The sequence below is a fragment of the Ceratotherium simum genome, chromosome 16 (genome assembly GCF_057802395.1).
Source record: "Ceratotherium simum simum isolate JZ-2026a chromosome 16, ASM5780239v1, whole genome shotgun sequence".
NCBI classification, from domain to species: Eukaryota; Metazoa; Chordata; class Mammalia; order Perissodactyla; family Rhinocerotidae; genus Ceratotherium; species Ceratotherium simum.
In genome coordinates this window covers 31,578,634-31,722,812 of record NC_141915.1, presented here as the reverse complement: position 1 = coordinate 31,722,812, position 144,179 = coordinate 31,578,634, and the positions used below count along the sequence as shown (strand labels likewise).

General features: G+C 41.7%; 3 protein-coding genes across 3 annotated transcripts; 2 read left to right on the top strand and 1 right to left on the bottom strand.

Moving 5' to 3' along the window:
* Window positions 1–16,895: 16,895 nt before the first annotated feature.
* TMEM100 (transmembrane protein 100) lies at window positions 16,896–19,089 on the bottom strand. Its single transcript, XM_087440202.1, has 2 exons — window positions 18,938–19,089; window positions 16,896–17,484 (listed from the first exon to the last, which is right to left on the bottom strand). Exon 2 carries the CDS (start codon window positions 17,417–17,419, stop codon window positions 17,015–17,017), a length of 405 nt encoding a protein of 134 aa, XP_087296328.1. The 5' UTR covers window positions 17,420–17,484; window positions 18,938–19,089; the 3' UTR covers window positions 16,896–17,014.
* A 27,767-nt stretch (window positions 19,090–46,856) lies between these two features.
* Window positions 46,857–79,269, top strand: LOC101400461 (phosphatidylcholine transfer protein). Its single transcript, XM_004434748.3, has 6 exons — window positions 46,857–47,064; window positions 69,850–69,967; window positions 72,672–72,751; window positions 75,713–75,884; window positions 76,808–76,875; window positions 78,008–79,269. Exons 1-6 carry the CDS (start codon window positions 46,924–46,926, stop codon window positions 78,071–78,073), a joined length of 645 nt encoding a protein of 214 aa, XP_004434805.2. The 5' UTR covers window positions 46,857–46,923; the 3' UTR covers window positions 78,074–79,269.
* An 18,702-nt stretch (window positions 79,270–97,971) lies between these two features.
* LOC101392708 (phosphatidylcholine transfer protein-like) lies at window positions 97,972–134,695 on the top strand. The gene is made up of 6 exons (XM_087440945.1): window positions 97,972–98,152; window positions 124,091–124,208; window positions 127,529–127,608; window positions 131,139–131,310; window positions 132,236–132,303; window positions 133,414–134,695. The coding sequence occupies exons 1-6, from the start codon at window positions 98,012–98,014 to the stop codon at window positions 133,477–133,479; spliced, it is 645 nt and encodes a 214-aa protein (XP_087297071.1). The 5' UTR covers window positions 97,972–98,011; the 3' UTR covers window positions 133,480–134,695.
* Window positions 134,696–144,179: the final 9,484 nt, after the last annotated feature.

Here is a 144,179-nt window from a genome sequence, read left to right as displayed (position 1 = left end):
AAGGAATTGCACAACTTGGTTCCTACTTATCTTTGTAGACGTATCTCTGATCATTCCTCTAGATGAATTCTTTGCTTTATGTCAATCTAATTTACTTACTCTCTAAGTAAAGTGTACTTTTCTTTTTGGCTTTCCAATGATTCAACCAACTTACCTTCTTATTTTGGGGACAATCCTCCCATTATGTTATTCTTGATGGGAGGTAGGGTCAAACGCACCATGTCTCCCCTTCTTGCTTCCATGGTATGAGCACTGACTTAGGCTTAGCCAATCAGATGTTCCCACCCAGGAGGATGAATACTGAGTGAGTGATGCAAAGACAGAGGAGCAGTTGGAATTCATTTACAGCATTGGTGGTGGCATTGGCTGAGTCCTCTGGCAGTTGTAGTAGCAATCTGGCTAGATTATTTTTGCTAAAAGACTATTGTGCTTCTTGCTTTTGGGCTCTTGGGAGTACACTTGCTTCCTATCTTTTTTTAAGCCTGGTCCTCTAGCTTTCTGATGGTTCTGTAAGCCACTAATATCATTCCAATATATTTCATTGTCCTTCTTACAGAGATGGTTTCTGTTGCTTTCAATCCTAAGAATCCTAATTTACATATTCCCAAACATCCCTTGTTGTTTTCACCATTATCTCTTTGATATGCTAATTCTGTGTGTAGAATGCCTTTCTTACTTCTCTCTGCTTTTCCAAATCTCACCTTTCTTCATCATCCTTACATTTTCTGAGTGCATCCTATGAGCCGTATCCTGGACTAGGAATATAGAGACAAAATATACAGAGACAAAAGACATAGCTCCTCTGCTCATTGGAGATGGCATGCTAGTGAAAGACAAACATATAAAGAACAATTACATTTCAAAGAGATAAAAACCAGGATGGAGATATGTACTAGGTTCATTAGGGCATGAAGGGAAAAGTTCTTACTTATGGTAGCTTCAATAAAGAGGGAAACTGTCAGGCATTGGACTGGAGGAAGGGCAATACATGCACAGAGTAAGCCATGAGCAGTGACAAGGAAGGTGTGAAAGGAAATGGCAATAACAGCAATGGCTGAAGTTCAGTGTGACCTCAACATAGGATGAGAGGGGAAGAAGAGTGGGGAGATAAAGCTGAGAAGCGGCAAGTTCACTGATGTGGGCGCCATCCTCTAGGCCACAGTCTCCAAACCTTTTTGATCGTGCATTCTATCAAAAATTTTTGAGCTTTCCTCCAAGTGTATGCACACTTGCTTACAAATATTATACAGTATTATGATGGATTCATATACAAAGTATTAATTATATTAATTTCATATTTAAGTAAAAAGGTAACAGTAAATACAACACTAAGATAGTCTTCTCACACTCCAAAGGATTGTCTTGCTTGGCCTCAATCTGGTGTTATTAGAAGAGTTTATTAGAGGGTAAAGGCCTATTTGCTTTTTTGTAAGATAATTCTACTAGCACTGTGGGGAAAGGGCTAGAGCAAAATTCTTGAGTTTTAATGTGTATAAAATTCACCTGGATTGCTTTAAAAATAAAGAACCAGAGTCCCCAATGAGTTAACAGAACCAAGCAATGTTCATCAATAGCTACCAATATTATACAAGGAGAACCAGACATTTAGTGCCCCCAGATGGAAGTATTCAATACTTCACACCACCTATAAAGTATTCTCACCCAAACATCAAATCTCAATCTGATCAAGGATTTACATTTAAATAATAAGGAAATTATTAGTAATTATTATATAATTATTAATAAATTAATAAAATACAAGTAAGATATATAACAAATTGTAAAATTAATTATTATATGACATTATTCTAGAAATTAAAGCAAATACTGGGGTCAAAGGACCCCTGTATTTCCTTTTAAATGATTGCTGTTAAATGATACCGCAAGGTTATAACCAGCAAAATACAGACTGTGGAAAACTCTACAGGACAAACAACCCAATTTCTTCAACAAATAGGAAGCAAGGAGGGGAAAGAAGAGAGTGGTAGAGGAAGAAAAAAAGGGACAAGTGATGTATCAGCTAATTGCAATGTGGGAAAGTTATTTGGTTTTTGATTCAAAAAATTGAGACAACATGGAAAATTTGAATACTGACTAGATATTTGATATAAAGGAAATATTAATTTTTAAGGTACAATAATGTATTGAGATTTCTAAAAAGTCTTTATCATTTAGAGATACACACTAAATTTACAGATATTTACAGAGGATATGATATCTGGGACTTGCTTCAAAATAATCCAGGGTAGGGGATTAATCAGATAAGATTGGCCATGGGTTGATAACAATCAAAGCTAGGTGATAAGTGTATGGTAGTTTGTTACGTTTTTCTCTCTACTTTTGAACATGCTTGAAATTTTCCTATTAAAAAGTATTTTAAATTCAGATTCCTGGGTTTCAACCCCTAGAGATTCTGATGCCTGCCATAGATCTAAGGTGATACTCAGATATCTAAATTTTTAACAAGTGCCCCAGGGTTTAGAATCAGATGGCCTCTAGACCATAATTTGAGAAAATTAGACTAGACCGTGCAGTGACTTGAAGGAAGGAAACCAACTAGGAGAAATTGGCAATCTTTACTAGGAGAAATTGGTACTCAAGACAAATATCTGCCAATTTTATTTGATGATTGTTTACAAATAATTGTGCCAAATCGCAACAGCATTGGTGTATAATAATCATTCAGGGTGCGATTACTGGCTCTATTGCCTGACGTGGGCCTTTTTTTCCATTAGATTTTTTAAGAGTCCCCTAATGCTTGCCTCATGAACCAAGGCTAATTCCCTGATTAGATAATCATCCTTGTGACTGCTTTCTTCCTAATCACAATGGTAGGAGAGATGTTGCCAGGCCTTCCAGGAAGGGAGAGACACCCAGTTGTGACCCATTAATGGCATCAGCTCTCACTCCACCCCTTCCAGGAGGAAAGGCTCTTATAACCCTGGAAAGGAGAGGGAGCAGAGAGGTGACCCATCCATCCCAGGGCTGTCAGGTCACATCACATCTCACGCACTCCCCACCCCCTTTTTCTTTCCACTTTTGGGACTTTTTCAACTGGAAAGTGCCCTGGGCCCTGGGATTGTACAATGGGCTGGGGTGTGTAATGAAGACAGGGCTGGCCACGTCATAAGGCAAACTAACTGAAAATGGGAAAGTCCTGCCATAGCTCCTCAGAACACAGGTCCTTCTCTAGCTGTGAACCTGCAAGTGGCCCTCCCAGCAAAGTCAACTCCAAATGCTGTTGCTGGTTGAGCCTCCCTGGGATTGCAAGCATGCTTTACATCCAGAAAAGCAGTCTACCAGAAGAATCTCCTCATCTTGAGCAGTTCCAGGCTTCAGACCTATCTGGGATCAGCTCACTTGAGAGTAGGTAGATGGAGTGGCTGCGTTCCACCACTCCCTCCCCAGTACCCTGTGAACTGCAATGACCTTGCCTCTCCTGCACAATCCAGGGAAACCTCATTGTACCCCACTGATAAGGTAAAGAAACAACAATAGCCAGAGATGGGCACTGTTCATGTCCTGATTTTACAGACATAGACCTTCAAGTTTAAGGTCTCAGTGACTTATCCAAGATCACTCAGCTCAGGGTCAGAGCTCAAATCAGGTCATCTTTCTTCAGGCTTTGTGCATTTAGCTTCCTCAGAGGTTCTTTGTTATTTGCCTTGGTGTAATCAACTTGCCTTTTAAATCCTATCCTGCTCCTCCTCCCTAAAGATAACCCAAACTCCTGCCAACATGAATTCTGTGCATTTCTCTGAACATGTCCCACTTGTTCTCATATATTTCCTTTTTCTTTCACTTCTCCTTCTTCCTGAAATGCTTTCTGTCCCTTAACTCCAATTTCTCTCATTGAAATCCTGCTCCATTTTTCAAAGCCTTTTAGGATTCACTCCCCCACTCTCATCCATAAATGACATTTCCCTCCTCTGCATCTTCATCACATTCTGTTGATAACACTTTTTGTCACTCACATTTGTTTCTTTTTCTTATTGTGGCATTATGGTCACGTGCATACTTGCCTTAAGAATCTTGTTATATTGCAAACTCCCTGAGCCCAATGACCATTTATTACTCAACTTTTTATTTCCTCCAGCATTTACAACAGTGTTTTGTATATAGGAGGAGCTTTAAAAATCTATTGAATTGGATATATGCCATCTTGAAATGGATACAGCTTAATTTTCATTTATCAAAATATAATTAAATGTAAAGGGGAAGTGAGATGCTGCAAAGAATTAACCTTGTGATTAATCCTTATACAATTAAAACAAAAACTTCTTAAGCAACATCATAATTTATGTCTTTGCTAAATCTGTATTTGCATGTTGAAAATGAATTGCCACCGTGTTTTGCTCACCCCCACCCTTCCTTGCCCCTTTGTGATTCCGGATTGGATTGGGTGTGTGAGGTGGGAAAGGGCAGCCCTCTGGGGAGATTAAGAATAAGGTCTGAAGGATGAAGATCATAGAGCAGCTTTGGCTGCAGACCATGAATTTAACCGTAGTAACCGGCAAAGGCTTTCTGATCTCCACGCTCCTCGATACCCCGTGTAATCTCACACTGCATTTTGCACCCTTTCCTGGGGTCAGCACCCTTCTCAATTACTTCCACCCTGTTTCTTCAAAGCTCCACCTCCTGCAAGACTATAGGTCAGCTGTTCATCTGCATTTACCCACTGTCTAGCCATCAGACAGCACCACCAAGAAAAGTTTTACAAAACTACTATGAAACCAATTTTCAGTTAGTATGAAAGTTCAAGGAAAGTTTGTTTAAAATTGTCTTAAAATATTTATCCAAAAGGAATTATCCTAATTGGTCTTCCAGAGTATTTAACTTCACTAACTAAACTATAGCCAACTAATAAACCTTATAATAGTTTACCTTTTAAACCATCTATTGCATGTTATTTGGGAATTACTCCAAAATAATCTGGTGGTAGGTGGGAGTTGTGGGGAGGGTACAAATGAACCAGAACAGGTCATGAGTTGATAATTGTTGAAGTTGGGTGATGGGTACCTGGGGGTTCATTATACTATTCTGTCTTGTTTTAGTATATGTTTGAAATTTCTCTTAAATTTTTTCTTAAAAAATCTATTTGTCTCCACATTCTGCCTCCACACAATTCTAGCATGGTTAACTTTTCTGTTTTAGGATAGAGGAATCACTTAGTTGAGTCATCTGCTTCCTCTACATTTCTTATTATCCCAACTGGTATCATCATCTTTGCTTGACCGAGCTTGGTGAAACACGGGTCTATCTGCTTGGTGAATCTCAAGTATTATCCACAGATCGGCCCAAGAATCTTGCCCATTGCGAACCTGAATGCTCAGACTCCTTTTGTAACCATTTAAAAATATGCCATGGTAGCGGGTGTTCCAAGTTTGAGGGTTTTATTTCCACTGGAGACTTCAAATACTGCCACTGGGCTGCAAATAGAAACGAAGGTGATGTCTTGTTTGCAAAAGTTGCTGTGTTCTTTTTCTCTTTCCTCCTTCCTTCTCTCTCTCTCTCCTTTTTCCACTATTGGAAAAGCATCTATTGGTGGGCAGTTACCAGTTCAAGGATACAAGAACTCTGGTGCTAAATATTTCCAGGATATCAATAAGCAAAGCTGTTTGGACTGCTATGAATGACACAGTAAGTTGGCACCCGTGTACCCCCTTTTTTTAAAAAACTATACTGTTGGTCTGGGAGAAAAACAAGCTCAAAACCCAAATGTGAGACCCTGTGTGAAAAGAGGACACTCAAGTTGTGCTTCACAGGTGTTTTGGCACCAGCAAGTCAAACATGGCATTTCTTAAATCACTCGAGGAGCCAGCCTTGCCATTTGATCCACAGCGGAGCTTGTCCTGCATAAACCACATCCAAAATATTATTCCACTCAGTGGACCATTCCGTGCCACATTAGCCACTGGCAAGCATCCCTTAAAAACTGCCCTCGGAAACTTCTCCAGGGGTGCTGCCATTCTCTACAGCTTGTCTGATCCCATGAGGCCAAAGAGACTTCTTGAACAATCAAGAAAGGCAAAGCAAAAAGAAAGAGCAGTCTAGCTGGTTAAAACTCCAGACTGTGGAGGAAGATGGCCAAAGAGGGTGGATTTACAATTGTCAATCACCCCCCTCATTTTGCACAGGAAAGACATTTCTTTAATCCACCTGTTCACTGATTTATCATGCTATGTGTTTCCTCTTAATTGTCACTCAGGCAAAGCCTTTATGTTGTAAGGGGACACCCTAGTATTTTTTAATGACCTTAGGCAGTGACTGACACCAGATCCTGGAGTCAGATGTTCCTAGTGACGCAACTTGTTCTCCCAGTAGCAGAAAAGCTTCCTGCCATGATTAAGTTAGAACTGTGAAAGTGCTAGAATGTGTTGTCAGCCTTCCTCCGAAGCAAGCACTTTCATTATAGAGTCTAGTTGCAGAGGAGTGAAGCAACTCGAATCTTGCCTTCAAATAGCCTTTCTCTCTCTGAACTAGCCACTATCTACAAAAAGCCACATATGCCAGACACTTGAAATACCAGTGGTCACAGTCATGCCTTCTCCAAACCTACAGTTTTTCTGGCTCTACTCCTCTCCCCCTTTTCCATTTGTTTTTCTGGGTTCATACGACAATGTGATCGCAACTGATTTATGACTGGCAGGCTGCCAGTCTCTGAACTCTCATTAACTACCCCAGTCAAGCAAAACAAGAAGCAATCCATTCTGTATTTGAACTTGAAATGGAAAATCATCTGTGTTTGCTTTTCTCGATAGGAGGCTGAGATGGAGCAAGAGTGTAATTCTATTTTTTTTGGATGTGGCCTACACTTCCCAGTGAAAACGCTTGAGAACCTGAGAGCAATGGGTCTCAGATCCACTGCGACTCAATGCTGGGTGATCCACTTCATGTTAAAATAACACAAAGGACTTTCTCAGTGCTCCCTTGGCTTATCTCTACTACTCTTCAGGGCTCCTAGGCAAAGGGTATTTTTAGAATGTGGCTACCTCCTGAGTGAATAGTCTCAATTACTGATTCATTAATTTACCAATGTTGTACCTCAACTGATGCAATGAGACCAGAAAACACTTAAGGCTATGGCCTATAAAAATCTGTGATTAACTTAGAAAGGAAGGGAAAACCAATAGGGAGTATGTTGGACTCCCATTACTTTTACACTCAAAACTCTTACAGGTGTTTATTCCAAATTGCTGTAGGCATTTTGTTCCCATTTTATCTTGATACCAGAGGTACTGAAATCCAACTATATGAGGTTAATACACAGATTGGGAAGTTGACCTCATAGGCTTTTACTGTTTTTGTAGAATTATGCCTGAAGTATCTTAGCCAGACTTATCTTAATTCAATCACAAAAAGTTACTTTTTACTGCTTGAATTTCCAATACCTAGATGTGCTTAACACATTGTAAGTGTTCAGGAAATATTGGGCAAATGAGTGAATGAGTGAATGAATGAATGGAGAGGAGATCAGTCTCAGAAGGGAGCTGGCCTGAATCAGCAATTCCCTAACATGGCTGCATACCAGAATCACTTATAAGCTCTTCATTTTTATTTGAAATGTTTCTCCAAGGACCACTTTATTTTCCCCTCTCATTCTATATCCTTTTAAAGTTAATTATTGCTCATTATAGTAATTCAAACAATACAAAAGTATCTAAAGAAAAATTGTCTCCTTTTCCTTGAAGTAACACCCCAATGATGTAAATGCTCTTAACAATTCACCTCGTGTTCTTCTATAATTTTTCTTTGTTTAAACAAGCTCAAATACACTTCCAATTTATTTTATAAGAATGATATTGTATGATAAATAGTTGAAAACTTGCTTTTTCACATAATGTATTGCAGACACCCTTCCAAATTAATATTAGTACATACCAATCTGCCTCATTCATTTTACTAGCTACATAGTATATGTAATATAGATGTGCCATAATTCATTCAAACGTTGTTTTTGTGTGTGTGTGTGCAAATGCTAGCATTGCAGAAATAAATATTCTTGTAGTTCTATTATATCTGACTTTCAGATAAATTTCCAGAAGTGGAATAAAGTTGCAATAAAAGAATACACATTTAATGGGGCCCCATGGCATAGTGGTTGAGTTTAGCGCACTCTGCTTCGGCAGCCCGGGTTTGTGGGTTCGGATCCTGGGCACTGACCTACACCACTCATCAACCGCCATGCTGTGGTGGCAACCCACATACAAAATAGAGGAAGATTGGCACAGATGTCAACTCAGGGCTAATCCTCCTCAAGCAAAAAAAAAGAGGAAGATTGGCAGCAGATGGTAGCTCAGGGCAAATCTTCCTTAGCAAAGAAACAAAAAAGAATACACATTTAAGTTTTAATAAAATATGGCCATATTACCTGATTCTTCACCCTCACCAACACTATATTTATCAACCTTCTACTTTATCATTTATCTATTGAGAAATAAAATGGTATCATATTGTAGTTATTAATTTGCATATCCTGGAACATTTTGTTTGTTTGTTTTTAAACACTGATCCTGGGTCCCATTTTGAATCCACTGTACCAGAACCTCTGGGGTCAGCACCTGTGAATCCTGGTCTTTACAGAACTCCTAGGTGAGTTGGATGCAGTCAGTGCTTGGACGGGCATTTGGGAACCACCAATCAAGAGAATCTCTTGACTGAGTCATAAGCTCTATTGAGACATAAGCTTCTATTATTTAAAAACAAAAAACAAAACACCCCTCAAAGGCTGTAAGAGCTGGTTAGTGAAAAATATGCATGCATAATCATGTTATATTTTCTACATGATTTAAAGCTCTACACTTATTTCAGATGTCAATGAAAATCTGTTTACCACCTTAACTTTTTTCAAATGTCTGTGTCCAATAGGAAGAACAATAAAGCACAGCTTTAGACGTAGCCAATTGAAGACTTGTTGAAATGTCCTTAACAGCATGGCCCAGGGGCATAGAACCCCAAGGAAGGGCATTCTATAAGAACCTACAATGCCTAGGTTAGTGAGGCAGCAGCAAGATGGAATGAAAAGACAGAAGACCTGGATCTGGGTGAGTCTTATTTCTATCATGTATGAACTATTTGATCATAAGCAAACTATTTAACCTCTCCAAGCCTCAGTTTCTTCATCTCAAAATGAAGATAATATTTCACAGAGCTTCTGGGAGGAGTTAGCAAGGAGATGCAAGTGAAAATGCTATGTCTACATCAAAGCACCATGGAAATGCTAACCAGCCCTCTACCAGGTAGCATCAGAGTTATTTTTGAAATATGTAAATTTGGATTTGGATATGCTGAACACAACTTCTGATCGAGAAAACAAAAAATTGATATGGACATGGATTTGGGGGGGGGGGGTTCCTGCCGGATATGGCTGAATGCAAATTTCTGTGTCAATCCAGTTTGCAATTTCACGTGTGAGGTAAACTGCTGTTTTTCTATTAATATTCCATTTAAACTGATTTTCTTCTAGCTTCTGTAGTTTTATATGTCGCACGAACTCACTCAAAGCATATGTCAGCTATGCTTTAAAATTAACTATCGAGTACCAGTCAGCAACATAAAGCACTTTATATCTATTAATCAATTAATACTTAATACACCCCTATGAAGTGTATCATTAGTAGTCCCATTTTGTTGATGAGAAAGCTGAGGCATGGAGAAACTGACTTGTACAGAGACACACAGCTAGTAAGTGGTAAAGCTGTATTTCAAGTCTAAGTACTTCGTCTCTAGAGTTCATGCTTTTAACCACAGTGCTACACTTCCCTGTCTTCAGGGAAGATAGTTATTGACGTGATGATGAGGAGGGAGATTTTAATTATGATAATATTTTTTCTTCATGATCCCCATAGCACTCATAGATTGAAGTGTTTCTGCTCAATTAGAACCTGAACATTTGACTTTCTAGTTCTAAGTTTGAGCCCTATGGATAGCGGAGTTATTGAGCCTCTTGGTTGGACAGAATTTTGCAATTGATAAATCCCCTTAACAAGTTCTTTCCTTTTCGCCTTACAATGATCCAGTGGGGTGGAGAGGCCGACGGCTAGCTCTCTCCTTTGCGACCTTTCAGCATTCACTCATGGTGTTCCCCCTGGGAGCATCCCTGATTGCTCATCCTTACTCCCTTCTCTTGGCTAACCCCTCTACCTGCCCTGGTCTTATCAAGTCACCACGTGCAGGAAACCTTCTTTGACTCCCCCCAAATTGTGTTAAGTTTTCCTGCTGTGCCCTTGCATCACACCCTCTCTCCAGTTTCAGGCTGCTGCTGGCTGATGTTGTGAATCTTGAATTTTCCACACAGGAAACTCAAGGAGGCTGAGAATAAAAGCACCAGCATGGGTGGCAAAAGATGTGGCCAGGGTTCTGAGCCAGCCCCATGTTCACTAATAGGAGTGTCTTGATATTTGTAAAATGCTAAAAATTTATAGAAGTTATTAGAAGAAGGCCTGGATTCAGATGCAAATGGTGCAGTAATCACCTACATTTTTAGTCCTGGTTTCTCAAAGCTGTTGACTCCCTCTTCAGTGTAAACTGAGACTCTTGGCCTGGTGTTGCTCAGCTTTCTCTTAGGACATTATCCACAAATCAGGTATTGAAAGCTTACTGTGTACCAGGCATAGTAGTTAAGTGCATGGGTATTGGAGTTTGAACTCAGACTCTGCTCTTCACCAGCTGTGTGATCTCAATTAGTTGGCTTAATCTGTGACTCAGTTTTCTCGTCTGTAAAATGAAGATAATAATAGTACCTACTTCATCGGGTTCTTATGAGGATCAAATGAGATCACCCATGCAAAGCTCAGAGCACAATGCTTGGGGCATCATGAGTACTTGATAACCGCTGTGGTTAGCATTTTCAGCTAAACTCCCAAAGTCTGTTCTGGTTTCCCGGTCTCCAGAGCACTTCTCCGAGAATTCTCTCTCGCTGCTTTGCTTCTTCAAAGTCCAGACCTAAATCTTAGTTTTTGACTCAAATGTCTTCTCCCATCTCTAGTCTGCTTTGCCCTATTCCAGTTCAAGTTCTGGTGCTGCATCCCCTTTCTTAAATTATACTTTAAAAGCGAGTGTTACACCTGCCAGAATGACTCGAATGGAAAAGATGGAAAATATAAAACATCGATGACGATGTAACGCAGCCAGAACTCTCTGATAGTACTGGTGGGAGAATAAATTGATTCAACCATCTTTGAAAACTGTCTGGCAGTAAAGGTGGACACACACCTACCCTTTAACCCAGGAATTCCACTCCTAGGTCTATACTCAACAGAAATGTGTTAAGTACGGTCACCAAAAATCACGTAGAAGACGTTTTGCAATAGCACAAAATTAGTTATCTATTGCTGAATAACAAGTTACCCTGAAACTTAGCAACTTAAAACAACAAACATTTATTATCTCCCGGTTTCTGTGGATCAGGAATCTGAGAGTGACTTAGCTGGGTGAAGGTCCAATTGATCCATTAGGCACAGTATGTAATTGTAGTACAATTTTCTTCTTATAATGAGTGAGATGCATACTTTCTTTCCTCCTTTTCTTTTCTTTCTTTCATTTTTCTTTTTTAATGGAAGAAAGGGCCCATGAAGACAAAAGTGCCTCGGGCCCACAAAAATCATATAATACAGCCCTTACTGAATGGTTCTCACTGAGAGTCTCTCGTGAGGTTTCAGTCAAGCTGTCAGCTGGGGACACAGTCATCAGAAGGTTCCGCTGTGGGAGGATCCACTTCCGTGTTCACTCAGGTAGTTGCTGGCAGGTCTCAGCTCCTCTCTGGCTGTTGGCTGAGGCCTCAGTTCTTCACCACATGGGCCTCTCCATGGCTGCCTGAGTGTCGTCACAGCACAGCAGATGGTTTCTCCCAGAGCAAGTGGAGAAAGAAAGAGAGAGAGACAGAGAGAGAGAGACAGAGAGAGGAAAACCAAGGTGGAAGCCTCAGTGTCTTTATAACCTAATCTTGGAAGTGACATACCATCACTTCTGCCATATTCTATTGGTCAAACTAATGAAAGCTGAGGTAATGTAGAAGGTGTGTGAATACCAGGAGGCAGGGATCATTGGGGGTCGTCTGAGAGGCTGGCTACCACAAGAACTATTCTTAATAGTTAGGAACTAGCAACTATCCAAATGCCTATCAACAGTAGAAAGAATAAATTTTGGTGTATTCGTACAATGGAATTCTACATAGCAATGAGAATGAACCATTTACAACTACATGCAACAACATGGATGTACCTCACAGAAACAATATTGCACAGAAGAAGCCAGGCACAAAGAGTACACACCATCTGATTCCATTCACGTAGAGTTAAAAAGCAGGCAGGACTACTCTATGTATTAGAGGGGAGGATAGTGGTTCCCCCTGGAAAGATAGTGACTTGAAGTGGATCCAAGAGGGGCTTTTGGGGGCTGGCGATGTTTGGTTTCTTAATCTGGGTTTTGGTTCCACAGGTTTGTTTAGGAAATTCATTGAGCTGTACACTTTTCTCTATGTACATTATACTTTAAAAAGAGTTTTTTGAAAGTAAGTGTTAGAATAACTTTACCATCTCCCTTTCCTAAAGAGACATTCTGGAAATGATATCAGTTATGGCTAAGCACAAATCTGGTATAACTTTGGTATCCAGTCGGCATATTGGTCCTGGCTCTAGGCCTCACTTGCTGTGAGACCTTGATTGAACAAATCATTTACTCTCTCTGAGCTGTAGTTTGCTCCTCTGCAGAGCTGGGTGGACCCTTGCACCGCTAGCCTCAAAGTGTGGTGGAGAATATCGGGTCATATCAGGTACCGTGGAGTACTGTTGTTCACAAGATTAAGTACTAAAGTCAGGGAGTCATGTAAAAATCAAGCACAAACAAATTAGCCCTGAAAATTCCTTAGATAAGCCTTAAATCACTAGGATGCCCTTGGAAGCTCAAAAGCCAGGCACCAGGAATTTAGTTCTTTTGTTTCTCTTTAGATTTCTGCCCTGGTCTTCCTTTCTGTGGGGCAGCCTAGAACAAGATTGGCTTGAATGGCAGTGGGAATAACAAAGGGATTTCTCGCTCTGCTGATCTCGTTTTTGTTGAGGGCACCTAATTGAATTTCCGTATTAAATATACTTTTACAATGACTCCAAGGTATGTGAAAGCACTGAAAATTATAACAATGTTAAAGAAATGTAAGTTATGATTCATCTTTGGAACAGGTGCTTTTGTCAGATTATTTTGGGTCTCGACAGCCTTTGTGGATAATGTCAAGGTTAAACAAAGTGACTGATTAAAGCCCTTTAGCTAAAACAGGGGGCTGCTTGATGCTCAATAGCATGTTGGGACAATATGCAGAGAAAGAAGCTGAAATCAACATTAGATATTATTATAAATAGTAATCTTGCAATTGTGTAGTACTTTATAGTTTACAAAATCTAAATCGTTTCTTAAAAATTAACGTTATTTTAAAGATGCAGCTTAACTTGTCAAGATCACCTGACTAGTTTAACAGCAGAGCTGGGATTCATAACCATATCTGCCAAGTTCAAAACCGTAATATTTCTCAGGAGACCAGGATCTCTCCCTCTCTCTCATTCTCTCAGGGGTGGTGGTGGTGCAAAGAGGTTGGTTTGAGGAGTTGTGATCTGGCTCTCCTGGGCTCATCCTCTGGCCTCAGCCGTCTGCCCGATGCACCTGACCTTGACTGCCTTCTCTAGACAGGACTCCCAGATTAACCGAGACAGTGAGGTGGCAAGAGCAGAGTTACCTGAGTTGCTGTGGTTCTCAACTGGGCAGAGACCTGCTGCACAGGATGAGCTTAAAAATTGTTCCTGTGCATTCTAGGATGTGGGGATTTAGGGAAAACCTGCCAGGTGATACAGCTGGTTTCTGACGCTCTGGGATGGGGCCAAGTTGTCTTTTTAATACATATATACCTGCATCATGCTTATGCATGCATTTAACTTCTGCTTATCACTATATAATAAAACCATCTGTAAAGACAAACCTTGCCCAATAAAGACATATGTTATGAGACATTGTAATATAACTCAAGTCTGGGTTTATTCTCCTCATGGGAGTTGGGATTCACAGTGCTTAAGGGCTATCTCGGTGCCTTAACAGCTTTGAAGGGATATACCCTTTAATGTGACTGAAGGTTTCCTAGACAGGGCAAGTCCTTCCTGTACTTACTAGAAGAATCCAGAAATAGCCATTGTGAAGCGGCTCTGGGAGGAGGGTAGGCTGGGTTCAATGAAGAGTATCCTCTGACTCCTCACATCTAAGAGAGAGATTGTTATCTCCAGATATGATCCCATTTCAGTCATTACCATTTAATCATTCCATAGTGTTTCTTTTGGGACTCAGGTAGCAGCATGAGGCCCCCTGGTGGCCTGAAATAATTCATGAGTTTACTTTTCAAGCATTTTGAAGGGCAGGTGTGGCTGGAGAAGTAGAAGGGTCATAAATACTCACCTAGACCTGGAGCTTACAGTAGGGGCAGGGAGGCGTGGGATGACCTGTTTTGGAAGAATCGAAAACTAAAGTATTTTCTTTCAAGAAATTAAAATAAATGGACTGTCATTCTGGATAAACCACTCACTTTCTGATTTTTCATTCTTTAGTTCATTTAGCAAACACTTATTGAGTACCTACTCTGTGTAAGACATTTTATTAGGCATCACAAAGGTAAAAAAAGGTAAAAAGGTAATCACAAAAGTAAAAGAAAAATGAGACACATTACGCACTTCTAAGGAGCTTTGGAAGAAGATAAAAACATTTCTGCCACCAACATGGTAGAAAATGAAAAGGTGCCAAGAGAGAATAAGGAGCAGTTACTTGCAGATAAAAGGGAAGGCTTCGAGGAAGAGATCATTTAAGTTGGGGCTCTAATAATGAGAAGCAGGATTTGGATATATTGAGTTGGAGAGGGACAGGATGGCATTAGGAAGGAGGGAAAACAGAAGTATGTACATACGTTGAGGCAGGGAATCTAATGTCTGATCCGGGAACTGTGAATCGTCTGGTCTGGCTAACTCATGAGTTTTCGGGTTGGTGGGAGAGGGAAAGCTGGATACATCTGTTTGGATCAGACCATGGAGGACCTTGAACACTTGCCTGAGAAATTTCTTCATTAAGCCATGAGGAGCCTTTGAAGATCTTTGAGCAGAAAAGAGACATGTCAAACCACAGACTCCCTCCCATTGAAATAAACACAATGCCACGCACTTGCATTTCGTCCAGCGGAGTGTTGATCTCCATGTGTTTAAGATAATTGTGGTGTGCTCTACCATAATCAACAACTCCAGAATTTCACCATTTGACCTGTAAAGTCCAGAGACACTAAGCCATCAAGGCATCTGCCCTTAACAAAACTACTTGAGCACCAGGAAGCAGTCAGTGCCAGAGGGCTCCTGCCATATTGAATTCAATTCCTTGATAGAATGCCTTTCATGGAAAGTGCTATGCTAGGCTTGTTTTGTTTTTCTTTGCTTTAGAAGGTTTAGAAAGGCTTCATGCCTAACTATCTTCCCACTCTAGTTCAATGTGGTTTAACGGATCAGGGATATTTCTGGCTGGAGTTACAGGGCAGAGTCCTAGCTGTGTGTAGAATAGCTCAATATCCACAGAATTTGAGCAGTAATCTTACTTGCATTGTATCAGAACTAACTCAGTTAAGCCACCTGAGCATATAGCTGGTGCTCAAAAATATGTTAAGCAAATATTTAACAACCGATTCAATAAATATCTAACACACATTCAACACGTTATAAAATTCCTGACCCTACACATTGATATCCTAACTGGAATGGCATAGAACTCTTTTAGAATATAGTAAACAATTAATATTATTCTTCAGAAGTCACAAAAGAAATGATGTGATAAAAAATAAAACTCCTGGGCCAGCCAGGTGGCGCAAGTGGTTGGGTGCGTGCGCTCCGCTTCGGCGGCCTGGGGATTCGCAGGTTCGGATCCCGGTCATGCACCGACGCACCGCTTGTCAAGCGATGCTGTGGCGGCTTCCCATGTAAGGCAGAGGAAGATGGGCACAGAGGTTAGCTGAGGGCAAATCTTCCTCAGCAAAAAAGAGGAGGATCGGCATCACATGTTAGCTCAGGGCTGGTCTCCCTCACAAAAAAAATAAAAATAAAAAATAAAACTCTTCTAGTTAAGTTAAGAAGAAGCAACATGCCCGTTTGAAAGCAACACAATAGAGTTGTAGCCAATGAGGGAAGACTGGCAATTTGGAAGTGCAATAAAGATAACTACAACAGAAACAACCTTTTAAGAAGTTTCAGCAGCAATGAGTATTTATTATTTCTAATGAAATGTACATTAAACTTTTATATAAAAATCATCAAAAGTGCTATATTGGATTATTTTAATATTAATTTAACCCCCCCATGTCATCTAGTAGCTACACCTTTTCCCTGTTTTTCTTTTCCTTCTGACACATCATTACAATCATCTAAAACTGTCCAACGTTAAAACATAAAAAATATTAGTTTATTCTTCAAGAAAAAGTACCACCAGTGATGAGTTACTGAAAGTGAAAAAACAGTGCCAGAGAATCAACTTATTGGAAAAAAATTATCACAGAATTTCATAGAAGTATGCAAAGTCCAAGGCCATTTAGATTCTCGGCAGGACATTTTTATGATACAACATCTTAAAAGCATGAGTTATTCCTTTTGGAAGCAGGTCGATGGTGTGCCAGAACTGTCTGATTATTTTCTCCTCTTTTCTTGGCTACTTTCCAAGGTGAACCAAATGTTGTCTGATGCTGTGCACCTCCCATGACCCCTAAAATGTTTAATGTAGAGAAAAGGCTGATTTTTCAGTCTTAAAATAGCCCTTAGAGTTAAGTTTGTCATTGAAGAAGACACAAGTCGTTCCTCACAAAAAAGAACCCCCTCCACCCTCCCACCCTCAAGCCACCCCCATTCCTCTAGTCCGCTGCAGGGCCAAGTCCATTCTCTCCCACCCATTCAGGGTGCATTGGCTGACAGAGTGAGAGCAGCTATTTCAGGCCACATATCCCATTTGGTCTCATTCAGTCCTAAGCAAATAAGCTTCTCTGATTTGCCACGAGAGCCGTCTGACTCTCCCGTCTCTTGGCTTTCTTGCTCCTCTGTCTCATCTTCCAGCACAAGGCACTGGAGGCTAACAAAAAAAGTCCCGATGAAAGAAGGACCAGACCTAAGATGGAGATGATGGAGCCGTGGGAATTGAAGCTGTAAGCCACAGCAGTGACCACGATCCCGGCGATGAGGACCACCACGGCGAAGGGGATGATGCAGCGGTAACAGGAGAGCTCGGCACCCCCCGTAGCTGCCGTCAGCTGAATCTCACTGACCAGGGGAACCAAGGTGACTATGACTTCGTTGTTGGGGCTCTTCTCCATTGTCACTGGCTTGGGAGACTTTGGGGCTCCCAGGATCTCCTTTATGGGCTCTTCAGTCATTTTTACAGCAGCGTCTCCTAGCTGAGTTCACAGACTAGACCTGGGGAGTCTTACCACGGTGGAAACTGTGGAGGAGAAGACAGGAGATGTCAGCTAAATGCATCAGAGTGAGCGGGGGAAACACCACTGTGGTCTTTTCTAGGAGGCATGGATGCGTGTGAAAATCAACTGTAATTTTTTTTCTAATTGTATTTCTAATTCTCTTTGTATTGGGCAAAAAGCAAGATAAAGCAGATAACCATAAAGAAAGGGACAATATAAAAAGCAGGAAGCACTTTACAGTGTTTAATATACCCTGGTGGTCTACAAATGTTTTACAAGCCTTTCTGTTTTGTCTATTGCTTCTTTTTGCTCTAAACACACAGAAAAGCCTCAATCCTAATCCAAAGACAGCCTCATTCAAGAGGAGAATACATTATAAACAATACTTTGAACAGTTTGTTCCACAACTCATAGCAACTTAGACTCTGCCAATGTTTCCGGGCATAACATGCATTCTTTCCAAACTATCACCCATTCACTGCCCACCAAATCAATGTCAGACCAGCAGCCATTGTACGAATGATGGTCTTCCATATCAACTTGACAGTCAACAAGGCTTTATTGTGTTAACTATTGAACACAGCCTAACATGTGTCCTGGGACCACGCTGGGGATGCAGTTCAGCAAAAATTCAGTGACACTAAGGCTAGGATTTGTGACCTAAAATGTGGCAATATCCTCCAATCTGTTTGAAAAAGGAAAAATAAAAAAAATTCAACAATTTTGTAGGATATAATTTTGTGCTTCCTTACATTAAAGATAAGATCAACTATTAGAGTAATTAGTTTTTAATTCATAAATTTTCCTTTAAACTCAACAAAGAATTTTGCCATTCCATGCACCATGACATGCTTAAAAAAATAAGCATGCTAGATTTTCAGTTAAGTTTCACAAGTTCATTTTTTCTCACGCACGTGTGTACAAAACTTGCCGCCAGTCACCTAAGTATTTTGAAACTGAACATTTCAGGACAAAATCTGACACTGTCAATCAAAAGCATCTGGTTGAAATACTGTCTATGAGAAATCAGTGAATACTCTTGCCTGCTGCTCAGACATGTTAAGTCATTCTCTTTCGTCTTCAAGAAGCAATCTAGCTGCTAAAGAGTTGAGTAGTTAAGTTATTAAAAGCATTCCAAGGAAGATACTTGAGACCATTTCAATGAGATTAATACTTTGAACATACTAAGCATCCATCGAAAACAAATTCAACCCCAGATCAAACTTCACAGGTTCTTCCCTGTCCTGGGAGGTCAAAATATCCCTCCCTGGGCAATAAAGCTAAATACTAGAGCTGCCTATTTGCATGTAATTTTGTCACCAAATTAAGCACTGTTGTCCAATGATACCCTAAATACTGGCTAGGCTAGTAAAAGGACATTTGAGACTATGTCTGAAAGAAAAAAGTCTTCGCTCCAAAACCGAGATTTAAGCTAACCTGAAAATGAAGCTCTGTCCCCAAACTACTTACGCGTACCTCCCAGAGAAGCAATCCATTACCAGGGAAACCACTCGACTTGGGAGGGAAGAAACAGCAACGCTTGAGCTTCTTCGGTCAGCTTCTGGGAAGAGAGCCTGTAACAGCACGTCTGTCGATAAAATGACAGGACAGGGCTCTCCCCTGGGGAAAAGAAAAGATGTAAAAATACTGTACTCTATGGCTGACTTTAGATCCTGGAGCTCTTTCTTCCACCCTACCTCTGTTCCTAAATGACGCCTGTCTTTCCCTCTCTCTCTTTTTATTTCCTCCCCCTCCGGATTGCCCCTCCCTGCCACTTTTTTTTTCCTCTCCGTTCTTTTCCTTGCCAGCAGATTCCGACTTTTGGCTTCCCCCAACTCTGCTCAGTGACATGATAAGTCAGAATCATTCTAGAGTCCCCAGAGACAGAAGCCAGTTTTTACTTTTATTTCTCTTGCAGCGTGTACTCAGTAGACTGCTTCACATTACTCATTTTTTCCCCAGCCAACCTCCAGATCTTCCTCCCGCCCATCAGGCATTTTCATAAGAAAATCCCCGAGTCAGCGCTGCAGACCCAGCTGAGGGGACAGAGCCGGAGGGACAGACGCTTTAGGGCGGCGGGAACAGCTGTGAAGTCATCAGGCAGCTGAATTCAGCCTGTCAGCCAGCAAAAATCCATGTTCCTAGGTTTCTCCGGGATTCTTTATTTATACGTGTGTGCTGGCCATCCGAAGCTTAAATCCTCCTTGTTTGACGTTAATTCATTTAGGAACCAGGATGCGAGACACAAATGTTGTGGTTAAGGGAGGAAACCTGTCATCTGGATTTAAACACGATTACTTACTACTTGGGAGGTAACTTTGGCAATGCTGAAATTATCATCATCATCATCATCATCGCTGTCATTTACAGAGCACCTACTATGGGCATGGCACATGCAATGTGCATGCATTGACATTAATTCTCACTAGCTTATAAATGAGTTTATAAATAGTTTACAAATGAGCCTCTGAGAGGTTTAGTAATCTGGCAAAGGTCACACAGAAAGAGAGAAACTCTTGTTTTGAACCCCAGTCTTTATGGGCACATAAATCATGTGGGGAGCTTGTTCAATGCTAATTCTGATTCAGTAGGTCTGTAACAAGCTCCTGGCTGATGCCAATCTACCGCTCCTTGGCCCACTGTAATGAGCAAGGTATTTTAAACATTCAAAGATATATGGCTTGACACGTCTCGCCCTCAAACAATAAAATTAAAGGTCTATTTCCCACTCCCACCCTGCAAATGGCTTTATAGTTTTCTACTTTCTAATAGACAAGCTATTTGAAATTTTAAAGCGCCAGATTGTCTTTTTGAGGCCAAAAGTGAGATAATACTGTGTAACTATTATATGCCCGTCCCTATACTTCTGTAGCTAAAAGTTACCCGTCCTCTATTTTTTAATCTATACAAGTTTTAATAACTTCTTTTTAATCAACACAGCCAATCTACAAATCTAAATTAAATCTCGGAGGAAACTGGTTTTCCTTCTCTCTCTCTCTGGTCGTTAGATTTCTCTAAGCGCTAACAGGGGGCCTGGGTGTCTTCTGGCATCTCGCCTCTGTTCCAGGACAGCCCACTCTTTCCAGCCTCATCTAGGAACAACACCTTGACGATTTTGTCATAAAAGCAGAAGGAACAGATGTTCTTTTCTCTAGAATGGAAGCCAGAGAGAGGGCTTCTTCATTTTAAAAAATAAAGTTGAGAAGTCCCTGAGGCCTGGCTGAGTTGGGGGAACCCAGCGTGCTGAGGTCGGTGAGTACCTGGAAGGCCTGGGTGCCACCATCCTCAAGCTTTTTAAAATGTGGAGCCTAAAGGGACAGAGTCATCAATCAGGAGCGCTGCCCCTTGGCGTTAAAGATAAGGGATCCTTAGAACCAGGGCATTTCAGCCCTCGCCAACCCTGCCCTGGGAAGATGGTGATATCGAGGGCTACTGGCTACATATACTGGAGGCTCTTGAGCTCCTTCAAAGAGCAACAGTCCTGCCACCTGTGAACTGGGGCCTTTGCCAGGCAATTCCTCTCTAGTTCCTAGCACAGGCTGCTTTCTCTCCCAAATAGTCCAATAACCCCACTGAAACTCTGAATGTCACCTGATCCTGTTGAAGATCATGTTGCCCCATTACCAAAGTCAAAAGTGCAGGAATCGAACTTGTTCCAGAGAGAAGCCAGGGGCAACTTTTCTCCATGACGAGAGCCCCTGGCTGAGTCTATAATGAGGGACAGCGAGAGTATCTGTGTGCTGGGAGCGTGCGTGGGCAGGTCTGTCATTATTTTTCCTAATACCAAAGCCTTCTTCCGGCTTCAGGTGTTGCATTCACCCTAATTCTTCTTCAGAGGGTCTGCATCTGCCTACATACACAGATGCACATCTCTAGACTCTAAGTAGACCACTGATGATTTGTATTGATAAACACAAAGAAGTAGAAAGCTTGGGGACAAAGCGGAAATTGTATCTGAAGAATAGAGACCTATCATTATACCCACCCACACATGCAATTTTAACTGACTTTTACCTCTTCAGATTGAAATTCAAAGAGAATTCCTAGTAATCAATGCCTGATGTCTTTGAATGTTTTTTCCTTCTTCCACTCTCTGCCTATAAGATATTAAACACCCCTAGGAATTCCTTAAGGGACACCTGCCCCCAAATGCAAATCTCATCCACAATGCGATCAGCCTTCTTTCTGCAAGCCTTCTTTCTGAAGGGAAGGGAAATCTTTCTGGTTTGTTTTAAAACGCATGGCTCCACGAGATTCCTTTAAGTTTGGAGAACTTTTCAGAAAGCTTCCAATGCACGAATTAATCTATACCCCGTTTCCCCATCCCTCCGTAGGAATTCAGCATTTCTCTCTTGGATCTTTCAAAAAGCAAGGCAAAGATTCTTACCTTTCCCAGCCAGAATCCGACTGAGACAGCTGCCAGCCCCGGCTAACAGCAACCCAGAAAGGGGGATGCAAATCACCGCACTAGGGACCGTAAACAAAGTTCGCCACAAGGCTTAAACACAATTTAGGGACCGGAGAAAAATTGGTGAGACGAAATCCCTTAAATGCTGCTGTATTTTGTCCTACGTTTCTATCAGAATGTAATCCACATTTTTAAAAAGGGAACCAAGTTTGAAAAGAATGTTCTCCTTTGTTTTTCTCTCCTTACATCCTCATTCAGGCTTTCATTTTCAAGATTTTCCCTGTCCAAAGCCCCATCCTGATACTAGCCCTCTGTAATACTGTGAACCTGCAGAAAAGATGTTTAATCCTTGTTCTATGCTTCTAAGCGGGTGTGGAGTTTGGAAAGTGTGTGGGGGTAGGGAGTGGCACGGTAAACTAATCTCTTTCGCTGTTAACAGGCAAGTAATAAAAGGAGTAAAGGAAGAGAAGGATTGATGGTGAAAATGGCATTTGGTGCTTGTGTGGACCCTCTCCTTAAAGTCAGAGGAGTTATCTTATCAGCGCTCTTCATCAGAGGATGGCAAGACACCATGGAAATGATGGTGGACTGGAAAACCACATCTCTGATGAACTGAGGCAACCCTTCACCAAAGGCATCATAAACAGCAGAGCTAGGAGCACTTGTTGTTCCAGAGAGAATTCCCCCAAATTTGGAAAATCTCATTTTACTTAGAAGCAAGACCAGAAACAAAGTTACTTAGGTGAGGGATACAGAAGTACAGGAAGGCGGGGGAGACGGTAAATGCTATGATAAAGAGAAGATTTTGCCTATTTCCCTCCAATAGAAGCCAAGGGTTCAGGCTCTAGGTTGGAAAGGGGGACATTTTGATTTTGCCATTGAGCATATGCTGTTGAAGACCTGGAAATTTCTCCTTTGGGAACACACAAATTTTGCATTTGTGAAGAGCACCCCCATGTGCATTCAATTACTCACCCGTATTTACTTTCAGTCTGCTTTTGCTTGGTGTGGTTGAGTTGGCTAATTTCCAGCAGCCCTGAAGATGCCAGGTCCTCCCGGCCCTCAGTGCAACCACCACATGCCTTTGATCTTGGTCATCATCCTGTCTGATTGGATTCAGTGAGATTCGGGAAGCAGGCCAATTTTTCTCCTCTCCAGCGCTTCTTTTAAGGGTGTATCTGCATTTATGTTCTGAAATCATGGACATTTTGGAAAGTGATCTGAGCTTGTGTGTTCATTTTGGATAACAGGTCATATTATTATTGCTTCCCCTAGGCACTTGTCTTTGAGGTCTAAGATCTGCTGGTACCCAGAGGAACGATGGATTATACATTAAACGTAAATATATATTTTACTATTTGCTGGTCAATTTCCAGGTACCAGAACTCATGTGGATATAGAAAGGAAAACATACATCTTTTAGATACACATCCTGGTCACCATTCTCTTACTCAGTTTGTTCTGAATAACTATGAAAGATCACATAAACATAAAAAAACAGAGCCACTGAAATCAAATGACACAGTGGGACCTTAGGGAGGGCTGAGTAAATCATCTCTCGCTTCAACGAGGACTATTGTCACTCCAACCTCGGATGAGAAGAATTGATTTTCTTGTTTTAAAATCCAAATATATGCTGAAACTGCTATGATCCTGATACATCCCCATGTTCCTTGCATAATTCTTTATATTTGTGTATATCATTCTTTGAAGGCCTAAGATGAGAAAGCTCAAAGATAAGGAGTTATAGCAAATTGGGCTGACATTTTCCCAAAACAGGTGTGTAGCACTCAGGTCAGCCTCCTCTAATGGGCTGTGGGTCCTGTATTCAGGGGCTTGTAGGAAGCCCACCATACTTGCCTTTTTCCAGGGAAGGAAAAATAGCGACCTCACGCTTTGCCACTCTTCTTGATACCTGATCATATGGGGGCCTACTATGCCCTTTTTACACACGCAATCTCTGTCTGGCCTCTGGTGACAAATGTCAGTCTTCCTGTCCATAAAATGATGTGCACATGGGGTGACTCCAATCCACTCTTGGCACATAATGTCTAGGCTTCAGCATCAATCTGGTGCTGGGGATTTGAAACCACGCTGCTATATGTAAAATTTTCTAAAAACCAACAATCTGTGACATCCTGTAAGGGTCAGTTAGCTTTTCTTTGTTCCATGTTCATAGAGCAGAATACACCTTCTGATCTGATTAGCCACCTCCCCCTGTTGTAACGCTGGTCTTAGAATGACTTGCATGGATGGGCGCATCCGTGCTGACCCTCCCCCAAACAATGAAAAATACAGTCGAAACCACAGATTTTAAGCTCTGTGCTTGGGTGAGAGGAATGTCGAGTCTACTTTCATGAGTAGTTTTTATCTCCATTTTTCAAAGAAAGAAATAGAGGGGCAGAGAAAATCACTCTTCCCAGGTTTAACTCCAGGGCCTGGCTGGGCTCCCTCATTCTAGTTGACCCACATGACATGCTCTGTTTGATGAGGAAAGGAGCACATTAACACTTCTGAAGCTTCTAATACGCACTACCTGTAATGCAGACCTTATTTCAGGTATTTGCATTCTCATTTTACTGTTGAAGAAACTAAAACTCAGTGGGGTTAAGTACTTGCCTGGGATCTACTACTAGGGAAAGAGGCAAAGCCGCGACTCAAGTCTGGGTGCCTCTTCTCCTATATTGTGTTATGAGGACTTGGTTGCTTATTATTATTTATAAGATTTATTAGATTGTGTGTACATCCTAACTTTAGCCTAAGTCTCATTTTCTTGGGTTCAGACTGCATACTCTCACTAGGTTTAGTTTTGGAAAAGCTCTCTGAAAAAGGGTACCTATTGCTTCTAGAATGATTAACTCATGTGTGTTGCGTCATATGCATCTGGGTATTGAAATGGAGGTGTGTTACCAAGCAGATTTGGATGAGTTTGAGACGTAAGCCTGGTACCAGTGGAGTCTGTGAAAGATGCTATGGCAGTAGGACATTTCAGAAGTTACCAAGAGGCCATTCCTCTGCTTTCAGGAGCATTTAAGTTCCACTGATGTTTACTGTACTCCTTTTGGGTGCCAGGAACTTACTCAATGCTCTATCTGAGCGGATACAAACCAGTAAACAAAGCAAGGTCTCTGCTCTCAGGGAGCTTCCAGTCCGGGACAGGAAAGCCACGGGGTAATCTTTTTGCTTGAGAGAATAACAGACTGCTCTGGGAGGCCCAAAGAAGATTAAATCAGCCTGGTCTAGGTGGAAGGGAAAGCTTCATGGCAGACAGGCATTTTGCAGTATAAGCAGTGAAGGAGAGAAGGTGATTCTAGGTGGAAGGAACAGTCTCTATAAACATAGCTCAGAAAAGTGCAGGTCTTCTGCAGAGAGCTTAGAGTAGCCCGTGTGGCTGAATTTAGAGAGCCTGGAGCAGGTAGAGAGCAGTCAAAATAAGATTGGAAATGGTTTATGGTGAGCTGATTGCCTCTAAGTCAAGTTTGGACTGTATTTTGAGAGCAATGTGGTTTTCGAGCAGGATGGCATAGTCAGCTCTGTGCATTATCAAAAGTTCCCTGGCATTAAAGAACGTTGGGATGCACTGTGGAAGGTCAAAAGGGGGATGGTGGAAAGTAACTGGGACACCAGTTAGGAAACCTGTGTGATTGTCCAGTGAGAGGCGCTGGGGGCCTGATATTGGGAAATGTGTGCAGGTGGGAAGTCCCTACAATGGGTAGAATCAGCAAAACTTGGCAGTGGATTTCATGTGGGGTTGGTTATCAAGGGAGAGGGGTTTGTAAGATTTTAAAGCTGAGGTAATTAACAGCTTGGTGATACTGTCAGCAGAAATACAGGGCCAGGGCAAGGAGCAGATATGGGGTGGAAGTTATGCACTTAATTTTGTTCGCCTATCTATGCTAAGCTATCCACATCTCCAGTGGAGAGGAAAATGCTAGAGAAAGTGGCGTTACTGCCTGCCTCCTAATTTGTGAAGCATTGTCTGAGTTGCCAAAAAATGCTGTCATGGGCTCACAGATGAGTTTTCCGCTAAAATTATGAATGTACAGAAACATACACATAGACTTGCTGACACACATACATTTTACACACATGATTTGAGATTGCTAACTTTTTGCAAAAAACAAGAAAATAAATATTTTAACAATTCCAATTTGAGCCTTTAATTGTGCTGACCAAATGCAAAGAATACATTGATTCAATTTTAAAGTTCAATTTTGAACTCCTTGAAAACGAGAATGTACCTATGCAACTGTTTTTGTACAGTATCTATCATGAAGAAAGCACCCCATAGACATTTTCTGGAAATGAAAATGTTTTCTCCTCCATTGATCTCTACTCCAGGGTACTACTTACCTAGATGAGTATATATAGAAAATTCCATTCTCCCCATTTCACATGTGGAGAACAGTCTTTGGCTTACCAAGAACTAACTTTATGTTGCCCCATAAGTCAATGCTTAAAAAAAAATCAGTCCAAGTTCACTATGGGTTTCTTTAGAATTGTCATGTTTTGGGAGTCCTGCAATATAAGCAAGCCTTTTTATTGGGGTTTACCAAGATCATGTTGACTGGAAAATCTCCCATAAGTTCCTAAAGTATAGTATCAGCAATTATACGTACTCAGAAAGTCTTTGCCAAATAAATAAAAGTGTGACTCTACATTGTAATAAGATATAAACTTGAAAATTCAGATCATTATTCAAATGGATTATTTCAGTGTCCAGATATTTTGTGTTAAGTACATTAATTATTCAGTTATAGCTGAATAATTATTCAATTATTACCGGCATTTTTTTAGTATTCTTTGGATGGTGGGTATTATATAGATCCAGCCACCGGCTCCATTAATAATAAACATAAATACTTATTGGGCACTTACTTATGTTATACACCTTTTATAGACTTATTATTTCTTTTAATATTCACAAATAATCCAAGAGGTCCGTGCCAGATGAAGATTAACCAATGAAGAGGTGAAGGGACTTGCCTTGGAAAGTCACCATTTGGAAAATGGTGGAGTCCAGGACTAGAACCAAAACCTGTTTGACTCCAAAGTTTACCCTCCTGATCCCTGTGCAATATTGTTTCTGTGTTCAGATGATGTGCACACTTTCTGTTGCTCATGAAGAGTCTATGCTCCCTCCAAAATAAACTCGGGTTTTGAAATGATTGTTATGCCAGAAAAACATGCAATCACCTTCCCACAGAACTTCTGTAGTGGTCCACGGATTGAGAATAGGACCAGCTCAAGAAACTGGAAACATTGTCATCCACTTACAAAGTCTTTGATGTCCACGACGTGGGTGGATGGTGGGAAATGGAACCATTTGTCCAGCTGAACTGAGTTCAAAATAGAACTATTTATCTCACGAACATATCTTATGGAACAATGCATAGAACAGATCTCTTTCTTTCTTTAGATAAAATGTTTTAAAGTCTTGCTTCACAAAGGAGATCTACCTTGCCGGCTCCTTCTTGTTTACTTAAGTAAACTATACAGGAAACAGGCATTATTGTCTTTGTAAAAGCAATTGTAAAGCTTGGTGAAACTAATGAGCCCAAGACAGTGCATGGCCACAGAATGAGAACACGATGTTCCTTCCATCAGTGCATGCTGAGGGGCATCAGGTCCACTTTGAACTCCAACTGGCTGCTTGCACCTGGTCAGTAAATCTGCCATCAATAACTTTGGATGACTTCCAATTTGATGGGCTCCGTAGTCTCAGGGGAAACTCTCTCCCCGGACTTATTTCTTGCTATTTATTTTCTAAGTTAAACTTAGTTTGGAAAGCTCTTTGCAGTGCTATGAATTGATCTTTATTTTCTAGGGTCACAAGGTAAGATTTTGGATCACTTCCAGAATAAAATTAACATTTCTGATTCTCCACTCTGGTTGTGCACTGAAAACAGCCCTGAACTGAAAGTCAGGAAACTTGGGTTTGAATCTTCTGTCCTCTGTGTGGCCTTGGGCAAGTCACCTACCTTCTCAGAGTCCCATCTGTCAGATCTCAGGGGCCTGTCTGTAGATCCTTTACTATTCTTTCATTTTATTCTATTTTTAAAAATCCTATTTAGGCTCACAATATCAGAGAACTTAGACAACTTGGGGAAATAGCTAACACTACTACCCAAGCGACCAGGACAGCTGTAGGAAGCTTCTTCTTAAAAAAATATTCCCTGGTGCAGCATCTGTCAGTAAAGCCATTGACCTCTCCCTGTGGATATTCATCTATTTCCCTGTGAAGAGAGTCACAGGCGTCTGGCTCAGAGACTGGTTACTTCCAAAGATTTTCTTCAGTTCCCATCAGAAATTCTACGTTTGCAGTGTTTGCACACTAATTTCCACTCTTGCTGATCCGAAGGCAATGTCATAAGGAGTGTGGGTGTCCAAGGAGATCAGTAGTACAATAAATAGTAAATTGAATTTGGAAGTCAAGCAGCAGGGGCCAGAATTCCCACTTGTGGAGCCTTGCTCTGCTGTAACTGACATGACATGACGTAAGTCCGAGACCTCAGTTCACGGTTTTATGTGACAGGACACGGGAGCAGCCAGCTTTAGGGCAGACTGATAGGAAAGCCCAAGGGTGAGTCTCCCTGGGAACAGGAAGCAAGTACCGCTGCACCAGCAAGGCTTTTGGACAGAGAATTTTGATAGGTTTTGTAGAAGCAATTGGGCTCCCCAGAGGCTGCCGAGAGGGTGTGCTCCTGTCACATGGAGCGTGTGTTTCCTTAGTGCTTCTCTCCTCCCAGGCCACGGAATGCAGAAATGAGCACTTTTGCTGCTGTGTGACTTGCATTAACGTTGTGGATTCCTTTATAGTCACCCAGTTCCGATTCTCACATATGGATTAGAGCAGAGAAAAAAAAAAGTCTATATATTCTTCTCCTTCCAAAATTCCTTTTTATTTCTTTGTGGTGGGATCACAGTCTTACCACTGTCAAATATAGTCTGTACATCAGTGAGGATTTGGACTAGCTGCATCAGAATTGTACAGGGGACTTCTAAACAATACAGATTTCTGGGCCCCACCCCAGACCTACTGCATTACACCATCAAGATATCTGGTATGCGTGTGTGTGCGCGTGTGTGTTGGAAGGTCAGGAATCTGCATTTTTTGTTTGTGTGTTTTTTTTTGAGGGAGATTAACCCTGAGCTAACATCTGTTGCCAATCCTCCTCTTTTTGCTGAGGAAGATTGGCCCTGGGCTAACATGCACGCCCATCTTCCTCTACTTTATATGGGACGCCGCCACAGCATGGCTTGACAAGTGGTGCCTCGGTCTGCGCCTGGGATCAGAACCCGCACACCCCAGGCTGTGGAAGGGGAGAGCATGAACTTAACCACTATGCCGCCAGGCTGGCCCCAAGAATCTGCATTTTTTATCTGCATCCCAAATGAAGATTGAGATCTTCTGCTTGACACTAATATAGCAAGCTATGGAGGATGTGAGTCTAACCATACCACTCCTCTGGTTAAAACTCATCAATGGTTCCCCTTATTGAAGGTCTGGAACCTCAGCATGACACACAAGGCCTCAAGAGTGGCCTCTCTCTTCCTCTCCAGCCTCAGTTCCACCGAGGATCAAATTACACATTACAAATACAACATACTATTTCATGTTCCTCATGCCTTGTTGGTTGCTACTCTTGAATACTCAAGATGACATCTACTCATCTTCCCTGACTACCTCAAGCATCACTACTTCTCTGGTAAGTCCTCCTCCATCTTCAGACCAGGCAGGCTTGACTTCCCTTCCACTGTGACCCCATACTGCTCTGTGCCGCAGTTTTTTAACCTGGGCACATTTGACCTTATGGGCTGGATGATTCTTTTTTCTAATTGAGATATAATTGGCATATAACCTTATATTAGTTTCAGGTGTACAACATAATGATTCAATATTTGTATATATTGTGAAATGATCACCACAATAAGTTTAGTTAACATCCATCACCATACATAGTTACAAAATCTTTTTTCTTGTGATAAGAACTTTTAAGATCTACTGTCTCAGCAACTTTCAAATATACAATACAGTATTATTGACTACAGTCACCATGCTGTGCATTACATCCCCAGGACTTATTTAATTTATAACTAGAAGTTTGTAGCTTTTGATCCTCTTCACCTATTTCACCCACGTCCCACCTCCAGCCTCTGGCAACCACCAACCTGTTCATCTCTTCTCTGTATCTATGAATTCTTCTTCTTCTTTTTCAGATTCCACATTTAAGTAAGATCACATGGTATTTATTTTTCTGTCTCTGACTTATTTCACTTAGCCTAATGCCCTTAGGGACCAATCCATATTGTTGCAAGTGGCAGAATTTCCTTCCTTTTTTATGGCTGAATAATATTCCATTGTCCATGGATGATTCTTAGTTGTGAGGGACTGGCCTGTTCATTGAAGGATGTTTAGCAGCATTCCTGGCCTCTACCACTAGATGCCAGTAGCAACCCCCCTCATCGTAAGAACCAAAATGTCTTCAGACATTGCCAGATGTCCCCTGGGGGCAGAACTGTACCTGGTTGAGACCACCGCTCTGTGCTTACATATTTCATAGCCCTTACCAAATAATGTAGAAAGTAGCTATTTGCTTGGTTATCTCCTCTAAGATTCTGAGAGCTTCTCAAGACTAGGGGCATACAAAATTTATCCTTGTGTTCCCTGTGCCAAAGCATAGCACCCCATGCATAGTAGGCATATAATTCACATTTCCTTAGCAAAACTTTCTTGAAGAACTAGGTGTCAGAAGACCTAAATTTTAGCTTATCTGGTTGGCTCTACTGCTTAAAATGTTGTGACTGTGGGCAAATCAGGTAGCATCTCTGTGCCTCAGTTTCCCTCATTTGGAAAATGGGGATAATAACACCAGCTTTGCTTCTTCAGGCTGTTTTATGAATGGAATGAGAGTGGGTATGTGAAAGTGTAAAGCAGAAGGAAGCCTGGTTTAGGCAACATGTCCTAAGGGAGGCTACTGTCATGCTTGCATTCTCTGGGCACAAAGTCTGGAGAGCATTGAAAGTTCAGGTCTACTCAAACAATATAATCCTCTATAACAATATAGGGAGGATTTCTTTAATGCAAAACATTATAAACACAAGAAACCTTGTTGAAATGATTGCACCTGCAATATGGAATGAGACAGATATAATTATTAACAGTTATCTGAAGTATAATGCTATACAACACACTATGGATATCCTGAAGGACAAACACTCTCAGTCACGCCTCCAGGGGCCTGATAAAGACCAGCCAGGCCTAAGGGAGTCTTCTCTGCTCCAGGCCTGTCTGATGTTCTGGCTCCCCAAGGGGCTGCCAATCTCATTCTTTGTACCCTATTCCGTTCTGGTCTTTTCTGCTCTGTGCTGGGATGGCTGTTTCCTTGTTCCCTGACTTTTAATATCAGTATCAGTATCAGGAAATTAGCAGGTTTTGCATGTGCAACTGCTCAGAATTCACACTGTTGGTAGGGAGTCTCATCCACTCTTTGTAAAGAAGATTTTTTTCCTCCAATACACCCTGTGGAACGCCTCCCCAGTTATTTATTACCTTCAAGAAGGACTTCTGTCTCTCTCTCTTCCTCTCTCTGTTTACCTACTTTATGGCTTCCTTTTACACTCTGGGCATTCCATCACTGCTGCCTCTGTGTTCCGCCAGCTCTGTGGTGGGCTGGGTTACATATCTCCCTCCCTCCTTGTGGCAGAATGAATTAGTCTCCAGATTGAGCTCAGCTGAGAAGGACCCCTGTTGCACAGAAATGTGGACTCTGATACTCTGTGTGTGCCACCATGATCTCCCCTCCAGCTGCAGCTGGCCAGGGCTTTCCTGTTAACCATTTCATGCTCTGAACATCTTTGCTGCAAAAGCACTTACAAATTGTAAAATTCTATACAAATGTGTCAAACGAGTACCTATACTTCTAGTGCTGCAAGAAGGCTTGAAAACCATCCATTTGTCTAGCTCTTTCATTTTAAACTTGAGAAACTGACGCCTGAACAGGTTAAGTGACTCACTCATTACCATTTTTTTTTTGCAGTCTCTAACCATCTCAAAAAGCCAATCTGAATCACTCTTTACTTTTTTAATGCATCACAGCTAATCTTTATTTTCCAACTTTTTCTATACTACATGATCCTCTCTTTCAGGTTAAAATAATAATTTCCTTTCAATACGGGGTTTGGAGATGTTTCATCTAAAAGAGGTGATAGATATTTTAAAATAGTGAATTCTATGTATCCATTGTTGCTGTTGCACATGGTTTAGAGCGATGAACACAGTTTTGTTTTTTTTACCCCCGAGACAATTTTTTTCATGCAAACTGAAAATATTCGGTTCCAAATTTTTTTCTTATAATTTATTTTAAAAATTTTCTAGGCAGATTATCAGGATTTGTTTGTAAAAAGCTGCAGTTTGAGAATATTTGCACTGCTTACTAGCCACTAACATTTTTCTGTTTGAGAATTTTGGAGAACTTGCAATATGGATGCACCTGTTTGCTAGTCTACCTGAAGAGCTCATTGAGGGCTTGATTGCGAAGCTTCTGGCAGCCTGCTGCAGCCTGAGAGTCTTAGATTGCTCATTGGTCATCAAAAACAGGATTTTCTTGGGGACTCAGATGAGGAAAAGAGTAAAATAGGTGGTGGGAGACTGACATAGGATTTCAAACCTTTGTTTTGCTAAACAAGTACTTAAAAAAAAGACCATCATCATCCACAGCCAGGATTGTTTCTTAAAAGAGAAAGTACTTTAGGATAAAAACAAAAAACAGGATATAATCTCACCACATGGCTTTTATTTTTCACATTTGAGTGTATGTCTCCGAATTGGCCTTTGGCAACCACCAAATCTAGATTAATTAATCCAGGAATCAGAGATGTGAATTACAATGTCAAATCCTGTTAAAAAAAAAAATGGAGGACCCAAATTCTTTGATTTGTATTGGTATTAACTATTGCACATATCATGTGGGCTTTTTAGTGGGGCCAAGGTGTTATTTATGTCTGCAGATTTCCAGATTCTTAGAAAAACAACATTGTGAAATGTTGACCACAGGCCCAGAGCAGAGAATCTCTAACTTCACCACGCTCCATAAAACCACTTAGCCTGTTTGTTTCTTCATCTTTAAAAGAAGGATACATTTCACAAGCTGTTGTATGAAATGAAATAATAAATCTGAAAGCATTTAATAAATTCCATAGTGATCTGTAGCTGTGAGATTCTGTCAGTATCTCTAAATTTTATGGACTTTTTCTTTAATCAACACCTTATCAAGGCTGTGTTAATCTGTCTACAATGTCTGATGAAACTTATCAAAATACATTTTACATAAGAGACTACAGTATATAAAGTGTATGTCAGTGCCTGGCATAAAACAGGCAATTAATTATTTTTAATTCCCTTTACCCACTAAGGTACATTTTGACTCTCCAGATAACATAATGCCAAGCATTTTGCAACGTAAGTGATGGCCAACTGCAGTTATGCGTCTGTGATCTTTTTGAAATTTTCTTAGATAAATGAGTGAAAAGGACATCAAAATAACCTTTATGTTATGAAACGTTTGAACCCAGCTACACATCAGCTTTCTCACTTCGCTTCCTTCCAGCGCTCCTCTGCGCCCTCTACTGACTGCAAGTCTGTATTGAATTAGCAAATTTAACTGTTTTGAACAAAAAGATCACAATTTTCTCCAACCTGTGACTGAATGTTATAACCCACAAATTACCACTTTAATGAATCATGGTATCTTCTTTTTCTCTTTTTAATGTCACCAGGAAAATCTAGTCATAATTTAAAAATGAGATATTATGGATAAATCTAAGTAGAAAGTAAAAATCAAATGTTAACTCTACTTTCAATAGAACTGTCCACATTTTTCTGTATCTTCATTCTATTTTCTCTACATAACATGTATTTTTTTCTTTTACAAAAATAGGATCATGCTGTATATAATTTTTACAAACTTGCGTCTAGCACTATCCATATATGGCAAACATCTTTCCATGTCAATAAATGGACCATCAGAAATGGCTACATGGTGTTCCATTGCAAGGATGTCCCATAATATCTTTTTTTTTAAGTTTTTCAATAGTTTTTTTTTTTTGCTGGGAAAGATTTGCCCTGAACTAACATCTGTTGCCAATCTACCTCTTTATTTTTCCCCTCCCCAAAACCCCAATACATAGTTGTATGTTCTAGTTGTAAGTCCTTCTACTTCTTCTACATAAGCCGCTGCCACAGCATGGCCACTGACAGACGAGTGGTGTAGGTCCACGCCCAGGAACCGAACCCTGGCCACCTAAGCAGAAAGCACTGAACACTAACCACTAGGCCATAAGGGCTGGCTCACATAATATCTTTATGTATTTATAACGTGCACGTTTGGTCTGCTTTCAGTTTTTCTCATTGCTGTTTCTTTTTTTAATTTTCCTCTTACGTCCTATCTTCTCCATGAAGACATGTCAGAGGCTACAGCAAACATTGATAATGCTCCATAATTAATATTGGCGGCTAAAAATGATACACCAGTACTTGAGATCTCAAAATACTGTGTTGTCAAATATTTCTCTTGCTCCTTTCCATTTCCTGCACTGCTTATCCTTTTCTACTAAGTTGCATTAAAATATATTTATCATAAGCGAAGAGCAAACATTTTGAAAAGATTTAAAATCTTTTCCTCGGTAAGATTCGAGAAGATATTTCATCTCGAAAGTGAGAGTTGACAGTTGTGAGGAAGGAAAAATATAAGGTCTTGAAAGACTGGGTGAAAATTAGAAATAAATTCGCCGTGTTCAACTCCCAATGAAGGAATGGATGTCTTATATTATACTGAAAAAATCCAACTAGTGAAGTTGCAGATAAACTAGAGAATTCTCTCACGACTCATAGGAAGATAATAAATAATTGAAAATAATGAGAGAAAAAGATAAGATAAGGAGTCCAAAAGATGTAGTCTATGCAAAGTAGGAATTCCAGAGCAGGAAATGAAACCAAGAGAAGGTAAGCAAAAAATAAAAGCAACAGAAGACATTTTTGAGCTAAAGAAATATTTGAGTTGGAAGCTTTAAAAAAATTCACTGAAAATTAATGGAACACACGTCTAGATAGGTCCAGGCAAAATTCTTGAATATAAAAGAGAAATTAAACTTTCTGTAAGAATCGAGTCTTTTAAAAGAAAACAAATATGTATTCTAGAGAGGAACATGAGTCAGGCGATTCTCCTTAAAGCTAAATGCCCATCCTCAATGTTGACAGAATTTTGAGGATGAGTCAAAATTAAGAACTCAAGGATAGTGAAGACATAGTTTAAAAGTACAAAAAGTGGGCAATAAAATCACACTTTTAAAACATTTTTCAAATGTAAAAATATAATTCTTTAAAGAGAAGATGTACGCTGTGAATCACAATAATAATAATCCAGGTTTTCATTTCAAAATAATATAAGCAAAATCAGAAAATAGCAGAGGCTCATGAGAGGCAGTATAAACTCCCTATTTTTAATTTTACACAGGGAAAGTTAGTAATAATTGTTTTGTTCTTGATGCTAATACATATGATATGTGTATTCCAAAACCTAACCATTAGTAGAATTTTCTTTTTTTCACTTCTACATTTCCTTCTTTTGTAAGACAGGTGTAAAGGACGTACATCGTCTGTTTTAGTTGTCTTTTGCTGTGTAACACACCACCCCAAATCTTAGTGGCTTAAAACAACCACCATTGTTTATTTTGCTTGTGAATCTGCAACTTAGGCAGGGCTCAATGAGGTGCACTCATCTCTGCTCCATGCAGTGCTAGCTGGGGCAGCTAAGTAGAGTGTGCAAAGGGTAAGCCAGAGGATTGACTTTCAAGATGAGTCACTTACATTGCTGGCAAGTCAGTGCTAACTGCCAGCTGGGAGCTCAGCCAGGGCTGTGGGCCAGAGACCTTGAATCCCCTCCAAGGGATCCTTTTCATAGACTGCTTGGGCTTCCTCACGTCATGGTGTCTGGGCACTGAGACAGAGTTCTAAGAGAAACAGGAAGCTGTATTGTTGTCTATGACCTGCTCTTGGAAGTCACAGAACATCACTTCTGATGTGGTCAGAAGCCCACTCTGATTCAAAACAAGGGGACACAGACTCTACCTGTTGGTGGTAAGAGTTCAAAGTCACATCAAAAGAGATTATGTGGGATGAGAGATATTGTTCTGGCCGTTTTTTGGAAAATACAGTTTGTCTACCTTCAAATTACTAAAGGAGAAAAAAGTATTTTAAAATCTCCACATATATGGTCTTATTTACCTTAGTCATTATGAGAAATGGCTAGGATTAGAAAGATCTGGATTTGAATCCTGTTTGTAATATGTACTTTCTTTGTGTCTATGGACATGTCATTTGCCTTTTTAAAAACCATTTGTTAAATGAAAATACTGATACACAACTCACAGAGTTTGTACTGAGAAAATGTACTTTTACTGAGCATAGTCCCTGACTCACATTAAACAGTCAACACATGATAGTTTTAAACAAGACAAGGCTATCTGTGATACCACTGTTTACATTGTTCTGGAAGTTCTAGCCCAGTGATTTTCAAGTTAATTTTTAAGAATAGGACCCTTTTCCCCTCATAGACTCTTTTGCAGATCCCCACTATAGAACACCAATAAAAGCTTAGCTCTTGCTTGTGAAGAAGGATGGGGGCGCCTAGAGCTCTACCTGCTAGTTTACCTTACCTCCCACAACGGAGCCAGAGGCATCGCCTCAGACATTTTGAAAATGACTGTTACGGCCCCTATAATAACACGGGAAAGGAAAAGAATTGGTACAGCTATTGGAAAAGCTATGGTGAACTTGTCCCCCACCTCTGACAATATGATGTCCATGTAGAAAAGTGACAACAACTTAAAAATGAATGGAACTGACAAAAGAATTTAGTATGGTGGCCAGTATATATACAATACACACACACAAACACACGTATATATACACATATACATGTATGTATACATATGTATACATGCAATTCATATATATATATTAAGGTCAACAAAATTCTTATATTAATTCACTCAATAGTATTTATGTGCCAGGTGTGTGCTAATAATTGGGGATCCAGTGGTGAAAGGGATGGACAGGTCCCCGCTGTTGAACTTATGGTCTGATGGAGGAGACAGATGCTCAACTAATTACAGATCAAGATCAGTGCTAGAAAGCAAATAGCATTTATTTGTTTACTTTTTACTGTTTTCCTCCTGCCCTCACTGGGGTGCAGGTCCAATCACAAGTGGCAATAAATTGTATATAGGAAAAAAAGCAAAAGGCTGAGATAGCAAATTAAAGAGGCTTGGGGTGGAAAGTCTATGGAAGAAAGATACAGGCTGATACTTGAAGGATGAGAATGGGTGAAGAGTGTGTGGAGAGCAGTTGAGGCAGAGAAAACAACAAGGGCCGTGTTTTTGAGGTGAGGAAACAACTTGGCATGACCTAGAAACCAAGGAACAGCAGGCTTCAGCCTAGTGAGTGAGCGGAGGGTGGAGAAGATGGGGATGGAGATGCAGGAAGAGCCACTCAGATGGTAAAGAACCCTGTAGGCTAGGGTAAGAAGTTTGAGTGCTATTTAATGCAACGTGAAGCCAATGAATGGTTGTAAGGAGGGGAATGACAGCAGTGACTCAGCGTGTTAATACAGCTCTCTGTCTCTCTGTGTGGGGAGTGGACACCAGCACGGAGACCCATTAGAAGGTCACTGGGCAGTCAGGGGAACAGTGATGGTGGCTTCCAATACGGTGGGCAGTGCAGATAGAAAGAAGTGAATGAATCCAAGCTATGTGGGAAGTGGAAATAGCAAAAACTGTGGACAAATTATATACAGGGTTTGAAGGAAAGAGAGGAGTATTGTTGTAAGGTTTTCAAACTTCCAAACAAATCTGATGGACACACAGTCCTAAGACAGCGAGTAAAGGAGACTGAGTCCTTTCCCCAGGTGGAACGAGTGTAAATTAAGTTAGCTGAAGTCATGCAGCGCATAGTCTCCATTCCCAGAGAAAGACAGTCAGGCTTCTGACCCAAACTTGAGACCTCCACTATTAGAGAAGATTCCAGGTGTACAGAAAAAAGGCACCGATATTTATACTGATTAATAAGAGAGTGCAGCTCTGCATCCTGGGGATCACAGCTCAAGCGAAACCCTAGACTTGGTCTGAAACACCCTGGTGCTGAACTCAGATCCTCGGTGGTGATCAGTCAGGGCAGCAGAAGGGACTTCGTAATACAATACTTCCAGCTCGTCTCTAGAATCCCCTTACTGGAAGGAAGGCGGTTGATGACTTTATTCTCTGATCCCTTCCAGGATCCAAACAAACTTAATTTTCTGAACAGTGGCGTAGCAGTTAAGTTTGCGCACTGTGCTTCGGCAGCCCGGGGTTAGCGGGTTCAGATCTCGGGCGTGGACCTGCACACTGTTCATCAGGCCATGCTGTGGCGGCATCCCACATACAAAATAGAGGAAGACTGGCACAGATGTTAGTTCAGGGCCAATCTTCCTCACCAAATAAATAAATAAGTGAATAAATAAATAAATAAATACATATTTATCAAACAAATGAGTACATGAATATATAAATAAGAGAATAAACTAAGGTGATATCTAAATCTTTTTTCAGTATTAAATTTTATAGTTTTGTGGTTATAATCGTTCATAAAGTCTTTTAGTAGTGAAAACCCTTACAGAGATAATTGGGTTAGAATCTGTGTTCATGCTTCATGTCTATAGATCCTACATCAGTCATAGGTGACATAGACGTGAGACAGCAGGCTCTAGAATCCGACAGAACTGGCTCCAAGCCTCAGCTCCACCTTTGACCTACCCATGTGACCTTGGACAAGTTACTTCCTTTTCCTAAACTTGAGTTTCTTCATGTAAAACCTGGAGATTATAATAGAACTGATTTCAGAGTGGTATTGTGGGGATTTAATGAAAACACTTAGCATAGTTTCCGGTTCATAATGAATACTCGGCGGGCTTAAACTATTATTCACCGATTTACACGTTATTATTTTACAAGCTTTGGAGCCCAGTAACAGCATCATCACCCTCTTTCATGTCTCCATTGCCCTAGCAAGATAAAACTCTTGAGCATTTATGCAGACATTCAACAGCACAAGTTGAACAGAATAGAACTAAACTGATTTAGATGGCCATTGAAACAGATTAAAATCAGTTCAGCTACAGAATTTAGAGATACCTATTGAGACAAGACATTCCATAAGTGTTCGCTTTCACTTTACAGAGTACTTTTATTGTATTATCTGTGTAATCCTCTCTGCAAATCCTTGAGATAGGTATTATTGTTTTCATATCACTGTTGAACAAACAGTTTAAAAAAATAAAGTGATTTGGCTGGTTCTTAAAGTGACTAGAACGGAAAGATTTTGATGGCAAAGCTAGTTTTTGTGACCACGACTCTATCTTGGGAATCCACAAACTGAATTAGTTCTGTACTGTGAAAAACATCCCTAGAGAAAATGAGAAGTTCTGATCTTTACCCAGATGTTTTATCTGTGATACCAAATATTTCATTCACTTCTCAGTTGCTTGGTGCCTAGCAGCTTTTGCTAGTAAATAAAAACAAATATACTTTTAGTCCCCCAATTAAAAAAAAAATACAACACTGATCAATCACAACATGTAATCCACGTATGTTCTCTGAGCAAAGTTAGGCACTTGTGAACATTCATTCATTCATTCATTCATTTTTCGTAGTATTCCAGAATGATGTTTTTCTTTTTCTTCTGCTATTTTTAATGGCAATTACAGTATTATACCTTTATTAGAATTAGTATTGTGCCTTATTTGCATCATACTTTTTTTTTTTTGAGGAAGATTGGCCCTGAGCTAATATCTGTTGTCAATCTTCTTCTTTTTTTTTTTTTTTGCTTTTTGCTTTTTTCTTCCCAAAGCCCCCAGTACAGAGTTGTATATCTTAGTTGTAGGTCCTTCTAGTTCTTCTACGTCGGATGCTGCCTCAGCATGGCTTGAGGAGCAGCGAGCAGGTCTGTGACCAGGATCCCAACCGGCCAACGCCGGGCCGATGAAGCAGAACGTGCATACTTAACCACTGCGCCACCGGGCTGGCACCTGCTTCATAGATTTTAAGGAAATAAAATGTTATAGGTACTGTTGAAGTTAACGTGAATCCTTCCCTTTCACATTTTTAAGTTTTCAGAGCATATGTATAGTCCATAAACACTACAAAGTCTCTTACTCTATGCGTCCTGCAACGTGCTTTCCTCATTCAAAGTGTTTTCAAGACTTATTCATGATATACAAGTAGATTCTTTGTTAATTTCAAAATCTATGTAACGAACATACCACTATTTATTTGTTTAGTCTCTGGTTGGTGGATATTTATGTTATTTCCAATTTTTTGCCACTAAAACACTCCTTTTATTGCCCTGTATATTCGTCAACACCTATTTTTTAAGTTTTTGCCAGTTATACATAAATGAAATGGTATAATTTATTTTGCATTTCCTCAATTACTAAGGATGTTGATCAGCTTTTTATGTGTTTATATGCCATTTGGGTTTTTTCACTGTTCAGATTTTCAATTGCATTGTTTGGGTTTTTCTTATCGATTTCTAGGAGTTCTGTGTATATTGTATTGATCCTTTGTTGGCTTTGTAAGTAACAAATGTCTTCTACCAATTTATGTGTTGGGTTTTATTTTATTCGTAGTATATAGTTGAACATGAATTCTTGCTTTTTAATGTAGACAACAATTAATCTTTTCTTTTATGGTTTGTGCTGTTTTATGTCTACAAGAAATCTTTTTTTAACTCTCAGGTCATGAAGGTTTACTCGTATATTATCTTATAAAAATTTCAACGTTTTGCCTGATACAATTAGTTCTTTCATACATCTGGAATTTATATTTGCATCTTATATGATATAGGAATCTCAATTTTGTATAAAGATAGTTAGTCGTTCCAATATCATTTTTAAATTGTCCATTCACTCTCACATGCTAAGTTTCAATATGCATGTAGATTTGTTTAGGGTTAGGGTTCGAGTTAGAGAGTTAGGGTTAGGATTAGAGGGTTAGGGTTAGAGCTAGAGGGTTAGAGTTAGAGGGTTAGAGCTAGGGTTAGGTTTAGGGTCACAGTTAGGTTTAGGGTTAGAGTTGCAATTAGGGTTAGGTTTAGGTTTAGGGTTAAAGTCTGGGTTAGTGTCAGGGTTAAGGTTTGGGCTAGAGTTAGAAGGTTAGGGTTAGGGTAATGTTAGGGTTAGAGAGTTAGCATTAGTTTTAAGGTTAAGGTTAGGGCTAATATTAGGGTTAGTGTTTGGGCTAGGGTTAGAAGGTTAGGGTTAGGGTTACTGCTAGGGCTACAGTTATTGTTAGGTTTAGGGTCACAGTAAGCTTAGGGTTAGGGTTAGAGGGTTAAGGTTAGGGTTAGGTTTAGGGTTAGAGTGTTATGGTTATGTTAGGGTTAGGGTTAGGGTTAGAGGATTAGGGTTAGGGTTAGTGTCTCCTTTAAAGTTAGGCACAAAACTGTTCGTTGTTTTCTTTACTTTTTTTCACAGTCCTGGTTCAATATCACAGTATTTTCTTTATTATAAATTCTAATATCTGATAAGCCTGGTTTCCTCTTTTTATTTTTCCCTCTTTTAAAAATTGCTTTCTTACTTTTTCAAATTGCTTGATCCTTACACTTCTCCTATGAATTTTAGAATTCCTGTGTGAATGTCCTTGAATACCCTTAATGGATTTTTATTACAATCTCATTGGATTTCTAATTTGAATTTATAGGAATGATCATCTTTACAACATTAAATATCCTAGTCCCTGAATGTGGTGTCAGTAAGGAGTAAGTGCAGAAAATAAGAACTCTCTAGGTATTTTAAGCGTAAAGGAATTTGATGCAGAGAGTTTATTACTCGCTAGGTTCCTGGAGTAAGTGTGTATTTGTTTTGTTTTGTTTTTTAGTTTTCAAATCTATGGGAGGTAGATATTAGCTATTTTTGTTTCTTTCTTCTTTTTTTGCATTGTCATTAGAGAATGACATAGATTCTTTCGTGTTTGTTGACAACATCCTTTGTGGCTTACAGGGTCATCAATTTTAATCAATGTTTTACGACAGTTTGCAAATAATACGTGTGTTCTATTTATTGGATATGGGGTTCTATAAATGCCCTTTAGATGAACCATATGAATGATATCCTTAAGTCTTTCATATCTTCGCCAGCTTTTTGTCTGATTCATCAATCTATTTCTTAGAAAAGAGCCTTAAAATGTTCTACTGTGGTTGTGAATTTGCTGATTTCTCCTTGTACGTACTGATGACAATTTTTGCCTTACATATTTGAGATTATGTTGTGAAATGAATATAAATTTAAGCATTCATATTTCCTGAAGAGTTGTGTTCTTTAGCATTAACTCATGAACTTCTTTCTATTAATTTTTTTTTTGCCTTAAAGTTTATTTTGTCTGGTATTTTTAGAGCCACACCAGCTTTCTTTCATTTAGGGTTTACTTGTGTATATTTTCCATACATTTACCTCTACATTTTCTAAGTAATTATATTTTAGTTATGTCTCCTAAGAACATATATAGCTGGATTTCCTCAAAATTTCTATTTTGAATAATTTCAAATATGCAGAAAAGTTGATGGAATGGAACAATAAAAATGTGCCTACCCTTCACCTAAATTCATCAATTGTTTACATTTTGTCACTTTTGCTTCTTTTTCTATCTATATATCAATTACACAATTTTTTACTGAATTATTTGAATGTAAATTGCAGGTGTCATGCTATTTCACTCCTAAATTGAATTATTTATGCTAAATTGCATGCATTCCATAAAACATATTATATAAGTATGCAATATATTATGTAATACACACACACTCATACACACATTTTAATCATGTAAAATTTTATTGCTGAGTAGTACTTCATTGATAGATATATCGCAATTTGTTTTATCAATTCACCCATTGAAGGGCATTTGGCTTGATTCCACTTCTTGGTTATCACCAATTAAGCTGCTATGAACATTTGTGCATAAGTCTATGCGTGGACAATGCTATTTTTTTCCCTTGGGTAAATACCTAGGAATGGAATGACTAGATTGTATGGTAGGGGTATGTTTAACTATTTCAGAAATAGTCAAACAGTTTTCCAAAGTGGTTGTACCATTTACACTGCTACCAGCAATGTATGAGAGTTCTGTTTCTTTGACATACTTGCCAACACTTGCTTTGATCAATCTTTTTAATTTCAGCCATTCTAATAGGTGCATAGTGTTACCTCATTGTAATTTTAATTTACATTACCTTAATGACAAATGATGTTGTGTATCTTTTCATGTTCTTATTTGCCACCAGTATATCTTCCTTGGTGAAATGTCTGTTTAAATCTTTTGCCCATTTTTACTGGTTTGTTTGTTTTCTTATTATTGCATTTTGAGAGTTCATTCCATTAAATTTTAACATGCACAGGAGACTAAAATTAATCACTGTCTCCCATCTACCTCCTAAACAAAACTCTCATCTTACCCTTCACTGTTTTAGGATTTTACTGTTTAGAATTTTAGTTTCACTTTGTTTTTATATGTCTATTTGTCTATTTCCTCCCCACCCATCCACCTCATCTCCTACTTCTCCATTCTCTTCTTCTGCAACTCTAGGTAGAAACGTTTGACTTTTGCACTGTACCTTTCATGTCTCTCAATTACACTTTCACGTTTTCCATTTCTTTATATCTCTGTGCTGCTTTCTGGGGAATTTCCTCACAAGCCACCTTCTCATTCTCTTATTTATCTTGAACTGTGGCAGGACAGCTATCTTACCTCTCTTTACGTTTCTAATTTTAATGATTATATTTTTCATTTGTAGAAAGTCTGTTTGGTTCTTTTTCAAATTCATTTACCTTTTTCTTAGTGTTCTGTTCTTTCATTATGGTTTCTAGACCTTCTTTTCTTTCTTTAATGATCATAAATACATATTAAATAATGACTCTCATACTGGTCTGTTATCTGTAGCTCTTTGGTTCTGATTTTTATGTTTCCACATCTGCTAACTCTCTCACATGGAGAGTTGTTTCCACAAGGCTTTATAACTTGCTTTTGTACATGCATCTTCTGTGGGGTTATTCTCTCTTGGGTAATTCCATGTGTCCCAGTTGTGAAAGTGTCCCTGGGTTTGATTCTGGCAGGGTCACAGGGGCTTCGATGGTCCTGAATCAGATTTTGTGTTAATTTATCTCCTTGCGGCTCCCATACGGTGCAGGTAATACGAATTTAGATCCCATCTCTGGCATAGGCTTGGGGTTTGGTTTCTTCCTGTTGTGTTTTTATATCTTTCTACCTAAAGCTTCAGGAAAAGTCCGAGCTTCCTAGAGGGGTCCATGTCTGAAAAAGGCTGAGGATTTTCTGGTTTCCTTGGAATGGAAGGGATGGCTCTTGCAGGATCCAGGCTTTCTGAAGGAGTCCCCAGTTCGGCTTCTCACCATCTATGGCCCAGGGCCATGTCTTCCCCCCATGTGTGAGTATTAGAACCCCAGCCCTCACTGCATCTGTCTGTAGGGATTTTAGGAAGCCCCAAATATAATATTCCTCTCTTCCCTATCTGTGTTCTGAGTCAATTTAGAGATAGATGCCAAAGTCAGACAAGGGAGATTAGCATTTCACCTTTATTCCACTAAAGCAGTTTACAGAACAGCACTTGGGTCCTTGGCAACAACAGAATTACAACACTCTGCCTATAACCAAACTTGCTCTGCAGGCACAGGCAGCATTAGAAAATCTCAATTCTAGTAGCAAAGCCTGACCTCTTGAATTTCTATATAACCTAGGGCAGATGAGAATGCATATTTTCTACAGGGAGACAGGTCCCAAAAAGGAGGAGCCAGAAGGGTTGATCCAGACACACCTGGTAGTCCCTGCTCCCAAACTTATCAACCATTACATCACCCCTCTTCTCCTGTGAGTGAATGAGTGCAGCCAGAAGTATTGCTCTATAGGAAGGCAGTTCCTCCACAAAGAACTGTGGGTGCAGGGGATGCGGTGGGGAGCGGTCACCCCTTCTAAGGATGTCCAGGAGCTTGTGTCTCCGGCTTTCACTCTCTCTTTCCTTTCTGAAATCTGAGTGTACCCTTTATTTTCAGCTAAACTATAGATTTACGACTATTTTTGGTATATTTTATCCAGCATTTCTATGTTTGAGGCCAGGAGCTTCAGCTGTCATGTCGTGTGCAATTCCTCCAGAGAGTGTTTTTCACAAAGAAACAGGCAGGCCTATTATAATAGGCAAGTCCTGCAGGAGAACAGGCCTTTCTAGACCTCTTTCCAAGCCTGTTCTAGACTTCTGAGATTGCACAACATAACTATTTCCACATATGATTCTTTCCTTCATTAACTGTAATAAAGTAAACATAGGTATAAATCTCAACATACCCCAATATATATGTATTTGCCTTCTGAATTTAGTAGGTAAACACACCTTTAAACACATGCAATAAATACAATTTCAATTTCCTGCCTTATATCTTACATCATGCATAATGCCATTTATACTCACATCCTTATTTCTTGCATGATGCCGTTTATACTCTTATCTTCATTAATCTATTGCTATACAGTGATAAAGATGCAGCTTCATCAAAGCACACATTTATAATGGGATTCCTTGAAGATATTTGAAAATACTTCATAGCCAATGGTTTTTGATGAAATTGCTTTTTTAAGCAATTGAATTTTAGTTTAAATATAATATAGTTGTTATAATGAAGAGAATACTTAAAGGCATTATAAAAACAGTAGGAAAGTACGTCGCTAATCTCTTGTGTATTTAGCCTAGGAAAATACCACATCCCTCCTCCCATCCTCAAAAAATAAAACAGAACCAACATTCAACTCAATAAAGACGTAACGTATCTATGCTGCTGAATCTGATCTTATTTCTCTTCTTGGAAACGGGCAGAAACATAGAGTTTGCCATCACCTTGAAGGCTTTCTTTCAAGTCTAGAAGGAGAAACATTTCAATATAGTAATGTAAAAGGAGTGGACATTTTTATTGAACACTTACTTTGATAGGCATTGTGCAAATGTGTTGTATGTTTATTTTATGTAGTCCCCTCCTCTATTGTAACTGGCTGCACAATTCTTAACTCATTTTACAGATTAGGAAACATGGGTTTCCAGAGTTTATTGGCACCCACGGGGTGTTACATTGTTTTGATGTTTAAACTACCTACTTTATTCAAAGCCCAGTACAGTCTGCTGGTAGGAAATATAATAATACCCAAGGGTCCTGAGGGAACAAAAAGATCTTTGAGTTGCACAAAGACCTAGAGTATACAAGGTGCAGAAATCCTGGGTGGAGACCATGATACCTTTTAGATCATCTCTCACCCCCCAGGGTGGCAAATTACCTTGTAGATCCATTATGGATTAGCTTGCCTAACTGTTTTTGTGCCATGGACCCCTTTGGCCTTCTGGTGAATTCCATGGATCCCCTTCTCAGAATAACGTTTTTAATGCCTAACAGAAAGAACAGAAATTATTGAAATTAGTTCTAGCATCTGACCCTTGAGATTTTCTAGCATTTCTGTCCATCTCACCTCCCAAAGCGCTCAGAGACTTTCCTTACCTTCTTCAGAGAAGGTAAAAAAGAGACACCCAAGCAGGTTTGGAAGGTGTGCGTGTGGGGAGGAGTATGAGAGGGGCAACGGAGACGTTTCTGAGATGACATTAGCGTCTTCCTTTTCCCTTCCTTCTAAAAGCCTCCCCACTTCCCTAGCGCCTCCATCTTTTCCCAGATCAAGTCCAATTTCTCTCTAGTTTTACTTCTCTTCCATCTGCCCCATCTCTTGCTCAGCCCCGCCCAGTTTTCTAGACCCGCCCCTCGCTGGCTCCGCCTCCCTCTAGGCTCCTCCTTCCCCATAAGTCCCGCCATCTCCCCTATCCCTCCTCCATTCCCGGCCAATCACGCTGCACTCTCTCGCCCTGCCCCCGTACCGAGCCTGTCGGCGGCCTAGCCTACTAGCCGCGAGCCGCGGCTGCGGAAGGATGGCCGGTGAGGCCGGCGTGTTCTCGGAGGAGCAGTTCTGGGAGGCCTGCGCCGAGCTCAAGCAGCCCGCGCTTGCCGGCGCCGACTGGGAGCTGCTGGTGGAGGCCATGGGTCTTCGCTTCTACCGGCTGCGGGACCAGGTAGCGGCCGGCCCGCTGGAGGACCGCGGGGCGCCGGGGCCACCCTCCCCGCGGGGAGTGTGGGGCTGCGGCCGCGAAAGTCAGGACCGGGGTGGGGGTGGGGGTCTTCTGGAGCTGGGACAGCGAGCTCAGGGGCGATGCCTCCCGCTGACGTTCCCGGGGCAGATCCCGGGGAGTTGGGAGGTCTTCTGAATTCAGCCTCAGGTCTGAGGTGCGATGAGGGAAGTGGTTTTTTAAAAATTAATGATGAAATTAAAAAGTGGGTTTGCTGATTCTTAGCCCCATGCACTTGCCTGTAGGAGACATGGATCCCCCCTGCCGGGTAGATGCCAATGGTGTGTGTGTGGCGGGGAGTATCAGGGATTTGAACATAGGTGGGACAGGGTGGCTAGTGTGTGTGCACAGGACGGTTGCTGAGAAGGACCCACTATCGTCTGTAGTCTTTTTAGTGACTTGCTTCTTTTGGCTGCTGCCCCTTCCTTATAAGTTGCACTTAGTCTGAAGCTTCAGGAGGAAAGCGGAGGAGGAGTGGAGTGGGTTATTAAGCAAGTCGTGGGGCGCTCTTGGAGGCCTTTGGAAGCAGGTAGCCCTCTAGGTGGAAGGGTGGCATTGCACCTGAGTCCTGTCATCAGTTGCTCTGTGTGGTAGTAGTTGCATGGCAAATAGGTTAAAAGTTGCCTTTAGGCAAGGTAAGTGCAATCAAGGTTTCCTGGCAGAGGACCAGAGTATTCCAGAGTTAGAGCAGGGAGGAGCTCTGAATGTCTGTGTGGACCAGGGCCATTGGGTATAAGAAGATGAACAAGAGGTGCACAGTCTAGAGCAGGCAGAATTAATTCCCTAGTGTAATTGCAATTTCTTCGTGCAACAATGGACATGTTTTCAGACAGATTCCTTTTATCTTCTCTCTGACAGTTTCATTTTCCTTATCAGCTGCATCCAGGCATTAGCCAAGCTTTGTCAGTTGGACTGCTCAGACATGTCTGACATCTGGCTGGTTCCGTTCCCTTTCTTTCCTTTATGTTTGGCACTCTGGGTGGCACCTCTCACCCAGAATTGCAGTGACCTCTTAACTAGTGTCCCCTGCCACTAGAGGCCTTCCCCCTCTCTGATCCCTTCCATCCTACACATTACAGCCAGTCAAGCACCTGAAAGAGAAGCTGTGATCTTACTGCTTCCCTTTCAGTGCACTGTTGATTACAGAATTAATAATAATAACAACCATTGTAATAGCTAACACATTTCGTGCTTTCTTACGTTCCAGACACTGATTAAGTGCTTTGCAGGTACTGACTTAACCCTCACATCAACCCTAATGTAAGGTACTATGATTACCACTTTTCTAGCTATATGGAAAAGAAGATATGCAAAAGTTAAGGTGATTGCTCAAGATTCGAACTGGGAGCGGACCTCACCTGTCCAGCTCCAGACCTATGCCGTAAACATGCTCCTGCATTGCCTCTCAAAGAAGGCAGGTGCTGCCAGGTGGACTCCACTGAAGTATTTCGGTCCCAACTCACATCTCCAGCTGTATCTCCCATGCCTCACCCATACGTCTCCTTACAACATCATCCATACAACCCAGACCACTCCATCCCTCCCCACACTGGCCTGTGCTTTTTTGCTTTTGTGCCTTTTGTCCCAGATTATCCACTGCCTGTGAGTGAGACAGAGTGACTGGCTTTGTATTGTGTATTGTTTCCATTGTGTATTGTTCTGTAGCAGGGCCCACATCCCTCTTGTGGGGAGGACATGAGTGGTGTTCTGAGTAGTTTTTATCCCTATGAAAAGATATGACTATACTACAAGATATGACTTATAGTGTATAAGTATATAAGTACAACTCATATACTTACAGTATATAAGTACTATAAGATATGACTCATTTCAACCTGTTCTGGGAATGAGGGTAGTCATGGAACATTGATGTACAAGCAGTCCCAGAGAACTCCATAAATTTGGAGGGCCGTAAGATTCCTGTAGATGTGCTGTCGAGCCTCAGCAGCTGGGATGGGGGCTCATTGCCCCGTGGTCACTTGGTCTCCATCTGTAGTAAAATGTTAAGAGGCCCTATTGGGTCTGAGTAAAATCCCTTTCCTAGAACACTTACTGGGTTCTGGCATTATCCATTATAATTTGCTGCCCGACCCACTTTGCTCCAGCCTGATTTTCTCTCTAGATTGACTCTCATCCTTTACTTTCCTCTTGGAAGAGAATTCCCTCTAATCTCCAGTCAGTCAGTCTTTTCTTCTGAATACCGCTCTGCATCAGAGGTGAATTCAGCTTTCCCACACTATGCCCAGACCTGCACCTGTCTCCCCTAAACCCCCTCTGTCTTGTGGACCAGTGTTGTCTAATCCACCATGCATCTTGTTGCCATTACTTGTCTCTTCTTCCACCACCCCCTCCCCAGCCATTTTACCCACACATGTGCTTATGGCCTTGGGTCCCCAACTAAGGCTCAGACCAGAAGACCCTGGCCCCTCTCTTGATCTTCCTCTGGCTTAATCTACTTGACCATTGTCCCAGGCGATTCCAGGTCAAGGTTCTCATTGCAGTCTTTGCCTTCTAGCTTTTAAATCCTCCAACTGGGGTCAATAGAGTGAACTGGTTTGGGCCCTTTAATTTTAGGGACCAGCAGTAGGTCCACCCAACTTTTGATAGTGCTGCATTAAGACCTTTACCTCAACCCCATGGAAATCCACTTCATTCATTCTATTTTTTAATAACTATCTAAAGAGTTCCACTGTACTGGAATGAGTCCCTCTATTCTGCCCTCTCTCTCTCCCCATTTTCAGGTTAATTACTCTAATTTTCTTGGCTAGTGTAAGACCCATAAGAGGAAGCTGAGACAGGTAATCTGATAAGGCTTTTTGGATAGCAGTAAGGTTACATGTGGTACCTGGGCAAAAGGGCCCTCTTTATCAAGGTATTTACCGTGACCTGGGGAAGGGGCATATTCAATGGATGAATATTTCAATCATGATAAAGCCAGTCCAACATGGCTTGCATACAAAGCATATGAGCTGCTTCATCAGGATTTACCATTCGGAATTTATAGTATAGGAAGAATTGGACAGTCTCCCTTCTCAGGGTAAACAGAGTTTACAGTGGCTTTTATCTAGTCCACCAGGCTGGCTGTTCCCTGAGGGATAACCTTCTATGTGTCTGGATCATGTATAACCGTCTGTGATTGGCTAAGAGGCTGTAGTGAGCTGTGATCATGATCTAAATGATGAAATGACAAAGTTACTATTACATGTTTTGAAACAACTGAAATAAGTGTAAAGGCGCTTGAAAGAGTTTTCAATATAATGAATAAATTATATTTTAAAATAAAAAATATTGTGGCTTCTTCATAGAAACAATAATTCTGAATCTTGTTCTTGTACAAGTTGCTTTCTTTCTGATACTTTTTCATTTCTCTTTTTCTATTAAATCATAGAATTTTAGACTTAGAAAGTTTCTTCAAAATCATTCTGTCCAACACCATCATCTTTTCCTTTCCTTTCTTTTTCTACTTTCTTTGCCTACTCTGTTTCCTTCTTCTCTTGTATTTTTTTCCTCCCCAGGTTGTAATGGTAATAACTTAGCTTTTCATGGTGCTTTAATGTACAAAATCCTGTCACATGTAAGTTTTCCTTCATCCCTCTCAACAAATCTGGAAGATAGGCAGGGACAGGCTTATTTTCCTATTTTACAGATGGAAATAAGACTCAGTTATTAAGTGAGCCACACAAGACCTTGTAACTCGTAACTAGACATGAACCAGTCTAGGAGTTTGATAAGCTCCATTCCAAATATACAGCTTGCTTCAAGTCAAGAACTATATTCTCTTTCTGGAGGCTCAGCAAAACTGGTCCAGTGCTGTCACGTGGTATCGTGGGAAGAGCGTGGATTTTTGAGGAAGATAGTCCTGGGTTAGCATCTCAGCTATGCACCGCTATCATTCATTTATTCTTTCAGGAAATATTCATCAAGTTCCTCCAGGTGCTATTGCCCTCGCAGGCAACTGGAGAGAATTAGGGAACAGGAAGATGGAGCTGCTGCTTCAGTGAATGAGCTTCTCGCACAATGAACTATATTCATTGATGAGAATAAACCCATAGTATACAAGAAAATGTCAGGTGAAAAATGCTATGAAGAAAGTAAAGTGGGATGAAGGGACAGAGAGATGGTATGGCAGGGGTAGCCAGGGGTGATGTGATGTCCTTTAGATAAGGGAGTTTGGAAACCTTCTCCATGGAGGGAACATTTGAGTGGAGATAGAAATGAGGTGAGAGATTGAGTCATGCAGATATCTGGAGGAGAAATGTACCAGAGAGTGTTTCTCAAAGCTCACGCACCTTAGCGTCACCAAGCCCAACCCTAGAGTCTCAGATTGAAGTGACCTGTGGGGGGGATTGGATAGTCCTTTTGAAAAGGTCCCCTTTCATATAGAGGTTGACTCTGCTCTTTCTACGTTTGTGTATATTTGAAGTGCTTCAAAATAAAATGGGTTTTGTTATTGTTTTGTTTGTTTGTATGGCCTTGTAAGTCATTTATTTATTTATTTATTTTAATTTATTTAATTATTTTATTGAGGTCATATTGGCTTATAACACTGTATAATTTCAGGTGTACATTATTATATATCGGTTTCTGTATAGACTGCATCTTGTTCATCACCGATAGTCCAGTTTTTATCCATCATCATACATATGTGCCCCTTTACTCCTTTTGCCCTCCCCCTGCCTCCTTCCCCTCTGGTAACCACTAATCTGTTCTCTTTGTCCATGCATTTGTTTACATTCCACATATGAGTGAAATCATATGGTGTTTGTCTTTGTCTGGCTCATTTCACTTAGCCTAATACCCTCAAGGTCAATCCATGTTGTTGCAAATGGCATGAATTTATCTTTTTTTATGGCTGAGTAGTGTTCTATTGTATATATATACCACATCTTCTTATCTGTTCATCTATTGTTGCACACTTGGGTTGCTTCCATGTCTTGACTATTGTGAATAATGCTGCGATGAACATAGGGGTGCATAAACGTCTTTGAATTGTTGATTTCATGTTCTTTGGATAAATAACCAGTAGTAGGATAGCTGGATCATATGGTATTTCTGTTTTTAATTTTTTGAGAAATCTCCATAGTATTTTCCATAGTGACTGCATTCCCACCAGCAGTGTATGAGGGTTCCCTTTTCTCCATGTCCTCTCCAACACTTGTTGTTTTTTGTCTTGTTAATTATAGCCATTTGAATGTGAGGTGATATCTCATGGTAGCTGTGATTTGCATTTCCCTAATAATTAGTGATATTGAACATCTTTTCATGTGCCTGTTGGGCATCTGTATATCTTCTTTGGAAAAATGTCTGTTCATATCCCCTGCCCATTTTTGGACTGGGTTGTTTGCTTTTTATTTTTGAATTGTATGAGTTCTTTATGTATTTTGGAAATTAACCCCTTGTCAGATAGATGATTTGCAATTATCTTCTCCCAGTTGGTGGGTTGGCTTTTCGTTTTGTTCATGGTTTCCTTTGCCTTGCAGAAGCTTTTTAGTCTGTTGCAGTATCATTTGTTTATTTTTTCTTTTGTTCCCCTTGCCTGAGTAGACATGGTGTTTGAAAAGATACTGCTAAGACTCATGCCAAAGAGTATACTGCCTATATTTTCTTCCAGGAGTTTTATGCTGTCACATCTTATATTCCAGTCTTTAATCCATTTTGAGTTAATTTTTGTGTATGGTGTAAGATAATGGTCTACTTTCATTCTGTTGCATATGTCTGTCCAGGTTTCCCAACACTGATTTTTGACGAGACTTTCCTTTCTCCATTGTATGTTCTTGACTCCTTTGTCGAAGATTAGTTGTCCATAGATATGTGGTTTTATTTTTGGACTTTCAATTCTGTCCCATTGATCTGTGTGTCTGTATTTCTGCCAGTACCATGCTGTTTTGATTACTATACCTTTGTAGTGTATTTTGAAGTCAGAGATTGTGACACCTCCAGCTTTGTTCTTTTTTCTCAGGGATGCTTTGGCTATTCGGGGTCTTTTGTTTTTCCATACACATTTTAGGATTCTTTGTTCTATTTCTGTGAAGAATGTCATTGGGATTCTGATTGGGATTGCAGTGAATCTGTAGATTGCTTTAGGTAATACGGACATTTTAACTATATTTATTCTTCCAATCCATGAGCATGGAATATCTCTCCATTTCTTTATGTTTTCTTCTATTTCTTTCAATAATGTCTTATAGTTTTCAGTGTATAGGTCTTTCACCTCCTTGGTTAAATTTACTCCTAGCTATTTTATTCTTTTTGTTGCGATTGTAAATGGGATTGTATTCTTGACTTCTCTTTCTGCTAGTTCATTATTAGTATATAGAAATGCAACTGATTTTAGCATGTTTTTGTACCCTGCAACTTTGCTGTGGTTGTTGATTATTTGTAATAGTTTTCTGGTGGATTCTTTAGGGTTTTCTGTATATAGAATCATGTCATCTGCAAACATTGAGAGTTTTACTTCTTCCTTTCCAATTTAGATCCCTTTTATTTCTTTTTCTTGCCTAATTTTTCTGGCTAAAACTTCCAGTACTATGTTGAATAACAGTGGCAAAAGTGGGCACCTTTGTCTTGTTCCTGTTCTCAGAGGAATGGCTTTCAGTTTTTCACTGTTAAGTATGATGTTAATTGTGGTTTTGTCATTTGGCATTTATTACTTTGAGGTACTTTCTGTCTATAACCATTTTGTTGAGAGTTTTTATCATAAGTGGATGTTGGATCATGTTAAATGCTTTCTCTGCATCTATTGAAATGATAATATGATTTTTATTCCTCATTTTGTTGGTGTGGTGTATCACATTGATTGATTTGTGGATGTTGAACCATCCCTGTGTCCCTGGTATAAATCCCACCTGGTCATGGTGTATGATCCTTTTAATTTATTGCTCTATTTGATTTGCTAATATTTCATTGAGGATTTTTGCACCTGTGTTCATCAGCAATATTGGCCTGTAATTTTCCTTCATTGTGTTGTCCTTGTCTGGTTTTGGTATCAGGGTAATGCTGGCTTCATAGAATGTGTTAGGAAGTGTTCTGTCTTCTTCAATTTTTCGGAGTAGTTTGGGAAGGACAGGTGTTAACTCTTCTTTGAATGATTGGTAGAATCCTCCAGAGAAACCATCTGGTACTGGACTTTTCTTTTTGGGTAGGTCTTTGATTGCTATTTCTATCTCTTTACTTGTGATTGGTCTATTCAGATTCTCTATTTCTTCTGGACTCAGGTTTGGGAGGTTGTATGAGTCTAAGAATTTATGCATTTCTTCTATGTCATCCAATTTGTTGGCATATAGTTTTTCATAGTATTCTCTTATAATCCTTTGTATTTCTGTGATATCCATTGTAATTTCTCCTCTTTCATTTCTGACTTTATTTACTTGCACCTTCTCTCTTTTTTTCTTAGTCTGTCTAAGGGTTTGTCAATTTTGTTTGTCTTCTCAAAGAACCAGTCTTAATTTCATTAATCCTTTCTATTGTTTTTTTAGTCTCTATTTCATTTATTTCTGCTCTAATTTTTATTATTTCCTTCCTTCTTCTGACTTTGGGCTTTCTTTTTCTTGTTCTGTCAGGTGTAGTTTAAGATTACTTATTTGAGATTTTTCTTGTTTGTTGAAGTAGGACTGTATTGCTATAAATTTCCCTCTTAGTACTACTTTTGCTGTATCCCATAAGAGTTGGTATGTTGTGTTTTCATTATCATTTGTCTCCAGGTATTTTTTGATTTCTCCTTTGATGTCTTCATTGATGAAAGGGTTGTTCAGTAGCATGTTGTTTAGGCTCCACATATTTGTGACCTTCCAGGTTTTTTCCTATAGTTGATTTCTAGTTTCATAGCATTGTAGTTGAAAAAGATGCTTGATATGATTTCAGTCTTCTTAAATTTGTCCAGGCTTACCTTGTTTCCCAACATATGGTCTATCTTTGAGACTGTTCCATATGCACTGGAGAAGTATGTGTATTCTGCTGTTTTTGGATGAAATGTTCTCTATATATCTGTTAAGTCCATCAGGTCTAGTGTTTCATTTAAGGCCACTGTTTCCTTGTTGACTTTCTGTCTGATCTATCCATTGATGTATGTGAGGTGTTGGGGTCCCCTACTATTATTGTGTTGCTCTTAATTTCTCACTTTAGGTCTGTTAATAGTTGCTTTATATACTTCGGTACTCCTCTGTTAAGTGCATATATATTAATAAGTGTTATGTCCTCTTGGTGGAATGTCCCTTTTATCATTATATACTGCCCCTCTTTGTCTCTCATTATCTTTTTTATCTTGAAGTCTGCTCTGTCTGATATTAATATGGTTATACCCACTTTCTTTTGCTTGCCATTTGCTTGGAGTATCATCTTCCATCCCTTCACTCTGAGCCTATCTTTATCTTTAGAGCTGAGATGTGTTTCTGGAGGCATCCTGTTGTTGGGTCTTGTTTTTCAATCCATCCAGCCACTCTGTGTCTTTTGATTGGTGAATTCAATCCATTTACATTTAGAGTGAATATTGATATATGAGGGCTTAATACTGCCATTTTATCTCTTGTTGTCCAGTGGTTCTATACTTCCACTGTTTCTTTCCCCTTGTATTTCTGACTGCCATTTCACTTTGGTGGTTTTCAGTGATGGTTTTCTCAGTAGTCTCTTTATTTATGATTTGTAGCTCTGCTCTGATTTTTTGTTTAATGGTTACCATGAGGTTTGTATAAAAGATGTTGTAGATGAGATAGTCCATTTTCTGGTAGTCTTTTATCTCCATTAGCCTAAGTAGGTTCCATCCTTTTCTTCTTCCCCTTCTGTTTTATTGTTGTCACAAATTATTCTGTTTCGTGTTGTGAGTTTGTGACAATTAAGTGTTTTTTTTTTTTTTAAAGATTTTATTTATTTATTTTTTCCCCCCAAAGCCCCAGTAGATAGTTGTATGTCATAGCTGCACATCCTTCTAGTTGCTGTATGTGGGACTCGGCCTCAGGATGGACGGAGAAAGGGTGCCTCGGTGCGCGCCCGGGATCCGAACCCGGGCCACCAGCATCGGAGCACGCGCACTTAACCACCAAGCCACGGGGCCGGCCCGACAATTAAGTGTTTATAGTTATTTTTGATGCTTCCTTTCCCTTTATCTTTTATGTTATAATTGTTTGCTATCCTGTTCTGATAGAGAGCTGCAATTTTCTGATTTTATCTATTTATCTCCTTGCTTAAAGCTTTGTAAACCTTTGCCTTTTTGTTTTAGATAGGAGGGCTCCCTTCATTATTTCTTGTAAGGCTGGTCTAGTGGTGATCAGCTCCCTCAGCTTTTGTTTATCTGGGAAAGCTTTTATTTCTCTGTCATATCTGAAGGATAATTTCACTAGATAGGGTATTCTTGGCTGATAGTTTTTGTCTTTCAGTAATTTGAATATATCATTCCCTTCTCTCCTAGGCTGTAAGGTTTCTGCTGAGAAATCTGTTGAAAGCCTGATCGGAGTTCCTTTGTAGGTCATTTTCTTCTCTCTTGCTGCCTTTAATATTTTTTCTTTGTCATTGACTTTTGACAGGTTTAATATTACATGCCTTGAAGGTCTTTTGGCATTGAGGTAATTCAGAGTTCTATTGGCTTCATGTACTTTTATGTCTAGTTTCTTCCCCAGGTTTGGGAAGTTCCCAGCTATTATTTCTTTGAATAAGCTCTCTGCTCCTTTCTCCCTCTCTTCTCCCTCTGGGATACCTATAATCCTTATGTTACTTTTCCTAATTGAGTTGGCTATTTCTTCAAGAATTTCTTCCTTTTCTTAAAATCTTGGTTCTCTCTCCTCCTCCACCTGAAGCATTTCTAGGTTTCCATTTTCGAGGTCACTGATTCTCTGTTCCCTAAGGTCTAATCTATTTTTTGTGCTTTCTGCATTATTTTTTATCTCTTTAATTGTGTTCTTCATGTCCAGAATTTCTGTTTGGTTTTTTTTTTTAGACTTTCAATCTCTTTGGTGAAGTATTCCTTCTGTTCATTATTTTCATTCCTGAGCTCATTAGCTGTCTTTCTGACTTTTCTTGTAACTTGTTGAGTTTCTTTATTATAGCTATTTTGAATTTTCTGTCAGTTACATTGTAGTCTTTTGTGACTTAAGATTTTGTTTCTGGAGAGTTCTCATTTTCCTTCTGCTCTGCGGTGTTACTGTAGTTCTTCGGTGTTTGACACATTGATCCTCTGCTGGTGCATTTGTGGTAGTAATCACCTTTTCTCATTTGGGTACAGCTTTGGTTACTTTGGTTCTGGTCAACTGGGTCTTGTCCTTCTCCACTGAATCTCCGCAGACTCGGATGCTGCTCTCCCATGCACCACCTGCACTGCTCTTTGTGGGTTGTCTTGGGGTCCTGGTTCTACCACTCTCAGGGGTGCTGTGTTCACAGTAGTCACTGTAGCTGGCCGGGGCGTGGGGCAGGACTTGTATACAGCCCCTGCTGCTTGTGGAACTGGTGTTGGGGTTTCCCACACTGGGGACTGCGTCACAAGTTCTGCTGTGGTTCCTATGATTCTGGTCACAGATTCTACCTGCCACTGCTTCAGGGGCAGGGGGAGCAGGGGCTATGTTTTCTCTTCCGGCCCCATCTGCTTGAAGTTGTGCCAGTCGAGCTGCTCGTCATTAGCATGGGCTGGCTGCAACTGCTCAGGGGGTCATGCTCATGCAGGCAGCGCACCTTTGTGTGGGCTGAGCTACTGCCCTCAGCATGTGGGGTGCCTTTGTGTGCACCGAGCTGCCAGCACTTGGTGGGGAGCATTTGCACAGATGGGGCTGATGTGGTAGGTGTGTGCACCCAAGGGCCAGGCTACCACTCTGAAAATGTTTGCATGTGGGCGGGTTGCCCTCACCTCAACTCACAGTCATGATGGCTGCTGTGTGAGGATTCGTGACCTGGATCACTGCTGCCGAGGAGGGGCAAGGGTCCACTCTCTTAGTTCCATTGCTTCCCAGATGTCCAGTGCACCCACCTTCAGATGTATAGCTGTGTGGATCTCACAGGTGTCCTGTTGTGTTGTTTAGGGAATCCTCTGTTGCTCAATGAATGTCTATTCAGTTGTAACTTAGATGGGAGAGACAAAGGGAACAACTTACTGCACTATGATGCTGATGTCACTCTTGTTGTTTTTGTTTTTAATGTTAAAGCTTGCCAGGAGATTCAGATGAGCATGCTGGGTTTGAAATCACTGCAGTAGAGGGAATGCTGAGTGCTAAGTCTCTGAGCCAGGTTGAGCTTGTCTTGTTTTCCAGGAAGAACCAGAGGACTGGGGTGAAACTGATATTGATGAGTGGCCAGGGGCCATGCCCCACTTACTAGCCAGGTGATGTTGGTCAGTTACTTTTTCGTTTTGAAATCTCAGCTTCCTCATTTGCAAAACAAGGGTACTACTTACCTTTCAGAACTGTTGAGCTCTCAACAATCCTTGAATGAAATAATATGTGACAGAGTGGTTCTCAAGCTTGAGCATGCATCAGAATCACCTGCAGACCTGTTAAAATTCACACTCCAGACTCCCTTCCCAATTTCTGATTCAGTGCGTCTGGTGTGGGGCATGAGAGTTTGCATTATATATTTTTTAATTCTTTTTTATTTTATACATTTTATTTCTAACTAGTTGCCAAGTGACACTGAAGCTACTGGTCTAGGGACCATACTTTGAGAACCACTGATGTATGGGGAGCATGCTTAGGGAATTCTGAGATTGAGAGGCAGGAGGGTGCCCTAGAGATGATAAGCAATGGAACTGAAAGGAATGAGTGAGAAAAAAAGAACATCTTAAGACAAAAGCAATGCCCATTTTAAGACTCCCTTTCCCTGATTTTTAAATTAGTGGCCACTTGGGAGTGAATGCGGTCCCCTGAGCAGTGCTAAGAAGGTCCCCTGGCAGAGAAGAGCAGCAGGTCACTTGGAAAAGCTTTCCCAGTGATCTGGATTCAGGTCTCACCTGAGCTTTCGGCTGCGTTACCATGCCAATAGTCACTATGAAATGCTGGTAGACAGTGTGAAACCAGTGTACAGAAGTTCACATCTTCAGTTTAGATCAAGTAAATGTTGGACTGAAAAGACCTAGCTGGTGGCTTGACTCCTTACATTTTCGAATCTAAATGTCCGGCACTGTGAGAAGGGACTGCCTACATTGTGCCTTTGTCCTTTCGCAGATCTAATCAAAGAGTTTGGTGAGGAGCAGACAGTTCTTTCCCAGGGACTGTTCTTTCTATGCTGTTGACCTACTGAAATACTTAGAGCCTGGCATTACTGGGAAAACTCTGTGTTTAGCCAGGCTGGGCTCAGAGAAAGTCTGGCCTTTAGGAGGGAGGCACTGATTTAACTCCCTTGAGAACAGATGTACCTCAATGGATGAGAAGCTTCCACAGCCATTCTTGCAGGTGGGATCATAATCCAATTTACATCCTGCGCTTCTTTACTTCAGGATTACAGGACTATTCTGCTTCCTTCTTCCACCCTTCTACCTCTCTCCCAAAGGAGGAGTAGTTACCAGCATGGTTGATAGAACAATTATTGAACCCAGGACACTAATGAGGCATAATTTACTAGTAGGCAGGGCCACCATGTCTTAGAGCTGAGCACCCATGGGTGGGATTCCTCTCCTTCCTGCCACAGACCGAGGCCAGCTGTCTCTTTCTCTCTTCTTTTCCATCTTCCCTGAGCATACAACTGGATAGATATGTTGGATCCTCAGTTCTCCCTCTCCTTGCTTCTCTCTCAGGATGAGCATGTGGTATGAGGCAGTATGAGAATGCTGGTCCCAAGATTTAGATTTGAGAGAGTGAGTGGAGAGGGGTGGGTAGGACCCCCCACTTCTGTCTCCAGTTATAAGCAAAGCTTCGTACTCTCTCCTTATCTTTCATCAGATCCCTGCATGGGGATTACAGAAGGTAGCTATTAATAAAGAAAACTCTGATTTTCATTGGGCCTTGGGAGCCCTTTGAGAGAAGAGATGACTTGTCAGGAAGGATTTGAACATTCTGGATCCTTGGACATAATACCACACCAATACCTGGGTGAACCAGAGGCTTAATCAGGGGAAGTTCCAAATGGTGGATGGTTCTTCATTGGTCTTCCAACCTGCTGTTGACATTGGAGTCACCACCCATGGGTGGAAGGAAATTCTAGCAGACTCTCCAATGGGAATAGTTTCTAACTTCTTAAGCTCACCATTCCCTGACATTATTATGGGAGGCTATTTTACCCTTCAGGGAATTTATGCACATGAAGATGTTCTTATAAGAAAGGGAGAATCTATACAAAAACAAACCTTTGAATTTTAGCCTGGGACTTTTATTGTGTTTTTCAGACACAGAAAAGCTTAGAGATATACAAAACTACCTTTTCTTGCTCTTTAGTTTAAGATAGACACCTTTCCATAGCTGCCTTTGGGTTATCTGAATGTCCCCTAATGAAAAGAACACTCCAAAATATCTGTTCATTTATTCATTCCAGCTGTCTTTCAGGACCTATTGTGTGCCTGGCATTACGCTAAGGCCTGGGGATACCTGATGACTAAGACAAAGTTCATACCTTCAAGAAGCTTTAAGACAATGAAACAGACACTTTTTATGTTATGTAGGTCTGAGTTTCTGATGCATATCATTTTTTTCTCCTTAAAAATCTTTTAGCATTTCTTCTGGAGTAGGTCTGCTGCTGATCAATTCCTTCAGTTTTTATTTGTCTGATAACATTTTTATTTCTCTTTTACTTTTGAAGGACAGTTTCATTGGATATAGAATTCTAGGTCAGTGGCTTTTTCCTTCCAAAATATTGTATATTTTACCCCACTCTCTTTTTGCGTGGTTGGTTTCTGAGGAGATTTCTGCTATAATTCTCATCCTTGTTTCTCTATAAGTAAGGTGGTCCCCTCCTCTTCCCCAACTTCTTTCAAGATTTTATCTTTTTCTTTGTTTTTCTGAGTTTGAATATGATATATTTAAGATGTTTTGGTATTTATCCCCTGTGCTGTGCTCAAGATTGGCACATTTACTTTGAAGAGTAGTCTGAGCTCAAATGGTAAACCCTCGTGTGATTCAAATTAAAATATAAATATTTGGGGGCTCATGACACAAAGATTCTGCTCTTACATGTGTAATTCCAGTATGACTGGAGTAATTCAGAGTTTTCCTGGGTTGTATGTTTTGGAAGTGGTGGGCACAATGGTCTCAAGCAGGGGTCACCATACTTTTTCCATAAAGGGCAAAATAGTAAATATTTTAGGCTTTGTGGACCAAGAGGGAAAATGGAGGATATTATATATGTACTTATATAACCATTTAAAAATGTAAAGACCATTCTTAGCTGTGAATTGTTCAAAAATAGCCAGCATGACTGATTTGGCAACTCCTGTTCTAAAGTATAGTTTTGATGTAAGCTTTGTCATTTTAGGATTTATGAGCATAAGACCCTAGCTGGGTCTCAGTTTTCTCATCTCTAAACTGGAGATAATTCCTTTTTTGCCAGATTCATACAGGGATCCAGTGAGAGGATACATTTTGAAGCCCCTAGTAAATGAAATCATGTTTGGCTGTGAGCTCTAGCTGGGTATAGTTGTCCCCGTATACCCACCACAGGCCTGGTTTACACCTGTTGTCCAGATGAAAATTTTTCTAACTCCTCTTTCACTCTCAAAAGTGTGCTGGTTGGAATGATAAATTATATGGTCACCCTAGTTAGAGCCACATGCACTCCAGACAGATTATTGCTCATCTAGCACTATGTTTGGGGAGGTGAGCAACAATTTGGAGGCAGTTCCATAGAACCTGAACTCTGGTGTCAGATCACTGGCTTCAAGTCCACGTTTTGCCATCATTAGTTGTGAGACTTAGGGTGAGTTTCAAAACCTCCTTTTTTATTTTAACAGCTTTATTGAGGTATCATTTATATGCCATAAAATTCACTCATTTTAAGTGTACAATTCAATGATTTTTAGTAAATTTATAGAGTTATGCAACCTTCACCACAATCTAATCTTAGAACATTTGTGTTACCCCCAAAAGACCCTCTGGCCCGTTTGCAGTCACTTCCCGTTCCCACTCCCAATCCCAGACAACCACCAATCTGTTTCCTGTCTCTGTAGATCTGCCTTTTCCACATATTTCTCAGCATTCCTTCAAACCTCAGTTTCCTTGTCTGAAAAATGGGTTTACTGATGGTCAATACCTCAATCTATCATTGTGTGGATTAGGTGGGATAACACATGTAAAGTATTAGCCTGGTATTCAATAAGCACTCAGTAAGTATTAGCTATCATTATTATTTTACCTAGTTGTCTGCAATCCTAAGGGATCAGACCTACCATGTTTTCTTAGAGAGATCTAAAACAGTAAATCAGATTTAGTCAACATCTCTTTTCACCATCTTGGTACACACTTCCCAGTGGTAGTGCAGCTTTGACTCCTGCGGTTAGAAGTGACAGTCTTTGGTGAAAAATGCTTGCTTTTCACACCATCTAAGTCTGTTACCTGCCAGAGAGGGGCTGGAGTTGGACAGCTTCCACAGTTGTAGATCAGAGAGGCTTCCTGTCCCCCTGAGGAATGGAAATGAACTCTTCAGTGAGAGGCAAAGACAATTCAACGCACATTCACAGGTGTATTTACAGGATTAGAGAAATGTGATTCATCAAGATTGTCTGGTTGGTGACGTAAATGCAGATAAACACCAGGTATGGAAGAGAATGAGTGATGCCTTCCTCCAGGTCAGGTGAGGCAGGTAGGAGGAGGAGGAGGGGTCCTACCAGGGATTACTCCTTTGTGGGAATTGCAAATGTGAAATGCAAACATTATGACATTTCTCCTACGTAAACATGTTAGCTCTTACAGAATTTATTCTGCTCAGGACAAAGAAGTGTACTGTTGGCATTAATGTTTCTCAAAATCTTTTAACCCTTTGAATGCAATTGCAAAGAAATAGCACGGATTTTTTATGCATTTGAATCCCCATTGCTACGAAATATAACAGCTTTATGTTTAGACAAGTTAGCCAGAATAACAGAACATCTCAAAAATTAATGATATCTATAGCAAATTACCAATCCACGCCTCCATCCCCACCTCCATTCCTTCATCTATAATGTGGAGATGATATGCTGACTTCACAGGATTGTTGTGGTTATTAATCACCAGGCTTAGAGCAGGTATTCCGTAGGTGTTGGTTTCCCTAAAAATGTGCATTATGTTACAGTTCTGAAAATTGAGTTCTTTGATCTGGAAAAAGGGGATCATCATACCTATCTTATTAATGAAAATGATATCTAATACTTACTAAGTACTTATGTACCGGGCACCAAGGTAAGAACTTTAGATGGATTATCTAATATAATCCTCATAAATATTCCCTTAGGGAGAAACTCTTATTAGACCCACTGTGCAGCTGAGGAAAGCAAGGCTAGTGGGTGGAAGAGCTTAGACCCTTCCTGGGCTGTGACTCCGAGTCCACGCTGTAGCCACCAGGCTGTGTTTTATGGCTACAAGGTCTTTGAGATGACTCTTTGGAATGACATATGGACAGACAGCATGGCACTGTCCATTGAAAGTGATAATATTCACCCTTTCTCCATTCCTGCCTTTCCCCTGGTCCTTGTCTGAACTGGCCAGAAGCAGCATCTAAAAAATACCTCTTCTGGCTACTTACAGGCCTGTTGGACAAACTCACCAGGCTTAGGGACTCGAGAGCATCTCAGTGGGAGGTCCATCCTGGGTGGTCCAGAGCAAGAGCACTGGCTTGAGGGTGAGAAGGAACAGGTTCCCATCTAGGCTTTGCCACCAACAGCATCATTGGCTGACTCTTGGCAAGTCACTGACATCTTTTACATAAAGGGTCTAAGGCTCCTTCCAGCTCTAAGATCCTGTGTGATGGGTCTTCTTTACCTTAGTCATTAGCTTGTAGTTTGGAACAATGGTTTGGAGAAAACGTGCAGAGAGAGTAGAGCTAAATAGGAGACGCTGTGGAAAGTAGAAGGGTTCCCCTCTTTCCGGCTGTGCCGAGTGCTAGCTGTAGGACTCTGACAGGTAATTCAGCCTTTCTGAGCTTCATTTCCTCATATGAAGATGGAGATAACACCAACATCCCTATCTATATCACAGGGCTATGTTAAAGATTACATGAGATAATGAATAAAAAACTGGAAACTGGACTGTGCTTAGAGAAACAATTACCAATAGTAGTGAAAGAATTTACAGCAGGTCAAAGTCATTGGAAAACTTCAAATCAGAAGACATGGTGGTTGCAGTGACCAATGACTGGTCACCAAGGGGAAGCACATTCCAATCTGAAAAGCCAGTGTATGGCTGTGCCGGAGTTCTTCTCAGGGCCGAGGACATAGTGGGTCCCAGCAAGTTTATAATTCTTTTGTGAGTTACTTAGTGGAAGGACATGGCACTTTCTATAACAGAGTGTGTGGAGTCTTAGGTATCTCTTGTGCCAAATTAAATATACTTCTATTTAATGTCCATTAACAGTGTCCACTATCTCTTACTTCTCTTCCTTCACAGTGCATTTTAGCAATGCTTATGGGCTTCTGTACTGTCTTAATGAATTTACACATAATCATAGTTCCCTGTAAATGTTCCTAAGTATTATCAGCACTATTCTGTCAGTCTACTTTTCTTCTTTAAGGTCAAATGAAAAACAAATCTGGAGCTAGCCCTGATGGCCTAGTGGTTCAAGTTCAGCACGCTCCTCTTCGGCAGGCCGGGTTCGGTTCCCGGTGCAGAACCACACCAATTGTCTGTGAGTAGCCATGCTGTGGCAGTGGCTCAAATAGAAGAACTAGAAGGACTTACAACTAGAATATACAAATAGGTACTGGAGCTTTGGGGAGGAAAAAAAAAGAGAGAGAGGAATATTCTCAACAGATGTTAGCTCAAGGTGAATCTTCCCCAGGGTGGGAAAAAACAAATCTGGACTTAGTAAGGTGGGACTTCTATTCAAAAAGATTATTGCAAAGTCGGGGGAGGAATTATTATAGGAAGAACACTTTGACCATAAGATTTGTGAGTGTCTCAAGAATTAGGAAAAAAGAGTTTTTCTTTTACAGAGAGTAATAAACAAGGCTAGAAACCATGTGTGGGAGAGTGGGATGAAGGGGGCTTGACTGGAGAGTAGATCAGAGAATATTGTACCTGATGCCAATCTGTTGTCAGGAGGGGCTATGTGCTGGCTCAGGCTGAGGGTGGGCTACAGTTTAGGGGCCTAGAAAAAGGAGAGAAGTTTAAGCAGTTTGGTTAACAAACATATTGGTCTGACTGATCGGTGGGGATAAGCAGTTCAGCTAATCATTTATGATGCCACAAAAGGGAATTTAGGGTTTCTGTGTCTGGCCTTGTCATAGGTAAACAAGAGGGGCCTCTGTGAGTCTTATCTAAGTCATGTGGGGAATGGTGGTCTTGGCAATAAATTCTTTTCTGGAACACAAAGGGTAGGGGGATTTCTAAAGAACCTTCACTGTTTTCCTGGATCACAGGACTCAAGTAAAATTTATTGTCAGGAAGGATCAGTTGTATCAGTTAAGAGTGCTTTTAGCTGCAAGTAACAGAACACTGGACTAACAATGACTCAACCAAAAGAGGTTTATTTTTCTGACCTAAGAAGTAGTTCAGAGATCAACAGTTGCTGGTGTTGGTTTAGCTGATCGATGATGCCAATAAAACCCTTTGAGACTTTTTTCTCTGCCTTCCCATGTTTGTTACCTCTTCATCCCCAAATAGCTGCTGCAGCTCCAAACATCCATATTCAAAACTGGAAGGAGATGTCATATGGCTATCTCTGCCTGCATAGGAGACCAGGAAAGTTAGTAACTGTGCACATTGCCATAGAGGTTCTCTTAGCAAGAAAGAAGGGAGTATATGCTATACTAAATCTTCTATTTCTTCTGGTAATTGTATTCTACACAAGATATTGACTGATTCTCTGCCATCAAATAATTCTTTTACTCTCTGATGTGTAGGAAATGAAATGTCCTACAAATGGAGCATTAGAAAAGTATGCATTGGGGCCAACTCAGTGGCATAGTGGTTAAGTTCCCGCATTCTGCTTCGGTGGCCCTGGATTCACCAGTTCAGATCCTGGGCGCGGACCTACTCACAGCTCATTAAGCCATGCTGAGGCGGCATCCCATATAGAAGAGCTACAGCTGTGCAAATATGATACACAACTATGTACTGGGGCTTTGAGGAGAAAAAAGAAAAAGAGAAAGATTTGCAACAGATGTTAGCACAGAACCAGTCTTCCTCAAAAAAAAAAAAAACCACAAGGAAAGTATGCAGCATGTTTTACTCTACAAAAAGAAATGGGGCTATTCTTGGAAGTAGTTTTCTGGAGGAGCTTCAGGAAAAGCCAAGAACCTCTTGAGTAAATTTATTGGGAGTCATTTATGGAAATGTTAATAACCTTAGGAACATATCTGCAACAGATGTTGCAGAGAGTTAATATCTTTGATTTTAAAGAGATCGTACACATCAATAATAAAAACTTGGCCCAAATCAAGCTAAAATTTTTGATAGGAAAAATATCAAATTGTTTATACAAACATGGTGCCCAATCCTGATGAGATGTTCCTTCAGTACTGGCGAGAGTATAAATTGGTACAAACTTTCTTAAAGGTTTATCAAAAGTATAATGAACCTTAAAATGTTAATACCCTTTACTCTGAAATTTATCTCTAAGGAAGCTTTCCTAATGAAATAATTAGAATTATGGACCAAGTTGGTCCATATGAAATAGTAGATTATTCCAGCAATATTTATATGTGTAAAAATATTTGGAAACAGAAATAACTTATGAGAATCATTAAATTAGATGTGATCTCTCCATAGCCTCAGTATAATATCGTTAAAAATAAGAATATAAGCTGTTTATTCCATGTTATTCCCATTTTGTAACATATAAAAGTGTTTATTTACTTGAAAGAACTATGTCAAAGATTACCAATAGGTATTTGTGGATTATGAGGTTACATGCCATTGGTATTTTCTTTATTCTTTTTGGCATTTTTCCAATTTTGCTATAATGAATATGAATGATTTTTATAATTATAAAAAATTCACTTTATTTTTTAAAAGACAAAATAAAAATGTGATTATATTTGCTGAGATCCTTTTTTAAAAGAAATAATGGATGAAAAGGTGCTTTGATCCAAGAATTTGGGTGGGGCTGTTTAGCCCTTGAAAGGAACATTCTATTGAGAGACTAGGAAAGGTGTTACCGCGCATTTTGTTCCTCTGGAGTTCAGGCCTTTCTCAGTTCTGCCTCGAAGGGAGTATTGAAAGGAAGTTGTGACAATAGTTCATTCTTCTGTATTCACGTAAATCACATCGTTCTATTTTTCTCTTCCTAGCGGGCTTTCTGTTTTTCTTTTCTGTGATGTGTGTAGGACTGAGGTCACTAAGGGCTGTAACTACATTCAGGAGGGGAAGGGAACCAGTTTAAGCAAAGAGTTTGCCTTAATTTATCCAGATAACCGGAGCTAACTCATGTAAGGTTGGGGAGATAATTATCTAGACAAGTAATTATCTCTTTAACTCAGTATGTGTAGAAAATGGAGCCACAATATTCGTGAACAAAGAGCTAATTGTATCTCTTTCAAAGCTGATTAAAATGCTGATGTTTTGAAAGCTGTTGTTTGTCTGGAGGTCTGCACTTCCATTGGGGCATCCATGGCACAGCACTTAAGAAGTTTAGATCTACTAGTTTGTCATTTGATGGTTGGAAACCCTGCGAATAAAGTGGAATACTTTTACAGCTGGAAAATCCTTATGAATTCAATTTCAATTTTACCTTATTTCTTGCCAGGTACTTTCACATACATCTGAAATTCCTACCCTGGGCAGTATTATTAATCCCTGGGTTACGCCACCTGAGCCAGGAGACCCTTGAAGTCTCAGAATCTCTAGAAAGATTCACCATGTTTACTCCCTGACTTCACATAAGTCCCTGGCATGATGTGTAAGAAGGTGGCCCGATTCATGTCCAATTAGCCAGTAACTTACATTAGCGCATGGAAGTATGAGTCCATCTAAAAGCTTCATTTTTGTTTGTTTGTTTGTTTGCTTTTGCATTGAAATTGATCTAAGAGCCCCTGGTTTCATCCTAACAATAGAGCCTTTAGGCAAGGTGACATCAGGAATTGTTAGTTGCCCTTGACCAGAGTGAGATGTGTAGTGTGGCAGCTCCAGCCCAGAGCCCACACAGACCAGGATGAGGCTTAACGTGGAAACAAGGGGAATCTCTTGTTGTACTTGGGAATCTAGAAATGGTCTTTTTATGCATAAAAAGGACTAATATGATTTGAAGCTGGTGTTTGTTCCCCTTTTCATTCTTTTATACACAAGTCTGTTATATAAAAAAGAGGCAGCTATTGAAAAATTCCATCTTGGAATGGATACAACAATGTGTTGGGTTCCATTATGCCCTGGGGATAACCAGAATAGTTACCTGTCCCCTGACTGCCAGCTGCCTGTATGCCACCCCCACTTGGATGCGCAGTGAGCGTCTCAATCTCCACTTGCCCAGAGTAGAACTCCTGATTACCCTACACCCCACAAACCACCTCTCCCCAAGTTTTCTCTCTCTTAGAAAAGGGAGCTCCCATCTACAGCTTGTTCAAGCAAAGGTTCTAAGAGTCATCCTCATTTCTTTGCTTTCTCTTTCCCCACAGCCCATCTGTCAGTAATTCCTGTTGACATTTCTTCCAAAATATGTCCCTAAATCACTGACTTCTCTCTGTCACTATTGTCACCTCTGTGTTCAAATCACCATCATCTCTTATCTGGACTGGTCTTCTAAACCATCTCCTTGCTCCATTATGATCTATTTTCTACCAAGCAGCAAGAATCATCTTTTTCAAGTCATTCTCCTATTTAAAGTCATCCCGTTTAAAGTCTTTTATTAGTTTTCCATAGCAGATAGAAAAAAAAATTTACCCCTTCGCCTAGTTCCCAAAACCCTCTGGGGCCTGGCCTCCACTACCCTTCTGACCTTGGCTCCTACCACTCTCCCTCATCCAGTTCTCCAGACCCCTGACTTCCTATTCTTTGAGCATTCCAATCCATCATCCTGAGGGCCTCCCTCCTACCAGGAGTGTTCTTTACTCATCTTCCATGGCTGGCTCCTTCTAATATTTAGAACAAGATGGTCTGATGATTTTTTTTTTTTTTTTTTTGTGAGGAAGATCAGCCGTGTGCTAACATCTGCCAATCCTCCTCATTTTTTGCTGAGGAAGACTGGCCCTGGGCTAACATCCATGCCCATCTTCCTCCACTCTATATGGGACGCCACCACAGCATGGCTTGCCAAGCGGTGCATCAGTGCGCGCCCGGGATCCGAACCCGCGAAACCCGGGCCGCCACAGCGGAGCATGCGCACTGAACCGCTTGCGCCACCGGGCCGGCCCCTGGTCTGCTGAATGCTATCCCTCATACAGGCCTTTCCTGACCACCTGATTGTTTAGGACACCCCCCCCATCCCCCACCAAACCAGGCACCATTTATGACACAACCCTTCTTATAGCCTATTCAAATTACCTGGACAGTGTTTATAGCTATCACCACCCCCCAAAGCCTACAGCCAAATATAAGACCCATGAGAGCAGGGGCCCCATCTGTTTTCTCACCATTGCGTCACTGAGACCACAGAGGAGGCTCCCAATAAATGGTGTTGCATGAACAGCTGTTTTTCCTGTGCTGTGTCAGCCAGCTGTCTCTCAACTTGGGCATCACTAGGTTGTTTCTGCCTGTCCTGTTTTCACAGGAGACTGGACTTTATAAGTATAAAGGCTTTGGTGTTCTGAAGGACTGCCCGCCGGCGCTACTCGCAGATGTCTATATGGACCTAGACTACAGAAAAGAGTGGGACCAAAATGTTGAAGGTGAGTGACACCTACTTATTTTTTAAAAATGAATTAGAAAGTAGAATCTATTGTTACTTATTCTAGCCAGTAGAAAGCAACAGGTTTAATTTCTACTATATTATGTTTCATTTTTCATTTTGGCCTAAAAGTCTTAGGTGCTGGGCTGACATGTGCCTTTGCTATTCTAGGACTTGCTCTTTGCATGCTCTTAGATCCACTGTCCAGTTTGCTCTGAGGGCTACTTTGTTCTCTCTGTAAGTTAGTTGTCATTCCCTATACCTAGGTCATCATGGAAGGCTTCTCGCAGGAGGTGGTGTCCAAGCTATGTTTTATAAAAGCTTATAAAACATAATAGTTTAAACTACTAAAATATTTTAAAACATAAGAGTTTATAAGCAATGTTTATGAAATAAAGTTTTATAAACAACAACAATACATATATGTGGGGAGGTGAGAGGGTGAGGGGATGAGTGGTGTAAAGGCATTCGAGGCCCAGGAACAACATGAGTAAGGTGGGGAAGGCATGAAACAGCATGAGATGTGCAGACACTGAGAGCAGGTTGGTGGTGTTGGGTTGCTGGGGTGGCAGACTCTGAGCTAGGGTGGGAGGATCCCCAAGGGCCTGGCCTGGCCACCAGGCTACAGTTCTTAGATTTTACCCTCTAAGTGGTGGAGCATTATGAGAGGCATTAAGTAGGGAATCCCCGAGCCACTTAGAGCTGGGCGTGGCCTCTGCCATTTCAGTCATGGTGGAGGAGAACTACCGAGCCAGCCCAGGGGCACATTAACTCTGATAGACCCTTGCTGTAGTCAGGACTCTTGGTTGCAAGTAACAGAAAGCCAACAAATGGCAGTGTAAGAAAAGGAAAAAGAGTTTCTTGGTCCATGACTTTGAAAAGTCCATGGGTTTCTGGCCTCCAGAACAGCTGCATCTAATACTTAAATAATTTCTCCATCTCGACTCTTTTTCTCCTGTGATGACCTAATTCTCAGGCAGTTTCTCAGGTCATGGCAGAGATGGCCAGCAGAAGATCCAAGCTTATATTCTAACCATAGAAATAACCCCAGAGGAACAGGAATGAGAATTCCACTTTTGTATCACTGGCAGCCAGAGTCCAGGATTGGCTCTCAGCGCCTCAGCATGGATCACGTGCTTATTTCCTGTGGACGTTTGTCATGGTTCTGGGTGACTTAGTGTTTCAAATTCCCTTCCTATCTAGGGGGAATTGTGATACTTATCTATTCAAGGGCAAAGCCAGACATTCTCTGTCCCAGTCTCCCTAGCAGCCAGGGTTCAGTCTTGTGATATAGACATTGACAATAAGACGCATATGTGGCTTCAGTTTGGGAGAAAGCAACATGAGGAAGCGGGCAACATGCAAAAATCTATTTTCCGGTGACGGTCACGACTAGGGTATCTGACTTTGGGGGAAACAGCTGCAGAGCCTCTGACGTTTGATACTCAGCATCAGCACTTCATGCTATGGTGTCTGGTCCAGTAGCAGCAGCCATTTGGCTTCTCTGGAACAATCCAGAGGTTCTAAACCTAACTCTGGTCCTCCTAGATATTCTTTGAGCTACCTGAGAGCCTTTGCTAAGCCACTTTTTTGTCCTAAACTTTGTAGAGTGGCAAGCTAAGACCCTGGCCAGATGCACCATCCCTGAACTAGTCACCATGGTCATGACTTGCTCATTTTCCGAGCCCTGAAACTAAAGTTGAGTTAGTCCTGCTTAAACCACATAGTTGAGAAGGAGGGGCAGGTTGATGCCCTGAAGGATAAGTAAGATGCTGGCCCAAGAAGGGGAGAGTCAATACTGAGAATGCAAAAGCAACAGATGTCCACTCCTTTCCTTCCTTTCAAGGGCTGTCTCCAGCCTCTTGTGGCACCAATGGGCTGGCAAGCTCTTTCATCCATGGTCTGCTTCTAATGGATTTTCTTTCAAAAGCTGAATTAAGTCATACATTTCCCCATCAGCATCTCCTCAGGGGACTCTCTTGGTTACTTCAGCAGCCTTGGCTTGGCTCCATCTAGAATGCTTAGTTAGAAGCTTACTGCTCAACTTGGAGTCAGAGGGTGAGCATGTCACTGAATTCCTTTGCTGTCTCCCTCCAAGAGTTGGCTGCTATTTGCACACAATAGCATGATGGAATATTAAGGAAATTTGGTCACTGGAGCTGTGGTATAGTTAAAGAAACCTGGGAGGGAAGCAAGAATCTTAGGGTAAGCCACAGTTATGCCACTTTCTAGCTGTTTAGGAAGGACACTGCCCTCTGTGGGACCTTGATCTCAGCTGAACACACTTCTGGGTGACTCACATGCAGGCTAGCTGTAATATGTCAGGAAAAATGAAGGAAGAAATGGCTCAAAAGCAAAACTATTGGTGCTCTAGTGACATCTGGTGGTTACTCTGATTTAAAACCTGCAAATTTATTTTTGGATCCCTGATTTTGTTTCACTGCATTCTGTCTGAAATCTTGTTTGTGATATAGGATGGACAAATTTTGTTGGGTTCTTTTATTTTTACTGTATTTTTATATCTACTAGACTCTGCCTTTGGGCAACAAGCTTTCAGTGGTAATGAATTTGTCTGACTTTTTCTAGAATTTTGTGCCTCATGAGTTAGTGGTTTATCATACCCCATGAGGTCATCATCCCTAGGCTCCTTATTAATTGAAGCCAAAGAGGCTTCCAGATACATTAACTTCTTTTGTTCTCCTCAGAACTCTATGAAAGAGAACGCAATGGACAGACGGTGGTCTACTGGCAAGTGAGGTACCCTACTTTCATGTCCAACAGAGATGTATCCTTTCCCAAGTTCACCATTACTTGGCTTTCTAAGTGTTTCTGTGCCCTTGGCCCATTGCCCCATGGTGGCAGGTCCAGCAGGTGTGGACATTGTCTCTGATTCTTGCAGAAGCATGTTCTGGAGCTGTTGCTTCTTCTCTGGCTCTCAGAGACCTCAGAGTGTGATTTCTGGGGCTGACCACGTGGAGCGTCCTGTAACTGTGGTCACTGGGGGGCAGCTCATACTTTCCTGAGGAGTTTCCTAGGGCTTGAAACTGTAGGGCCACAGACTTGGGGACCTGGAGAGAATTCTTTATAAGGAATGTTTAATACACTCCTCAATCTACAGAGGAGGAAGTGGGGACCTGGAGAGGTGAAGTGACAGAGGCATACATATGGGTGGTTAGTGACCGAGTGGGGAACTCAGGCCCCCACATTCCCAGCTCTCCCGTCTCCTCTCCCGTTTCACTGACCCCACAGCGATCCCTCCTTGACTCTTGGCTCTGGACACTGGGTGTGTTTCTTCCCCTCAGTTTCCTCATTTATGAGATGAAGCAGTTGACTGGGATGTGGGGAGTTTTCGCTGGCACTCAAGGTTCTAGGAAGCCTGCTCAGGACTAGGCTGGGAGGGCGGGGTGGACATCTGCTGGGTGGGCAGGGTGGGGGAGGATGAGTGACAGGCAAGGTTTCCACTCCTCACTGTCCTCTTCCATCACAGCGGCTGAGTGTCTTACAGCCTGAATTTCCATGTAAGATCCTTTTAATAAAGGATCTTGTGGAGTAAAGAAAATGTTTGGAAACCCCTGAATTAGATGATTGCGGGGATCTTTCCTAGCTCTAACATTCTATAATTCTGTGTGTTCCTAAGTAATTCTTCTCTAGAAAGAGAGGGAACCTGTGGGTGTGTTTTGTGTATATGTTTTTTGTGTCTAAATATATGTGTCTACCCTGGCCCCAACTAGATTATAAACTCCATACTAGTTTATTTCTTGGCACAATTCCCACATACTACTAGTTAGTTGGTATACAAATGTTATATATTTCAAAAAATTGTGGATTACTGATCCCTTAGTTTTTATGTGGTTTTCTCTAATCCTGCCAACAACTTGCAAGGTAGGCATCATCATCCTCATATCACAGTTAAGGAAATTGAAGCAAGGAGACGTTCAGAACTTTGCTCAGGTTCACACAGAGGCAGGTTCAGGACCCAGGTCCATCTGTATCCAGAGATGGTGATCTTGACCAGGGCACGATCCCACCACTCTGACCTCACAGTGACATTGCTGGGTAGATATTCTCAAGAGTGGACCCTTGGGGCTCCTTGAAGTTCTATTTCATTGGCTTTCCTTTGCCACACAATTTCGTAATGAGTTTCTTAGTCTTTATGTATGCACATATGTCTATCCAATAAGGGTTGTTAAGTTTTTGAGAACAGAGAATAGCGCAGTGGAAAGAAACACTAGTTTTGGAATAAGAGATCCCAGGTTGAGTGTGAACTCCTTCCCTGGTTTGCTGTGTGACCTTGGAAAAGGCCCTTCACTTCTCGGCCTCAGTGAACTGGTGGTTCTCCAGTTATAGGCTTTATGGCACACTGGACCTTCCAACCCTTCAAAAAGACCTGTGCCAAATTTAACCAACATATCAAGTTAATTTGTCCTCAATGGAGAGTCGGGTGGTGTCTATCACGTGAGCTGAGCAATGTGTTGTGGGAGAGAGTGGGACAATATTTGCTGTGGGGAAAATGTAAGAGGCTTGGGAGAGAGGCTTATAGAGAGTGGAGCCAATAGCCCATCCTACAGGGAGCCTGAATGAGGGGTGGGACAACTGTGGGGGCTGTCGAGACTCTGAGTGGCATGGGGCTGTGGTTCTTGCTGTTATAGTGGGTGTAATTGTGTTATATTTAGAGTGATTTTTTTTTATTGATTTAGGCTAATTCCTCCTGGTGTGAAAGCTAAAATTCTATCACTCGAAAGTATGATGAACACATTAAAGAGTTAGCCCTGTCCAGCTATGAAAGTCTAGCTAGGTTTTGGAGCCAGATCTGGGTTCAGATTCAGGTTCCATCCCTTCAGCTGGGCTGTGGGATCTTTGACAAGTTTCTTAACCTCTCTGAGCCTCAATTTTGTCATCTGGAAGATGGAGACACTTATACCAAACTCACAGGGACTTTCTCAGGATCAAAATTGATGCTCTGTGTAAAGCACATGATGTTTATTACATGGTAAGGGCTCAGTAAGTGGCAACTCTTATTGTTTCTTCAGATTTAATTGTCTCCCCTAGAATAGGGCCATAGGTACAGTGGTGGTTCTGTGAGTGTTTATTGGGATGAAATGGCTTGGTTATTCTTGGTGAACCAGTGTTAACCCAGAGAGGACTTCTGCCTCTAAATATTCAGGTGCTTGTGTATCTTCCTGTGATCACCAGGTGTGGGTAATGTTGCTTGACCATCCTCTGTGCATAGAGGGCAGTAGTTAGAGTTTTGGGGGAGGGCAGGACAAGGAGACATGACCCTATTGTTTATCGACTGCCTATTCTGCTCCAGAGTTTCCCTATTGCCCTCACCAAGCCTGCCTGCTGGGCCGTGTTGCCCTGTTTTCCTGCGTAGGGAAACTGAGCCTCAGAAGAAAGGTGGAGTAACTAACCCAGGATCTCACAGCAGATAAGTGACCATCCTCTGATATCTCATAGTGCCTTCTTGGAGACACAAGGAGTGGTTTCCCTGCCTAATTAAAAGCTTCACAGCATCAAGGAATCATTCTCAGGTGGTGATGCGTGCTCTCAGATGAGAATGCCAGGTGGGAGGAGGCACAGTCTTGCAGTGCAGGTAGGGAGACGGGGCAGGTAAGTGAAGCAGCAATACAAGGAAGCAATCATGTGGGAGGAACAGAATCACCTCCCTTGTCTTCCAGCTTCTGGAGCTTTCCCTCTGCCGGTCTGAAATGCTGGCATTGGTGTTATGCCTTGACTGGCAGTGCAGTACGTCTACATTCGGGAGAGGCGAGAGCTGGACGTGGAAGGGCGGGACATCTACGTAGTCCTGGCTCAGAGCACCTCCCATCCAGAGTTTCCCGAGAGGTCCAGTGTGATTCGGGTGACGCAGTACACACAGAAACTGGTGCTCATGAGCGATGGCGGGAACGGGAGCAAAGGTAAAGATAGGGCCAGGTTCGGGCCCGGTCAGGGTAACGGGGGTGAGGGCCGTACTGATTGCGAGGCACGTAAAGTGTGTGAAGTTTGTTCTCTGAGGTCAGAGAATGGCATGGGTGCAAAACAGACAAGGGATCCACATCCACAGCTGGGGAGAGACTCAGGTCACCCCAGAGAGTGGGTGCAGTGGAAGGTGGCTGTCTAACTCTGACTCTGCATTCTTGGCTGACTCTTGCATTGTCCAGGTGAAATCAGAGCAGCCTAGTAAACCAGCAGGTTTAGGAATTCACAGCAGGCTGTCCTGTGGACACATCCGCCAGTCCTGGGGGTGGGCAAGACGGCTGGCGGGACTGTCTCTGAGGACGCAGCTCCCACTCAGCAGAAACCCAGACACTCAGGACCTGGCTGCCCTGAGCTCCAGCCACGGGGAGGAAAGCTGTGGGTGGAGAGTGCGGCCTGCAGCCACCTCCTCTGCTGGAACGAGTGTGGCCTTGCGTCTGAGGCAAAATCTGAACCGGAGTTCTGAGGCTTCTTAGATCTGTCATCTTGGACGTGTCACCAAACTTTTCTGAGCCTCCACTTTATCATTTATATACTGGAATTATAATTGGAATTTTACCAATTCCTTAGGATTGTTAGGATAGGTAATGAGAGAAATAATTAAATGAGAGACTAGCTCCACGTGTCTAGCACTTGCCAGATGTTTAATAAATAGCAAGTAGATGTGCCTGTGGGTGTGTTTTCAAAATGTTTATATATAAATATCTCATAAGTCAAGGCAGAGGAGGGAACATGCCTGAATCACGTGTTACCTCCCTCCTTACTTTCTGGGCATGAATATGAAGGTGGAAGGTTCTCTGGGTTTGTTGCTGTATCTTTCTCACCACTATACTCCTTCTGAATTGTCGTTTCTTCTCTTCTTTAGTTTTCATGTATTACTTCGATAACCCTGGTGGCCAAATTCCGACCCGGCTCATTAACTGGGCTGCCAAGGTGAGATCCCAGGAGGCAGGAGGGGGAAGCGTGTTTGACAAATGTTGACATAGCCCGTGGGGCTGTCTCAGGCCTAATGAGGCTCTTTTATGAAGCAGCTTGGTTGAGTGACTATGGGTAGGATGGGGGTTGTCAACTCCCAGGACGGAGGCTGGGACAAAAGACAAAGAGTCCTTAGCTGGAATGCCGGCCCCTCCCTGCTGGTGCCCCGAGACCCCGCCAGGATTGCTCTCTGGACTCCAGACAATAGCCTGCTCCTTGTAGGAACAGTGGTACCTTTGGATCCTGTATCGGCTTATGGAGGAGTAAGACAGGCCGATCTGGGTCGGGAGACAACGAGACGTGGCCAAGCCTGGGGGCGCCTCCAGTTTTGTTATTGTTGTTTTGTTTTTCTGGAAGGAGAGGGAACTGCAGGTGTTGCCCAGATCACTAGAGACCGCCTGGAGCCTGGCTTCATGGGGCCCATTCAGCCTGCTTTGTGTGCGTCCTACTTACTGGCTGGAGGACTCAACAGCTTCACTGGGGGAGAAAAATCACATAAGCTTTGAGTCAAACACATGTGATTTTGAATCCTGGACCTGCCACTGCCTGTCTCTGTAACCTAGGGACGCCATCCATCTTTTCCTTTTTAAAAATGGAGGTGGATGTTACCTACCCTGTGGAGTAGGAGTAATGAAGGTGGTGTTTGGGGGCAGTCTTGCACAGTGCTCAACACTAACTAAATAATAACATATCCCCTCTCATCCCCAAATCTTTACTGTTTCGAATCCTGTAAAGCAAGTCCTTTCTCTCATTTCTTTGGAAGACTCAAACAACCCATCCCAACCCCATCCCCTGTGTTTCAGTTGTTTTTTTCAAGAAATGATGTCTCAGAAATATTGTAACTTTTCACTAGCAAAAGCCAAAATATAAGGCAGCATCTTGTAACCGTGGCCCCTGTCGTGTAGTCTCCCCCACATCCTGGCTCTTACCTTTTGTCCATATCTGTGGCAACGTTCTGTTGGAATCTAGTCAGAGGCCCTGTTGTCTTTGTTATTCCCAAAGCCATCTCTATTTACGTTTTGCCACATCCCCAAGAACCAGGAGTGATTGCTGTGAGGACAGAGAAGTGACAGTCTCTTTTGCTTTGCAGAAAGGGGTTCCTGAATTCTTGAAAGAGCTGGTGAAAGCCTGTCAGAACTACCCCAGGAGAACCTAAGAAAGAGGATTGGGCACCTCGTGTCCAGGGAATGGTGTCTCCGGAAGCGCCACAGCCCGTGGATGCTCAGCCTTCTCTGCCCTTCCGCCTGTCCCTCCCCAGCACGGCGTCCCTGCGCGTGTCTGCCTGACGCCCGGCTCGCCCCGCTGCTTCCTATCCCCTCTCCCCACGCGGACCGCGGCCTTCTTCCACTGTGAATATGGGTCAGATCAGGGAAGCCTCTGCTTGTTATGTTTGCAAAGGGAAGTCCTCAACAGGGAACAGTTGTTCCATTGTGCCATGTTGGGGGGATAGGGGGGAGGAGGAACGACAACAGAAGGTGACAATGACCCAGCCCCGCAAGCTGCCTCCTCCCAGGCTGTGATTTCCTGCCCCCAGGAGGGGCTGCTGGACGCTGCCCTCCCCTCAGGGTTGCCTCTTAGCGCACTGACTGGAGGACACGAGCTGATGTCCATTTGCCTTGGGCGTTGGGGACTTGATGTGGCTGGGATTCTAGGTGATAATGCAGTTAGTCTCTCCCCATTCCTCCTCCTGGAGGCTCACTAGCTGTTTTGATATCAAACCATTTTGAAAAACATTGGGGGCCTGACAGAGCTCATAATGTGATCACCATTTTTCCTCATCATCCACTTCTGGGTTTTTCTTTTTCCCGTATGACACTGGGGAAAGGCTGTCCCTACACCACTAGCTCTGCATTTTCCTGGAAACTGAGGCATCCAGATGGTTCTGGCAGTTATCCAAAGTGAAATGCTTTGAGCACAGCATTGTGATAAAGTGTCTTTATATGCAAGAAGATGAATTTGCCTTCTAGAATGTGTGCAGATGTTGGAGGGACAATAGTTCCCAGCCAGGGAAATATTAATTAGTGGCCTGGTTGACTCTGCACCTTTTTCTCAGGAATTCTACCTAAGTCGTCTACCTCTTCCACCACCAAAAGACTTCTAGTTTCCTATGTTTTCTCCTGAATTTTGGCCATTCAAGATATTCTGTGGCCAAAGCCATAGCTTTGATGATCTCAGGGAAAAATTTTAATCACTGTGTGTGAAGGTATTGAACCTTGATTAATGGGCATAGAAATTCAGGATGTAAAGCTAGAAGCAGGGGATTTATGACAATGGGATTCCTCAGACCGTGTGTTTTCTCTCTGCGAGGCAAAGTGTGTTGAATGCCGCCGAATAAATACAGAGTGACTTATACTTGTCTTGTGTGCAGCTTCCTTCCTGCCTTGTTCCTTTTGTGAGAATGAATCAGTTAGGTCTCTTTGGTTTACAGGTCACAGCCAACCTAGCTCACAGACTTGAACATAAAAAAGAATTTGGGGGGGCCAGCCCGGTGGCGCAAGCGGTTAAGTGCGCGCGCTCCACTGCGGCGGCCCAGTGTTCGCCGGTTCAGACCCCGGGTGTGTTCCGACACACTGCTTGGCAAGCATGCTGTGGTGGCGTCCCATATAAAGTGGAAGAAGATGGACACGGATGTTAGCCCAGGGCCAATCTTCCTCAGCAAAAAAAGAGGAGGATTGGCAGATGTTAGCACATGGCTGATCTTCCTCACACACAAAAAGAATTTGGGGCTCACTTCCATACAAGGCCAGGTATAGAGTGGCCTCAGGTAGGGGTTGATACTGGTGCTTAAACTGACATTAGAATTCAGCTCTCTTTTCTTCAAGTTGTCTTTGATGTTGGACTGTGTTTGGTGGCAGGACTGCTGCTAACAGCAAAAGGTAGACCTGCATATTCCCAGGCTCACGCTGAGCAAAGAAAAAAAAAAAAAAAGGCATTTCTTTCCAGTGGATGCCGCACTATCCCATGATTCCCTCCACACCACGTGCCTATCCCTGCCCCAGGCATTGTGTCATATGGATGGAATCATGTAAATAAGCAACTATCTCATTAATTTATCATTAAAGTATCATTATGTAGCTGGAATTTAATTTTAGATAAACTAAATCTAAATGCCTCATGTTAAAGAGATCATGTTGAAATTTTATGTATAGAGTCATTGAACACAAGCACGAAGATTATAGTCTTTGAGCAGAGAATCAACATGAAATGGTGTCATGCCAACCATATCTTTAAACAGTGTTCGATAATTTGCTAAGAATTCAGAGTTCTAAGATTATTGAGTTTCTAGGTAAGGCAGTTAGAATTAAAAGTCACATACTTTGCTGTAATTAGTAGAGTTATTACCCTTTGGCTCCTTTGGAGAAGAAGACAGTCCTACACAGCATGGAAATAGGAGGCTATGTGGGAAACCGAGAACCCCTGAGCAGATAGTAGATGCCAGGGGTGTAAAAAAAAAAACTCGTGCTTTCTAGGCTGCACTGATTCTTCAGCGTGGGCCTGTCTGCAGGGGCCGGATGCATCATTTGGAATTTGAAAGTCATAGATGTTTTGTTATTCCTCTAGCACTTTGCTTCACTTATTTTTCCCATGTCTGTTTCTCTGAATAGACAATAAGATCTTTGTGGATAGAAAACAGTAATTTCACTTTGACTACTGGCCATTAGGGTGGTATGTAGTAGGCACTCAAATGGTAACTCAACGGGTGACTCAGCGATTTACAGAAGATTGACCAAATGACACACCAGGAAGGCTAAACCTATCCAGATATAGAGGGTTAATTTGATGACATTAAATAATAACGTACTAATATTTAATAATTTAATTCAAGCCAAATTATTTCCCAGGTCATCATTGTTGGTGTTCTAGATTCCTCAGGTTCCCATGGGTCCTTTCTTGACAGTGTTAAGGTCCCTTCTTTGTTAAGGGGTGGCTTTGCTGGTGTGACTGTGGGTTATATTTAACATTAGGGAAATGGCGCAGTCTGGACTGAGTCCAGCTGTGATTAGTCAGGATTTCAGGTTTTTAATGACAAAAGGAGTGCTACTGTCAGTGCTAAATTTTTCCACAGGCGAATTATTCACCCCACATAACAATTCAAAAAGTTAATGACCACCTTGGAGCTGAGGAGTTCCAGCAGAGGGTCACTTCCCTTGAAAATGTTCCTATTTCACAGTGAGAGTCCTGGCAGGGCTCCCTGGCTGAGATTCCTCACCCAGAATCCCCATCTCTAATGCCTGCCCTTTACACCTCCTGCTTCCCAGCTGGATTTGGGAGACACAGCAGGAAGAGCCCATTTGGGGTCATGTGTCTGGTAGCACCACCCAGTCGGCTCAGAGAATTATCTTTAAAAGCTTTGAGACTAGTATTCACTAAACAGATATTTCTCAAGAGTCTGGTGTCCATCCAGCAAGGGGATAGGCATGGTGGTTCCTGGGACGAATGAGAAGGCTTGGTGCCTGCCCTCAAGAAGCTTATGGTCTGGTGAAGAGGACACAGTGGACAGGCTGTTGAAAAGGTGATGGGTTTTGAGAAAGGGCAAGTGAAGGGTGCTAGAGGCTGTAAAACTGGGGCACTAACCATGTCTGAGGGGTCAAGGAAGAACATGCTGGGGTTGGCTGGGTGAAGGTTGGGGAAGAAAACTGTTCCACATGGAAAGAACCATTTGCACAAAACCCCTCAGGCAGGAGAGCCAGTCACGTCTGAGGAAACTGTGAAACTGAGGAACTAGCAAAAGCCAGTATGGCTGGAGCAATGAAAGAGAAGGAGAGGCGCCTTAGACATGGCTGAAGAAGTAGCCAGTCAGGCCATGGGAGGTCCTGAGGGCCGTGGCAAGGATTTTGGACTTTATACCCAGAACACCAATAAGCTTTGAAGGATTTCAGGCTGAGGAGTGACCTGATAAGATTCTTTCATTCTTAATAGCGGCTGATTTCTCCCCATTGTCCGCCACCATCTCTAATAGCCCATCCAACCTTGGCCTGGGGGCACTAGCCCAGGTGCATTAAGCCTTGTCCCTTTGAATCCTCTCCCCATCAGGCAGCCTGCAGAATAGCCCACACCCAAATCCTGTTTCCAAAGTGGAGCATCAGCCTCTGAAGTTTCACCAGAAAAAAAGAGGAGCAGGGAGCATCCATGCACCTCTCCGTCTCTCCTGGCCCGTACTGGTGTACCACATACCTTCAGGGTGACTGCACCGTGCAGCCATCAGAGCACAGCCATTTCAGGAGCCAGAGGTGGGAGGGGTAAAGGAAAGCCATAAAACATCGGAGCAGGTCCGCTTTCCCCAAAGTTTCTCTTCCTAGACTCTTCCCCAACCACAAGGAAGAATTTTTTTTTGCTTGAGAAGACAGAAACGCATTGTTTGTTTAGGGTCTCAGAGTTTAGAATTGGTAAAACAGGAGGACTTTGGAAAAATTATTTATATTGCTAATCCATTTATATGTATTTTTGTGTGTGTCCGCTTGGATACACAGTAAGTGCTCCATTTCATAACATATAATAATGGAACAATAACTAGGCAGCATGTTATGTGAGTGACAGTTCAAGTTCTCTTTGTGAAAGGCGGTTTTACTGTTTTAGGTTCAAATTTCACAGTTTTGAGCCCCTTGGTTTAAGACTCAGACTCTCCACAATGGAACGGAGCAAGAAATTATCCAAGCTGTTAATCTATTTGGGTAGAGAGGTGGTTTAAATCTCCTACGAGAGAGGGCTTGTGTCTATAGGAGCTCATCCTAAAGATTCAATTGTTCTTCAAGAAACATCAGGCCAGGAACTCTCCTGAATCCTGGGAGACAGAGTAGACTAACCATAGCCCTTCCCTTGAAAACACTCATGATTTATTGGTGATTGGTTTTGACGGAGAGGGAGGAAAACGTAAATGTGGTGAGTACTATGACATACCCATGTATGGGATATGATGGAGCACAGGCTGCAGTGGGTTGGAAAGACTTCTCGGGAAGTGCTTTCTATGTTGGGCCTTGAAGTAGGAATAGGAGTTGGTCAGTCATCCAGAAGTTGGCTGTTGAGTATGAGAGACAGGTTTTTTGAGGCATAGACACCAGCATATGAAAAAGCACAGCAAGAGATAGCAAGATGTCGTTCAGCATGTCCTGGGTGGGTGAGTATTTTGGAAGAGAGGGCTGGCTAAGGTGGCAAAGGCCAGAGCCATAGAAGCCTTGTATTTGAAATGAGATGCACCACTTTCCTAGCTTTTCTTGGCTATTCCAACAGGTCAGCTGATGACATGAGTTCTGTCTTAGCAATGACGATTGTAAGGATGTCCCTCTCTTTCGCTCGAAACAGACAGATCTGTAATCACATTCTGGCTCTGCCACTTACTATGTGTGTAACCTCAGATAAATTAGCCACATGGAGCCTCTGTTTTCTCTTCTGTAAAATGGGAGCAAACTAAGAACAACATCAGGGGATTATTGTGAGTATTATCAAGATCGAACAAGCACAATGCCTGGCATTAAAACGTTCTCATGATTATTTGTGGAGTCAAACTGGGTACAGGACTGAAAAGGAAATTCTGCTGCCTGGAAAACAGATTTTGGCTTCTAAACACCAGTAGCTGCCAAAGCAGTCTAGGACACCTGGAAAGAGGTAGAAGAGGGATCTGAACCCTGAAGAAGAGGGACAGGAAGCCAGGGACCCAGAACCGGGAGACAGTAGGTCTGCGAAGCAGATCAAAGCGGGAGGGACGCAGCTTGTGGCAGAACAACAAGGGCACCACTAGGGCAGGAGAGCAGACAGGAGGGAGGAGGTGGCAGGTGCTTGCTCAGAGGGCACTTCAGGGAACGGATACACAGCAGCCCATGGCTTCCTCTTTCCTGATGTCGTCCTGGTGTCCTCCCAGGCGCTGGAAAGAAATCAAAACAGGGAAAGAAGAGAGGAAAAAAGAGAAAAAAGAGAACAGATGCATTTTTGTATAATAATAATAACACCTTTTCACCTAGTTTCAACAAACTAGGAAGAGAAGGGAACTTCCTCAACCCAATAAAGAGCGTCCGCAAACAACCCACAGCTAACATCATTCTCAAGGTGGAAGACTGAAAGATTTCCCTCTAAGATCAAGAATAAGGCAAGGTTGTCTGCTCTTGGTACTTCTATTCAAAAATTGTACAGGAGCTTCTGGTCAGGCAATTAGGCAAGAAAAAGAAATAAAAGGCATCCAGAGTGGAAAGGAAGAAGTAAAACTATCTCTATTTGCAGAGGACATGATCTTTATGAGGAAAAACAATCTTGAAAGAGAAGAAAAATGTTGGAAGGTTCATAGTTTCTGATTTCAAAACTTACTAGAAATCTACATTAATCAAGACAATGTGGTACTGGCATGAAGATAAACATACAAATCAATGGATTAGAATTGAAAGTCAGAAATAAACCTTCTCATTTACAATCAATTGATTTTCCATAGGGGGTGCCAAAGAATTCAATGTGGAAAGTATAATCTTTTCAACAGATGGTGCTGGGACAACTGAATATTCATGTGCAAAAGAATGAACTTGGACTCGTACCTCACACCATATACAAAAATTAACTCAAAATCCATCACAGACCTTAATATAGGATTTAAAACTATAAATGCTTAGAAGAAAACATAGGGGAAAATCTTCATGACATTGGATTTGCCAATGATTTCTTAGGTACGACATGAAAAGCGTGAGAAAGAAAAGAAAAAAATTGATAAATTAGACCTCATCAAAATTAATAACTTTTCTGCTTCAAAGGACATCATCAAGAATGTGACAAGACAGCCCAAAGAATGGGAGAAAAGGTTTTAAAATCATATCTCTGATAAGGGGCTTGTATCTAAAATATATAAAATTATAAACACTTACAACTGAATAATAAAAAGATAAAAACCCAATTAAAAATACAAAAGGATCTGAATAGACATTTATCTAAAGAAGACATACAGGGCCGGCCCTGTGGCTTGGTGGTTAAGTGCGCGCGCTGCAATGCTGGTGGCCCGGGTTCGGATCCCGGGTGCGCATCGAGGCACCACTTCTCCATCCATCCTGAGGCCGAGTCCCACATACAGCAACTAGAAGGATGTGCAGCTATGACATACAACTATCTACTGGGGCTTTGGGGGGAAAAATAAAATAAATAAAATCTTTAAAGAAGACATACAAGTGGCCAATAAGCACATAAAAGATGCTCAACATCATTAGCCATCAGGGAAATGGAAGTCAAAACCACGATGAGATATGACTTCAAACCCAGTAGAATGGCTATAATGAAAAAGACAATAACAAGTATTGAGGGAGGATGTAGAGAAGTGGGAGTCCTCACACACTGCAGAAGGGAGTGTAACATGATGCAGCCACTTTGGAAAACATCTGGCAATTCCTCAGAAGGTTTAACATAGAGTTAACATATAACTCAGAAATACCACCCCTAGGTATATACCCATGAGATATGAAAACATAGGTCCACACACAAACTTGTACATGTATGTTCATAGCAGCATTATTCATAAGAGCCAAATAATGGGAACAACCCAAATTTCTAATAACTGATGAATGAATAAATAAAATGTAGTATATCCATACAATGGAATATTATTCAACAAGAAAAAGAAATGAGGTACTGATACATGCTACAATCTGGATGAACCTTGGAAACAAGGAGTCAGTCACAAAGGACCATATATTTTATCATTCCATTTATGTGAAATGTCCATAATAGGCAAATCCAAAGAGATAAAGAGCAGATTAGTGGTTGCCTAGAATTGAGGGGTAATGGGGAATGACTGCTAATGGGTATAGGGTTTCTTTTTGGGGTGATAAAATGTTCTAAAATTGATTATGGTGATGGTTGCACAATTCTGTGAATATACCAAAAGCCACTGAAGTGTGCACTTTAAATGAGTAAATTGTATGATATGTGAATTACATCTCAGTAAGCTATTACAAAAAATAACAATAACAATATGAATAACTGTCATTAATTAAGTACTTTCCAAATGCTAGGCACTGTGCTAAGCTCCATAATCTTACCTGAGTCTCACAATAAATATACCAGGAAGGTTTCATTATCTTTATTTACAATGGAAATAAGCTCAGAGATATTAAGGAACTTGCCCAAGGTTGCAACAGTACAAAGTACCATATTAGTTAGGAGGTAGGATTTTGACCCATTTTTGTGTCACTTTGAGTTCTAGGGTCTTATTGAAAGGTCTTAGGTGGATCTTGTGAGCCGTCTCGTGTTCCGAGCCCAGTGTACACAATATGACCAACCAGCAAACAGCAGGGGTAGGTGGAATCTCTGCTTCCAACTTTCTCATCAAGGAACTGTGGTGAGATGTTGGCTCCCAGTTGCTGCTGTCTTGTGGTGGAGGGGAATCCATCCTCAGTTAACTGGGTTCTCCTGCCTTCTAAGGACACATTTGTTCTGGAGACTGCCTTAACGCCCCCCTCAGATGTCTCGCGGCTGTAATGCTGGGAGTGAGACTCTTGACCCTCCACCCCAGCACCTGACCTGACAGATTATGTCTTGTGTTTGAAACTGAGTCCTGTTACTCTTGGCTCTGTCTGCTTCCTAGTTCTAAGAAGGAAAACATGAGAAGGAAGGTGTTAGGCCCACGAAGACAAGGACGTCAAATAGCTCTCACCAAGGAAAATTTGGATGAGTTTTGGGAAAATGACTCTGAAGCAAATGGATTACATTTCCTGTTAGGCTCGGGATTAAGGGCAAAAGGGGGAACACAGCCAAATGTGCTTGGATCTTGTCAAATTCCAAATGTTGGAAAACATTTCAGGATGTTTGGCTGAGTCTGGCAGAATCAGTACCTTGACTGTGCCCCTTGCTTCTTGGACAAAGGTGACCAAACAGCCTACCACAGACCAATTGTGAAAGAAGCCACAGGCATGATTACTGTTTTATGGGAAGGAGCAGAATGGCACCCTTTGTCAATGGGAGCATTTCAAGGGGGATACTAACTATGAACATGGTTATAGTGACAGGGTTTTTGAGAAAGAGGGTGAAAATCAACTAAGGAACAGAATTCAAGTCATGAAGGAAAGCAATGTATCCTTCCATTCTGCTCTTTGTGATCAAGAGCAGAGGCTGGGAGGGGAATTGTGTCCTTCCACAACTATCCCCAACCCCTTACTCTGTGCATTCTGAAATATTCCCAGGAATTTTTGTGGCCTCACGCTCATCCTTTGGTTTTTCCATTGGATTCTATAAGAATCAGAAAGGAACCAAATGGGTTGCTCAAACAGAGCTCTTCTCTTGTTTTCAGTAAACCAGGACCTCCATGATTGACTGAGCGGAAGGAAGAGGAAGGCGATGAGGAAGTCATGGGAACAGCTGAGCCCTTGTTGAAACACTGAAATGGGTGTAAGGCTGGAGATAAGCAAATGTAATGCTTTCAAACTGGTTTCTCTCATAAGCCCTAAATTAATTCATTTATTCACAAGATTTACTGAGAGTTCATTATGCATTTGAAAGACAGCAGTAAATAAAACAGACAAAATTCCCTGCCCTCCTGGAGTTCACATTCTAATGGATAAAATACCATTGTCATTTGGGAGATACAATGTTACCTTACTAAAGTTTTTAAAAGTCAATTGCTGATGTGGTCAAAGAGCTGTAGAATTTAATTTTTTATCCTATAGGTAGCCACATCCCCTGTCAGAATTTTTCCCTTAGTACTACAAATATTTATTGTATTTTGCTCATAAATTTTGACATTGCCCTCCACTGTTACTCCAGATGGAATAGGTGGTCCTTCCCATTAACAAGATGTCTTATGCCCAAAGTTAAATTTTCCAAGGAGTAGCAACTAAATTCATCCTTTAAAATGTTTTTTTCCCAAATGACTAAAAAAATAGAGATTGGGAAGTGCTTACATCAATATGGAGCTAAAGCTTCCTCCAGGGATTTCTCTTTCCTTCTCCTTGTCTTTTCTGCGTCAGATGTTTTTTATTCACTGAGGAAGCAAAATTTGGAGGTAATGATATAAATTAGAAGCTTATGAAAGAAGTAACCGACAGCCTTGGATTTTTGCTTCAAGGCAAAAGGATGGCTCCCAGTCTCCCCTTCCTTCCATTTCTGCATATCAATGTTGTTAATAATTCTTGGTGGTAGGAAATATTATTTTTAGTGGATTCCAGCCCAGGCAATTATCAAGAGAGCTCCTGTATCGTAACTGCTGTGGATATGGTAACAGATACAACTTTTTCAGTGCTGCATTAGCCCTAGACTCACTTTCACATCTTCTGAGTCCCCAGATGGTCACAGCTGGTTCTGCTGATGCTCTCCAGCTGCAGGCTCAGCTCCCTGAGCTATTCCTGATGGAGATGGATGATGCAGCATGACTCCCATTCCAGGTTGGTACTATGTTATGCTCAGACCCAAGACTCAATGACGCAGATGACTGAGGGGCTCCTACACTGCTCACTACTAATTGGATCTGAGATCTACTGGCAGTAGTAACTACGTGAGCGATTGGGCAAGTTTGGGTCGCAGCTCCCTTCTGCTATCTTCTTTCCCTACATTCAGTCAGCCAAAAGAATAGAGCTGCAGCCTTGATGCCCTTTCCCTAGTCCAACCATTTTACTTGTTTAGATCCCTAGTCCAGATTTTGGAGATTCCAGCTCCAGTGACCCAGCCGCTAACCTGGGTCATCTTGTTTAGAATAAGACCTTGGAGAGAGTGTGCCCACCTGGCCTGTTAGACTGGTCAGTGTCCACCAGTCTAATTCTAGGCTCCACTTACTCAATGCCACTTGCAAATGGTACAGCCATTTCCAAAATGAAGGTGGAGGCAGGTACAGTCCCAAGGACACTGGGCATGACCTGACCTCCAGCACCTCTGGAGCTATCTCTTATCTCACCTCAGTCTGCATGTCTCAAGCTAACTCCTGCTCCATTCACAGCTCACCAACAATACTGTAAGGCATCAATGCAAAGTTTCTAATGTCCAAGTCTCAAGCAGTGATAATCTGTAATTGGAGTAACTTCATGGAAGAGAGGGAAGTGTTTGGTGTCAACATTTATTAGCTGTTAGACCTTCTTGAGGTCTCATGGTCCCTGATCATAGAGGTAGACAGAACTAGGTTTCATATTTGTCCTAGTTCCCTGAAGGAAGTCAAAGCTTTGGAGTCAAGAGTGGCCTGGAAGTTCTCTGGGACTAACTCATGCCCCATTAAATTCCCTCTTGGGACATCCTGGGCCCCACAGCCCCAGGTCCTTGGTGTATGCAGAGCATGGCATAGATTTCATATTATCACTAGTCCTTTTCAAAGTTGTTACATTTTTCTTTCATCTCCTACTCTAATGGGTCCTCGAAAAAATTCAATATTGGGTGTACAAACAAATTTGGAAGTGAGAGGGAGGGAACTGGGAGAGAAAGTGAGCATGAAGCTATGAAGAAGCTTGTTTAGAGAACCTGATGGCTCTTACCTCAGGAAAGTGGGCTACATCCCCACCAAATGCATACATTTTTTAAGGTCCTTTATTTCCTCGTTTAAGAGAAAGAGCAGTTGGTCCAAGTACATGACACTTTGTCAGGTACAGAGGGTACTAGACACTTATCTTCTCATCCATGTCCAGGGCCTGGTTGAAGTCTCTTAATTTGAGCTCTGAGAACCCAGTGAGAAACCTGTTGCTTGTACCTTGAGGAGTGGCCATTCCCTTCTTTTTAAAATTCTGTGATTCCCCAAGTCAAGTGCAAAATAAGGAGGAGACAAACTTGAGGCTGCTTCTACATTGTGTTGAATAAATGCTTGCTTGATATAGAGAAGCAGAAGGAAAAAACAAAGGTGCACTGGTTTGATGAGTTCATAGAGAATGAAGTGCTAGATGTTACTGCCATCTAGCGAGATTCAACACCTGGCTGTCAGGGGAATGGGAAGAGCCATCTGTTTGCTACAAGGACAGTGACAGCGCCTTACAGCCTATCATAGCCTCCCAGGCTGTGGAATGGAGGTGACATCTGGGCAAGCTTCTGAATTACCAGAGGAAGGAGCTCTGGTGGAAAAAAACCTACTCTTTACAACTGTGAGAACAATGCATGGCCTCATATTAAACCCTAAACCTCTCTGTCTCTAATCTTTCTGCTTTTGTTTTTGAAACTTCATTGGAACAATGAAAATGGGCTTCTTTGTAAATATGACTCTACCTTCTCTAACACATGTTTGCACACTCCGAGACCAAGTCCTACAGCATCTCTCCCTGTGTCTGTTCACAAGCTTGTCTCCTCACAGAAGCATCACTCAAGAAAGCTCTGCCTAGTTCCAGGCACACTCCTCCTCTCCCTGTTGTGCTCACGTGGTGCCTGGGGATGGGGCGAGGAAGGAAGAAGAGAAGCACCATGATCCACTGCCCACCTTGTACTACGTGCTGTACGGTCATGACAGCCCTCACTATAACCCCATAAGGTGGGATCATCCCAAGGTGAAAGAGGAGGAAACTGAGGTTCAGAAAGGTTAGACAACTGACCAGAGGTCACACAGTTAACTGCAAATAGCAGAGGTGGAGTTTAAGCACAATGTATCTGGTCTCATAGTCTGGGGAGCTGTTAGTGGCTTGGAAAGCACAGCAACACAGTGTCTAGAAAGATCAGTGAGCATGGAGTAGGTGGAGGGCGCTCCCTCTGCTCAGGAAGGAGCTGAGTCCAAGTACAGTCTCACATGGCCTCCTCTGGCTCATGTTCAAATGCGAGGAAGGCATAGATTACATGAGTGCAAAGGGCTGGCAGTTTCAGATGCACAAACAAGCCCACACCTAGAGTAGGTCTGGCAGAGACAGATAGTGACTCTGGGACACTTATTTGATCTCTTTCCACTCCCCCGTGTGAAGAAACTGAGTGTCTCATGAAGGTTACCATCTCTGAAGGATAAAAAAGGCAAGGAAAGAAAGGAAAGATGACCTAAGCACAGCATTTGCAGTCCCTTTGGAGTATAGAGGAATAACATGGAATTTGGTGGCTATAGAATGGGACTTCTGTTGCCTTGGAATTTGGGCTGAAGCCTCAAAGATGAAGACAGTCTCCTGTTGGATCCTTCATGCATTCTCTCTCCCTCACCTGAGGGTTACATATGGACTATTCTAGAGTAACTCTGAGGTTTTAGAAGAAGGTAGACTCAAAACTGGGGCCTTGAAAAATTACTTGGAACAAAGATTCTTCTCTCTCCAACACACACTGGCCTTTATAGGACTGGGCTATGAACAAAAAAAAAACCACTGAGATTTTTGGGTTGCTGGTTACAGTATTCAAGGTAACTTAGCCTGACTGATACACAACGATGGATGGTAAGTATCCCTCCTGTCGGGATTGCAAAAATGGCCAGAATGTTTGACCCCTCCTTGTATCTGGCTTTTTGCAGTTTGGCTTTGCATTTTCTCTCACTAAAGAGAAAAAAATCTATTTCTCTACCCCATGAATCTGGCTAACCTGTGACTTCTTTTGGCAAGTAGAATGCGAACAGTAACAGTGTGCCATTGTGGAGTCTAGGCCTCTAGAGGCTTTGCATGCTTCTGTCACTCTCTTAATATCTTGCTCAGACACCATGACAACAAGTCTCAGCCTGCTGAATGATGAGAGATAAGAGGTCCAGCCACCTCAGTCAACACCAGATGTGTGAATGAGGCAATCCTAGTTCAGCATTCATCCAGCCCACTGCCCACCCACCAGCTGACCACAGAAGCATGAGTAAGCCCAGTTGAGTTAAGCTAAGCCTGGCCAGAGCAGCAAAAATGCCCAGCTGATGGCATGTGTGCATTAATAAACACATTATTTTAAGGACTGCATTTTAGGGCTGCTTGTTACATAGCATTAGCTAACTGATACATGTATATTTTAAAGAGATCTACTAGACATATCCGAGCAAGACTTCCTGAGGAGGTGGCAGAACCAGCTCTGCTTCAAAATCAGAAGGTTTTGCATTAGAGGAGACATCTTTGGGATCAGGAGTTAAAGGTTTAGATGGAACTTTCAGTGTTCCCTATAAGAATTTATTCCATTCTGTCCCCCTGGGAAAAGCTTAAAGATTTTTCTACTAATGGCCCAGGCCAATTACGGAGAAGCTCTGAGAAAATCACTTTGTAGGAAATGGTGGGGGTGGGAGAGAGGACCTGCAGGAAGTAGGGCATAGCATCTCACTCCCTGTCTAGATACTTGTTAAACTGCAGATCTTATATGTATAGTCCATAAACTCTATAAAGTCTCTTACTCTATGCATCCTTCTGCAACTTGCTTTCCTCATTCAATGGTGTTTTCAAGATGTATCCATGATGTACAATTAGATTATTAATTTCAAAAAAATGTAATGACTATACCATTATTTATTTGTTTATTCTCTATTTGTTGGATATTTATGTTGTTTCTGATTTTGTTGCCACTAAGCCAATCCTTAGGCAATATTCTGTCAGGTATGCTCAGAGAAGTGGAAGTCTGGGCCAGACAATTTTATGTATTCTCAAATCCAAAATAGGTCTTTTCAAGTTGTTTTTCAAACTATTATTTACTTTTTAACCAGAACATTTTTCGTCAGAGCTTTTATTGCCCTATATATTCACCAACGTCTAATTTTTAAGTTTTTGCCAGTTGTACATAAATGAAATGGTATAATTTATTTTGCATTTCCCCAATTACTAAAGAAGTTGAACAACTTTTTATGTGTTTATATGCCACTTGGGTTTTTTCACTGTTCATATGTCCAGTTGCATTATTTGGACTTTTCTTATTGATTTCTAGGAGTTTTATGTGTATCATCAATATTGATCCTTTGTCGGCTTTGTGGGTAACATATGTCTTCTGCCAATCTATGTGTTGGGTTTTAATTCATTTGTAGTATGTAGTTGAACAGGAGTTCTTGCTTTTTAATGTAGACAAAAATTAATCTTTTCTTTTATGGTTTGTGCTGTTTTATGCCTATAAGAAATCTTTTTTTAAACTCTCAGGTCATAAAGGTTTACTCCTATATTATCTTCCACAAATTTCAACATTTTGCCTTATACAATTAGTTCTTTTATACACCTGGAATTTATATTTGTGTCTGATATGATATAGGAATCTCATTTTTGTATAAAGATAGTCAATCGTTCCAACACCATTTTTCAAATTGTCCATTCTCTCTCACATACCAAGTTTCACGATGCATGTGGATTTGTTTCTAGACGGAAGCTGTTTCATTGTTTTATTATTTTTTTTTCCCTAGACTTCGGTCAATATCACACTATTTTGTCTATTATAAATCCTAATATCTGATAAGGTAGGTTTCCTCTCCCCCCCCCCCAACTTTTAAAAATTGCTTTCCTATTTTTTCAATTTCTTGATTCTTACACCTTTCCCAGGAATTTTAGAATTGGTGTGTGAAGTTCCTTGAACACCCTCAATGAATTTTTATTAAAATCCCATTGCATTTATAGTTTGAATTGACAGGAATGGTCATCTTTAAAATATTCACTATCCTAATCCATGAATACGGTATCAGTCAGGAGTAAGTGCAGAAAACAAGAAATCTCTAGGTATTTTAAGCAGAAAGGAATTTGATGGAGAGAATTAATTGCTGGCTAGGTTCCTGGATTAAATGTATATTTCTTTTATATTTTAGTTTTCAAATCTATGGCAGGCAAGTATTGGATATTTTTGTTTCTTTTTTCTTCTCTCTTTTCTGCATTGTCATCAGAGAATGATATAGATTCTTTCATGTTTGTTGAAACCATCCTTCGTGGCTTACAAGATCATCAATTTTAATGAATGTTTCATGAAAGTTTGCAAATAATACGTGTGTTCTCATGACAATTTGCAAATGATATGTGTGTTCTATACTGGGTATGGGGTTCTATAAACGACCCTTAGATTAAGCATATGAATTATATCCTCAAGTCCTCCATATCTTTACCAATTTTTGTCTGATTGATCAATGTATTTCCTAGAAAGAGCCTTAATATGTTCTACTGTGATTGTGAATTTGCTGATTCCTCCTTGTACGTACTGACGATGATTCCTGCCTTACACATTTGAGATTATGTTGTGAAAGGAGTATAAATTTAAGTATTCAGATTTCTTGAAGAGTTGTGTTCTTTATCATTAACTCATGAACTTCTTTGTATTAATTTTTTCTTGCCATAAAGTCTATTTTGTCTGATACTTTTAGAACCATACCACCAGCTTTCTTTTTTTTAGGGTTTTCTTGTGTGTATTTACCATACATTCACCTCTATATTTTCTGAGTAATTATATTTTAGTCACATGTCCTATAAACACATATAGGACATGTTTTCTCAAAATTTCTATTTTGAATAATTTCAAATATGCAGAAAAGTTGAAGGAACAGAGCAATAAAAATATGCCAACCCTTCACCTAAATTCATCCAATGTTTATATTTTGTCAGTTTTGCTTCTTTTTCTATCTATATATCAATGACACAATTTTTTTTTACTGAACTATTTGAATATAAATCACAGTATCATGCTATTTCACTCCTAAATAGAATTATTTATCCTAAATTGCATGCATTCCATAATACATATTGTATAACATAATTATATAATGTCTTATATAATATGCACACACTCATACTCACATTTTAATCATTTAAAATTTTATTGGGGAGTAGTACCTCATTGATAGATATATCACAATTTGTTTTATCAATTCACCCATTGAAGGTCATTTAGGTTGTTTCCAGTTTGTTGTCACAAATTATGCTCCTATGAACATTTGCGCATAAGACTGTGTGTGGACAATGCTGATGCTGCCCTGATATCTGTTCCCTACATTAAACCCAGCGTATATGGAGTCAAAACCAAAAACAGCCATCGCCTTCCCTGCTTCTCTAGTTTCCTTCATACGTATATATTGGTCTCTTTAACCTTTGTATGCCCCATACACACCAGGCAAATAGAAGTCACAAATTGTTAAAAGCCCAGGTGGCCTCACGCTTGGCTCACACTGAAGTTGTGCCTACTTACCAGTTTTGAGATTTATTACAGGGAAACTGATACCCACACGATATCAAGAAGCTGAGGCTCCCCAGACCCCAACTCCCCAGCTTCCTGGCGCCAGAATCCACCACCCATCACAGGGGGCAGACGACCAAGGACACCCACCTGCGGATTCCCTGATCTCACCACCCTCCTCCCTGCCAGCAGCCTCACAAGGCCAAAGGAAGGCTGGTGGGGAAGCGCCAACCAGCAAGGCCACAGGCTCCCCCTCCCTGCAAGCAGCCACATTCCTCACAACCTTTAAAACCCCTTGCCTCCCATCTTTCCAGAGAGACAATATGAGGGCTTACCCTCTTCTCCTGGCTGACATCACTCGAAATAAAAACTCTTTCCTTGCCATAAGCCTGGCGTTCCAATTTTGTTTGGCCCATCTTCTGTGGCAGGTAAAAGAACCTGTGTTGTGTTTTTTTTTTGTTTTTTGTTTTTGTGAGGAAGATCAGCCCTGAGCTAACATCCGTGCTATTCCTCCTCTTTTTGCTGAGGAACACCGGCTCTGAGCTAACATCTATTGCCAATCTTCCTCCTTTATTTTTTCCCCCAAAGCCACAGTAGATAGTTGTATGTCATAGTTGCACATCCTTCTAGTTGCTGTATGTGGGACGCGGCCTCAGCATGGCCGGAGAAGTGGTGCGTCTGTGCGCACCTGGGATCCGAACCCGGGCCGCCAGTAGCGGAGCGCGCGCACTTAACCGCTAAGCCACGGGGCCGGCCCAAAAACCTGTGTTTGTGTCCGGTAACAATGCTATTTTTTTCCCTTGGGTAAATACCTAGGAATGGACTGGCTAGACTGTATGGTAGGTGTATGTTTCAGTTTTTAAGAAATTATCAAACAGTTTTCCAAAGTGTTTGTACCATTTACACTCCTACCAGCAATGTATGAGAGTTCTGTTTCTTCCACATGCTTGCCAACACTTGCTTTGATCAATCTTTTTAATTTTAGTCAATCTAATAGGTGAATAGTGGTACCTCACTGTGATTTTAATTTGCCTTACTCTAATGACGGATGATGTTGAGTAGCTTTTAATGTTCTTATTTGCCACCAGTATATCTTCTTTGGTGAAATGTCTGTTTAAATCTTTTGCCAATTTTTATTGGTTTGTTTGTTTTCTTATTATTGCATTTTGAGAGTTCATTCCATTAAATTTTAACATGCACAGGAGACTAAAATTAATCAGTACCTCTTATCTACGTCCTAAAGAAAACTCTGACCTTGCCCTTTCTAAACAGGGAAACTATAGATTTAAGACAATTTTTGGTATATTTTATCCAGCATTTCTATGTTTGAGGCCAAGAACTTCAGCTCTCATGTTGCTGGAAGCTTCTCTAGAGGGTGTTTTCACAAAGAAACAGGCAGGCTTATTATAATAGTCAAGTCCTGAAGGAGAATAGGCTTTTCTAGACCTCTTTCCAAGCCTGTTCTAGAATTCTGAGATTGCGCAAAATAACTATATAATGAAGGAAAGAATTCTTTCCTTCATTAACTGTAATAAAATAAACATGGGTATACATCTCAACATACCCCAATATATATGTATTTACCTTCTGAATTTAGTAGGTAAACACACCTTTAAACACATGCAATAAATACAATTTCAATCTCCTGCCTTATATCTTGCATAATGCCATTTATACTCTTATCCTCTATCTTGCATGATGCCGTTTATGCTCTTATCTTCATTAATCTATTGCTATACAGTGATAAAGGTGCAGCGTCATCAAAGCACACATTTATAACGGGATGCCTTGAAGATATTTGAAAATACTTCATAGCCAATGGTTTTTGATGAAATTGCTTTTTTAAGCAATTGAATTTTAGTTTAAATATAACATAGTTTTTATAAAGAAGAGAAAACTTAAGAAGCATTATAAAAACAGTAGGAAAGTATGTTTCTAATCTCTTGTGCATTTAGCCTAGGAAAATACCACATCCCTCCTCCCATCCTCATAAAACAAAACAGAACCAACGTTCAACTGAATAAAGATGTAACTTATCTATGCTGCTGAATCCGATCTTATTTCTCTTCCTGGAAACGGGCAGAAACATAAAGTTTGCCGTCAACTTCAAGGCTCTCTTTCAAGCCCAGAAGGAGAAATATTTCAATATAGTAATGTAAAAGGAGAGGACATTTTTACTGAACACTTACTTTGATAGGCATTGTGTAAACTTGTTCTATGTTTATTTTATGTAGTCCCCTCCTCTATTGTAACTGGCTGCACAATTCTTAACCCATTTTACAGATTAAGAAACATGGGTTTCCAGAATTTATTGGCACCCACGGGGTGTTACATTGTTTTGATGTTTAAACTACCTACTTTATTCAAAGCCCAGTACAGTCTGCTGGTAGGAAATACAGTAACACTCAAGGGACCTGAGGGAATAAAAAGATCTTTGAGTTGCACAAAGATCTAAATCATGCAAGTTGCAGAAATCCTGGGTGGATACCATGCTATCTTTTAGATCATCTCTCACCCTCCAGGGTGGCAAATTACCTTGTAGATCCATTATGGGTTAGGTTCCTTAACTGTTTTTGTGCCATGGACCCCTTTGGCCTTCTGGTGAATTCCATGGACCTCCTTCTCAGAATAAAGTTTTCAATGCATAACAGAAAGAATAGAAATTATATTGAAATATAGTTCTTGCATCTGACCCCTGAGATTTTCAAGAATTTCTGTCCATCTCACCTCCCAAGTCTCCCAAAGCGCTCAGAGACTTTCCTTACCTTCTTCAGAGAAGGTAAAAAAGAGACACCCAAGCAGGTTCGGAAGGTGTGCGGGTGGGGCGGAGTATGACAGGGGCAACGGAGACGTTTCTGAGATGACATTAGCGTCTTTTCTCTTCCGTCTGAAAGCCTCCCCACTTCCCCAGCCCCTCCATCTTTTCCCAGATCAAGTCCAATTTCTCTCTAGTTTTACTTCTTTTCTATCAGCCCCATCTCTTGCTCGGCCCCGCCCAGTTTTCTAGACCCGCCTCTTGCTGGCTCCACCTCCCTCCAGCGTCCTCCTTCCACATGAATCCCGCTATCTCCCCTATCACTGCTCCGTTCCCTGCCAATCACGCTGGACCCTCTTGCCGCGCTCGGGAACCCAAACCGAGCCTGTTGGGCCGAGGAGCCGCGGCTGCAGAGGGATGGCCGGGGCGGCCGGAGGGTTCTCGGAGGAGCAATTCCGGGAGGCCTGCGCCGAGCTCAGGCATCCCGTGTTGGCCGTCGCCGGATGGGAGCTGCTGGTGGAGGCCATGGGCATTAGCATCTACCGGCTGCGGGACCAGGTAGCGGCCGGCCCGCTGGAGGACCGCGGGGCGCCGGGGCCACCGTCCCCGCGGGGAGTGTGGGGCTGTGGCCGCGGAGTCAGGACCGGGGCAGGTCTTCTGGAGCTGGGACAGCGAGCGCAGGGGCGATGCCTCCCGCTGACGTGCCCGGGGCAGATCCTGAGGAGTTGGGCGGTCATCTGAATTCAGCCTCAGTTCTGAGGCCCAATGGGGGAAGCGGTTTTTTTAGAAATTAATGATAAAGGTAAAAAAGTGGGTTTGCTGGTTCTTAGCCCCATGCACCTGCCTTAGGAGACATGGATGCCCCTCCAGGGTGGATGCCAATGGTGTGTGTTTCGGGCGGGGGGCAGGGGGAAGAGTATCCTAGGGTTTGAATATAGGTGTGAAAGAGTCTGGACTTTTCAGAGACTGAGTGTGCAGGGTGTGTGGGCAGGAGTGTTGCCGAAAGGACCCACTATCGTCTCTAGTCATTTTAGTGACTTGCTTCTTTTGGCTGCTGCCCCTTCCTTGTAAGTTGCACTTAATAACTTTAGTCTGAAGCTTCAGGGAGAAAGCGGAGGAGGAGTGGAGTGGGTTATTAAGCAAGTCGTGGGGCGCTCTTGGAGGCCTTTGGAAGCAGGTAGCCATCTAGGTGGAAGGGTGGCCCTGCACCTGAACCCTGTCATCAGTTGCCCTCTGTGTGGTAGTAGTTGCATGGCAAATAGGTTAAAAGTCGCCTTTAGGCAAGGTAAGTGCAATCAAGGTTTCCTGGCAGAGGACCAGAGTAGTCCAGAGTTAGAGCAGGGAGGAGCTCTGAATGCCTGTGTGGACCAGGGCCATGGGGTATAAGAAGATGAACGAGAGGCGCACAGTCTAGAGCAGACAGAATTAATTCCCTAGTGTAATTGCAATTCCTTGGTGCAAAAATGGACATGTTTTCAGACAGAATCCTTTTATCTTCTCTCTGACAGTTTCATTTTCCTTATCAGCTGCATCCAGGTGTTTGCCAGGTTTTGTCAGTTGGACTGCTCAGACATGTCTGACATCTGGCCAGTTCCCTTCCCTTTCTTTCCTTTATGTTTGGCGCTCTGGGTGGCACCTCTCACCCAGAATTGCAGTGACCTCTTAACTAGTGTCCCTTCCCACTAGAGGCCTTCCCCCTCTCTGATCCCTTCCATCCTATACATTACAGGCAATCAAGCCCCTGAAAGAGAAGCTGTGATCTTACTGCTTCCCTTTCAGTGCACTGTTGATTACAGAATTAATAATAATAACAACCATTGTAATACCTAACACATTTCCTGCTTTCTTGTGTTCCAGACATTGTTTAAGTGCTTTACATGTATTGACTTACTCAGCCCTCACCTCAACCGTAATGTAAGGTACTATGATTACCACCTTTGTAGCTATATGGAAAGGAATATATGCAAGGGTTAAGTTGATTGCTTGAGATTCGAACTGGGATCGGACCTCAGTTGTCCAGCTCCAAACGTGTGCCGTAAACACGCTCCTGCATTGCCTCTGAAAGAAGGCAGGTGCTGCCAGGTGGGCTCCACTGAGCTATTTCGGTCCCAACTCACATCTCCAGCTGTATCTCGCATGACTCACCCATATGTCTCCTTACAACATCATCCATGCAACCCGGACCACACCACCTCCCTCCTCACACTGGCCTGTGCTTTTTTGCTTTTGTGCCTTTTGTCCCAGATTATCCACTGCCTGTGAGTGAGACAGAGTGACTGGCTTTGTATTGTGTATTGTTCTGGAGCGGGGCCCACGTCCCTCCTGTGGGGAGGACATGAGTGGTGTTCTGAGTAGTTTCTATCACTATGAAAAGATATGACTATAGAGAAGATATGACTCTAGAGAAGATATGACTCATTTCAACCTGTTCTGGGAAGGAGGGTAGTCATGGTACATTGATGTAAATTAGAAGCGCTCCGAGAGAACTTCCATAAATTTGGAGGGCCATAAGATTCCCGTAGATGTGCCGTCGAGCCTCAGCAGCTGGGATGGAGGCTCATTGCCCCGTGGTCACTTTCTTTTCCATCTGTACTAAAACGTTAAGAGGCCCTATTGGGTCTGGGTAAGAGCCCTTTCCTAGAACCCTTCCTGGGTTCTAGCATTATCCAGCATTATTTGCTGCCTGACCCACTTTGCTAAGCCTCATTTTCTTCCCAGGTTTACACCCTTCCTTTACTCTCCTCCTGGAAGAGAGTTCCCTCTAATCTCCAGACAGTCTTTTCTTTTGAATACCGCTCTGCTCAGAGGTGAATTCAGCTTGTCCCACGCTATGCCCAGACCTGCACCTGTCTCCCCTAATCCCCTTCTGTCTTGTGGACCAGTGTTGTCTAATCCACCACGCATGTTGTTGCCGTTACTTGTATCTTCTTCCACCCCCACCCCAGCCATTTTCCCAGACATGTGCTTATGGCCTTGGGTCCCCGAGTAGGGGTCAGACCAGAAGACCCTAGCCTCTCTGTCAATCTTCATATGGCTTAATCTGCTTGACCATTGCCCCAGGCGTTTCCAGGTCAAGTTTCTCATTGCAATCTTTGCCTTCTGGCTTTTTAAATTCCTCCAACTGGGGTCAATAGAGTGGACTGGTTTGGGGCCCTTTAATTTTAGGGACCAGCAGTAGGTCCACCCAACTTTTGATAGTGCTGCATTAACACCTTTACTTAAACCCCATGGAAATCCACTTCATTCATTCTATTTTTTAATAACCATCTAAAGACTTCCACTCTACTGGAATGAGTCCCTCTATTCTGCCCTCTCTCTCTCTCCATTTTCAGATTAATTACTCTAATTTTCTTGGCTAGTGTAAGACCCATAAGAGGAAGCTGAGACAGGTAATCTGATAAGGCTTTTTTGGATAGCAGTAAGGGTACCTGTGGTGCCTGCACAAAAAGAGCCCTCTTTATCAAAGTATTTACCACGACTTGGGGAAGGGGCGTATTCAATGGATGACTATTTCAATCGTGGTAAAGCCAGTCCAACATGGCTTGCATACAAAGCATATTAGCTGCTTCATCAGGATTTACCATTTGGAATTTATAAGATAGGAAGAATCGGACAGTCCCCCCTTTTCAGGGTAAACAGAGTTTACAGTGGCTTTTATCTAGTCCACCAGGCTGGCTGTTCCCTGAGGAATGACCTGATATGTGTGTGGATCATGTGTAGCCGTCCATGATTGGCTAAGAAGCTGTAGTGAGCTGTGATCATGATGTAAATGATGATGTGACAAAGTTATTATTACATGTTTTGAAACAACTGAAATAAGTGTAGAGGCACTTGAAAGAGTTTTCAATATAACAATACATTATATTTTAAAGTAAAGAAAATATTGTGGCTTCTTAGTAGAGAAAAATAATTCTGAATCTTGTTCTTGGAGAAATTACTACTTTTCATATACAGTATTTTGGTACTTTTTCATTTCTCTTTTTCTATTAAATCATAGAATTTTAGACTTCTATGAACTTCTAACTTCTTTAGAAAGTTTCTTCAAAATAATTCTGTCCAACACCATCATCTTTTCCTTTCCTTTCTTTTTTCTACTTTCTTTGCCTACTCTGTTTCCGTCTGCTCTTCTTCTCTTTTTTTCCTCCCCATTACAACCATTACCAGGTTGTAATGGTAATAACTTAGCTTTACATGGTGCTTTAATTTAGAAAATGCTGTCACATATAAGTTTTCACTTATCTCTCTCAACAAATCTGGAAGACAGGCAGGGACAGGCTTATTTTCTTATTTTACAGATGGAAATGAGACTCAGAGTTGTTGAGGGAGCACCACAAGACCTCATAACTAGTAACTAGACATGACCCAGTCTAGGAATTTGATAAACTCAATATCAAATATACAGCTTGCTTCAAGTTAAGAACTATATTCTCTTTCTGGAGGTTCAGCAAAAGTATTCCAGAGCTGCCACGTGGCATCTTGGGGAGAGGGTGGGTTTTGGAGACAGATTAACGTCTCAGCTCTGCACCACTATCATTCCTTTATTCGTTTAGGAAATATTCATCAAATGCCTCCCAGGTGCTATTCCTCATGCAGGCAGCTGGGGATAAGCAGGGAACAGGAAGATGGAGCTGCTGCTTCTGTGAAAGAGCTTCTCAAACAATGAATCATATTCATTGATGAGACTAAACCCATAGTATACAGGAAAATGTTCAGTGAGAAAGGCTATGAAGAAAGTAAAGTGGGATGAAGGGACGGAGAGATGGTATGGCAGGGGTAGCCAGGGGTGATGTGATGTCCTTTAGATAAGGGAGTTTGGTAAGCTTCTCCATGGAGGGAACATTTGAGTGGAGATAGAAGTGAGGTGAGAGATTGAGTCATGCAGATATCTGGAGGAGAAATGTACCAGAGAGTGTTTCTCAAAGCTCATGCACCTTAGCGTCACCGAGCCCAACCCTAGAGTCTCAGATTGAAGTGACCTGTGGGGGGGATTGGATAGTCCTTTTGAAAAGTTCCGTTTTCATGTGGAGGTTGACTACTCTGTTCTCTCTACATTTGTGTATGTTTGAAGTGCTTCAAAATAAAATGGGTTTTGTTATTGTTTGTTTGTGTGGCCTTGTACATCATTTATGTATTTATTTAAAATAATTATTTTATTGAGGTCATATTGGTTTATAACATTGTGTAATTTCAAGGGTACATTCTTATATATCGGTTTCTGTATGGACTGCATCATGTTCATCACCAATAGTCTAGTTTTTATCTGTCATCATACATATGTGCCCCTTTACCCCTCTTGCCCTCCCCCTCACACCCTTCCCCACTGGTAACCACTAATGTCTTCTCTTTGTCCATGTGTTTGTTTATCTTCCACATATGAGTGAAATCATACAGTGTTTGTCTTTCTCTGTCTTGCTTGTTTCGCTTAGCCTAATACCCTCAAGGTCCATCCATGTTGTTGCAAATGGCATGATTTTGTCTTTTTTTATGGCTGAGTAGTATTCCATTGTATATATATACCACATCTTCTCATCCATTCATCCATTGTTGGGCACTTGGGTTGCTTCCACATCTTCACTATTGTGAATAATGCTGTGATGAACATGGGGATGCATAAATCTCTTTGAATTGTTGATTTCATGTTCTTTGGATAAATACCCAGTAGTGGGATAGCTGGATCATATGGTATTTCTGTTTTTAATTTTTTGAGAAATCACCATAGTATTTTCCATAGTGGCTGCACAGGCTGCATTCCCACCAGCAGTGTATGAGGGTTCCCTTTTCTCCACATCCTCTCCAACATTTGTTATTTTTTGTCTTGTTAACTATAGCCATTTGAACGTGAGGCGATATCACCTTGTAGTTGTGGTTTGCATTTCTCTACTTATTAGTGATACTGAACATCTTTTCATGTGCTTGTTGACCATCTGTATATCTTCTTTGGAAAAATGTGTGTTCATATCCTCTGCCCATTTTTTGACTGGGTTGTTTAATTTTTGTTGTTTAGTTGTGTGAGTTCTTTATGTATTTTGGAAATTAACCCCTTGTTGGATATGTGATTTGCAAATATTTTCTCCCCATTGGTGGGTTGGCTTTTCTTTTTGCTCATGGTTTCCTTTGCTTTGCAGAAGCTTTTTAGTCTGATGGAGTCTCATCTGTTTATTTTTTTTTTGTTTCCCTAGCCTGAGTAGACATGGTGTTTGAAAAGATACTGCTAAGACTGATGTCAAAGAGTGCACTGCCTATATTTTCTTCCAGGAGTTTTATGGTTTCAGGTGTTATAGTCAAGTCTTTAATCCATTTTGAGTTAGTTTTTATGTATGGTGTAAGATAATGGTCTACTTGCATTCTCTCGTGCGTGCCTGTCCAGGTTTCCCAGCACCATTTATTGAAGAGACTTTCCTTTCTCCATTGTGTGTTCTGGGCTCCTTTCTCAAAGATTAGTTGTGTGTAGATGTGTGGTTTTATTTTTCGGCTTTCAATTCTGTTCCATTGATCTGTGTGTCTGTTTTTCTGCCAGTACCAAGCTGTTTCCATTACTACAGCTTTGTAGTATATTTTGACGTCAGGGATTGTGACACCTCCAGCTTTGTTCTTTTTTCTCAGGGGTGCTTTGGCTATTTGGGGTCTTTTCTTGTTTCATAGAAATTTTAGGGTTCTTAGTTCTATTTCCATGAAGAATGTCATTGGCATTCTGATTGGGATTCCATTGAATCTGTAGACTGCTTTAGGTAGTATGGACATTTTAACTATGTTTATTCTTCCAATCCATGAGCATGGAATATCTTTCCATTTCTTTATGTTTTCTTCTATTTCTTTCAATACTGTCTTATAGTTTTCAGTGTGTAGGTCTTTCACCTCCTTGGTTAAATTTATTCCTAGATAGTTTATTCTTTTTGTTGCGATTGTAAATGGGATTGTATTCTTGACTTCTCTTTCTGCTAGGTTGTTATTAGTATATAGAAATGCAACTGATTTTTGTAGGTTGATTTTTTACCCTGCAGCTTTGCTGTAGTTGAAGTTTATTTCTGATAGTTTTCTGATGGATTCTTTAGGGTTTTCTATATATAGAATCATGTCGTCCGCAAACAGTGAGAGTTTCACTCCTTCCTTTCCAATTTTGATCCCTTTTATTTCTTTTCTTGCCTAATTATTCTGGCTAAACCTTCCAGAACTATGTTGTGTGAGAGTGGCAAAAGTGGGCACTCTTGTCTTGTTCCTGTTCTCAGAGGAATGGCTTTCAGTTTTTCACTGTTAAGTATGATGTTAGCTGTGGTTTTGTCATATAGGGCCTTTATTATCTTGAGGTACTTTCCTTCTATAATCATTTTATTGAGAATTTTTATCATAAATGGATGTTGGATCTTGTCAAATGCTTTTTCTGCATCTATTGAGATGATCATGTGATTTTTATTCCTCTTTTTGTTACTGTGGTGTATCACATTGATTTATTTGCGGATGTCGAACCATCCCTGTGTCCCTGGTATAAATCCCACTTGGTCATGGTGTATGATCCTTTTAATGTATTGCTCTATTCGATTTGTGAATATTTTGTTGAGGATTTTTGTATTTATGTTCATCAGTGATATTGGCCTGTAATTTTCCCTCGTTGTGTTGTCCTTGTCTGGTTTTGGTATCAGGGTAATGTTGGCCTCATAGAATGTGTTAGGAAGTGTTCTGTCTTCTTCAATTTTTTGGAATAGTTTGGGAAGGATAAGCGTTTACTGTTCTTTGAATGATTGGTGGAATTCTCCAGAGAAGCCATCTGGTCCTGGACTTTTCTTTTTGGGGAGGTTTTTGATTGCTGTTTCTATCTCTTTACTTGTGACTGGTCTGTTTAGGTTCTCTATTTCCTCTGGCTTCAGTTTTGGGAGATTGTATGAGTCTAAGAATTTATCCATTTCTTCTAGGTTATCCAATATATTGGCATATAGTTTTTCACAGTATTCTCTTATAATCTTTTGCATTTCTGTGATATCCATTGTAATTTGTCCTCTTTCATTTTTAGTTTTATTTATTTGGGACTTCTCTCTTTTTTTCTTAGTCTGGCTAAGGGTTTGTCAGTTTTGTTTGTTCTCAAGGAACCAGATATTAATTTAATTGAGACTTTCTATTGTTTTTTTAGTATCTATTTCATTTATTTCTGCTCTAATTTTTATTATTTCCTTTCTTCTGCTGACTTTGGGCTTTGTTCTTCTTTTTCTAGTTCTGCTAGGTGTAGTTGAAGGGTCCTTATTTGACATTTTTCTTGTTTGTTGAGGTAGGACTCTATTGCTATAAATTTCCCTCATAGTACCGTTTTACTGCATCCCATAAGAGTTGGTACATTGTGTTTTCATCATCATTTGTCTCCAGGTATTTTTTGATTTCTCCTTTGATGTCTTCATTGATCCAATGGTCTTTCAGTAGCATATTGTATAGTGTCCACATATTTGTGAGTTTCCCAGGTTTTTTCTTGTAGTTGATTTCTAGTTTCATAGCATTGTATTTGAACAAGGATGCTTGATTGATTTCAATCTTCTTAAATTTGTTCAGGCTTGCCTTGTTTCCCAACATAGCGTCTATCTTTGAGAATGTTCCATGTGCACTTGAGAAGAATATGTACTCTTCTGGTTTTGGATGAAGTGTTCCATATATATCTATTACGTCCATCTGGTCTAGTATTTCATTTAAGGCCACTGTTTCCTTGTTGACTTTCTTTCTGGATGATCTATCCGTTGATGTAAGTGGGGTTTGGGGTACCCTACTATTATTGTTTTGCTCTTAATTTCTCCATTCAGGGCTGTTAATCATTGCTTTATATACTTTAGTACTCCTGTGTTAGGTATATATATATTAATGTCTTATGTCCTCTTGGTGGAATGTCCCTTTTATCATTAAATACTGCCCCTTTGTCTCTCATTATCTTTTTTATCTTGAAGTCTGCTCTGTCTGATGTAAGTATGGCTATACCCGCTTTCTTTTTTTGTTGTTGTTTGGTGAGGAAGATCCACCCTGAGCTAACATCTATTGCCAATGTTCCTCTTTTTGCTGAGGAAGATTAGCCCTGAGCTAAGATCTGTGCCCATCTTCCTCTGTTTGTATAGGGGATGCCACCACAGCATGGCTTGATCAGTGGTGCGTAGGCTTGCACCCAGGATCTGAAGCTGTGAACCCTAGGCCGCTGAATTGGAGTGCGTGAGCTCGACTAACACACCACGAGGCTTGCTCCATATACCCGCTTTATTTACTTGCCATTTTCTTGGAATATCATCTTCCATTCCTTCACTCTGACACTGTTTATCTTTAGAGCTGAGATGTGTTCCTGGAGGGAGCATGTTGTTGGGTCTTGTTTTTCAATCCATCCAGCCACTTTGTGTCTTTTGATTGGTGAATTCAATCCATTTACATTTAGAGTGATTATTGATATGTGAGGGCTTAATACTGCCATTTTGTCTCTTGTTTTCCAATTGTTCTATATTTCCATTGTTTCTTTTCCCTTGTATTTCTGACTGCCATTTCAGTTTGGTGGTTTTCTATGATGGTTTTCTCAGTTTTCTCTTTATTTATGATTTGTGGCTCTGCTCTGATTTTTGTATTGGTTATCATAAGTTTTGTATAAAAGATCTCATGGATAAGATAGTTCATTTTCTGATAGTCTCTTGTCTCCATTAGCCTAAGCAGGTTCCATCTCTTTCGTCTTCCTCTTTTGTTTTATTGTTGTCACAAATTATTCTGTTTTGTGTTGTGAGTTTGTGACTAAATTTAAGTGTTTATAGTTATTTTATTCTTTCTTTTCCTTTATCTTTTATGTTATAATTGTTTGATTTCCTGTTCTGATAGAGACCTGCAATTTTCTGATTTCATCTGTATATTTATTTCCTTGCTCAAATCTTTGTAAACCTTTGCCTTTTTGTTTCAAGTAGGAGGGCTCCCTTCATCATTTCTTGTAAGGCAGGTCTAGTGGTGAAGAACTCCCTCAGCTTTTGTTTCTCTGGGAAAGCTTTTATTTCTCTGTCATACCTAAAGGATAATTTCACTGGATAGGGTATTCTTGGCTGATAGTTTTTGTCTTTCAGTAATTTGTATATATCATTCCCTTCTCTCCTAGCCTGTAAGGTTTCTGCTGAGAAATCTGTTGAAAGCTGATTGGGGTTCCTTTGTAGGTTATCTTCTTGTCTCTTGCTGCCTTTAATATTTTTTCTTTGTCATTGACTTTTGACAGGTTAAATATTATATGCCTTGAAGAAGTTCTTTTTGCATTGATCTAATTCAGAGTTCTATTGGCATCATGTACTTTATGTCTAGTTTCTTCCCCAGGTTTGGGAAGTTCACAGCTATCATTTTTTTGAATAAGCTCTCTGCTCCTTTCTCCTCTCTTCTCCCTCTGGGATACCTATAATCCTTATGTCACTTTTCCTAATTGAGTCAGCTATTTCTCAAAGAATTTCTTTATTTTCTTAAAATATTAGTTCTGTCTCCTCATTCACCTGAAGCATTTCTAGGTTTTTATCTTCAAGGTCACTAATTTTCTCCTTCATAAAATGTACTCTAGTTTTTATGCTTTCTATGTTATTTTTTATCTCTTTAATTGTGTTCTTCAATTTCTGTTTGGTTTTTTTTTTTTAGAGCTTCAATCTCTTTGGTGAAGTGTTCCTTCTGGTCATTATTTTTATTCCTGAGCTCGTTGGCTGTCTTTCTGAAGTTTCTTGTAACGTGTTGAGTTTCTTGATGATAGCTATTTTGAATTCTCTGTCAGTTACATTGTAGTCTTCTGTAACTTCACGTTTGGTTTCTGGAGAGTTGTCATTTTCCTTCTGCTCTGCAGTGTTACTCTAGTTCTTCATGGTGTTTGACACATTGACCCTCTGCCAGTGCATTTGTGGTAGTAATCACCTTTTCTCATTTGGGTACAGCTTTGGTTACTTTGGTTCTGGTCAATGGGGTCTTGTGCTCCTCCACTGAATCTCCACAGACTCGGATGTTGCTGTCCCATGCACTACCTGCACTGCTGTTCCTGGGTTGTCTTGGGGTCCTGGGTACACTGCTGTCAGGGGTGCTGGGTTCACAAGTGTGACTGTAGCTGGCGGGGGCCTGGGGTGGGACTTGTGTACAGCCCCTGCTGCTGGTGGACGTGGTGTCAGTGTTGCCCACACTGGGGACTGGGGTACAGGTTCTGCTGTCGTTCCTGTGCTTTTGGTCACAAATTCTACCTGTCACTGCTTTAGGGGCAGGGGGAGCAGGGGCTATGTTTTTTCTTCCTGCCTCAGTTGCTTATAGTTGTGCCAGTCAAGCTGCTCTGCATTAGCATGGGCTGGCTGCTGCCACTCAGCAGGTCTTGCTCATGTGGGCAGGGCTTCTTTGTGTGGGCTGAGCCACTGCCTTCAGCACGTGGGGCATCTTTGTGTGGGAGCATTCCCACACATGGGGCTGCCACAATAGGTGTGTACACCCAAGGGCCAGGCTATCACTCTGAAAGCATTTGCATGTGGGCTGGGCTGCAATTGCCACCACTCAGTTGAGATGGCTCCTGTGTGAGGATCCGTGACCTGGATCACTGCAGCTGGGGAGGCAGAAGAGTCCACTCACTTAGTTCCACTGCTTCCCGGAGATCCAGTGCACCCACCTGCAGATGTGTAGCTGTGTGGATCTCGCAGGTGTCCTGTTCTCTTGAGTGAGGAATCCTCCGTTAGATAGCGAATGTTTAGTTTTAACTTAGAGGGGAGAAACAAAGGAAACAACTCACTCTGCTATGATACTGATGTCACTCTTGTTGTTTTTATTTTTAATCTTAAAGCTTCCCAGGAGATTCAAATGAGCATGCTGGGTTTGAAACCACTGCAGTAGAGGGAATGCCGAGTGCTAAGTCTCTGAGCCAGGCTGAGCTTGCCTTGTTTTCCAGGAAGAACCAGAGGCCATAGGACTGAGGTGAAACTGAGGTTGGAGAGTGGCCAGGGGCCACACCCCACTTACTAGCCAGGTGATGTTGGTCAGCTACTTTTTCATTTGAAATCTCAGTTTCCTCATTTGCAAAACAAGGATAATACTTACCTTTCAGAACTGTTGAGCTCTCAACAATCCTTGAATGAAATGATATGTGGTAGAGTGGTTCTCAAGATTGAGCATGCATCAGAATCTCCTGCAGGGCCTGTTAAAATCTGGAATCCAGACTCCACTCCCAGTTTCTGATTCAGTGGGTCTGGTGTGGACATGAGTGTTTGTATTATATATTTTCTTCTTCTTCTTTTTTTTTTGTATTTTATTTCTAGCCAGTCGCCAAGTGATGCTGGAGGTACTGGCCCAGGAACCGTACTTTGAGAACCACTGATGTATGGGGAGCATCTAGCTTGGTGCTTAGGGAATTCTGGGATTGAGAGGCAGGAGAGTGCTCTAGAGATGAGAAGCAATGTAAACAGAAAGGAATGAGTGAGAAAAAAAGAATATCTTAAGACAAAAGCAATGCCCATTTTAAGACTCCCTCCCTCATTTTTAAATTAGTGGCCTCTTAGGAGTCATGCAGTCCCCTGAGCAGAGCCAAGAAGTTCCTCTGGCAGAGAAAGGCCACAGGTTGCTTACAAAAGGTTTCCCAGTGATGTGCAATCAGGTCTGGTCTGAGCTTTGGGCTGTGTTACCATGCCAGTAGTCACCGTGACATGCCGGTAGACAGTGTGAAACTAGCCTACAGGGGTTCACATCTTCTGTTTAGACGAAGTAAATGATGGACTGAAGAGACCTTGACTTCTTACATTTCTGTCTAAATGTCTGGCACTGTGAGAAGGGACTGCCTACGTTCTGTCTTTGTCCTTTCACAGATCTAATCAAAGAGTTTGGTAAGGAGCAGAGAGTTCTTTCCCAGGGGCTGTTCTTTCTATGCTGTTGACCTACTAAAATACTTAGAGCCTGGCATTACTGGGAAAATTCTGTGTTTAGCCAGGCTGGGCTCAGAGAAAGTTTGGCCTTTCAGAGGGAGGTACAGATTTAACTCCATGATAGCAGATTTACCTCAATGGATGAGAAGCTTCCACAACCATTCCTGCAAGTGGGATCATAATCCAGATTGCATCTTGAGCTTCTTTACTTCAGGATTACAGGACTATTCTGCTTTCTTCTTCCACACTTCTACCTCTCCCCTCAGGGAGGACTAGGTACCAGAATGGTTGATAGAACAATTATTGAACCCAGAACACCTACTGAGCCATATTTTACTAGTGGGAAGGGCCACCATGTCTTAGAGCTGAGCACCCATGTGTGGCATTCCTCTCCTTCCTGCCACGGACCGAGGCCAGCTGTCTCTCTCTCTCTTCTTTTCCATCTTCCCTGAGCACACAACTGGATAGATATGTTGGATCCTCAGTTCTCCCTCTCCTTGCTTCTCTCTCAGGATGAGCATGTGGTATGAGGCAGTATGAGAATGCTGGTCCCAAGATTTAGATTTGGGAGAGTGAGGGGAGAGGGATGGGTAGAATCCCCCCACTTCTGTCTCCAGATATAAGCAAAACTTCATGCTCTCTCCTTGTCTTTCATCAGATCTCTGCATGGGGATTACAGAAGGTAGCCATTAATAAAGCAAAACTCTGATTTTCATTGGGCCTTGGGAACTCTTTGAGAGAAGAGGTGACTTATTGGGAAAGATTTGAACATTCTGGATCCTTGGACATAATACCACACCAATACCTGGGTGAACCAGGGGCTGAATCAGGGGCAATTCCAAATGGTGAATGGTTCTTGATTGGTTTTCCAACCTGCTGTTGACATTAGAGTCACCACCTACGAGTTGAAAGAGAATTTTAGCAGACTCTCCAATGGGAATAGTTTGTAACTCCTCAAGCTCACCATTCCCTGACGTTATTATGGGAGGCTATTTTACCCTTCAGGAAAATTATGCAAAGGAAGATGTTCTTATAAGAAAGGGAGAATCCATGCAAATATGCACCTTTGAATTTTAGCCTTAGACTTTTAATGTGTTTTTAAGACACAGAAAAGCTTAGAAATACACAACACTACCTTATCCTGCTGTTTAGTTTAGAATAGACACCTTTCCATAGCTGCCTTTGGGTTATCTGAATGTATTCAAATGAAAAGAACACTCCAAAATATTTGTTCATGTATTCATTCAAGTGGTCTTTCTTGACCTATTGTGTGCCTGGTATTATGCTATGCCCTGGGGATACCTGATGAATAAGACAAAGTTCATACCTTCAAGAAGCTTTAAGACAGTGAAACAGGCACTTTTTATGTTATATAGATCTGAGTTTCTGACCTATATCATTTTTTTCTCCTTGAAAATCTTTTAACATTTCTTCTGAAGTAGGTCTGCTGCTGAGGATTTCCCTCAGTTTTTATTTGTCTGAAAAAGTTTTTATTTCTTCTCTACTTTTGGAGGAAAGTTTTATTGGATATAGAATTCTAGGTCGGTGGCTTTTTTCTTTCAATATACGTTTAACTCCACTTTCTTTTTGCATAGATCGTTTTTGATGAGATGTCTGCTGTAATTCTCATCTTTGTTCTTCCATCAGTAAAGTGGTCCCTCTTCCCCCACCAGCTTCTTTCAAGATTTTCTCTTTTTCTTTGTTTTTCTGAGTTGGAATATGAATTACTTAAGATGTTTTGATAGTTATCCTATATGGTGTGCTCAAGATTGGCAGATTTACTTTGAAGAGTGGTCTGAGTTTAAATGGTGAACCACCATGTGGTTCAAATTAAAATGTAACTGTATTTGGGGCTTATGACATAATGATACCCCTCTTATATTTGTAATTGCAATATGACTCTATAGTAATTCAGAGTTTTCCAAGGTTGTATGTTTTGGAAGTGGTGGTCACAGTGGTCTCAAGCAGGGATTGCCAAACTTTTTCTATAAAGGGCTAAATAGTAAATATTTTAGGCTTTGTGTGCCAGGTGGCAAAACAGAGGATATTATCTAGGTACTTATATAACCATTTAAAAATGTAAAGACCATTCTTAGCTTGTGGACTGTTCAAAAATAGCCAGATGGCAGATTTGGCAACTTGTGCTCTAAAGGATGGTTCTGATGCTTACTTGCTTTGTCATTTATGATTTATGAGCCTAAGACCCTAGCTGGGTCTCAGTTTACTCATCTCTAAACTGGAGAAAATTTCTGTTCTGCCAAATTACTTTTTCGTTTTTTTTGCTGAAGAATGTTTTCCCTGAGCTAACATCTGTGCCAATCTTCCTCTATATTGTATGTGAATCACTGCCACTGCATGGCCACTGACGAGTGATGTAGATCGGTGCCTGGGAACCGAACCCAGGCCACTGAAGCAGAGCGTGCTGAACTTAACCACTAGGCCACGGGGCCAGCCTCTGTACTGCCAAATTTGTACAGGGTTTCAATGAGAGGATACATTTTGAAGCATGTAGTAAATGAAATCGTGTTTGGTTGTGAGCTCTAGCTGGGTATAGTTGTCCCAGTATACCCACCTCAGGTCTGGTTTATACCTGTTGTCCAGGTGAAAATTTTTCCAACACCTCTTTCATGCTCAAAAGTGTGCTGGTTGAAATGATAAATTATATGGTCACCCTAGCTAGAGCCACATGCTCTCCAGAAAAATTATTACTCATCTAACACTATGTTTGGAGAGGTCAGTGACAATTTGGAGGCAGTTCCGTAGAACATGAACTTGGCTGTCTGATCACCAGCTTCCAGTCCATGTTCTGCCATCATTAGTTGTGTGACTTGGATGAGATTCATAAACTCCTTTTTCATTTTAAAAGCTTTATTGAGGTATCATTTATATACCATAAAATTCACTCATTATAAGTATACAATTCAATGATTTTTAGTAAATTTGTGGGGTTATGCAACCTTCACTACAATCTAATTTTAGGACATTTGTGTTACCCCCAAAAGACCCTTCTTGTTGGTTTGCAGTCATTCCCTGTTCCCACTCTCAATCCCAGACAACGACCAATCTGCTTCCTGTCTCTGTAGATCTGCCTTTTCCACATATTTCTCAGAGCTTCTTCAAATCTCAGTTTCCTTGTCTGAAAAATGGGTTTTCTGATGGTCCATTCCTCGTATTATCATTGTGTTGATTAGGTGGGATAATACATGTAAAGTATTAGCCCTGTGCCTGGTATTCAGTAAGCACTTGATAAGTGTTAGCTATCATTATTATCTTACCTAGCTGTCCACAATCCTAAGGGATCAGACCTACCATGTTTTCTTAGAGAGATATAAAACAGTAAATCAGGTTTAGTCAATGTCTTTCTTCACCGTCTTGGTACACACCTCCCAGTGGCAGTGCAGCTTGACTCTGCCATTAGAAGTGACTCTCTTTGGTGAAAAATGCTTACTTTTCACACCATCTGAGTCTGTTATTTGCCACAGAGGGGCTGGAGTTGGACAGCTTCCACAGTTGTAGACTGGGGAGGCTTCCTTTGCCCCAGAGGAATGGAAATGAACTCTTAAGTGAGAGGCAAAGAAAATTCAATGCACACTCAAGAGTCCGTTTACAGGATTAGAGAAATATGATTAGTCAAGGCTGTGTTGTGGTTGGTGACGTAAATGCAGATAAACATCACACATAGAAGAGAATGAGTGATGCCTTCTTCCAGGTCGGGGGGGCGGGTAGGAGGAATGCGGGTCCTACCAGGAGTTACTCCTCTGTGGGAATTGCAAATGTGAAATGCAAACATTATGACTTTTTGATATTTCTCATACATAAACCCGTTAGCTCTTACAGAATTTAGTCTGCTTAGGACAAATAAGTGTACTACTGGCAGTAATGTTTCTCAAAATCTTTTAACCCTATGAATGCTATTGCAAAGAAATTGCACAGGTTTTTTTATGCATTCAAATCACCATTATTAAGAAATATAACAGCTTGATGTTTAGACAAGTTAGCCAGAATAACAGAACATCTTAAACATTAATGATCTCAGTAGCAAATTGCCAAACCATGGCTCCATCTCTGCCTCCACTTCTTCATTTATAGAGCGGAGGTGATATGCTGACTTCACAGGATTGTTGTGGTCATTAATCACCAAGTACAGTGCCCAACTTAGAGCAGGTATTCCGTGGATGGTAGTTTCCCTAAAAATGTGCATTGTGGTACAGTCCTGAAAACTCAGTTCTTTAATTTGGAAAAAGGGGATCATCATACCTATCTTATTAATGAAAATGATATCTAATACTTACTAAGTACTTATGTACCGGGCACCATGATAAGAACTTAGATGGATTATCTAATAATGCTCATAAATATTCCCTTAGGGAGAAACTCTTATTAGACCCACTTTTCAGCTGAGGAAAGCAAGGCTAGCGGGTGGAAGAGCTTAGCCCCTACCTGGGCTGTGACTCCGAGTCCACGCTGTAACCACCAGGCTGTGTTTTATGGCTACAGAGTCTTTGAGATAACTCTTTGGAATAACGTATGGACAGACAGCTTGACACTCTCCATTGAAAGTGATAATGTTGACCCTTTCTCCATTCCTGCCTTTCCTCCTGGTCCTTGTCTGAACCCCCCAGAAGCGGCATCTAAAAAATACCTCTTAGGGACTTGGAAACATCTCAATGGGAGGTCCATCGTGGGTGGTCTGGGGCAGGAGCACCGGCTTGGGCATCAGAAGGAACAGGTTCTCGTCCAGGTTTTGCCACCAACAGCATCATTGGCTGACTCTTGGCAAGTCACTGACATCTTTTACATAAAGGGTGTAAGGCCCCTATGCGATGGGTCTTCTTTACCTTAACCGTTAGCTTGTCGTTTGGAACAATGGTTTGGAGAAAACGTGCAGAGAGAGTAGAGCTAAATAGGAGACACTGTGGAAAGTAGAAGTGTTCCCCTCTTTCTGGCTGTGCCAAGTGCTAGCTGTAGGACTCTGACAGGTAATTCAGCCTCTCTGAGCTTCATTTCCTCATATGAAGATGGAGATAACACCAACATCCCTATCTATATCACAGGGCTATGTTAAAGATTACATGAGTTAATGAATGTAAAACTGGAAACTGGACTGTACTTGGAGAAACAATTACCAATAGTAGTGAAAGACCTTTTACAGCAGGTCAAAGTCATTGGAAAACTTCAAATCAGAAGACACAGTGGTTGCAGTGACCAATGACTGATCACCAAGGGGAAGCACATTCCAAGCTGAAAAGCCAGTGTATGGCTGTGCCAGAGTTCTTCTCAGGGCCAAGGACATAGTGAGTCCCAGCAAGTTTATAATTCTTTTGTGAGTTACTTAGTGGAAGGACATGGCACTTTCTATAATAGAGTGTGTGGAGTCTTAGGTATCTCTTGTGCCAAATTAAATATACTTCTATTTAATGTCCATTAACAGTGTCCCTTATCTCTTACTTCTCTTCCTTGACAGTGCATTTTAACAATGCTTATGTACCTCTGTACTGTCTTAATGAATTTACACATAGTCATAGTTCCTTGTAAATGTTCCTAAGTCTTATCAGCACTATTCTGTCAGTCTGCTTTTCTACTTTAAAGTCAAATAAAAAACAAATCTGGAGCCAGCGCTGATGGCTTAGTTGTTCAAGTTTGGCGTGCTCCGCTTTGGTGGCCTGGGTTCAGTTTCTGGGCATGAAACCACACCGCTTGTCTCTGAGTAGCCATGCTGCGGTGGCAGCTCACATAGGACAACTAGAAGGACTTACAACTAGAGTATACAACTAGATACTGGGGCTTTGGGGAGGAAAAAAAAAAGAGGAAAATTGGCAACAGATCTTAGCTCAGGGCGAATTTTTCCCAGCAAAACAAAAACAAAAACAAAAAATAACCAAACAAATCTGGACTTAGTAAGGAGAGACTTCTATTCAAAAAGATTATTGCCAAGGTGGGGGGAGGAATTATTATAGGAAGAACGCTTGGACCGTAAGATTTTTGTCTCAAGAATTAGGCAAAAAGAGTTTTTTCTTTTATATAGGGGAATAAACAAGGCTAGAAACCATGTGTGGGAAAGCAGGATGAAAGGTGGCTTGATTGGAAAGTAGATCAGAGAATATGGTACCTGAGGCTAATCTGTTGTCAGGAAGGGCTGTGTGCTGGCTCAGGCTGAGGGTGGGCCAAAGTTTAGGGGCCTTGAAGAAGGAGAGAAGGTTAAGCAGTTCGGTTAACAAGCATCTTGTTCTGATTGATCAGTGGGCACAAGGAGTTCAGCTAATCATTTATGAGGCAACGAAAGGGAATTTAGAGGCTCTGTGTCTGGCCTTGTCATTGGTAAACAAGGGGGGCCTCTGTGAGTCTTATCTAAGTCCTGTGGGGAATGGTGGATCTTGGCAATAAACTCTTTTCTGGAACACAAAGGGTAGGGGGATTTCTAAACCTTCACTGTTTTCCTGGATCACAGGACTCAAGTAAAATTTATTGTCAGGAAGGATCACTTGTATCAATTAGGATTGATTTTAGCTGCAAGTAACAGAACACTGGACTAACAATGACAAAGAGAGGTTTATTTTTCTCACCTAAGATGTAGTTCAGAGATCAACAGTTTCTGCCATTGGTTTAGCTAATCAATGATGCCAGTAACGCTCTTTGAGTCTTGTATCTCTGCCCTCTCATGTTTGTTACCTCTTCATCACAAAATAACTGCTGCAGCTCCAAACACGTGTATTCAAAACTGGAAGGAGGTGTCACATGGCTACATCTACCTGCATAGGAGACCAAGAAAGTTACTAGCTGTGCACATTGCCATAGAGGTTCTCTTAGCAAGAAAGAAGGGAGTATATGTCATACCAAATCTTCTGTTTCTTCTGGTAATTGTATTCTACACAAGAGAATGACTGATTCTCTACCATCAAATAATTCTTTTACTCTCTGAAATGTAGGAAATGAAAGGTCCTATAAATGGAGCATTAGAAAAGTATGCATTGGGGCTGGCCTGGTGGCATAGTGGTTAACTTCACGTGTTCCACTTCGGTGGCCCGGAGTTCACCGGTTCAGATCCTGGGCACGGACCTACTCACCTCTCATCAAGCCATGCTGAGGTGGCATCCCATATAGAAGAACTACAACTCCACAGCTATGATACACAACTATGTACTGGGGCTTTGCGGAGAAAAAAGAAAAAGAAGAAGATTGGCAACAGATGTTTGCGCAGGACCCATCTTCCTCAAAAAAAAAAAAAACAAGGAAAGTATGCAGCATGTTTTACTCTAGATAAAGAAATGGAGCTATTCTTGGAAGTGGTTTTCTGGGCGAGCTTCTGGAAAAGCCAAGAACCTCATGAGTAAACTTATTGGGAGTCATTTCTGGAAATGTTAATAACCTTAGGAACATATCTGCAACAAATGTTGCAGAGAGTTAATATCTTTGATTTTAAAGAGATTTTACACACCAATAATAAAGACTTGGCCCAAATCAAGCTAAGATTTTTGCCTTTTCCTGTGAAATTTTTTATACAAACAATGATGCCCAGTCCTGGTGAGTTGCTTCTTTGCTACTGGCGAGAGTATAAATTGGTACAAACTTTCTTAAAGGTTTATAAAAAGTGTAAAGAACCTTAAAATGTTAATACCCTTTACCCTAAAATTTATCTCTAAGGAAGCTCTCCTAATGAAAAATTTAGAATTATGGACCAAGTTGGTCCATACTAAATAGTAGATTAATCCAGCAATATTTATACTCGTAAAAATATTTGGAAAGAGAAATAACATAGGAGAATCACTAAATTAGATGTGATCACTCCATAGCCTCAGTATAATATTGTTAAAAATAAGAATATAAGCTGTTTATTCCATATTATTCCCATTTTGTAACATGTAAAAGTGTTTACTTAAAAGACGTATGTTAAAGATTACCAATAACTATTTGTGCATTATGAGGTTACATGCCATTTGTATTTTCTTTATTCTTTTTGGCATTTTCCAATTTTCCTACAATGAATATGAATTATGTATATAATTAAAAACAATTCACTTTATTTTTTAAAAGACAAAATAAAAATATGATCATATTTGCTGAGATCCTTTTTTAAAAGAAATAATGGATGAAAAGGTGCTTTGATCCAAGAATTTGGGTGGAGCTGTTTAGCCCTTGAAAAGAACATTTTATAGAGAGACTATGAAAGGTGTTACCGAGCATTTTGTTCCTCTGGAGTTCTGGCCTTTCTCAGTTCTGTCTCGAAGGGAGTATTTAAAGGAAGTTGTGACAATAGTTCATTCTTTTGTATTCATGTAAATCACATCATTCTATTTTTCTCTTCCTGTCGGGCTTTCTGTTTTTCTTTTCTGTGATGTGTGTAGGACTGAGGTCACTAAGGGCTGTAACTACATTCAGGAGGGGAAGGGAACCAGTTTAAGGAAAGAGTTTGCCTTAATTTATCCAGATAACCAGAGCTAACTCATGTAAGATTAGGGAGATAATTATCTCAACACGTAATTATCTGTTTTACTCAATGTGTGTAGAAAATGGGGCCACAATATTCGTGAACAAAGAGCTAATTGTATCTCTTTCAAAGCTGATTAAAATGTATGTGGGTGTCAGTATGTGGTATGTAGAAACCCTCACTATCTTCCCACATGTGAACGTGAGGGGATCGGACAGGAGGGAGAAGGAGGTGTTTCTCCTGAGATCTGCCCTTCCATTGGGGCATCCATGGCACAGCACTTAAGTTCAAATCTTCTGGTTTGTCATTTGATAGTTGGAAACCCTTGGTATAGAGTGGCATACTTCTACAGCTGGAAAACCCTTATGAATTCAATTTCAATGTTACCTTCCATTTCTGGCTGGGTTTTTCACATACATCTGAAATTCCTAATCTGGGCTGTATTAATCCCCGGGCTATGCCACCTGAGCCAGGAGACCCTTGAAGTCTCAGAATCTCTACAAAGATTCACCATGTTTACTCCTTGACTTCACATAAGTCCTTAGCATGATGTTTAAGAAGATGGCTCGATTCATGTTCAATTAGCTAATAACTTATATTAGCACATGGAAGTATGAGTCCATCTACAAGCTTCAGTTTTGTTTTCTTTTGCATTGAAATTGGTCTGAGCCCCTGGTTTCATCCTAACAATGGAGCCTTTAGGCAAGATGACCGTCAGGAATTGTTAGTTGCCCTTGACCAGAGTGAGATGTCTAGTGCGGCAACTCTAGCCCAGAGCCCACACAGACCAGGATGTGGCTTAACGTGGAAACAAGGGGAATCTCTTGTTGTACTTTGGAATCTAGAAATGGTCGTTTTGTGCATAAAAAGGACTAATATGATTTGAAGCTGGTGTTTTTTCCCCTTTTCATTCTTTTATACACAAGTCCTTTATATAAAAAAGAGGCAGCTATTGAAAAATTCTGTCTTCGAATTGGAACTGATGGTGCTCAGGGCAAGCTACCCCTGGAGGCAACACTCTGGTATGCGGATTATTTTGAGCTGAAGACAATAAGGACTCAGAGAATTCAGGAAGAATATTTGAGTTTCCCCTCCCAAACTGCCTAAAGAATTTAAAACAAAAGATCTGTTTCAGGAAGGAGTTATTATCATGATGGCTGTAAAGATAATGTAGGATAGAGGTTACAATAGGAAAGGCACCAACCCTCTTTTATCAAAAACTCTTCTTCTCCCTGACCACATTATCTATAGATGACTCTGAAAAGAATTGTCTTCCTGGCCTCTGAAGTCCCAGACCACTACCCACCCCCAACACGTTCCTCGCCTTTAGCTGCAATACTTAAGCAAGCAGCTTAGACAGAAGGATGAGTTGCTCATTTCTGAGTTTCTCCCATGTATACATGTTATTAAACTTGGTATTATTTTCTCCTGCTAACCTGTCTTGTTAATTATTTGGCCAGCCATAAGAACCTTAAGGAAAAGGGCAGAGGGAGATTCTCCCTCTTCCCCCGACAGTTTTGGCATAGTCGCCAGGAGCCACACTGGCTGGCAAGTTGCCTTTTCTGGCTGGAAGAACTGCCTTCTTCCTGGACTACTGCAGATGATGAGATATGGGAACGCCTGACGAAAGCCGGCGAAAGGTAAGACTTCTTACCACGTCAGCCTCCCAGAATCTCTATCTGCGGGTCCGGCGGAAGGAAGTGGTGAGAATTTTTTCTCTTTCTAAATTTAGATTGGCAGGAGAAAATATTTGGGAAACTAGTTTCTTGTGCTTTTAGTGACTCTTGGTTTAAATTTGGTAGAGTACTCTTGGTTTTGATCTTGATCCCTTTTCCTCCCAGAGTAGTCTCTGTCTTGTTCTGTGTCCTGAGAAAACTTGGCTTTGTGACCAGTGAGAATATTCTCCTTGGTCTCCACCATACGGAAGGTGCATTTACCGGAGTGCACCTTGGTGGCCAGTCGAGTAGAATGGGGTTCTGAACTGTCTCTTTGTCCGGCTGTGCCTAGCTCTCAGGGGAGTTTGTCACAAAGGGCCCAGTCCATAAGGGCTTTTGTCATCTTAACCTTCGTTGCTTGTTAGTGCTGGAAAAATCCCATTCCAGTATTGCCTGCCCCATGTCACAGATTAGCGGGTCTGTGACTGGAGGCGTCCCACACTATTGTGGGAGACCGGAGACACCGTTTTCACTACACCATCCTTACCGCCTGTGCAATGAAGGTCTTTACTTTCTCTGAATATCTTTGGGATTGAATTCTGTGGATCATGGGGGCCACATCATCTGCGCCCTCACCAGAGACGCCTCTTTCGTCCATGGTAAAGATTTATTCTAAGCGTGGAAAGTTACCTCTGGGTCTTTCCTTAAAAAGGCTTATTGGAAAAAAAAAAAAAGGCTTATTGGATTGAGTCACTATTGGAATAAATATACAAATGAAGATCCTACTCGTCAATGGCCAGACGACGGATACTTTGAATTGGGAAAACTTCTAAATTGGGGGAAAAAAAAGTGTTTTGAGAGCTCTCACAGAATTATTTAATTGTTACCTAAAAAAAGGCCAGAAAAATGAAGGGAAAAATTTGACGAGCCTTAAGAACCTGACTCAGGTTACAATTGAATTGAGAACATGTAAAAGTGTAAGTGTTGATAAGATTATAAAGGTTGGAATGTTTGAGCTAATCTTATATAAAGAGGTTACATCAACTTTGCCTGAGTATGTTTTAAAATGTCTGACTGGGAATGCTTCCCTTGTCCAAAATTAGAAGACCAAGACCTATTGATAAAAATCTTAATTATAACTATGTTTAAAGGTATAAGAGGTGATGAAATTTACATGAAATTTTGTAGAAAAAGACTGATATTATTTCTATTACAGAACTGGTTAACAAAAATAGTAATTTAAATGATGCCTAATTTTATCTGAAGTTTTATGAAGTCTTGTAGGCAATCTAAATAATTATTGGGAATAAGTAACTAAATAGTTGTGAAAAAGATGAATGTTGGATGAACTTTAAACAATAATTATGTGTTATGGTGGTTACAGCTTCCAAACTCTTTTTGGTGACTTAAAACTTTAGAGTTTTGCTAAATTTTATGATAAAAATTCTCTGAGTATCATCATTTCCAAATAAGATAAGATATTAGAAATTGATTGCTAAATGTACGTTTGTCTACATTTGGCTTTTCATTACGGGAAAACTAAAAAGTGTTTTGGGTCTATTGGTAAACATGTCTTGTGTTCTATTAAGAGACTGTACTATAAAGTAACATATTTCTAGAAGTTATGAAGTGTTTATAAATTTTCCAAGCCACAAGATACTAATGTAAAAGAAAGTTGATAATTGCTTACTTAGTTTTTACTTACTAATTAAGGTTTCTATAGGTTAAAATTTCTAATTAGTATATGTAATTGAAGCTACTAAAAATTAAGAAAAATTTGTCTGTGTACATGGAAAGTAAGATGTATAAAGAAGGTACAAAGAATGGAAATATTTTGTTTGGTTGATTAACAAAGATAAATTTGTCCTCAAGTACTAGGAGGGAAAAGAAAGACATGGGACAAATTCTGAATGTAAAAAGGAAGTTATAGAAAGTTTGTGGAAGAGGAATTCTGCAAAAAGAGTTTTATGCATGGTCAAGTTGGCTAAGATTAAAATGAATTTAATTAAGTAAATGAGTTTTAATATCAGGAGTAAGCCGGTACAAAATTATAATTTGGTCTTATTTCTCTTAAAAGGATAATTTTCTTGAACTTGATAAAGAGGTTATAAAAGATTTTTCTTTACTTTTGGGTAAGTCTATCTAAAAGACAGAAAAAAAAAAAACTGTTAAAATAATTTCCTGTGTTCAAAAGACTGAGGTCTCTCTATTAAGGCTTTTTGGACTGTTAGTGCTCTGTTTGCGTTGATTTGACTGCTTATATTTTTGACAAGCTCCTCCAAAATTCATATCTTAAATAAAGTCTTTTTTTTACTTTTTTTCCTTGAGAATTTTCAAAGGGCCCTGGAACTTCTCAAAGAAATTTGCTCTCTGCCTATAAAGAGAAAGATACTAACTTATTAGGCTGATTCAGTATGTTAAACTACATGGGAAGCATTGTCAGACAAGTGATGATAAGCCTTCTTAGGTGGTATTATGTGGGCAAATGTTATTGACATAGGTGTTTTAAAATTGTATAACATTGTATTCCTTAACGTTCTTATGGCTGGCCAAATAATTAACAAGACAGGTTAGCAGGAGAAAATAATACCAAGTTTAATAACATGTATACATGGGAGAAACTCAGAAATGAGCAACTCATCCTTCTGTCTAAGCTGCTTGCTTAAGTATTGCAGCTAAAGGCGAGGAACGTGTTGGGGGTGGGTAGTGGTCTGGGACTTCAGAGGCCAGGAAGACAATTCTTTTCAGAGTCATCTATAGATAATGTGGTCAGGGAGAAGAAGAGTTTTTGATAAAAGAGGGTTGGTGCCTTTCCTATTGTAACCTCTATCCTACATTATCTTTACAGCCATCATGATAATAACTCCTTCCTGAAACAGATCTTTTGTTTTAAATTCTTTAGGCAGTTTGGGAGGGGAAACTCAAATATTCTTCCTGAGTTCTCTGAGTCCTTATTGTCTTCAGCTCGAAATAATCCACATACCAGAGTGGTGCCTCCTGGGGTAGCTTGCCCTGAGCATCATCAGTTTCCAAAGCCCTTTGAGGCCAGTCCTTCACTACCCCTCTGACCTCGGCTCCTGCCCATCTCCCTCATCCAGTTCTCCAGACCCCTGACTTCCTGTTCTTTGAACATTCCAATCTGTCAACCTGAGGACCCGGTTGAGAGTGGGCTTTACTCATCTTCCATGGCTGGCTCCTTCTAATATTTACAACAAGATGGTCTGATGAATGCTATCCCTCATAGAGGCTTTTCCTGACTACCTGATTATATAGGATGCCGCCCCCCCAGCCCCCAAAGCAGGCATCATTTATGACACAACCCCTCTTATATCCTATTTAAATTACCTGGACAGTGTTTATAGCTATCACCACCCCCCAAAGCCTACAGCCAAATATAAGACCCATGAGAGCAGGGGCCCCATCTGTTTTCTCACCATTGCGTCACCGAGACCACAGAGGAGGCTCCCAATAAATGGTGTTGCATGAACAGCTGTTTTTCCTGTGCTGTGTCAGCCAGCTGTCTCTCAACTTGGGCATCACTAGGTTGTTTCTGCCTGTCCTGTTTTCACAGGAGACTGGACTTTATAAGTATAAAGGCTTTGGTGTTCTGAAGGACTGCCCGCCGGATCAACTTGCAAATGTCTGTATGGACCTAGACTACAGAAAACAGTGGGGCAAGTGTGTTGAAGGTGAGTGACACCTACTATGTTTTAAAAGTGAATTAGAAAGTAGAATCTATTGTTACTTATTCTAGCCAGTAGAAAGCAACAGGTTTAATTTCTACTATATTATGTTTCTTTTTTCATTTTGGCCTAAAAGTCTTAGGTGCTGGGCTGACATGTGCCTTTGCTATTCTAGGACTTGCTCTTTGCATGCTGTTAGATCCACTGTCCAGTTTTCTCTGAGGGCTACTTTGTTCTCTCTGTAAGTTAGTTGTCATTCCCTATACCTAGGTCATCATGGAAGGCTTCTTGGAGGAGGTAGTGTCCAAACTTTGTTTTATAAAAGTTTATAAAACATAATAGTTTAAACTACTAAAGTATTTTAAAACATAAGAGTTTATAAAAAATGTTTATGAAATAAAGTTTTATAAACAACAATAATACAGGTATGTGAGGAGGTGAGAGGGTGAGGGGATGAGTGGTGTAAAGGCATTCGAGGCCCAGGAACAGCATGAGTAAGGTGGGGAAGGCATGAAACAGCATGAGATGTGCAGACACTGAGAGCAGGTTGGTGGTGTTGGGTTGTTGAGGTGGCAGACTCTGAGCTAGGGTGGGAGGATCCCCAAGGGCCTGGCCTGGCCACCAGGCTACAGATCTTAGATTTTACCCTCTAAGTGGTGGAGCATTATGAGAGGCATTAAGTAGGGAGTCCCCCTGCCACTTAGAGCTGGGCGTGGCCTCTGCCATCTCAATCACAGTGGAGGAGAACTACAGAGCCAGCCCAGGGGCACATTAACTCTGCAAGACCCTTGCTGTAGTCAGGACTCTTGGTTGCAAGTAACAGAAAGCCAACAAATGGCAGTGTAAGAAAGGAAAGCGAGTTTCTTGGTTCATGACTTTGAAAAGTCCATGGGTTTCTGGATTCCAGAACAGCTGCATCTAATACTTAAATAATTTCTCCATCTCGACTCTTTTTCTCCTGTGATGACCTAATTCTCAGGCAGTTTCTCAGGTCATGGCAGAGATGGCCAGCAGAAGATCCAAGCTTATATTCTAACCATAGAAATAACCTCAGAGGAACAGGAATGAGAATTCCACTTTCATATCGATGGCAGCCAGAGTCCAGGATTGGCTCTCAGAGCCTCAGCATGGATCACGTGCTTATTTCCTGTGGACGTTTGTTGTGGTTCTGGGTGACTTAGTGCTTTCAAATACCTTTCCTATCTAGGGAGAATTGTGATACTTATCTATTCAAGGGCGAAGCCAGACGTTCTCTGTCCCAGTCTCCCTAGCAGCCAGGGTTCAGTCTGGTGATATAGACGTTGACAAGAAGACGCACATGTGGCTTCAGTTTGGGAGAAAGCAACGTGAGGAAGCTGCACCATGCAAAAATCCATTTTCCGGTGACGGTCCCGGCTAAGGCATCTGACTTTGGGGGAAACAGCTGCAGAGCCTCTGGTGTTTGGTACTCAGCATCAGCAGTTCACGCTGTGGTGTCCAGTCCAGTGGCAGCAGCCATTTGGCTTCTCTGGAACAATCTTGAGGTCCTAAACCTAACTCTGGTCCTCCTAGATATTCTGTGAGCTACTTGAGAGCCTTTACTGAGCCACTTTTTGGCCTAAACTTTTTAGAGTGGCAAGCTATTTCAACTGCACTGAAGAGTCCGATGGCCCGGGTTCTTGGTCAGCGTAAGAGAGGAATTCAGACCCCGACACAACAGCAGCAGCAGGAAAGCAAAGATTTATCAGAAGAAAGGTCAGATACACTCCAAGTGGGAGTGGGCAGAGAATGCATCTGCCCCAATTCTTGGGTTAATGTTATTTTTATTTGGGCTGTTTAGAGGGAATTTGCATTATCTGGTTATCCACCAATAATGGTCTTTCCTCCACCCACACGTCGGGAGGGGGAGTTCTCCACCTTTTAGGGGAGTCTCTGGAACTGTCATGGCAGTCATCCCCAGAGGAAGGGAGGCTAATGCATATGGAGTTTGTACGTAAACTAAAGAAAGGTCAATGTCCTCTAGAGGTGTAGAGCAGAAGGCTTTGCATGTGCTGTGTTTGCACCTGTTACTTTTATTGCCGTGGTTGAAGATCTCAGACTCTGCTGCTGTCTGTATCTTGTGGGATGCCATCAAGACGCTTCTTTGATGTAGCGAGGTCTCCAGCTGTGATTCACTGCTCATGTCTGGATGCCAGTAAGACACTCCATTGATGCAGCAAGGTCTCCAGCTGTGATCTCCCGCTCATGTCTGCCTAGCTACCTATCTCACTATGACCCTGGCCTGAGGCACCATCCCTGAACTAATCACCGTGATCATGACTTGTTCATTTTCCCAGCCCTGAAACTAAGGTTGAGTCAGTCCTGCTTAAACCACATAGTTGAGAAAGAGCGGTAGGGTGATGCCCTGAAGGAGAAGTAAGATGCTGGTCCAAGAAGGGGAGAGTCAATACTGAGCATGCAAAAGCAACAGATGTCCACTCCTTTCCTTCCTTTCAAGGGCTGTCTCCAGCCTCTTGTGGCACCAATGGGCTGGCAATCTCTTTCATCCGTGGTCTGCTTCTAATGGATTTTCTTTCAAAAGCTGAATTAAGTCATACGTTTCCCCATCAGCATCTCCTCAGGGGACTCTTTTGGTTATTTTGGCAACCTTGGCTTGCCTCCTTCTCTAAGTGCTTAGTTAGAAGCTTACTGCACAGCTTGGGGTCAGAGGGTGTGCATGTCCTTGAATTCTCCCTCCAGGAGTTGGCTGCTATTTGCACACAATAGCATGATGGAATATTAAGGAAATTTGGTCAGTGTAGCTGTGGTAGAGTATAAAGACACCTGGGAGGGAAGCAAGAATCTTAGGGTGAGCCACAGTTGTGCCACTTTCTAGCTGTTTAGGAAGGACACTGCCCTCTGTGGGACCTTGATCTCAGCTGAACACACTAGACTGGGTGACTCAGTACCAGGCTAGCTGTAATATGTCAGGAAAAAAGCAAGAAAGGGCTCAAAAGCAAAACTATTGGAGCTCTAGTGACATCTGGTGGTTACTCTGATTTATAACCTGCAAATGTATTTTTGGATGGCGTATTTTGTTTCACTGCATTCTATCTGAAATCTTCTTTGTGATATGTAATGGATAAGTTTTGTTGGGTTCTTTTATTTTTACTGTATTTTTATATCTACTAGACTCTGCCTTCAGGCAACAAGCTTTCAGTGGTAATGAATCTGTCTGACTTTTTCTAGAGTTTTGTGCCTCATAAGTTAGTGGTTTATCATACTCTGTGAGGTCATCATCCCTAGGCTCCTTGTTAATTGAAGTCAAAGAGGCTTCCAGATACATTAACTTCTTTTGTTCTCCTTAGAACTCTATGAAAAAGAATGCAATGGACAGACCATGGTCTACTTGCAAGTGAGGTGCCCTTTTTCTAAGCCCAACAGAGATGTATCCTTTCCCAAGTTCACCATTGCTCGGCGTTCTAAGTGTTTCTGTGCCCTTGGCCCATCGCCCAATGGCGGCAGGTCCAGCAGGTGTGGACATTGTCTCTGATTCTTGCAGAAGCATGTTCTGGAGCTGTTGCTTCTTCTCTGGCTCTCAGAGACCTCAGAGTGTGATTTCTGGGGCTGACCATGTGGAGCGTCCTGTAACTGTGGTCACTGGAGGGCAGCTCATACTTTCCTGAGGAGTTTCCTAGGGCTTGAAACTGTAGGGCCACAGACTTGGGGACCTGGAAAGAATTCTTTATAAGGAATGTTTAATACACTCCCTCAATCTACAGAGGAGGAAGTGGGGACCTGGAGAGGTGAAGTGACAGAGGCATACATATGGGTGGTTAGTGACCGAGTGGGGAACTCAGGCCCCCACATTCCCAGCTCTCCCAGTCTCCTCTCCCGTTTCACTGACCCCACAGCGATCCCTCCTTGACTCTTGGTTCTGGACACTGGGTGTGTTTCTTCCCCTCAGTTTCCTCATTTATGAGATGAAGCAGTTGACTGGGATGTGGGGAGGTTTAGCTGGCACTCAAGGTTCTAGGAAGCCTGCTCAGGACTAGGCTGGGAGGGCGGGGTGGACATCTGCTGGGTGGGCAGGGTGGGGGAGGATGAGTGACAGGCAAGGTTTCCACTCCTCACTGTCCTCTTCCATCACAGCGGCTGAGTGTCTTACAGCCTGAATTTCCGTGTAAGATCCTTTTAATAGAAGATCTTTGGATTAAAATAAAAGTTTGAAAACCACTGAATTAGATGATTGTGGGGATCTTTTCTAGCTCTAACATTCTATAAGTCTGTATGTGCCTAAGTAATTCTTCTCTAGAAAGAGAGGGAGCATGTGGGTGTGTTTTGTGTGTATGGTTTTGTGTTTTTCTGTCTAAATGTATTTGTCTACCCTGCCCCTAATTAGATTATAAACTCCATAAGAGTTTATTTCTTGGCTCAGTGCCCACATACTACTAGGTAGTTTGATACACATGGTATATATTTCAAATAATTGTGGATTACTTAATCCCTTGGATTTTATGTGGTTTTCTCTAATCCTGCCAACAACTGTGCAAGGTAGGCATCATCATCCCCATTTCACAGTTAAGGAAATTGAGGCAAAGAGACATTTAGAACTTTGCTCAGGGTCACACAGCTAGGCGGTGGCAGAGGTAGGTTCGAGACCCAGGTCCAGCTGTCTCCAGAGATGGTGATCTTGACCAGGGCACGATCCACCACTCCGACCTCACGGTGACACTGCTGGGTAGGTGTTCTCAGGAGTGGACACTTGGGGCTCCTTGAATTTCTATTTCTTTTCTTTTCTTTTCTTTTTTTTTTTGTGAGGAAGATGAGCCCTGAGCTAACATCCGTGCTAATCCTCCTCTTTTTGCTGAGGAAGACCGGCTCTGAGCTAACATCTATTGCCAATCCTCCTCTATTTTTTTTCCTCCAAAGCCCCAGTAGATAGTTGTATGTCATAGTTGCACATCCTTCTAGTTGCTGTATGTGGGATGCGGCCTCAGCATGGCCAGAGAAGCGGTGCGTAGGTGCGCGCCCGGGATCCAAACCTGGGCCGCCAGTAGCGGAGCTCATGCACTTAACCGCTAAGCCACGGGGCCGGCCCGAAGTTCTATTTCATTGGCTTCAAATTGCCACACAATCCCATAATGAGTTTCTTAGTCTTTATATATGCACATATGTCTCTCCAATAAGGGTTGTTAAACTTCTGAGAACAGAGAATAGTGCCATAGAAGAAAACATTAGTTTTAGAGCAAAAGATCCCAGGTTGAGTGTGAACTCATTACCTGGTTTGCTGTGTGAGCTTGGAAAAGGCGCTTCACTTCCCTGGGCCTCAGTGAACTGGTGGTTCTCCAGTCTTAGGCTTTATTGCTCGCTGGACCTTCCAACCCTTCAAAGACCTCTGTCAAATTTTAATCAATATATTAAGTTTTCCTTAATGGAGTGTCAGGAGATGTCTGTCACCTGAGCTGAGCAGGTTGTGGGAGAGAGTGGGACAATATTTTCTGTGAGGAAAGAGTAAGCCAGGGCCAAAGCAACATCATTTCTTCCCTAAAAGATTTAAGAACTTCACTCATCTGTATGTAGAGAGTGGGGCCAATAGCCCATCCAGCCTGAGTGAGGGGTGGGACAACTGTGGCGGCTGTTGAGACCCTGAATGGCATGGGGCTGTGGTTCTTGCTGTCATAGTGGGTGTAATTGTGCTATACATAGACTGATTTTTTTTTTGCTTAGGAAGATTATGCCTAAGCTAACATCTATTGCCAGTCTTCCTCTTTTTGCATGTGAGTCGCTGCCACAGCATGGCCACTGACAGATGCATGGTGTAGGTCCACGCCTGAAAACTGAACCCGTCCTGCCAAGCGGAGTGTGTCTGAACTTAACCACTAGGCCACCAAGGCTGGCCCTAGAGTGATTTTTTTCATGGATTTAGGCTTTTAATTTCTTCTAGTGTGAAACCTAAAGTTCTGTCATTCGAAAGTATAATGAACACTTTAAGGGTTGAGCCCTGTCCAGCTATGAAAGTCTAGCTAGGTTTTGGAGCCAGATCTGGGTTCAGATTCAGGTTCCATCCCTTCAGCTGGGCTGTGGGATCTTTGACAAGTTTCTTAACCTCTCTGAGCCTCAATTTTGTCATCTAGAAGATGGGGATACTTACACCAAACTCACAGGGACTTTCTCAGGATCAAAATTGATGCTCTGTGTAAAGCACATGATGTTTATTACATGGTAAGGGCTCAGTAAGTGGTGACTCTTATTGTTTCCTAGGATTTAATTGTCTCCCCTAGAATAGGTCCACAGGTACCATGGTTGATCTGTGAGTGTTTATTGGGATGAAATGGCTTGGTTATTCTTGGTGAACCAGTGTTAACCCAGAGAGGACTTCTGCCTCTAAATATTCAGGTGCTTGTGTGTCTTCCTGTGATCACCAGGTGTGGGAACGTTGCTTGACCATCCTCTGTGCATAGAGGGCAGTAATTAGAGCTTTGAGGGAGGGCAGGACAAGGAGACATGACCCCATTGTTTATCGACTGCTTATTCTGCTCCAGTCTTTCCCTAGTGCCCCCACCAAGCCTCCCTGCTGGGCGGTGTTGCCCCATCTTCCTACGTAGGGAAACTGAGCCTCAGAAAGGTGGAGTAACTAACCCAGGATCTCACAGCAGATAAGTGACCATCCTCTGATATCTCATAGTGCCTTCTTGGAGACAGAAGCAGTGGTTTCCCTGCCTAATTAAAAGCTTCACAGCATCAAGGAATCATTGTCAGAGGTGATGCATGCTCTCAGATGAGAATGCCAGGTGGGATGGGCACAGTCTTGCAGTGCAGGTAGGGAGACGGGGCAGGTAAGTGAAGCAACCTCACAAGAGAGCAAGAGCCACGTGGGAGGAACAGAACCACCTCCCTTGTCTTCCGGCTTGTGGGGCTTTCCTTCTGCCTGTCTGAAATGCTGGCGTTGGTGTCATGCCTTGACTGGCAGTGCAGTACGTCTACATTCGGGAGAGGCGAGAGCTGGACGTGGAAGGGCGGAAGATCTATGTGGTCCTGGCCCAGAGCACCTCCCATCCAGAGTTTCCCGAGAGGTCCGGTGTGATCCGGGTGACGCAGTACAAGGAGAGTCTGGTGCTCACGAGCGATGGCGGGAACGGGAGCAAAGGTAAAGACAGCGCCAGGCGGGTGCAGGGTCAGGGTCACGTGGGTGAGGGCCGTGCTGATTGCGAGGCACATAAAGTGCGCAAAGCTTGCTCCCTGAGGTCAGAGAATGGCATGGGTGCAAAACAGACAAGGGATCCACATCCACAGCTGGGGAGAGACTCAGGTCACCCCAGAGAGTGGGTGCAGTGGAAGGTGGCTGTCTAACTCTGACTCGGTGCGTTCTTGGCTGACTCTTGCATTGTCCAGGTGAAATCAGAGCAGCCTAGTAAACCAGCAGGTTTTGGAATTCACAGCAGGCTGTCCTGTGGACACATCTGCCAGTCCTGGGGGTGGGCAAGACGGCTGGCGGGACTGTCTCTGAGGACGCAGCTCCCACTCAGCAGAAACCCAGACACTCAGGACCTGGCTGCCCTGAGCTCCAGCCACGGGGAGGAAAGCTGTGGGTGGAGAGTGCGGCCTGCAGCCACCTCCTCTGCTGGAACGAGTGTGGCCTTGCGTCTGAGGCAAAATCTGAACCGGAGTTCTGAGGCTTGTTAGATCTGTCACCTGGGACGTGTCACCTAACTTTCCTGAGCTTCCACTTTATCATTAATATACTGGAATTATAATTGGAATTTTACCAATTCCTTAGGATTGTTAGGAGAAGTGATGAGAGAAATAATTAAATGAGAGACTGTCTGTCACTTGCCAGGTGTTTAATAAATAGCAGCAAGATGTGCCTGTGGCTGTGTTTTCAAAAATGTTTATAGATAAGTATCCTCTAAGACAAAGCAGAGCAGGGAACATGCCTGAATCGTGTGTTACCTCCCTCCCTACTTTCTGGGCCTGTATTCAGAAAATAGGATGGTGGAAGGTTTGCAGGGTTTGTTGCTGTATCTTTCTCATGGTTTTCCTCCTTCTGAATTGTCCTTTCTTCCCTTCTCTAGTTTTCATGTATTACTTCGATAACCTGGGTGGCGAAATTCTGACCCGGCTCATTAACTGGGCTGCCAAGGTGAGATCCCAGGAGGCAGGAGGGGTAATCATGTTTGACAAATGTTGACTTAGCCTGTGGGGTTGTCTCAGGCCTAATGAGGCTCTTTTATGAAGCAGCTTGGTTGAGTGACTACGGGTGGGATGAGAGTTGCCACCTCCCAGTACGGAGGCTGGGACTAAAGACAAAGAGTCCTTAGCTGGAATGCCAGCCCCTCCCTGCTGGTGCCCCGAGACCCCTCAGGATCGCTCTCTGGATCCTCTGGACAATAGCCTGCTCCTTGTAGGAACAGTGGTACCCTTGGATCCTGTATCGGCTTATGCAGAAGTAAGACAGGCCGACATGGGTGAGGAGACAACGAGATGTGGCCAAGCCTGGGGGCGCCTCCAGTTTTGTTATTGTTGTTTTTCTGGAAGGAGGGGAAACTGCAGGTGTTGCCCAGATCGCTAGAGACTGCCTGGAGCCTGGCTTCATGGGGCCCATTCAGCCTGCTTTGTGCACGTCCTACTTACTGGCTGGAGGCCTCACCAGCTTCCTTGGGAGAGAGAAAAAGCACATAAGCTTTGAGTCAGACACATGTGATTTTGAATCCTGGCCCTGGCATCGATCTTCTCATTTTTAAAAATGGAGGTGAATGTTACTTACCTCGTGGAGTAGGATTAAAGAAGACAGTGTTTGGGGACAGTCTTGCACAGTGCTCAACACTAACTAAATAATAGTATAGTCTATCTCTTGTCCCCAAATCTTTACCATTTCGAATCCTGTAAAGCAAGTCCTTTCTCTCATTTCTTTGGAAGACTCAAACAACCCATCTCAACCCCATTTCCTGTGTTTTTTTTTTTTTTTTTTTTTTCAAGAAACGATGTCTCAGAAATATCTTAGGTTTTCACCAGCAAAAGCCAAATATATAAGGCAGCGTCTTGTAACCGTGGCCCCTGTCATGTAGTCTCCCCCACGTCCTGGCTCTTACTTTTCGTCAGTATCTGTGGCAACGTTCTGTTGGAATCTGGTCAGAGGCCCTGTTGTCTTTGTTGTTCCCAAAGCCATCTCTATTTACCTTTTGTCACATCCCCAAGAACCAGGAGTGATTGCCGTGAGGACAGAGAAGTGACAGTCTCTTTTGCTTTGCAGAAAGGGGTTCCTGAATTCTTGAAAGACCTGGCGAAAGCCTGTCGGAACTACCCCGGGAGAACCTAAGAAAGAGGTTTGGGCACCTCGTGTCCAGGGAATGGTGTCTCCGGAAGCGCCACAGCCCGTGGATGCTCAGCCTTCTCTGCCCTTCCGCCTGTCCCTCCCCAGCACGGTGTCCCTGCGCGTGTCTGCCTGACGCCCGGCTCGCCCCGCTGCTTCCTATCCCCTCTCCCCACGCGGACCGCGGCCTTCTTCCACTGTGAATATGGGTCAGATCAGGGAAGCCTCTGCTTGTTATGTTTGCAAAGGGAAGTTCTCAACAGGGAACAGTTGTTCCATTGTGCCATGTTGGGGGGATGGGGGGAGGAGGAACGACAACAGAAGGTGACAATGACCCAGCCCCGCAAGCTGGCTCCTCCCAGGCTGTGATTTCCTGCCCCCAAGAGGGGCTGCTGGACGCTGCCCTCCCCTCAGGGTTGCCTCTTAGCGCACTGACTGGAGGACACGAGCTGATGTCCATTTGCCTTGGGCGTTGGGGACTTGATGTGGCTGGGATCTAGGTGGTAATGCAGTTAGTCTCTCCCCATTCCTCCTCCTGGAGGCTCATTAGCTGTTTCGATATCAAGCCATTTTGAAAAACATTGGGGGCCTGACAGAGCTCTTAATGTGATCATCATTTTTCATCATCCATTTCTGGGTTTTTCTTTTTCCCATATGACACTGGGGAAAGGCTGTCCATACCCCACTAGCTCTGCATTTTCCTGGAAACTGAGGCATCCAGATCTTTCTGGCAGTTATCCAAAGCCAAATGCTTTGAGCACAGCATTGTGATAAAGTGTCTTTATATGCAATAAGATGAATTTGCCTTCTAGAATGTGTGGAGATGTTGGAGGGACAATAGTTCCCAGCCAGGGAAATATTAATTAGTGGCCTGGTTGACTCTGCACCTTTTTCTCAGGAATTCTACCTAAGTCGTCTACCTCTTCCACCACCAAAAGACTTCTAGTTTCCTATGTTTTCTCCTGAATTTTGGCCGGTGAAGATATTCTGTAGCCAAAGCCGTAACCTTGATGATCTCACGGAAAAATTTTTAATCACTGTGTGTGAAGGTACTGAACCTTGATTAATGGGCATGGAAATTCAGGATGTAAAGCTGGAAGCAGGGGATTTATGACAATGGGATTCCTCAGACTGTGTGTTTTGTCTCTGCGAAGCGAAGTGTGTTGAATGCCGAATAAATAGAGTGACTTATACTTGTGTTGTGTGTAGCTTCCTTCCTGCCTTGCTCCTTTTGTGAAAGTGAATCAGTTAGGTCTCTTTGGTTTACAGGTCACAGCCAACCTAACTCATGGCTTGAACATAAAAAAGAATTTGGGGCTCACTTCCATGCAAGGCCAGGTGTAGAGTGGCCTCAGGTAGGGTTTGATACCGGCGCTCAAACTGACATTCCAATTCATCTCTCTTCTTCTTCAAGTTGTCTTTGATGTTGGGCTGTGTTTGGTGGCAGGATTGCTGCTAACAGCAAAAGGTAGGCCTGCATCTTCCCAGGCTCATGCCGAGCAAAAAAGGGCATTTCTTTCCAGTAGATGCCGCATGATTCCATGATTCCCTCTAAACCATGTGCCTATCCCTGCCCCAGTCATTGTGGCATATGGTCGGAATTATGCAAATAAGCAAATACCTCATAAATATGTCATTAAAATATCATTATGTAGCTGGAATTTAACTGTAGATAAACTAAATCTAAATGCCTCATGTTAAATAGATCAAGTTGAAATTTTACGTATAGAGTCATTGAACACAAGCATGAAGACTATAGTCTTTGAGCAGAGAATCAATAAGTGACTAAACGATTTACAGAAGACTGACCAAATAAAACACCCAGGAAGCAAAACCCACCCAGATATAGAGGGTTAATTTGATTATGTTAAATAATAATTTACTATTATTTAATAATTTAATTCAAGCCAAATTATTTCCCAAGTCATCATTTTTGGGGTTCTAGATTCCTTACCTTCCATCAATCCTTCCTTGACAGTATTAAGGTCCTTTCTTTGTTAATGGGTGGCTTTGGTGGTGTGGCTGCGGGTTATATTTAATGTTCTGGACGTGGCACAGTCTGGACTGACTCCAGCTGAGATTAGTCAGGATTTCAGGCTTTTAATGACAAAAGGAGTGCTACTGTCAGTGCTAAATGTTTCCACAGGCGAATTATTCACCGCGCATAACAATTCAAAGTTAATGACCACCTTGGAGCTGAGGAGTTCCAGCAGAGGGTCACTTCCCTTGAAAATGTTCCTATTTCACAGTGAGAGTCCTGGCAGGGCTCCCTGGCTGAGATTCCTCACCCAGAATCTCCATCTCCAATGCCTGCCCTTCACTCCTCCTGCTTCCAGGCTGGATTTGGGAGAGACAGCAGGAAAAGCCTATTCGGGGCTCATGTTTCTGGTAGCACCACCCAGTCGGCTCAGAGAATTATCTTTAAAAGCTTTGAGACGAGTATTCACTAAACAGATATTTCTCAAGAGTCTGGTGTCCATCCAGCAAGGGGATAGGCATGGTGGTTCCTGGGACCAATGAGAAGGCTTGGTGCCTGCCCTCAAGAAGCCTATGGTCTGGTGAAGAAGACACAGTGGACAGGCTGTTGAAAAGGTGATGGGTTTTGAGAAAGGGCAAGTGAAGGGTGCTAGAGGCTGTAAAACTGGGGCACTAACCATGTCTGAGTGGTCAAGGAAGAACATGCTGGAGTTGGCTGGGTGAAGGTTGGGGAAGAAAACTGTTCCACATGGAAGGAACCATTTGCACAAAACCCCTCAGGCAGGAGAGCCAGTCACGTCTGAGGAAACTGTAAAACTGAGGAACTAGCAAAAGCCAGTATGGCTGGAGCAATGAAAGAGAAGGAGAGGCGCCTCAGACATGGCTGAAGAAGTAGCCAGTCAGGCCATGGGAGGTGCTGAAGGCCGTGGCAAGGATTTTGGACTTTATACCTAGAACACAAATGAGCTTTCAAGGATTTCTGGCTGACGTGTGACCTGATAAGATTTATTCATTCTTAATAGCTGTTCATTTCTCCCCGTGGTTCTCCACCATCTCTAACAGCCCCTCCAACCTTGGCCTGGGGGCAGTAGCCCAGGCACTTTAAGTCTTGTCCCTTTGAATCCTCTCTGCATCAGGCAGCCTGCAGAGCAGCCCACATGCAAATCCAGTTTCGAAAGTGGAGTGTCAGCCTCTGAGGTTTCACCAGAAAAAAAGAGGGGCAGGGAGCATCCAGGCACGTCCTTCCATCTCTCCCGACCTGTGCTGGTATACCACATACCTCCAGGGTGACTGCATCATGCAGCCCATCAGATCACAGCCATTTCAGGAGCCAGAGGTGGGAGAGAAAAGGGGAAGGCATAAAACGTGTAAGAAGGTCCACTTTCCCCAAAGTTTCTCTTCCTATACTCCTCCCCAACTACAGGGAAGAATTTTTCTTTTTTGCCTGAGAAGGCAGAAACACATTGTTGTTTAGGTTCTCAGAGTTTGGAATCAACCAAACAGGAGGACTTCACAGAAAAATTGTTTATATTGCTAATCTATTAATATGTATTTGTGTGTGTGTCCGCTTGGATACACAGTATGTGCTCCATTTCATAATAATGGAACAATAACTAGGCAGCATGTTATGTGACTGTTCAAGTTCTCTTTGTGATATGCCAGGACTGTGAGATATGTTTTGCAGAGTGGAAAAGTGGTTTTACTGTTTTAGGTTCAAATTTCACCAGTTTGAGCCCCTTGGTTTAAGACTCAGACTCTCCACAATGGAAGAGTTCAAGAAACTGTCCCAGCATCTACTTGGGTGGAGAGGGGTTTTAAATCTCCTACCAGAGAGGGCTTGTGTCTATAGGAGCTCATCCTAAAGATTCAATTAGTTCTTCAAGAAACATTGGGCCAGGAACTCTCCTGAGTCCTGGGAGACAGAGTAAACTAACCATGGCCCTTACCTTGAAAACACTCATGATTTATTGGTGATTGGTTTTGGGGGAGAGAGAGGAGAACATAAATGTGGTGAGTACTATGACATAGGCATGTATGGGATATGATGGCGTGCAGGCTGCGGTGACTTGGACAGACTTCTCAGGGGAAGTGCTTTCTATGTTTGGCCTTGAAGTAGGAATAGGAGTTGGCCAGGCATCTAGAATTTGGCAGTTGAGTAGGAGAGACAGGTTTTTTGAGGCATAGACACCAGCATATGAAAAAGCACAGCAAGAGATAGCAAGATGTCGTTCAGCATGTCCTGGGTGGCTGAGCATGTGTATTTTGGAAGAGAGGGCTGGCTAAGGTGGCAAAGGCCAGAGCCATAGAAGCCTTGTATTTGAAATGAGATGCACCACTTTCCTAGCTCTTCCTGGCTATTCCAACATGTCAGCTGATGCCCTGAGTTCCGTCTTAGCAATGATGACTGTATGCATGTCCCTCTCTTTCGCTCCAAACAGACAGATCTCTAATCACTTTCTGGCTCTGCCACTTACTATTAATGTAACCTCAGACAAATTAGCCACATGGAGCCTCTGTTTTCTCTTCTGTAAAATGGGACCAAACTAAGAATAACATCAGGGGATTATTGTGAGTATTATCAGGATTGAACAAGCACAATGCCTGGCATTAAAATGTTCTCATGAAATATTTGTGGAGTCAAACTGGGTACAGGACTGAAAAGGAAACTCTACTGCCTGGAGAACAGACTTTGGCTTTCCAAACACCAGTAACTGCCACAGCAGTCTAGGACACCTGGAAAAAGGTAGAAAAGGGATCTGAACCCTGAAGATGAGGGACAGGAAGCCAGGGACCCAGAACCAGGAGATGGTAGGCCAGCACAGCAGATCAAAGCGGGAGGGACGCAGCTTGTGGCAGAACAACAAGGGCACCACTAGGGCAGGAGAGCAGACAGGAGGGAGAGGGTGGCAGGTGCTTGCTCAGAGGGCGCTTCAGGGAATGGATACACAGCAGCTCATGGCTTCCTCTTTCCTGATGTCGTCCTGGTGTCCTCCCAGGGGCTGGAAAGAAATCATAAAGTGAAAGAAGAGAGGAAAAAATGGAAAAAACAGAACAGCTGCATTTTCGTATAAGAATAACAGCTTTTCATGATAAAAACACTCTACAAAGTAGGAGTAGAAGGGAACGTCCTCAAACTGATAAGCAGCTTCCACAAACCACCTATAGCTAACATCATTCTTAAGGTGGAAGACTGAAAGATTTCCCCCTAAGATCAAGAAAAAGGCAAGGTTGTCTGCTCTTGCCATTTGTATTCAAATATTGTACTGGAGGTTCTGGTCAGGAAATTAGGCAAGAAAAAGAAATAAATGGTGTCCAGATTGGAAAGGAAGAAGTAAAACTATCTTTATTTGCAGATAACATGATCTTGTATCTAGAAAAACCATCTTGAAAAAGAAAAAAAAATGTTGGAAGGTTCATAGTTTCTGATTTCAAAACTTACTACAAATCAACATTAATCACGACAATGTGGTACTGGCATGAGGATAAACATACAGTCAATGGATTAGAATTGAGAGTCAGAGATAAACCTTCTCATTTACAATCAATTGATTTTCCACAGTGGGTGGGAAAAAATTCAATGGGGAAAGTACAATCTTTTCAACAAATGGTGCTGGGACAACTGAATATTCACATGCATAAGAATGAAGTTGGACTCCTACCTCACACCATATACAAAAATTAACTCAAAATGGATCACAGACCGAAATGTACGAGTTAAAACTATAAATGCCCAGAAGAAAACATGATGGAACATCTTCATGATATTGGATTTGACAATGATTTCTTAGATATGACACTAAAAGCATGAGCAACAAAAGAAAAAATAGATGAGTTAGACTCCATCAAAATTAATACCTTTTCTGCTTCAAAAGTCACCATCAAGAAAGTGAAAAGTCAGCCCAAAGACTGGGAGAAAATGTTTGCAAATCATATATCTGATAAGGGGCTTGTATCTAAAATATATAAAGAACACCTACAACTCAATAATAAAAACCCAATTAAAAAATACAAAAGGATCTGAATAGACATTTATCCAAAGAAGATATACAAGTGGCCACTAAGGACATTACAGATGCTCAACATCATCAGCCATCAGGGAAATGCAAGTCAAAAGCACAATGAGATATGACTTCAAACCCAGTTGAATGGCTATAATGAAAAAGACAGACAATAACAAGTATTGAAGGAGGATGTAGAGAAGTGGGAGTCCTCATACACTGCTGAAAGGAATATAAAATGGTGCAGCCACTTTGGAAAACACTTGGCAGTTGGTCAAAATGTTTAACTAGAGCTAACATATGACCCGGAAATACCACTCCTAGGTATATGCCCACAAGACGTGAAAACATAGCTCTACACACAAACTTGTACATCCATGTTCATAGCAGACTTACTCAAAATAGCCAAATAATGGGAACAACCCAAATTTCTAATAACTGATGAATGAATAAATAAAATGTAGTATATCCATACAATGGAATATTACTCAACAACAGTAAAAAGAAATGAACTACTGGTAAATGCTACAACATTGATGAACCTTGAAAACAAGGAGTCAGTCACAAAGGACTATACATTGTATCATTCCATTTATATGAAATGTCCGTAATAGGCAAATCCATAGAGATAAAAAGTAGATTAGCGGTTGCCTAGGATTGAGGGGGAATGGGGAATGACTGCTAATGGGTATAGGGTTTCTTTTGAGGGTGATAAAATGTTCTAAGATTGATTATGGTGATGGTTGCACAATTCTGTGAATGTACCAAAAGCCAATGAAGTGTTCATTTTAAATGAGTAAATTATGTGGTATGTGAATTATATCTCAATAAAGCTGTTATAAAAAATAACAATAACAGTCTGAATAGCTGTCATTAATTGAGTGCTTTCCAAGTGCTAGGCACTGTACTAAGCTCCATAATCTTACCTGAGTCTCACAATAAATATACCAGGAAGGTTTCATTATCTTTATTTACAATGGAAAAACATAAGTTCAGAGATATTAAGGAACTTGCCCAAGGTTGCAACACTACAAATTGCCATATTAGTTAGGAGGTAGGACTTTGACCCATTTTTGTCTCACTTTGAGTTCCGGGGTCTTATTGAAAGGTCTTAGGTGGATCTTGTGAGCTGTCTTGTGTTCTGAGTCCAGTGTTCACAATTTGACCAACCAGCAGACAGCAGGAGTAGGTGGAGTCTCTGCTTCCAACTTCCTCACTATGGAACTGTGGTGAGATGTTGGCTCCCAGTTGCTGCTGTCTTGGGGTGGAGGGGAATCCATCCTCAGTTAACTGGGTTCTCCTGCCTTCTAAGGACACATTTGTTCTGGAGACTGCCTTAATCCCCCCTCAGATGTCTCGCGGCTGTAATCCTGGGAGTGAGACTCTTGACCCTCCACCCCAGCACCTGACCTGACAGATTATGTCTTGTGTTTGAAACTGAGTCCTGTTAGTCTTGGCTCTGTCTGCTTCCTAGTTCCAAGACAGAAATCGTGAGAAGGAAGGTGTTAGGCCCACGAAGACAAGGACGTCAAATAGCTCTCACCAAGGAAAACTTGGATGAGTTTTGGGAAAATGACTCTGAAGCAGATGGATTACATTTTCTGTTGGGCTCAGCAATTAAGGGCAAAAGGGGGACCACAGCCAAATGTGCTTGAGATCTTGTCAAATTCCAAATGTTGGAAAACATTTCAGGATGTTTGGCTGAGCCTGGCAGAATCAGTACCTTGACTGTGCCCCTTCCTTGTCGGACAAAGGTGACCGAACAGCCTACCATGATCCAAGTGAGAAAGAAGCCACAGGCATGATTACTGTTTTGTGGGAAGGGGCACAATGGCACCCTTTGTCAATGGGAGCATTTCAATGGCGGTATTAACTATGAACATGGTTATGATGACAGGGTTTTTGAGAAAGAGGATAAGAAGCAACTCAAGGAACAGAATTCAAGTCCCAAAGGAAAGCAATGTATCCTTCCATTCTGCTCTTTGTGATCAAGAGCAGAGACTGGGAGGGGAATTGTGTCCTTTCACAACTGTCCCTAACCTGTTACTCTGTGCATTCTGAAATATTCTCAGGAATTTTTGCAGCCTCACTCTCATCCTTTGGTTTTTCCACTGGATTCTTTAAGAATCAGAGCAGAATCAAATGGGATGCTCAGAATCAGAGATCTCTTCTCTTGTTTTCGGTAAACCCAGACCTCCATGATTTATTGAGTAGAAGGAAGTGAAAGGAGATGGTGAAGTCATGGGAATAGCTGAGCCCTCATTGAAGCACTGAAATGGGTATAAGGCTGTAGATAACCAGATGTAATCCTTTCAAACTTGTTTCTTTCATAAGCCCTGAATTAATTCATTTATTCACAATATTTACTGAGTGTTCACTAGGTTCTATGTGTTAGAAAGATAGCAGTAAGTAAAACAGACAAAATTCCCTGTCCTCCTGATGTTCACATGCTAAGGGATAAAATACCATTGTCACTAGGGAGATATAATGTTAAGTTACTAAAGTTTTTAAAAGTCAGTTGCTAAGTTAGAAAAAGAGGGGTAGAATTTAATTTTTTATCCTATAAGTAGCCACCATGCCCTGTCAGAATTTTTCCCTTAGTACTACAAATATTTATTCTATTTTGCTGATAAATTTTAACATTGACCTCCGCTATTACTGCAGATGGAATATGTTGCCTTTATCATTAACATGATGTCTATGCCCAAAGTTAAATTTTCTAAGAAAGAGAAGAAACTAAATTCATCTTTCAAAATGTTTTTTTCCCCCTAAATGACTGAAAAATAAAGATTGGGAAGTACTTACATCAATACAGAGCTAAAGCTTCCTCCATGGATTTCTCTTTCCTTCTCCTTGTCTTCTGAGCATCAGATGTTTTTTATTCACTGAGGAAGCAAAATTTGGAGGTAAAGATATAAATTAGAAGCTTATGAAAGAAGTAACCGACAGCCTTGGATTTTTGCTTCAAGGCTAAAGAATGGCTCCCAGTCTCCCCTTCCTTCCATTTCTGCATGTCAATGTTGTTAATAATTCCTGGTGGTAGGAAATGTCATTTTTAGTGTGTTTCAGCTTAGGCAATTATCAAGAGCTCCTGTATGGTAACTGCTGTGGATATGGTAAGAGATACAACTTTTTCAGTGCCGCATTAGCCCTAGCCTCACTTTCACATCTTCTGAGTCCCCAGCTGGTCACAGCTGGTTCTGCTGATGCTCTCCAGCTGCAGGCTCAGCTCCCTGAGCTATTCCTGATGGAGATGGATGATGCAGCATGACTCCCATTCCAGGTTGGGTACTATGTTACGCTCAGACCCAAGACTCAATGACGCAGATGACTGGGGGACTCCCACACTCCTCACTGCCAATTAGATCTGAGATCTACTGGCAGTATTAATTACATGAGGGATTGAGTAACTTTTGGTTGCAGCTCCCTTCTGCTATCTTCTTTCCCTACATTCAGTCAGCCAACAGAATAGAGCTGCAGCCTTGATGCCCTTTCCTTAGTCCAACCAGTTTATCTGTTTAGTTCCCTAGTTCAGATTTTAGAGACTCTAGCTCCAGTGACCCAGTCACTAACCTGAGTCATCCTGTTTAGAATAAGACCTTGGAGAGAGTGTGCCCACCTGGCCTGTTGGACTGGTCAGCGTCCACCAGTCTAATTCTAGGTTCCACTTACTTAATGCCACTTGCAAATGGCACAGCCATTTCCAAAATGAAGATGGAGGCAGGTACAGTCCCAAGGACACTGGGCATGACCTGACCTCCAGCACCTCTGGAGCTATCTCTTATCTCACCTCAGTCTGCATGTCTCAAGCTAACTTCTGCTCCATTCACAGCTCACCAACAATACTGTAAGTCATCAATGCAAAGTTTCTAATGTCCAAGTCTCAAGCAGTGATAATCTGTAATTGGAGTAACTTATGGAAGAGATGGAAGCCTTTGGTGTCAACATTTATTAGCTGTTAGACCTTCTTGAGGTCTCATGGTCCCTGATCATAGAGGTAGGCAGAACTGGGTTTCATATTTGTCCAAGTTCCCTGAAGGAAGTCAATGCTTTGGAGTCAAGAGTGGCCTGGAAGTTCTCTGGGACTAACTCATGCCCCATTAAATTCCCTCTTGGCACATCCCAGGCCCCACAGCCCCAGGTTCCTTGGGGTACACAGAGCATGGCAAAATTTCCTATTATTGCCAGTCCCTTTCAATGTTTCTGTATTTTTCTTTCATTCCCTACTCTAATGGTTCTTTAAAAAAATCCAACATTGGGTGTACAATGAATTTGGAAGTGAGAGGGAGGGAACTGGGGGAGAAAATGAGCATGAGGTTAAGACGAAGCTTGTTTAGAGAACCAGATAGCTCTTGCCTCAGGAGAGTGGGCTACATCTCCACCAAGTGTATACATTTTTTTTAATGTCTTTTTCTTCTTGTTTAGGAAAAAGAGCAGTTGGTCCAAGTATATGACTCTTTGTTAAGTACAGAGGGTACTAGACACTTATCTTCTCATCCACGTCCAGGGCCAGGTTGAAGTCTCTTAATTTGAGCTGTGAGAACCCCAGTGGGAAGCCTGTTGCTTGTACCTTGAGGAGTGGCCATTACCTTCTTTTAAAAATTCTGTGATTCTCCAAGTCAGGTGCAAAATAAGGAGGAGACAAGCTTGAGGCTTCTTCTATGTTGTGTTGAATAAATGCTAGCTTCATATAGAGAAGCAGAAGGAAAAAACAAAGGTGCACTGGTTTGA

Coding starts and splice junctions, on each gene's coding strand:
- TMEM100 (XM_087440202.1), bottom strand. CDS start 17,419: ATGACTGAAGAGCCCATAAAGGAGATCCTGGGAGCCCCAAAGTCTCCC.
- LOC101400461 (XM_004434748.3), top strand. CDS start 46,924: ATGGCCGGTGAGGCCGGCGTGTTCTCGGAGGAGCAGTTCTGGGAGGCC. Junction 47,065..69,849: donor TCTACCGGCTGCGGGACCAG/GTAGCGGCCGGC, acceptor CTGTTTTCACAG/GAGACTGGACTTTATAAGTA. Junction 69,968..72,671: donor GTGGGACCAAAATGTTGAAG/GTGAGTGACACC, acceptor TGTTCTCCTCAG/AACTCTATGAAAGAGAACGC.
- LOC101392708 (XM_087440945.1), top strand. CDS start 98,012: ATGGCCGGGGCGGCCGGAGGGTTCTCGGAGGAGCAATTCCGGGAGGCC. Junction 127,609..131,138: donor TTTCTAAGCCCAACAGAGAT/GTATCCTTTCCC, acceptor CTGGCAGTGCAG/TACGTCTACATTCGGGAGAG. Junction 131,311..132,235: donor TGGCGGGAACGGGAGCAAAG/GTAAAGACAGCG, acceptor TCCCTTCTCTAG/TTTTCATGTATTACTTCGAT.